Source organism: Eumetopias jubatus, unplaced genomic scaffold (assembly GCF_037043125.1).
Source record: "Eumetopias jubatus isolate StellerSeaLion01/CBP00866 unplaced genomic scaffold, mEumJub1_p1.0 scaffold_11, whole genome shotgun sequence".
NCBI lineage: Eukaryota > Metazoa > Chordata > Mammalia > Carnivora > Otariidae > Eumetopias > Eumetopias jubatus.
In genome coordinates this window covers 14,740,047-14,884,225 of record NW_028274817.1, presented here as the reverse complement: position 1 = coordinate 14,884,225, position 144,179 = coordinate 14,740,047, and the positions used below count along the sequence as shown (strand labels likewise).

The following is a 144,179-nucleotide window of genomic DNA, read 5'->3' as shown; positions in this document are numbered from 1 at the left end:
AGACAATTCTTTGTCAGTCTACGTAGAGGATCATCACCATAGAGGCTCACCTATACTTTCAAAGCTGAAGGATGTATTCGTGGAGCATTAAACTTCAGAAGTGGTTGATGACATATCCAGGAAGAGTCTCCCATCTTCTCGTAGGAATGCCAATTGCTTGAACCCTCTTGGGAAGCAGTTTTCAAATGTTTAGCAAGAGCCATGAAACTGTTTGCAACCTCTGACCTAACAATTTCCATTTTGGAGACTCTATCCTAAGGAAATGACCCAAATGATTGAAAATTCATCATGCACAGATTGTCATCCCAGTGTCACCGATCTTATCAGAATGTGGAAAAATGATGCACAAAGTATGCAAAACAACTGATGTACTGTAGTCCAACCCCTCCCCACTTCCCTAGCCCCCGCCAGGTGCCCAGCATCCACACATGCTCTTCTTTCTGTTCGTTTACGTGCAAAAACGCTCCCTGTGTCACGATCACATGCACTGTGACAAAGGCACTCACCCCCTTCTCAAAGGAGACAACGCAAAATCTCATCCTTGTTTTATATCAAGCTTCAAGTGCAATACTTCTGGGTGATGGTCTTTGCTTTTGTTCATTTCTGGATGTGGCACTTTGTAATTCATAATTTCACCTGCAGTTGAAGGAGAACATGTCCCACTCCCAACAGTCTGATACAAGATGAGAGTTAGATAACAGAATACCTGTAATACCATGTCCATTTAGAAAAGGAAGGGGAGAAGGGCGCCTGCGTGGCACAGTCAGTTAAGTGTCCGGCTCTTGGTTTCTGCTCAGGTCATGATCTCAGGGTCCTGGGATCGAGTCCCACATTAGGCTCCATGCTCAGCAGGGAGTCTGCTTGTCCCTCTTCCTCTGTTCCTCCCCCAACTTGTGCTCTCCCCCTCTCTCTAAAAGAAATAAATAAATCTTAAAAAAAAAAAGAAAAGGAAGGGGAGACATCACCCATGGTGGTCCCCGAAGTGTCGTATATGTCACATTCTGCTGGAGAGGAGAAAAGAGGGGCTCCCCATACTGATGAAAGAGTGAGTTGCTTGGGCCACATTTCTGCTGCCCCTAGTTTCAGCTCTCTGGGAAGATAAACCTTGTCCCTCCTTGTCCTGTCCACATCTGAGGAAGGCACAGGGAAGGAGTCCCCTTGTGGGGGTATGGCAGCCTCCTTCCTGGTGGTAGGCCAGGTATATGGTGCGATAAGCAGTCAGGTCCTTGATTGCAAGGCTGGAAGTTTCTCCAGCAAGATGACCCCTTTGTCGGCTTGGGGTCATCTTGGGGATCTCTTTGCTTCTGGTCAATTCTATAGACTAATGATCAAAGAGGACAGTTACCAACCAGTAGATTTCAAGGTGGGTGCATTTTCAGTCCTTGTTGCTAAGTCCAATCCTCTGGCTCCGAACTTAATGAGCTTCCTTGGTTTCTGCTTTAGAATAATTCAAAACAATAACCTGAGATGAAGAGGGTTTGTGGGGATAATTGGTATTTTTCCCAGGCAGGGAATGTCCAGCCTGAGGTGCTTAGAAAAGGCTGGGAGGAGCCAAGCCTCCTCTTAGATTTCTGCTTTAACTGGTCCTACCAGTTATCTGCCCACCTTGGGGCAGATAACTGGGCTTTGTCCACTTTACACAGTTGTCTGATTCAGCCATCTCGGAATATAGGCTGCAGGGGTCCTATTAGGAAAGCTGTATTTTCTTCTCTGCCTGCTTTCAGATGGATCAGCTTCACCATCCAAAATTTGTTTCTTCTTCGTAGAACCTTTTTGAATGCCACAAGGAGCAACCAAAAGAACACCTCTATCTCAATTCTTTTATGAAGCCCCATAAGGCCCTAGCCCTGCTGGGCACACAGTTTGCAAAAAAGGACCACTTTGAAGCCATATAACCAGGTTCACAAGACAGAGAGTTTTTCTCTGCCCCCCACCCTCTGACCTTGCTTTAGTCAATTCCACATTATTCAGACTGGCCCTTACCGGACCCCACTTCTAGGAACTGATTTCTGTATAGGATTCTTCCAGTGGTCTATGACCGAAGAATCAAATCATTGTGTTCTTGTGATAAGTTCAACTGAATGGGTGTCAAGTAACGTTGGATTGTGAGGTGGGGGTGGAGGAGTGAAAATTTTCCATACTTCGATTTTAGTTTTTCAGGTCTCTGCCAGGACTTATGCCCCAAATATTTAGGCAGTGTGAAAGTGTCAGTGCCTTTCAGCCGATGACCCCCAGGAACACACCTGTAGTTGAACAAGTTGGGTTTGTTACTCATCACCGGTGAGGAAAAATGAACACCACGGGGGAAACCACGCGGTCTCTCAGTAACAGAAGTGTGATGGGGTTCCTCCAAGAAGTGTGATGGGGTTCCTCCAAGTAGGTAAGACTAAAGGGTAAGGGGGGGCAGAAATTGAGCAAGAAAGTAATAGAAGGATTGGATTCTATCCAGGCAGTCCAGCCTAGATAAGAAGTCATGTCACAGAAAGATAATTTTGAGGGCACAGGGAAGGAGGACAGTGGTCAACAGCGTTCATTACTAGGGAGATGAGCAGAAAGAAAAGGCCTGAATTTTGTCAAAAACCAATATCGATTGAGTAATAGGGGTAGAAGCCAGATCGCAGCAGTTGAGGAGTGGATAGGAGAGCAAGATTTGGAGAAAACAAATACAGACAATTCATTTGAGAAGTATGACCACGAAGGAAGAAGAAAGGACAATAGCCAGAGAGGGCCAGAGTCAAGATGTTGATTATGTTGGTGTTGTTTTAAAGAGAAAGACTCGGGTTTGTTTAAATGCTGGTGGGAAACATTAAAGGGTGGAGAAGAGATTGAGAATAGAGGGTAAAGGGGTGGAAATGGAAGAGAGGAGTCATGAGAGAATTCAATCAGTCAGTCAACAAGTGCTTGAGGGGCTGCCATATTCCCCACCTTACATAGGTCCTGGAAACGCAGTGGTAATCAAGACTCAGAGCACAGGTGGACAGTCTGGGCTCAGATGGAGCAATGCGTCTTCCACTGTGACAAGGAGAGAGGAGACAAGAATGGCTGCTGAAGTGGGTGAGTTTTTAGTGGCGGGAAGGTGGAGAGCTGAAGGGCTTCTTGCCTAACAATGTCCGTTTTCCCTGAAGAGTAGGAAGCAGAGTCCTTTTGCTACAACCGAGGGTTAAAAGTGGCAAAGATTTCAATTAGTTCTTGTGGGGCATGGAAAAACGTGATGGTTAATTTTATGTTTCAACTTGGCTGTGCCACTGTACCAGGATATTTGGTCAAACACTCGTCTAAGTGTTGCTGTGAAGGTTGCTTTTTTTTCAGATGAGATTTAATGTTTAAATCAGTGGACTTTGAGTAAAGGAGATTACCCTCCATAATATGGGTGAGCCTTATCACTCAAAGGCCTTGAGAGCGAAAGACTGAGGTTCCCTGAGGAACAGGGAATTCTGCCAACAGACTGCCTTCGAACTCAAGTTGCAACATCAAATTTTCCCTGGGTCTCCAGCCTGCTGCATGACCCTGTCAAATTCCAGCTTGTCAGCCCCCACAGTCATGTGAGTCAATTCCTTACAATCGCTCTTTCTCAGTAGATGGATAGATAGATAGATTGTAGAGATATATCCTATTGGTTATGTTTCTCTGGAGAACTCTGACAGAACCTACAGAGAGAGATTGAATCTGCTGACTTGGGTTACAGAGAAGGATTGCTGGATGGCATCAAGGACTGAGTTGAGGTCGGAGACCATGAATTTGTAGTCCATCCATCCACGTGGTTGCAAGATTTTCTCTTGAGTGCTCAGCAGCCCTAGATAAGGAGGCAGAAAGAAGGCAGAGGTATTTGGATTGATCTGGATTTGGAGTTTTGGAAAAATGGCATGGAAATACAAGGGGGGGGGTAGGATAGGGAGTTATCCATTGATGTACCACACATTTAGTCTAGGTTGGAAAAGAACTGAAGACAGAAATGGGTTACTTGAGTAGGAGAACATGCAAGAATCGGGGACTGAAATCTGGTGAGATTAAAAAAACCAAACCAACCAGGGGACGCCTGGGTGGCTCAGTCGTTAAGCATCTGCCTTCGGCTCAGGTCATGATCCCAGGGTCCTGGGATTGAGCCCCGCATCGGGCTCCCTGCTCAGCGGGAAGCCTGCTTCTCCCTCTCCCTCTCCCACTCCCTCTGCTTGTGTTCCCTCTCTCTATCTGTCAGATAAATAAATAAAATCTTAAAAAAACAAAAACCAACCAACCAACCAACCAACCAACAAACCAAAACAACAACAAACAGTGTGTTATGGGTTGAATTGTGTCCCCTCCAAAAAAGAGATGAAGTCCTAATCTCCAGGGCTTTAGAATCTGAACTTGTTTGGAACTAGGATCTTTTACAGAGGTAATCCAGTTCAAACAAGGTCATTAGTGTGGACTCTAATCCAACAGCACTTTATGTGTTCTTATAAAATAGGGAAATTTGACACAGAGACAGACGCAGGAAGAATGCCATGTGAAGCCAGAGGATTGGAGTGATGCACCTATAATCCGAGCAACACCAATGATTGCTGGCAACCTACTGGAAGCTACTAAGAGGCAAGGAAGGAATCCCTTAGAGATTTCAGAGGGAGCACGACCCAGCTAACACTTTAATTTCAGACTTCTAGCTTCCAGAACTGTGAGGCAATAAATTCCTGTTATTTTAAGCCACCCAGTTAGTGGTGCTTGTTACAGAAGCCCTAGGAAACTAACACTACGTATGTGGAGAGTAAGGGAGTCAAACAGCCTGAAGGATAGGAGTTGATTAAAGAGTAGATTCTAATTGGGTCCAGACCCCTGAAGCAGTTAGTTAATCTTGAGGGGGTGTACAGAATAATCAGCTCCCCCGGCGTTTCTGAAAGACCCAGACTTGTAGGGGCTGATGCTGAGTAACTAGGGGGCTTCATTGGAACCACTGGACTCTTTCCTATGTCATCCCAAGTCTCACTGGTGGTCCCAGGGCACCCCAGAGCAAACCAGGGGTTCAGAATGTAGGACCTCCCCAAGGAAACCATTTTGAGATCAAATGAGCACTGCATTGCTTTCACCAAACATCGCTACGAGGCCATTTTGTGTGAAGCTGTAATGGCAAACAGACTTGTGGTTCACCATAGGGTGACTTCCTTTGGCCGTCACTAGGCAACAAATCAGGATAGATCCATCTGTAGCCAATTACATGCTCTCCAGAACAACACACTTTCTTTAGGAAGCAAACCTAAAAGTCCTAGATTACCAAGACCACAGCAGAAATCCTTTACTTTGCTAAAAACACTTTGACCTTTTGGAATTGCTTCAAAATGAAGTCAAAATGTCATGCTGTGCATTGGGTTCTAAGTTGTAGTTAAGACAGTCATTATTGTTTGAGAATTGTCTGGTTTTGTTTTATAAAGCTAAGGTGGCAGGTGACCCATTTCATTGACCTACTTTCAGTTTAAATAGAAAGTGTCAACTAAAACCCACCTCATGTCAGTTGCAGGGATCTGTCTTTCAATATCGATGTATTAAGGAAAAATATTACTTCTGGTTTCCTCATAATTTACAAGGAATTCCTATTGGACATTGGCTCCAAAAATGACTAGGACACAGGTCCTGGCCTCAATGGTATGTGCTACAACCTAGTTGGGGAGATAGTACGTGCAGATAGAAAGGTAATAATATAAAGTAGCATGGGGGAATATTTCACTTAAACCTCACAACAATCCTATGAGGGAGGCACTATTATTGTGGCCATTTTACAGATGAGAAAATCAAGGCACAGACAGGTTAAGTAAATTGCCCAAGACAATATAGCTATAGAATGGTACCTTCCGGTACTTGAGTTCAGGTAGTTTGGTTTCAGAGCCCATACTCTTAAGACAACACTTGAATAAAAATGAGTGATTCTTTGAATGGCAGCCCAGATATTCCAAGTGTTGAGCTAGAACAATTGGGAGAGAAAAGCCGTTTGAACATAATTTCACATTCTAGTCCCTAGTTAATAATATGGATAGCTTTTTCAAAGTACACTAGGTTATCATAGATGGTCAACCAATACCTATCAATTATAAAAATACTCCAGACACAGGTGAGTGTGGGGAAGGCTCTTGGTCATGCATACCTCAGTGGGGACTCTTCTCCTCTCTGGCTTCTCGCCTTCATCATTTCCTCTGACTCCACTGTGATGGTCTGCCATCTGGCCAGATGAGAAAATATAATGACTAATAAAGGACATACAACCTTACATTTGCATTTAAAGAACAATAGCTCTTATGTTATAAACATTATTGTGTATCAGCCTGTTTGTGTCTATGGTATCGATCTTCATCAAAAACCTAAGGGTCTCCCTACTCCTCCACCATCTTAACTCCTGCAAAGCCTATGGAATTAGTATTATTATTACTCTGTTTGGCAGCTGAGGAAACTGAGGTGCATATTTTTTAAAGATTTATTTTTTTACTTCAGAGAGAGGGGGAGGAGCAGAGGGAGGGGAGAGAGAGAATCTCCACCAGACTTCCGGCTAAGCGCAGAGCCCCATGGGGGGGGGGGGCTTGATCTCACCACCCTGAGATCATGAGCTGAGCTGAAATTGAGAGTCAGATGGTTAATGGACTGAGCTGCCCAGGTGCCCTGAAAGTGAGGTGCATATTGGTTAAAGGGCACACGGCTAACGAGTGGTGGTGGGGACCAGGTCTGACCGACTGTGTTCTGTTTTCTTTTCCAAGATTTTATATATATATATATATATTTTAGAGAGAGAGAGCGAGTGGGGGGGCAGAAGGAGAGGGAGAGAATCTTAAGCAGGCTCCATGCCCAGTGCAGAGTCCAACGTGGCGCTCGATCCCACGACCCTGAGATCATGACCTGAGCTGAAATCAAGAGTCAGACGCTTAACCGACTGAGCCATCTAGGGGTCCCTATGGTCTGTCCTCTTAAACTCTGTACCTTAAGGAGTTCTATGCAATATTGAATGAGAAAATTATGTCTGCGTGTCAACTGACTATGCTATTTAATATTCCTATTAATAATATTCCTATTATATGTCCATTCTGAATAATACCTCTTCTCAGCTTATTTGGAATGTCACTGCTCTAGGATTCCCCATTATTACTGTATTCAGAGAAACCAGAATTTCTCTATTTCTATACTGTAAGGCAAACTTCTCTAATTTGAGCTAACTCATTAAATTCACCCACTCTTCCTATTTAGGGGTGCCCATATGTCCGTGTATGCATGTATGTGTCTTGAATGCATGCACCCGTGTGAGTGTGTATTAAGCAATAATTCAGCTCAGGGGATCTATTCAATGAAGGACCCTAGCTATAATAGCCTTGCATTTCTAGATGCTTTTGCTGCGAGAGAGCTATTACACACACACACATACACACAGACACACACACACGTGTGTGACTTGGGTTGGGTCAAGTCAGCAAAATCATCCCTACCTTAGGGCCAATGGGGGGAGGTGGTTCTGGGAGCCCCATGTGCTGGAACTCATGTATGGGGCATGCTGAGGGAGAGAATAAGTCCCCGAAGTAGAAAAAGAAAAGTTACTGGAGGGTCATAAACTGAGACTGGAAAGTGGTGAGGGGCCAGCTTCCCGGGACGCCACTCAATCACCTTGCTCTGTGACACCTTTTCTCATGAAAGCTACCCTGATGTGCATTTTACCTTGATTTGTTCTGGATTTAAAACATAGACTGCAATGATCAGAGAAGGCATTGTGAAGTGGTTTTCCCAGGCTCCTGTGAATGATGACTTAAAACGTTCTATCCACTATCTATTCTTCTCGAGGTTCACCACCACCAACCTAGTTCAGGCTGTCATTTTCTCCCGCCCAAATGACCACTCACTGGCCTGGGTAACCACAGTGACTCCCACATTCAGTCTATCCCACAGACCGGTTACCACAGTAATGGTCCTTCAACATCACACATGACATTCACTCCCCTGGCCTGAACTTCTTAGTGCTTCCCCGGATTTCCAATAGCGGAAAGTGTAAACTTATCTGTTAGCCTATCGAGACCCTCCCCCATCAGTCCTCACCCCAGCCACCCCCATGCCCTTATTTCCTGCAGCTCCAAACATACTTCTACTCTGGTCAGGCCTGTCCCACCTGTGCCCCATGAACCTAGCAGGCTCATTCATTCACGGATTATCCTAGTACGATGAAATACTGTATTTGTTTCATTCAAAAATGTATTGCAGGCCTACTCTGTGCCAGGATCTTGATGAGGTCCTAGATTCTAAAAGTGAGCAAGACAGTCCCTTGCCACGGGGAGGAGGTGACCGACAGATGAAAAGGCAAGCACAATAAGTAATATGGTGAAGGAGGCCCAGGGAACCGCGGGAGCCCAGGAGAGAGGCACCTAACCCAGACTCGGGGCAGCAGGGAAGGATTCAAGCCCTGAGACACGAAGGATGAGTAAGAGCGAGGCAGGCCAGGAGCTGGAGAGGACAAGTGACATCCCCAGTCCAAAGAGCAGCATTGACAAAGGCCTGGAGAGAGACCTGACCTGTGCACGGACCTGCCCGTAGTTCAGTCCGGCCGGAGGGTTGAGAGCGGGGAGGTGAGAGTGTCATGGGAACACACCGGGGAAGCAGGGAATCAAAGACAGCAGAGACCGAGGGGTCTGAATACAGTGCAGGCATTTTGCATTGCGCATGCGCCACGCACCGTCCGGGGCACAGAAGAGGCGCTCACGAGTGGTTCTTCCTTGACGCTTCTGTCTCTCCACCTGCTAGGCCATCTAACAGATTCATTTTGGCCGAGGGATAATGTATTAGTCATGCTGCAGTAACAACGCCAAGCTCTCAGTGGCTGACCACAATAGCATTTAATTTCTTGCTCTCACAAATTCTGCTGCAAGCCCAGGTGACGCGCCGGGGGCAGCTTTCCTCCATGTGGTGACTCAGTGATCGCTGCCGCTCTGATTTTGTGGCACCCACACCTCCATATGTGCTTCCACAATCACTGTGGGAGGGTGGAGAGGAAGTGCAGGGTCTCGCACAGCCAGTTCTGTGCCCTAGGCGTGAAATCCGTTGCTTCATTTCATAATTCATTGGCCAGAATGAGTCACCTGGCCCTCCCAGCAGCCATGGGGCATGGAGAAGTGGACTCCTCCGATGTGCTGGGAAGAAGACCAGTTAGACTAACACCAGCTGGGTGAGGGCTCGACTTCTCCTAAGCAGATACTACTTGTGAGTATTGTGTGCTAAGCGGGTTTGTGAGTTGTTGTGTCCAGAGAGCCAAGTACTCAAAGGTTTGGGCTTTAATGGTTTTGTTACAGTTGTTGTTTTTCCTGACTGGAAATTATTCCATCATCTGTTCTTGGGTTTGAGCCAACAGTGCTAAATCATCTGGCAAAATGATTACACTGCTTGAGGCACAGTATTAGCGATGCTCTTGTCCCCATTTGGAAAATGTGATTGGTATGTGGTGTAAAGGAAATAAGATGAATGGCTAAGTTGCAGACCCAGGACAGACCTGCTATGCTCTCTAGGTTGTTGTTACCTGATAAAGCTTTTCTTCCTCTGTGTCTTCTGATGGCTGATTGGGCTATTTCCTTGGATTGGGCTAGTGTGCACCCTGAGTCACACCTATTACCCATTTAGATCTCTATTTCCTACCTACAAACGCTATGAGGTAATATATACCAGACATATGTCTCTGTGCGTGTTCCCAGAGTGGGCATCTGACATGCCAGGGCCTGAGAAATGGCACTATGAACTTTCTGAAGACGTTTGCAGGTTATACAGAAGAACAATAGAGGCCAGTTAACTTCCTCAATTGTGGTGTTTCTTAATTCACCCTAAATAGGGATGTTTAGCATATATTGAGTATTGGAACAATAAGATATCTTTTTTTTGTCCATCGTAGTAGGAAAGGTTTAAAACTTTGGTAGTATTGAGGAGGATGTGGACAAACCAGCACCCTCCGGCTGAAAGTGAAAAGTGGTAGGACATTTTCAAAAGGCAATTGGACAGATAAAAGATAACTTTTCAGACCCAAATGAGCCAACATTTCCAGTGCTAAAAATCGAGCACAAATGTGGTAATAAAAAATTTGCCATTAGCTTGCAACGATTTATGTGCGAGGATGTTTACTGCCATGTTGTTTGTAATCGGAAACCTGGAAACAACCTAAGTGTCTATTCACACAAGAACGGAGAAAATATACAATGGCGCATTACTTTTACTTTTATTTTTTTTTAAAGATTTATTTATTTATTTGAGGGGGGAGGGGCAGAGAGAGAGGGAGAGAGAGAATCTCAAGTAGGCCCCACACCCAGTGCGGAGCCCGACATGGGCCTCGATCTCACAGCCCTGAGGTCATGACCTGAGCTGAAATCAAGAGCCAGGTGCTTAACCAACTGAACCACCCAGGGGCCAAATGGGGCACTATTTTTAAAAAAAAAATAGATAGATCTACATGGTATGGGAAAATGTCCATGCTATATAAATCAGTGAAGAGAGAAAGCTTCAAAATGGCATGAACAGTTTGTTTAAAAACTATTTTTCCTTAATAAGTGCTATTACGCAGACAAGAAAAAAAATGTGCGGAGGAATAGATACCAACTTCACAGTAGTTATCTCTCAAGGGCTGGGACTATGAGACACTTTCACTTTCTAAAACACTCACATAGTTCCATAACGTTAGAAAATTCTGGAATCAGGAAATGGCATTAATTATCTTTTTCTAATTTAAAAAAGGATGTAAAACCTTCCTCCAAGAAAACCTATAATAAAATTCTCTGAATAAACCCCGACTTTCTGAGCAAATCCTGGTTTGCTCCATAGCTCAGGGAATAGATTTGACAGCTCTTAACTTGACCAGCCAAGTGTAACAGAGTGCAGCTTAGCAAACGGCTCTGAGCAATTAAAGTTGCAGAATAATTCCCAGCCACCAGAGTTTCTGATGGAGCCCTGGCCTTTGCACTGTCGTCTTTGATCTGCTCTCAGGACCTACTGTTCTAAGTGCTTAGCGCTTTGGGATGAGAGCACAGTGCTCATCAGACCACACGCTTTAAAACTTTCCATGGCTACCAGTTACATACAGAATAAATCCAAATCATTTAGAATGGCATTAAAGGCCCTGTGCTATTTCCCAACCGTCGAGCCTAACCTAGTCAAAGGGCTTATATAGCAAATGTTTAAGAGTTCAGGCTTTGAATCTTTAGCCAGATCTAGGATTGAATTTTCTGCTTCATCTCCATTTCAAGAAACCCTAAGCTATTTATTTGCCTTTCAAAGCCGAGTTCACCTGTCCTTTCCCCATACCCACAGCCCTTCCAGACCCCTCTTGGAAAGCATCAAACTGTCCTTCCCTGAAACTCCTGCCTGGCTGTGTCTATACTGCCTCGACGGCACCCACGCTTTCTTACAAAGTAGTTGTTTTTATGACCTCCCTAACAAGACATGAGCTCATGAAGTTCCGAACCCCCCAGAGTGTCCAGCACATTGCTTACGCCTGCCAGGCTGACCGTAAATATTTGAATATTTGTGGAATTGAATGAATGAACAAATAAATCGATTTCCCTCTTAGCCAGCGCCCCACTAATTTACATAAGTCACCAGCTCCTCATCAGAGCCTAAAATCCTTAAATAAAAGAAAATAAAATCCTCCTTGCAAGGGTTTAAGATAATTTCGCGGAGTTGAAAGTGCCGAACTCAGAGTCAGGTAACCTGGCCTTGTAACCCCAGATCCTCCACTAACTAGACATGTGACTTTCAATTTCCTTCGCTTTCTGGATGAACAGCAGGATGGGATGATTTCCAGAATTGGACATTCCATGATTTTCCTAGTCTGCAAACTTAAAGATAACTATAGCTATGAGATCCTTGGATTGTGGCCACCATCGTTTCTCATCTATTCTAGAATATACTTACAATCACAATAGGGACAGAGGCATTTCCTCAGAAATTCTCTCCAAATGCTCTTTCCTTGTTTGGACATAATGGGATACACCGGGGCCCCACCATGCCAATTCTCTGGCTGGTGTTGACTTGAATGAGGAAACCGGGTAGTGCTCCTTAGAAGTGGGAGGAAGAGGAGGGTGAGGGGAGGAAATTAGGTTCAAGAACCATGGGATCAGCGAAAGCCTGTAACACTGGGAAGGAACTCTGTTGTGCTTATTTTGCAACCTCTGTTTTTCTTCTGTATAAATGTGTTTAAAAAGGTCTGTTCTGGGGGAAAGGTGGAGTTATTTTTATAATTACTATTATAATTCAGCTGTTTAGAAAATTCTAAAACTGGGGCGCCTGGGTGGCTCAGTTGGTTAAGCTGCTGACTCGATTTTGGCTCAGGTCATGATCTCAGGGTCCTGGAACTGAGCCCCAAGTTGGGCTCCGTGCTCAGTGAGGAGTCTGTTTCAGGATTCTCTCGCTCCCTCTGCCCCTCCCCCTGCTAGCTCTTTCTCTCTTTCTCTCAGATCAATAAATAAAACTTAAGGGCGCCTGGGTGGCTCAGTTGGTTAGGCGACTGCCTCCGGCTCAGATCATGATCCTGGAGTCCTGGGATCGAGTCCCACATCGGGCTCCCTGCTCGGCGGGGAGTCTGCTTCGCCCTCTGACCCTCCCCCCTCTCATGCGCTCTCTCTCTCTCATTCTCTCTCTCTAAAATAAATAAATAAAATCTTAAAAAAATAAAAATAAAACTTAAAAAAAAGTAAAACCACAGTTCTGTATTTATCCATAAAACACAGTCCCTGCCTTCCTGGGTGGGGAGTAGACAGCTGAAGCCAGAGAACCAAATCCTGCAGCCGAAGTTTAGAGGCCAAGGCGGGTGCAGATAGGCATAAGGACAAAAGAAATTCTTATCACTTAGGCCAGGTTTTAAAAGCAAGAAAGTTCAGGACGCCTGGGTGGTTCAGTCAGAGTTAAGTGTCCGGCTCTTGAGTTCGGCTCAGGTCATGATCTCAGGGTCGTGAGATGGAGCCCCACGTCGGGCTCCGTGCTGGGCGTGGAGCCTGCTTGAGATTCTCCCTCTCCCTCTGTCTCTCCCCCTTCCCTCTCTAAAAAAAAAAAAAAAAAAAAAAAGGCAAGAAGAGAGAAAGTGCTGCTGAGTTACTTAGAAGAAAAAAGATGTACCTAATTAGTGTTTTATTTTTTTAAAGATTTTATTTATTTATTTGACAGAGAGAGAGACAGCGAGAGAGGGAAACACAAGCAGGGGGAGCAGGAGAGGGAGAAGCAGGCTTCCCGCCGAGCAGGGGGCCCGATGGGGGCTCAATCCCAGGACCCTGGGACCATGACCTGAGCCGAAGGCAGACCCTTCACCGACTGAGCCACCCAGGTGCCCCTATAATAATTTTTTTTTTTGATAAAAAGTTGAACTTGCTGTAGAAGTCTGGTTCTAGCTCCAAGGGAAAAATCTTTTCCCTTTCCCTGTTAGTGGCAGAGGGTACAAATTACAAGAGCAAAGATGAAATTTGGAGAGGGAAACTAACAGGTGGAAAAAAATGCTTCCTACGAGGAACAACTACTTTAACTTTAGGTGAGCCAATGATATTAATGCAGCGAAAGAAATATAGAAGACAGCATGAGAGAAAGATTCTATCTGTGCACGTGCAGCATAGTCTAAGGGAGAGACAAACTGAATCCTATATAATATTAAGTGGAGTAAACCAGATTCCAACCTCTATACACAATATGATCCATTGTCTTTTTTATGGAGGTATAATTGACAAAGCATTATATTAGTTTCAGTGTACCATTGTTTTTAATTGTAGTGCATACACAGAGAAATGAACAGCAGGGGTGTCTGGCTGGCTCAGTCAGAAGGGCATGCGGCTCTTGATCTCGGGGTCTTGAGTTCGGGCCCCACATTGGGTGTAGAGATGACTTAAAGAAATAAACGTGAAATAAAAGAAAAACAAATGGCAGAAAATACACAAAATATGGTCATAGTGGTTATGATGGAATTCTAGGCAGTAAGAAATTTTCATTTTCTTTATAATTTTCTGTATCTTCTCACTTCTCTGCGGAACTTGCAAAACTTTTACAATGTAAAACATAAAATTAATGCCAAGGCCTGTTACGTGAACAGGGAAAAAGACAGGTGTGGCGAAAATTCTCTGGATCCTTGAAGCCCATCTTGCTGGCCAACCCCACAGATTCCCGAGGGTGGGATATAATCCCAGAGATGCCCCAGGAAAGGGCCTGCTTAGGACCGAGTCTCCAAGTAGTTAGATATCCTGGTAAACTGGCCTGCACGAGTGAGGTTTAGGGACACCTCTTGCCCCTTGAGCTTCAAGGAATTTAGGCTGGAGGTAGGGCTGCCTTTGTCTCCTTGGCTCACTCTGGTTTCCTCCCTGGCTGAGGTCAAGGGTGCCTGCTTGTAACAGGAGGTGACCCTGGTCTGTCTTTGCCAGAACAGCCACATGAGACGCAGGGGTTAAGGGAGAATGGACAGAACTTGCATCACCCTGAGGAGCTGGCTTCTGTCCTCTTCTAACCAAAATCCCTTTACTGTTTCCAGAAAAAGCTCCCACCCCTAGTAGGGAAAGGGAAGGGCAGAAGCAGGCGCTGTCACACTTTGGTGACCCCGCCCCCCCAGTACACCCATAGCCACACACTCTCACACACACACACACACACACACACACACACCCCTGAAACGAAGCATTCAGCAACAATACCTTATAATCGGGGCCGGCTTCCTAGGCACATGACTCATACAGCAGCGCAAGGCTCCGGGCTCAGGAGGGCCCCCACACTTTGGTTTAATGTTCTGCTGTTGCTGTCTTGACATTCTTAATAATTTTATTTTTGAGCTTGGGTTTTGCAAGCGCAGCCGGGCGGAACGGTGGCGCCCGCCCGCGAGCAGATGAGATTCGGGTAGTATGCGTGTCTCCTGCCGTTTCTTGCTGCCCATTTGCATAGAGTGTCGCTGATGCCCCGAGAGCACAGAAGGCTGGAGGTAGGGCTGCCTTTTTCTCCTTGGGCCCATAGAAGTGGGGGAGGGAGGGAGCCCAGCAAGATGGGGGGGCAGGGCGAGGCCAGTGTGTCCCATCTACAACTGAGTGAGGTGGGGGGTGTGGTGGGGGAGTGCTGGTGGTGACAACCCAGAGGCCACGCTTTCCTTTCGAAGCGGAGCTTGTTTCCAGCGCAGAAAGAAGGCAGTAGAATTCTGGGAACCTGAGGACCAAGGAACCCTAGCACATCCTGGTGGGTTGCTTTCCTGCATTAGCAGACCCCTTACGCTGAAAATAATGACACAGAAGGCAAACCTGCCCTTTCCCTTTCCTCCGTCCTTACTCACCAATAAGCTAAAGGTAGAGACAGTTGGTGGAATGCACGTGTATCAAGAAAGGAAATAACATTTTGTCCTTGTGACGAGAATAGCAAATCATGATGTTGTACACCTGAAATGAATACCATGTTCTATGTCAGCTATACCTCAATAACGAAAAACCAATAACTAAAAATTTAGAACATGAGATCAAAACAGTTGAATTAGTTTCGTGCAGTACGCTCACTGTTCTGGTAAGAACGTATGAGCTACAAAATATGGTTTGTGTAATTTTGGTGATCCTGCATGTTGGTTAAATGTTTCTACATTTGCCTTTTATTTGGTATTTTTTTTAAAGATTTTATTTATTTCTTTGACAGAATGAGAGAGAGAGAGAGAGAGAGAGAGCACAAGCAAGGGGAGGGGCAAGCAGAGGGAGAGGGAGAAGCAGGCTCCCTGCGGAGCAGGGAGCCCAAGGCGGGGCTCGATCCCAGGACCCTGGGATCATGACCTGAGCCGAAGGCAGTTGCTTAATTGACTGAACTACCCAGGCGCCCCCTTACATTTGCATTTTAAACGGCATTGCAAAGCATAAAAAGGTCTAGTGAAATTCAAATAGATAATTTATCAAATAGATAAATAGCAAATAAAAAAAAAAAAAAGGCCGTGACAAGTCAAGCCAGACACTGCAGAAGAAAGGAAAAACTTTATATCCGAGTGCCTTTAATAACACCGTTTTCCTGCTTTGTAATGAAGGAGCCCCACATTTTCCATATTCTGTAGCCAGTCTTGCCTATAATGTGGGGGTGACCCTACGATGCTTTCTGCTCTGGTCTTCTCTATTTGTTCTTAAATGCTGCTCATCATCCACTAAATTGATTTCATGACCCCAAAAGCATTGTGATGGGCAGTTGGAAGAACACTGCCCTAGAGGTTAGAGCGCCTGGTTACCATTCCCCCAAACATTTTCCTCCTAAGCTAAAGCAAAGGGCTTAACAGCCAGGCCTGGGGTCAATCAGAGGTGTTATTGCCCCCCCCCCCAGGGGGGAGGCTGATGATCTGAGGTATCAGAAAAGTCCTGCCAGCACCTTCACAAGACTGCTTGATTGATTATTGCCATGGCTTCTAGAACCAATGAAATGGGTAATTTGGTCCCTCAAGGCCTTATACTTATGTCTCTTTGATCTTACCCCAGAAGTCTCTGCAATCCATCAAAGTAATGCTTCAGTTCAGTTTACCCCAAAGCTATTCCAGGTACTAGGTCAAGAAGTCACCCCCAATTATATTTGCCACCTAAAATCATTCACGACTCTGTTATCTCAATAAGGTCATTAGACAGGGTTACACGATGTGTGCCAGAGGAAACTACATTTCTAGTTTATAAACAACTAACACGCTGGAGGTTCGAAGCATATGCATGGGAGTCGATTAGACGCAGACACTAATCCCAGTTCTGCCCCTCTCTTGGACATGTGGCGATCTTTCTGAGTTTTGATGACCTCATCCGTAAAATGGGAATATTGATACTTACCTCGTAGTGTTGATGTGAGGAGTAAATTAGTTAATGTGTGGGAAGTGCCTACTAGCACTTAGTAAACGATAGCTCTTGGCAGTTGTATTTCCAACAGAGAGATGTCAGTAAAGTTATTGAAGTTCCTTACATAACTTTCATCTTGAATTGTTCAGTCCAGCCTAAAGGGCCTTTCTGGGGTACCTGTTCTGTGGTTCTCAATGGTGGGGGAGTGACTTGACCCCACCAGGCAATTTTTGGCAATGTCTGGAGACATCTTTGGTTGTCACACTGTGGGGGAGGTGTTCCTGACATCTAGTGGGTAGAGGCCCGGGATGCTGGTAAACACCTCACTATGCACAGTCCGCCCGCCCCTCCCCACCCCAACACATGACAAGTCATGACCCAATGCAAAACGTCAGTAGAGCCAAGGTTGAGAAACCCTGCCCTGGCTGAAGCCTGGACCATCTATAAGACCATCTGTAGCATCTATGGGAGAGTGTATAGCTCCTTCAACACGTCCAAAATTGGATCACTCCAACCTCTTATCTTCCAGAGTTCCCAGAGCTATCAGAACACATGGAACCTGGTGCAGTATCAAAGAAAAATATCCATAATTATTTGAAAAAGTTATTAAAATGCTCATCTTCTTTCCAACTACATGTCTCTATGAGTCCTGATTCTCTTTGCGTACTGTAACCCAAACAACATATGGCAACCGATTGAACACAGAAGCCGATATGAGAATCTAGCCGTCTTTTATTATCCCAGACCCTAGAGAGAGTTTCAGAAATGCAAAACAATGCCATTTTTCCTCACGAATTCTTTTTGTTTTGGAAAGCGTAAGGTTTTTAAAAAATTCACCACCTATCTGGATAGCTATCACATCTGTGAATCTTCTTCCTGAGAGGAAAGAGATCCTAAATAAGAATCTAGGTGACTTTTATTGTCTACTTTCTAGGGATAGACACAATCCAAGTGAAAATACGTGGATTCCTGGAAAACATGTCCCTGAAGTGGAAATAAAAACAGAAGCACATTCCCGTGGACAAGGTGGGAAGACTGTAAATAACGTACGAATGGATGGAAATCTGAGCTAGAGAATGGTGAGATGAACAAGAGAAAAGTGAATCGAAGCCGCACCTTACTTTGTAACGAAACTCTAATGAAACTCAGAGCGACAGTTAGCCCCTGGGAAACTATTCAAATGTCCATTAACAGGAGGATGGAGAAACAGCTCGGGATGTATTCTTGCAATGGAATGCTACTCAGTTGTGGAAAGGAATGGTCTGCTGTTACACACAACACAATCTCAACAACGTTATGATGAGTGAAAAAAGCCAGGCACCTAAGAATATGTACAGTATGATTCCATTTATAGAAAGCTAAAGAACAGGCAAAACCAGTGGGTGGTGATATAATTCAGAACAGTGGGTGCTTATGAGAGGGTAGGCATTGACTGGCAAAAGGCACAGGGGGACTCTCTGGGATTATGTGGGTAACAGCAACGTGGCTGTGTACATTTCTCAAAGATCATAAAACTGGGCAGGCAGGATCTTTGCCTTTAATTGAATTAAATTCTACCTCAATGAAAAAAATAAATTCACGAACCAATGGCTCAGTCGTGTTTCGAAAGAATCTGTTTGTCACTGATCTCTCCTAAGATGCTTTTCTTTCCAACTGCAATGGTTGGAGCAAGGCTGTCACCACCTGTGGTCTGTTCTTCTGTATCTTGTGTATCTGAGACAATTCCCCCTCCCAGAGTATGTCTAACCTTATGTGTATGTGGCACTGCGTCCTAACACGGAGCTTCATGCGACGTCTCTCTTGCGGAGTACGGAGAGGGCCAGCATGGGGAAAAAGACTCCTTTCTCCAGCAAAAACATCCTAACCATCTACTTCTCCCCACCTCCACTACTCCACCCAGAGCATGCTGGGAACCTCCCATGTGGACTCCCCGCTTCCAGTCCTGCCCTGCTACAATCCTTTGCCTGCACAGCAGCTGCATCAACCAGATCATACCATTCCCCTGCTCGAACCTTCCAATGGCTTCCCACCATATTCCGGAAGACACCTGAGCTCTTCCCTCTCTCCGACAAAGCCCCGCATGAACTGTTCCTGCCTTCCTCATCAGCCACTCTGCCACTTACTGTGGTGTTCTGCCCGCCCCCCCCCGCCCCCCCCCTCCGCCCCCGGCCGCGGCTTACTTTCAGTTCAAAAGCACCAAGTTCTTTCCTGACTCCGGACAATCAGCCAAGGCCATTTCTTCTGCCTGGAAAGCTCATCTCGGTCCCTCTCCAACGGACTAACTCACACATTTCGCAAATTTGCTCCAATGCAGCTCTCGCAGAGAGGTCTTTTCTGATTCCCCAGTCTGTTTGACTCTCCTGTTACTCATTCTTAGAGCACAGCATCTTCTTTGCTTTCCTGGAACTTCCAGTGATTTATAGTTACATATTTACTAGTGTAGCCATATGTTTATTGCATATATTTCCTACTAGAATGTTGTTCCTCCAGAGTCCAGTGCTTACTCACCAATAAATATTTGGTGAATGAATGAATGTTCCCATCCTGCTAATAACCACCTTGAAAGAGTCTTCTGCTGGAGTACTTTGGAGGTTGCTGGGAAGACTGGCCTAATGAGAAAGACAAGGGAGCAATCGTAGAAGTTTTCTGCACGGAATAGAAAGAGCAATAGTGCAACAGTGAAGGGCATCTGTTGTTTCAATGACTGCCCCAGGTGATTCGGAGGCCGATGGTCCCAAAGTGAGACTCATACTTAGTTGATGCTACAAATACTTAACTAGCACCGGGTGCTAGGGAGACCACTGAGAACAAGATAGATAGCCCCTGCATCCACGGAGTTCACGTTCTACTGCAGCGAATGACTGCTTAATATGCATAATACAACGTCAAGGCTATGGAGGTAGTCCAGGGCTCGGCTCTTCAGACTCCGTCTCCACCCCGGCCATTAGCAACCTAGCAAGGGCTGAGAAGTCCCACCCCGGCCTGATCACGTTGCTTTTTCTCTGCTGTCTCCTTATGTTAGACTACATCCTGACCAGGTCACTGCTTTTCCTGTTTTCACTGTTTCCCAGCCATGGCTGCTCAGTGGGATTGTTTAGGGAGCCTTTAAAAATACTGATACGCTGGGCTCCCCTCCCCCAGATACTCAGTTTTAATTGTTCTGGTGTGTGGTCAGGACAGGCAGATATTTTCAGTTCCCAAGGTGATTCTAATGTGTAGCCAAGGTTGCAATACTGCATTAGAAAGAATACTGCAAGACACAATAAGGGTGGACGTCTGTGATTTTTTTTAAAGATTTTATTTATTTTTTTTGAGAGAGAGAGAGAGGAGGAGAGAAGGAGGAGCAGAGGGAGAGGGAGAAGCCGACTCCCCGCTCAGTGGAGACCCCCAGGCGGGGCTCGATCCCAGGACCCTGAGATCAGGACCTGAGCCAAAGGCAGATGCTTAACCGACTGAGCCACCCACGTGCCCTGACATCTGTGATTTTTTTTTTTTAAGATTTTACTTATTTTATTTGAGAGAGAGAGAGAGAGAGAGAGAGAGGACACAGCAGGGGGAGTGGGAGAGGGAGAAGCAGACTCCCCGCTGAGCAGGGAGCCTGATGTGGGGCTTGATCCCAAGACCCTGGGATGGAGAGGGAGAAACAGACTCCCTGCTGAGCAGGAGCCAGATGCGGGGCTCGATCACGGGACCCTAGGATCATGACTTGAGCCAAAGGCAGACACTTAACCATCTAAGCCACCCAGGCGCCCCCAGACAGTTTCCAAGTGTTTAAAAGTGTTCCTGTCAGCTTTCTGTTCCTAATTTCTAGTTTGGGCCCATTGTGGTCAGAGAACAAACTGTGTGCTTTCAGTTCTTTTAAATTTGCTGAGGTTTTCTGTATGGCCCAGAGTCTGGTCTATCTTGGTATCACGTTGTCGCAGGGGCCTGAAAAGAACGTGCATTTTTCTGTCGTTGGATGGAATATGCTATAAATTTTGATTAGATCCTTTGGCGATGGTTTGGTTCTTCTCTATCTTTGCTGATTTTCTGCCTGGTTGTTCTATCAATTATTGAGGAAGAAGTGTTGCAGTTTCCACTAAAATTGTGGATCTGTTTTTCCTTTCAGTTCTATCAGGTTTTGCTTCACGAACTTCTCAGCCCTGCCATTTGGTGCATACACATTAGGGTTCTTAGCAGATTGGCCCTTTTATCATTATGTAATGCTCCTCTGTGCCTGATACTTCTCTCTGTTTTGTAGTTCCTGCCTTCCTGTAGGTTATTTGAACATTTTTTTTAGAATCCCATTTTGAGGTATGTGTAGTGTTTTGTCGTGTATCTTTCGGTACAGGTTTGCAGTGGCCGTCCTGATGTTGGGTGAGTGTAGAGAACATAATTTAGAAAACTCAAAAGATGACAAATTTTCTAAACCGTGTTTGAGAGTTGAAGCAAAAAAGAAAACCCTACTTTGACCTGGTTGTCAATTACCTAGGGCAATTATATTATAAATGGGGGAAGGTCCAGGGACGCAACGTTTCCGGCTGGGGCGGCTCCTCACTGGTGCTATGTAGGGACGGTAGTTCTGGCTCCTCATTTGGTCTCCACTGAGATCTGCTCGGCTGGGAGAGGTTGGAATGCTTCCTGACTGCTCCTTACGTGGCCTTCGCTGATGTTTGGGAAGTGTGATGTTTGGGAAGTGTGGGTGGTGTGGGGTGCGTAGTGGTGAAATCCTGACTCTTCACTAGGCCTTTTCCACTCCACCCTAGCCAGGGGATGAGGCTGCTCTGTGACAGCTTCTTGAAGGTGGGGTCTAGGTCTTACCCCAGGAATTCAGTGGCGTGGCTGGGTTGAGGCCACAGTACTTTCCCTGGGGTTTGGCTGGAGTAGAGTGGTTACTATCTAAAAGATTTCTGTCTTGCTAGGCTGCTCCTCTCCTTGGCCTTGGGCTAGAGAGAGCTTGAGGATTTTCTGTCTGTGCCTTTTGGCATTTGGGGTTGCCAGGTTCTCCAGCATCCAGGGCAGACAGAACTCACCACTGTTGAGTTCCTTGCATCCCGAGTTTTCTCCTCCACCTGTCTTTTCCTTCCCACGTTTCAGTGTCTTCTTGGGTTTGTTTTATAAGTAACGTCCAGACTTTTTAGCTGTACTTTGTGGGAGGAATAGGGGAAAACACATCTACTCGATCTTTCTGGAAATGGAAGTCTGCAGATACATTCTGAAATTCAGAATTTGGGGGATTTGAAGATGGCAGTTTCAGGGACTGCATTTAAGACCACTCCCTTAGGGATAACTACTCAGTGACTCTCAACTCTGGCTTCTCATTGGGCTCACCTGATGAGCTCAATTAAAAAAAAAGAAGTCCAGCCACCACCTATCCCCCACCCCTCAGATACTTTTCTTCCACGGGTCTGAGGTGAAACCTGGAAATCTGATAGTTTTGAAGGCTCCCCAGACCTTACTCATCATAGTCCAAAAGTAGAAATAACCCATACATGCCTCACCTGAAGAATGGATCATCAAAATGTGTTATACCCATACGATGGAACAACATTCAGCCATGGAAAGGAATGAAGTACCGGTCCATGCCACAACATAGGTGTAAAGTGAAAGAAGTCAGATACAAAGGGCCACCCACATATTATGATTCCGTTTCTATGTAATGTCCGAAATAGGCAAATCCATAGAGCCAGAACTTAAATTACTGGTTGTCAGGGCTGGTGGGATGGGGAAGACAAGGGGAGTGGCTGCTAATGGCCCCGGGGTTTCCTTTTGGGGCTGAGAAAATGTTCTGGAATTAGACAGTGGTGATGGTTGCTGGATTTTGTGAATGTGCTAAACACCACTGAATTGCACTCTTTTTTGTTCTTGTTGTTGTTGTTTTGTTTTTTTTGTGGTTTTTTTTTTTGCACTCTTTAAAAGGATGCATTTTATGGTATGTGAATTCTATCTCAATTAAAACAAATTCCTCCTACATGATACCCTGTATATTCCAACACCTGGAGCAGTGCCTGGAACAATGTCTCACATGAAGTTACAAACGTGGACAGGAGTCACAGAAATTTGTAAACGTCTAAGTACAGCATTTGTGTTTATTTCTGTAGGTCACAAATGTAGTGTCCTAAATTTATCTGATTAGAAGACTCACCTGAGAGCATGTTAAAAATATAGGGTCCTAGGGGCATCTGGTTGGCTCAGTGGGTGGAGCATGAGACTTGATCTCAGGGTTGTGAGTTCGAGTCCCATGTTGCATGTAGAGATTACTCTAAAAAATGTATAAAAAATTTAAAAAATATATAGAGTTCCAGACCCCTTTGGTGAGGATTTCTGGGTTTTAATCAGATTCAGGTCTGGGGTGGTGCCTGAATATCTGTTCTTTTAATAAGACCTGGAGTGATTTTGATGTTCAGTAAGGTTGGCAAACACCATCTCTCTCTCTCTTTTTTAAATAAAGCTTCCTTTTTTATTAAAATTTTTTAAATTGAAGTACAGTTGACACAGAACATTTTATTAGTCCCGGGTGTACAACATAGTGATTTGACAAGTCTATACATTATGCTGTGCTCACTACAATGAACAAAACACCATCTTAAGTGAAGGGGAGCCACTGAAGGTTTATTCTCTTTTAATTGAGAATTGTTATTTTCTGAAATGTCTCATTGTTTCAATAGCTTATTAGAATAAAGTTAATTTAATCAGAATTTTGATTTACCACACGTTTGCCAAAGAGCTATTCAGTGCCCTTATATGTGAGCTATGTTAAACAATGGGAAATGGGCTGTGTATTTTTAAAGCCCATTTGATGCTGAGTCTAATTATGTCTCTGTAGTTGGTTCCCACAGTTAGCAGATGTGAATTGATGTCAACTGTAGATTTCTAACTGCTTGCTCATTGTTTCCCTGTCTTGTTCCTTTTTCCTTTTATCCATGCATAGCACATTTCTAACATTTACATCATTTATGCAGTGTTTCTCAAAATGGAAAATATCTTTCCTGACAGTATTAAACACAAGGTTTTTTCACTATAAGGGGGAAAAAAAAAAGTTCTCCAGACTTACCTGCTTCCCAGAAAGAACTTCTGTTAATGCCATTTATATATACTTCCAGACATTTTGCGCATATATACAAAAATGGAATTATACTATACCTCTGTCTTTTTCACTTTGGTGAACATCTTCTCATGACAGTGCTTTCGAGAGCTACCTTGTCCATATTAATGGCTATATGGTGCAAAAATTAGACACGATTAATAGTACCCTGTTTGGGATAGAGTGTTATGTGGGTGAAAGTTGGTAGCAAAATGTAGAAACGACCAAATGTTTTTCAATAGAGAAATGGTTAAATAAATGATGGTGTAATATACTGTGTAACTCTTAAAATGAATGTAACTCTTAGAATGAAGTACATCTGCACGTGCTGTCACGGAAAGATAACCAGGAAGCAATGCTAGGTAAAAAAGCAAAATTGAAAAAAAAAAAAAAAGCAAAATTACAGAACATAATGGGTGCTGTGATCCTAGTTTTGTAAAAAAAAAATGTTTCTTAAACATATCTATTGTATATGTGTGTATAACATGTACCTCTGTGTGTGTATATATTTTTATATACCTAGAATACCTAGAATACACACATATCTCGAATACACACTTGCACCCCTAGAAAAATGTCTGGAATATAACAGCAAATGTTTACAGTAATTTCCTTTGGTGAGTGAGATGTTCACTTTTTTTGTATTGTATTGTAACAAATCTGAATTTATTACAATGAACAAGCAAAGTGTAATTTCTAAAAGTATATATATATATATATTCAGAATATATGTCCATTTGGATTATATAAATTGCAGCTTGAACTGTATAATTCCATCTGGAAGCTGTGCTTTTGTGAAAGTTGGCAGTTTTTGAGGAGTTTGAACATGATTCAGGCTGGACTTTAGTTTAATCTGGAGAGACAGGCACCAAGGGAAAGGACAGACGGCAGAGACACCCTAGAAAGGAAAATCTATAGGACCTAATGATTAATTGTATGCAAATGGAGAGCTCAGTTACTGAAAGAACCTGGGGATACCAATTGCTTGGGTAGGGAAGCTAGAGGAGGAATTTTTAAAATTGTATTTTATTTTATTTTATTTTATTTTATTTTATTTTAAGTAAGCTCCACACCCAATGTGGGGCTTAAGCTCAGAACCCTGAGATTAAGAGTCACACCCTCTACCGACTGAGTCAGCCAGGCGCCCCACTAGAGGAGTAATTTTGAAGGGAAAATTGTAACTTCAGAGTCTAGACAGATGTCAGTTATCTGTTGCAGCAAAGTAAGTTCCTCCAAAATTTAATGACTTAAAATAACAATAATCACGTATCACCTGTATGGTTTCTGTGGGTGGGGAATTCAGACTGGGCACAGTAAGGAAAACTTGTTTCTGCCCCATGATGTCTGCACCCTCAGCTGGAAGATCCAGAAGCCGGGAGCTGGAATCATCTGATGGTTTTCTCACTCACGAGTCTGAAGATCGATGCTGGTGTCAGCTGGGGCCTAGCTGGGACTGTCTGCCAGAATGTCAACGTGTGGCCTCTTTGTGTGGGCTGGTTTCCTCACAACATGGTGACTGAGTTCCAAAAATGAGCATCCTGACAGAACGCGAGAGAGTGTGCGTGCGTGAGAGAGGTCCAGGTGGAAGCCATATTGCCTTTATGACCTTGCCTTGGACATCTCCCAGCACTGCTTCCACTGCATGCCGTTGGCCAGTGTAGTCACAAGCCCACATCCCCGGATTCAAGGGGCAGGAAGCATAGACCTCATCTCCAGTGGGAAGAATGTTAGCCACATTGCAAGAGCACGTGGGTGGGATCCATAGGTATGGCCATCTTTGGAAAATACAATCTCTCACGCCTCCGTCATACCTTAAGGTGAATTAGACATTAATGTCTCAGTGGATTATCACTTTTAGAGAGATCTGTATTTAACTAAGAACCCCGGTAGTTCCCCATGCCTTGACTTAAATGAATAAGTCACTAAATGTGGGGAGGCTACGTCATTAAAGGTGGGGGGAGGCATGATTTGAGGAAGAGTGCTTTGGTCTAATATAAAAGACTTACTATAAAAATAAAAAAGACTCATAGGTCTTGAACACGGCACACAAGGTTCTCTGTGACCTGGCCCTTGCCTAATTCTTGGGTTTGGTTTTCCAATTATTCCTAGATTCACAGCTTAAATACAAATTATGCCAAATTTCTAGAAGTTCATCAAACATACTATCTTGGGTTGGGTCCCCCAGAAGCAGAGCCTGAGTGAGACAAGGATCTGGGTGCTTGTAATTTACTGAGGGAGAGCTCTAAGGAAGAAGGGAAAGGGGGAAGCACCATGGGGCGGGGAATGAAGCTAAGCAAGGATATGGTCTCATTTGGAGTCTGGCTCTGGCCAGATCCCAGATCACTATGAAGTGTGAATGATACCACAAGGTGATCCCACTCTGAGGCAAGGGGACTGTGTTCGTCAGTCATTGGCTGCAGGTTGGAGGAGGGGAGGCAGGCAGGCTGCCCACGTGGCATGGTGCCTAACCTCCGGGCCTAGGTGGCTCTCACCCCTCAGGGCAATTTTCCAGAGAAGGGAGAGAGGCTGTGAGCCTTTAGCAGCCCACATTCACAGCAGCTGTGGGATGGGAGCACTGGTTACGTCAAGGGCCATCATGCACATTAATCTGTTTCAAGACCTCAGACCCTTTATCCTGGAACACAACTGCCTCTTTTCTTCATCACTGATATCACCTCCTCCAGGAGGCTTTCCCTGATAACTAGCTGGCTACACCCTACCCTTCCATGCTCACATAGAATCCTACGCGACTCTCCCCGTAGCTCAGCATTTACCACGTTGTACTGAAAGTATCTGCTTATATAACCAGCCTCCCCCATGGAGCAGACACTCACCAAGGCAGGAACCATGTCCTGTTCATCTTTTTGCCCCAGGCAGTTAGCAGAGTGCTTGGCGGAGCCGGCCTAAATAAATATGTGGTGAATTGAACACCAGGTAAGTGACTTCTTAAGGTGGTAGCACAAGGCCAGCCAGGTCTGCTGTCAAGAGCTCTTCCATCCCCAGTAGTAGGAGGGAAAATGGGAAATCTAGTTAACGCATTTGTGACAAATTAAGTGGTTAATGACAAACAAACTAGCTGTAGGGCTTCTCCCTACACCTAAGTACAAATACTGTCCTACTATTGTTGCATTTTAAAGAATATGTTCTAACATGGTTTAAATGTTGTCTATCTAAAAAAAAAAAAAATAGTGGGGGCGCCTGGGTGGCTCAGTCAGCGAAGCGTCTGCCTTCAGCCCAGGCCATGATCCCAGGGTCCGGGGATCGAGCCCCGTGTTGGGCTTCCTGCTCAGCGAGGGGAGTCTGCTTCTCCTTCTCCCTCTGCCCCTTCCCCCGCTCATGCTCTCTCTCTCTCTCTCTCCCTCTCTCTCACTCTCTCTCAAATAAGTAAATAAAATCTTTAAAAAAATAAAATTTAAATAATAGTGTTAAGATGAGGAGGGGAAAATGATGAAATCTCTGCTTTAGCAGGCAAATAAGTAGTTTTTTAAAGTGGGTATGGCTTGGTGTAAGCTGGTGAAGAATTTGTCACAGCCCTAATCCTCCCCAGAGGTCCAAAAGGGAAACTGAAGGTATGTCAGTACTATTGGCTCCTCAGAGGCAAAGGGCCTGAATGGAGGGATAAGGAGGGAGATGAACCTGAGTAATGTCTACAAGGTAAAAGCTTCCTGGCACTCAAAGGCCTGGTGGATGTGGAGGGGGGCAGAGGCAGAAGGCTCCAGGTTGCTGGAGGCAGGAGAGGCCGGGGCCGGTTTCCCTGCTGTTGTGCTTGGGGTCCCTGTGCATGTGGTGTGCAACCCGGGAGCACCACAGAGTGAGGATGCTCCTGCTTTGTGAGTTTCTGACTGAGGTTCCATACGCTGGGGGAAGGGGGCGGTGGCCTCAGGGCTGTGAGGTGGAAGGAGGGGAGCACCATAGACGATCTCAGGACCTCAGCCCAGAGGCTCCTATGCCCTGACTGGTGACAGGAAGTTCCCCAAGTGGCAGAACCCGCTGGGAAGCTTGTCTGGGGGCTGCCCTGGGCCAAATTTCATCACCGGCTATTTTTACTTTTAGCTTCCGCCACCTCTCAGAGTAACCGGGTCTATAAATGTCTGTCCAACTTGCTGTGTCTGAGCCCAGGGCAGAAGGGAGCCGCTGACAAGGATTGTGCTAGGCCCCTGTGCCCAGCAATCCACTGCCCTTGATTGGCGGAGGCCTGGATCCCAGCCGCCCCAAGCTTACCTCACCAGCCCTCCTGCCATCAGGTTTCACAAAGAAGGTTCCCTGGGCCCGGGTAAATCAACAGGCGTCAGGAGGCAGATCACGGCCAAGCCAGGTCCCACACGACCTCATAGGATGGGTTATCGCAGGCCAGTCTTTGGGGGATGAGAGGCCAGTCTCCAGGCCGGTGGTGCTGTCCTGGGGGCGGGGGGACCGCTCACGCCCTGCTCTCTCCGGCCCCTCTGCACCCTGCTGGGGAGCTGATTCCTGCTGGGCTGCTTCTCATCCGTGTCTGGGCTCTCCAGCCCTCTGCTCATACCCTCTCATCCCGCTATTGTTCCTGCGGAGTGGGGAAGGAGCGCTTGGGCTCTGGGCTCGGGCTGCGGACCAGCTGAGGGACTGTGGTTTCCTCCCCCGGCATGATGGGATGAATAGGTCTCACCTCGCAAGGCTGCTGCCCTGAGTGAGGTGTGCAAAGCACCAAGAACCAAGCACCTTGCCAGCCCCGCACTTAGTGCTTAAGAAATGAAGCACCCACAACTCTGATGTATTCCCCCCTGAGTCTGCCAGAGTGGGGCAGTGTCTCCTCCCTCGGAGGCTTATTTTTATACTTGCCTAGGCCAGCTTGCCTCCTACTTATACTCGGGTGTCCCTCCTTTATTTTCTCCACAGTGTTTGTCTCATGCACTAGGTATTTACTTGTTTATTTATTCTCCATTCCTGAGGGCAGGGATTTGGGCCTTTCTTGTCCACTGATGTCTGTCTAGCTCCTGGAACAATACCCGGTGCATAGTAGATGTTTAATAAACATTTGTTGGCTGAGCCACCCCCAAATATGCATCTCTTCTTTCATGCCCAGTCTCAGTGTGCGGCCCCACAGTTGCCCTGAACTGCTCTGCTCAAGCCAGAATACTGGTCCTCCTTGGCTCCTTTCTCTTCCTCACACCCACGTTCAGTCAAGGAATAAGACCTGATTATCCTACCACCTAAGGGTCCCTGGCACCCGTGTGCTTCCCCGGGTGCTTCCCCTCCTCCCCTTGTTAGCATGACAACCTGACCCAGCGAGAAGAAAGAGAGAGACGCCTAGTTTGTCTCCTGGATTCCATGTTTGCCCTCATCCAACCCATCCCGCAAGCTGCAGACGGAACGATAGTACCCAAACACAATCCTTCAGTGGTGCCTCACTGCTCCCAGAGTGGAAGTCCAGCTCCCCCGGCAGGGCCTACCAGGCCCCACACGGCCTGACGCCCGTTCACTTCTGCCAAGCTCATTTCCAGCCACCTCTGTCCCCAGCCTGCTCCCCCGCCCTCCCTCCCCTTTAACACAGAATTTCCGTTTCTTTTTTTTTTCTTTCTACTGGGTCTCTTTCAATGTCTCTCGCCATCTTGCCCACCTCACCATTCCCTGAGGAGAACGCTCTCCCTCGTCCGCTTGCACCGTGTCTCACCTCCACCGGTGTTTCACCTCCACCGGCCCTCCTCCAGGCTACTTTGTTTCTTGTGTGTCAGCTTCAGAGTCATCTCCTCAGGAAACCTTCTGTGTGTGTCCCCCTGACCTCTCCACGCCCCCTAGAGCGTATGCTCCTTCCCGTGGACCCATGACACCACGCTTTGCCCCTCTCCCAGCACTCCATAGACACCGCACCTACTCTTTTGATCATTTTCCCCAGTAGGATGTCATCTGCATGGGCAGGGACTCCGCCTGTTCTTGCTTTGGTTTAACACTTACCTAGAACTTACTCTGTGCTAAGCCCTTCTCGAAACTCTTTACAAATATTCATTCATTTGCTCCTCATAACAGTCGTATGAGGCACGACTCTTACTACCATTCTCCAGACAACGAAGGTGAGGCAGAGAGAGGTCAAGTAGCTTGCGCAGGGTCACGGAGCTAGCCAACGGCAGAGCTGGGATTTGAACCCTCAAATCCAAGCTCTGAACCCCTGCAATAGACCGTTTCCCTTGTTCACCAAGGGATTCTCGTTGCCTGCCATATAGCAGATGGGGCCAGGAAATATTTGGAAAAAAGAAAGAATGCATGAACCTCAACAGGAGAAATAGCCAAGTCTTCTGCGGGGCAGCGGGGGGAGGGAAAAGAGGTAGTCGCAGACTGAGACAGCGAGTGAGTTTAAGAGTTTGAGGAGTTGAAAGCAAGTTGTCCAGGGGGTAAGGAAGACGCCAAGAGAAGTGGCAGGTGACGAAAGAAACGCTGGCCTGGGAGGGGGAGCTCAGAAAGGCAGGTGACAGATAGCTCCGCAGTCGACAAAGGAAAATATAGAACAGACTGTTGGATCTGGCCAGGAGCTGGCCCCTGGGGACCTCGGGGCAGTTTCCAAAGAGTGCCGGGGAGAGAAAGCAGACTGCATGGGCCAGCCAAGGAGGGAGTGGGAGCGGGGGTAGCCCGGCAGATCTTAGTCCCCTCTGAGCCATGACCGGTAGGACTCAGGAACGGGGAATAATTGGGTTAAGTAAGGTCTTTTTTGTCAAGATGCCAAGGTGATTAGGGCCCGCTTAAAGGCCAAAGGTAACAAATCTTTGGAGAGCGAGAAGTCAGACCGGCTGTCCCCAAAACAAAGGTGGACTGCACTGCACCATGGCCAATGCCAGGAAATATAAACATGGGACAAAGCATGCTAACTTTTGATGTGAAGGGAGTGAAGGCCAGGAAAGCAGTGCTTGGGAGGAACTTTTATCCCGAGAGCTGTCTGGTAACCCCAGACATGAGGTAGAAAGATCTGGAACAGGGGGAGTATGGTGAGGCATTAAAATGAATTGATTTAGAGGCTTCCGGTGAACGAAAAGCAGATAAAGGGCAGAGACATGAAGAGGAAAGAGGAAACTATTTTCAAGAGCTAGCGAGTTCAAAAAGCATGAGAAAACAGAAAGAAGACAGGACAGTTAGTGCAGGTCATAGAGCTGCCATGAACAAAGCATCCTGTTACGTGGCTAGAGGCCTGGCAGTGAAAATGGGCCTGAGACTGGAAAGCAGGCAGGGAGAGGGTTTGGCTGAGGAAGGCAAATAGTGAGCAGTGGCCCAAAGCAGCGTCACTGCAGAAGGAAGCCTGAGTAGAACCATGGGGAAGCAGCAGGGTTTTTGGTTGGTTGGTTGGTTGGTTGGTTGGTTGGTTGGTTGGTTGGTTGGTCGGTTTGCGGGGCAGGGTGGGGATCATCAGCTCAAGGGCTTGGCCCGAAGGGGCCCCCTGGTGCCCAAACCCAGGGAGCTGCCCTGTTTCGGTGGAGGGTGGCAGGCAGGGGCCAATAAGGCAGGCTCAGGAAGACAACGAAAGAAGGGACAGCCAACAATTTCTTTCAACAACCGTTTGCTGAGCCTGTACTCTGTACCAGGCATTGGTTATAGGCTCTGCCTGCTCTCCAGGACTTGACATCCCAGAAGGAGGCAAAGCCAAGGCACAAATTAACCTATAACCTGAGGGGGCTGATGGTCCGGAGCAGAAAAAGATGGAGAAAGGGCCCTTGGGGGCGGGGGTTACTGTTGATGTGTGCCAAAGAAATGTGATAAAGGGGTCTACGCAGGCTCAAGCATGACAAGCCGTTTACTTTCCTCCAGGAAGTGAGGAAGAGAGGTTTTACGCTGAGGGCTGGGGGTTTGGTTTGATCTGGATAAGCCAATAAATCCACTAGATGGTTATTTTTTTATACGTATATCTTGTCATTTTTGTATTTTATAATGAGACACAGATAGTTTTCAGATTCTATATTTACATCATTTCAATTCCATTTGCCCTTATGCTGAGAAAGATCAATCACGGGCCCTGGTAGGGGGAAAAGAAACCATGAAAAGGCATTTACCTGCACAGGGAGCATATCCTAAGGACGGTCCTGTGGGGCCTGCATGCCCTCAACCTCGGGAGCACTGCCTGACCGGAAGCACGTGTGCTTCCCCAATACTGGTAAAGCATTTCTGGAAACTGTTTCAACAGTATTCACATGGGAGGGATTGTTTTGAATAGTTTGTATGTCATTTAAAAATTTTATTTATTTATTTATTATTACGTTCAATTAACCAGCATATAGTACATCATGAGTTTTTGATGTAGTGTTCCACGATTCATCAGCTGCATACAACACCCAGCGCCCATCACATCACGTGCCCTCCTTAGTACCCACCACCCGGCTACCCCATCCCCCCACCCCCACTTTGTATGTCATTTTGTAACATAATCTCTTGCCTGACTGTAAAAGTAGGGCACACTCATTGTAGAGAAGTTGGGGGGAAAGCATAAAGATTTTTTTGTGTCATCTCAAAATGCCATCGGTGCACTGGGGCATAGATCTATCTGTTTATCTAACTACCTATCATCTATGATATAATATAATATATTATAAAAATATACATGTTTATAATTAAATATATTTATTACTATAGATAAATGTTTTTGTGTAGATAGAAATGCATAAATAAGGAGTGTGACAATGCCTCAATTCGGAAATGATATTTATATATTATATCAATATATTATAAAATATATTAAAATGTACAATATAAAATATATTATATATCTGATATAAACTCCTAATGGGAAATATTTTTTAATTTTTAAAATTTTTAAAATTTTTTTCCTTTTTTTAAAATTTAAATTCAATTAGCCCACATATAGTACATCATTAGTTTCAGATGTAGTGTTCAGTGGTTCATCAGCTGCATACAACACCCAGTGCTCATCATATCACATGCCCTCCTTAATGCCCATCCCCCAGTTACCCCATCCCCCCACCCACCTCTCCTTCCACGACCCTCTGTTTTCCAGGGTGGAGAGTCTCTCATGGTTTGTCTCCCTCTCTGATTTCTTCCCATTCAGTTTTCCCTCCCTTCCCCTATGATCCTCTGCACTATTTCTTATATTCCACATATGAGTGAAACCATATAATTGTCTTTCTCTGATTTACTTATTTCACTTAGCATAATACCCTCCAGTTCCATCCACGTCGATGTAAATGGTGGGCATTCATCATTTTTTTTATTTTTATTTTTTATTTATTCATTTGAGAAAGAGAGACACAGCGAGAGAGAGAACACAAGCAGGGGGAGTGGGAGAGGGAGAAGCAGGCTGCCCGCAGAGCAGGGAGCCCGATGTGGGGCTCGATCCCAGGACCCTGGGATCATGACCTGAGCTGAAGGCAGACGCGCAACGACTGAGCCACCCAGGTGCCCCTATTCGTCCTTTCTGATGGCTGAGTAATAGTCCATTGTATATATGAACGACATCTTCTCTATCCGTTCATCTGTTGATGGACATCTGGGATCCTTCCACAGTTTGGCTACTGTGGACTTTGCTGCTCTGAACACTGGGGTGCAGGTGCCCCTTCTTTTCACTACATCTGTGTCTTTGGGGTAAACATCCAGTAGTGCAATTGCTGGGTCACAGGGTAGCTCTATTTTTGATTTCTTGAGGAACCTCCATACTGTTTTCTCATACTGTTGCATTCCCACCAACAGCATAAGAGGGTTCCCCTTTCTCCACATCCTCGCCAACATTTGTTGTTTCCTGTCTTGTTAATTGTAGCCATTCTAACTGGTGTAAGGTGGTATCATAAATAAGGAGTATGATCTCCCTCAGTTCACAAATGATATTTATATATCAACATATTATAAAATATATTAAAATGTATAATATAAAATATATTATATATCTGATATAAACTCCTAATAGGAAATATTTTTAAAAGACTTATTTATTTATTTTAGAGAGAGAGAGAATGCATGTGTGTGAGTCGGGGGAGGGGCAGTGGGAGAGGGAAAGAGAGAATCTCGAGCAGACTCTCCACTGAGTGCACACTATACCTTCCAACCCAGAATCCCTCCCTCCTGCCTCTATGCCCCATCCGTGAAACCTTCTGAACTTCTAGACTACTGGACCATTGCTTCCATTGCGCTTTTTATTTGCATCGCTTGTTTGTCCCTGGTTCAAATACTGCCATGTGGCCTCTTCTGAAATCTTATTTTTCTGAAAATGTTATTGAATGTATATGTAGGTATATGCATACATGTGCATACATATATATATATATACACACACATACATATTACAAAGAACATATGAAATTGTAAGCTCATTGACGTTCAAGGATTCCACGTTGCTTATAGCATACTGCTGGGAATCACACTTCCATATTTAAAAGTTGTGTTACATGAAGTAGTCAGCCAAGCGTGGTTGGCCCCCTCCTGAGCCTCTCCATAGAGCCAGACCTGAGAATATTTCTTTTTTTAAATAATTTATTTATTTATTTGACAAAGAGAGAGAGATCCAGAGAGCAGAAGCGGTGAGTCGGGGCGGGGGGGGGGGAGGTGATGGCAGAAGGAGAAGGAGAAGCAGGCTCCCCTCCTGGCTGAGCAGGGAGCCCATTCCAGGGCTCAATCCCAGGACCCTGGGATCATGACCTGAGCCAAAGGTAGACACTTAACCATCTGAGCCACCCAGGTGCCCCTATTTTATTTTTAAAAAGATTTTATTTATTTATTTGAGAGAGAGTGAGCGCACAAGCAGGGGGGAGAGGCAGAGGGAGAGGGAGAAGCAGACTCCCCACTGAGCAGGTTGCCCAATGCGGGGGGCTGGATCCCAGGCTGAGATCATGACCTGAGCCGAAGGCCGATGCTTAACCGACTGAGCCACCCAGCCGCCCCCTCCCCTTTTTAAAGAGAGAATATTTCTCATTGTTGCCCTAATTCCATCAAGCTGCACTTTCCCTTACTGAAAATCGAATTTAATGCCATCTACCGTAATTGTTTCAAAGATTAAATAAAGCTAACGTGGGTGCCTGGCACTTTATAGGTGCTCAATAAACGTGAGCTGAATCAGAATCTAGGTTGGCAAACCTCCCATGTGTAAAGGCTGTGCAGACGCAACCATGGGTGGAATTATCCCTGGCAGGCCAATACTTAAAAAGCTCAATGAAACTGAAGAAATTTGTGCATTCAAAAGGCCGGTTTAGGTAACTGTGTTTAAGCTTTAGTTTTCTTTCTGAGTGGATATATGTGGAATGCAAGGCCAGCAACCGCCTTACAAATACTCATCAAGAGTGGGGAGGCATCGAAAGGAATGCGAGTAGGTCTTGCCAGGAAAGAAGTTTGCTGCTTCTGAAAGGTTTTGGTCTTAGCCAGTGGCAGGATTGATCGATTGCAGTTAGCAGAGCGTCTTCTGTGCAGCCTGTCCAAGCATCTGCTTCTGTAGGGCTGCGCAACTGTTGCTCAAATTCACTCTCCCTTTCGAATCATCATCTCTGAAGAGACAGCGAAAATCCCTTTAAACCACCCGAAGTATCCTAACAGCTTTCAAGTCCCTTAAAGGAGGGTCCTTAACATTTCCCCTTACCCCCTGCCTGGGTTCAAACTTCAACTCCCAGGGTTCGCCCAAGTCCCTCCCCTTGCCCTGTCATCTAATGAATATGCAAATACCACATAATTGGCAGCCAATGGCGTGGGTTCTGGTCACATGGTGCCCGTGGTAGGTGAGCGGACAGAAGTTGTGTGTCGGTGAACAGAGACAGCTCTCAGTCTGGGGCGAGCGCTTGAGTGAGCGTGGACGGATGCTTGGGCAGTAGTCCCTGCGGCGGCGGCGGCGGCGGCAGTAGTGGTGGCAGGGGAGGGGAAGGGGGAGGGCCCCGAGGGCTACACACGCTCACACTTTCAAGTTCCCTTGGAGGGAGAGGAGGTGGGGCTGCAGAAAGAGGAGGCCAGGAGCAGTTCCATCCGTCCCGTCCCGTCTCCCCCTTTTCTTCTTGCTCCCTGCACCTTGGCTCTGCGAGAGTTGAGGGTTCGGGTGATAGTCCGCGGCAGTGAGGGCAAGAGGGTCAGGAGAGTGGGCAGCGGAGCCAGGGGTGCGGGGGAAGATGCCCATCCTGCTGTTCCTCATAGACACGTCCGCCTCTATGAACCAGCGCACTGACTTGGGCACCTCCTATTTGGACATTGCCAAAGGCGCTGTGGAGTTATTCTTGAAGGTAAAGGGAGGGGAGGGGAGAGCTGGGGAGAACTCCCGAGGGATGGGGGTGGTGGTGGATCTAGGTGCTTCTGTAACGTCCGTATCGCCCCCTCCTCCCTCCTTCCCTTCGCGGCCCCCTCCGTCATCCCTCGTCACGCAGCTGCGCGCCCGGGACCCGGCCAGCCGCGGAGACAGGTACATGCTGGTTACCTACGACGAACCCCCGTACTGCATCAAGGTAAAGGGGCCCTCGAGGGCGTAGGCGGGCGGGAAGTGGGAGCCAGGCGCCCGCGGCTGCCGCCCCCTGCCCCCGCCCGAGGCGGTGCTGCGGTGCCCGGCGGGGCGCGCGGGCCGGGCGGGGGCGCGCGGACGGCTTGGCGGAGCGGCGGCGGCGCCCGCGGCCGGGGCCGGGGGACGCGGGAGGGGCGGCCGCGGGGCAAACGGCTGGGTGGGTGGGGGGGGGGGCCGCCGAGCCGGTGGCGGCGCCGACCGCAGCGGCCTCGGAACATGGCGGACATTTTGCTTTTGTATGAGCCAGAGAGGGAGACTGAGGGCGCTGCTGAGATGGAAGGGAGGGAGGGGAGGGAGGGGAAGGGAAGGAGGGCCCGAGACCCGGAGGGAGGCCGTGGGGTGGGCCCGCCCCCTCGGGGTGCACCGGGCGCGGCGGCGGCGGCGGCGGCCGCCGAGGGGCCGGGCGGGCCGAGCGACTCCGCCCAGAGGTGCTGCCCGCCGGGCGCGCGGGCTCTCCGGGCGCCGGCTCCTCCTCCTGCCCTGCCTCCTCCCCCTCCCCTCCCCCCCCTCCCCCCCGCCAGCGCCTCCCGCTCTTCCTCCCGCTGCCCTCCCCTTCCTGCTGAGAGCGTGGCAGAGCCAGCCGCCGGCCCTCGGAGAGGAGACGGAGCCTGTGCACGACTGTGGTCTCTACCCCACCCCTCCCGATGGCAGATCTGCCCGCGGAGCGAGCCTCCCCAGCCTCAGACCCGGAGAAACTTCTCATTTCTCCCCCCCGGGATCGGTCCGCTCCAGCCCGCTCGCAGGCACCTCCGCTACTGTTAGTGTTTCATTGCCGACTCCGGCGAAGCCGCGACGGGCTGGGGCGGGGACGTGCTGATTGGAACTCACACGGGGCCCGAGCTTTTTAGGGACCTGGCCTACCTATTTACATCCTAAATTAGGTTGCTGTTAGCCACGTAGGGATTTGTCCCGGGAGAAGAAAGGAAGGGGGAGGACTCGACTGCGCGTGGCTGCAGTAGCCAAATTCGATGATTTGATCCACAGCATTCTGACCTACAGGCGAAAAGGAGGGAGGATTTAACCTCCGTGGGGGTAGTTAATTTATGTTCCGAATGGTGAGGAGATAAAGAACTTCCTTGCCTGCAGTGGCCCGATAAACTAGAACGCAGACTATTAAATCAACCTGCATGAGAGTCCTGCTTGCATGTTGAAATTTCAGAAATGTATTATTACCATAATCCTTGACGTCTTTTGCTAGACGCCTTCTTTTTCTCAGAATCATCTTAATAGTGCTGGGGAGCAGCAGTCTGGATGTGTTGTGATCCGTTTTCAGGCGAGGGAAGTGTTTAAAAGAATGGAACCTACCAAAACCGCATAGTTGGCCAGAGAGTGTGTGCCTTCAGAAATAAAACCAAAGGGAGACTTTAATCTTGTAACTTGGAGCTTGGGTTAGCAGTTCGATTGGTGGGTTCCCCTCCAAACTGTTCTGGATTGGAGGTTTTGTTTTTAGTTTTCGATTTATCTATATTAAAAACTGCAGCGAGTAGACAGCTTTCAAAATGCCATAAGCTTTTAAAAAATGTCAGTTTCCCAAAAGGGTGTGACCATTTTTTTTTTCCACATAGAAAAGCAGATGTTTTGTACCTCCTAAGTCTGAAAGTCTACACCCTTTGAGTACTCATGCAGATAAGAACCCACCATCTGTAGTGTGGCCATTGGAAATTCTCCTTAATTTGAAGTAGTAAAAAGGATAAGCCACAAAGCAGTGTGGCTTTTTTTTTTTTTTCTTGAAAGGACAACTTATTTAACATTTTTGATCTAGAAGCATTTCATGGCAATATTTACAGAATCTTTGGAAAGGAAAAAGAAAGTCTCCCCCCCTACCCCTTAACAACCATCATGCATCTTAACCACCTATACATACTACTTTGTGTTCCTGCTTTTCCCCACCTATTTTGTCCCATGAATTATTCCGGGTTGCCACATAGTCTTCATACTTAAAATTTTTAGTGGCTGCGTAACTTATCCATGGTATTTTGGAGGCTCCAGATAGTTCTGGGAACAGAGGGGAAAGTTGGATCTTGTTTTTAGTGGAAACTTCATCTGTTAGCTCATTTTATCCTGCCATGTTATAGATCACATTTTTTCCCCCTTAAGGGGAAAAAAAAAAAGCGTCCTTCCAAGTTGAATTTGATCCTTGTTTTCTGCCGTAGGTCAGGTACAGGAAGGCACTTTGGGTAATGCTTTTAATTACCGATCGTTAGTTGCCTTCTTATTTAGGCTTGATGCTTTTCCAGGGTTCGCTCAGGTTTTTCATTTCATCTCACATGATAACTCCATGTGCTAGAACATGGCTCATGGTTAATGATCTTAATGATGTTTCTGTCATGTTGCTGTGTGTACCTGAATCACTAATGATACGCATCTTTGGTAGCATTTTCTTTTTCTGAGTCTCCTCAGCTACTCCCTCCTTGCCTTCCCCCCAACCCTCCCCGCAGCATGTGGTAACTATTTGTTCCTTGGCTTTTAGGATCTAGGCATTTGGGAAGGCCTGACATTTTAGAACATCTGGTGATTTTTTTCTTAAAATTTTAGTTGAGTCTTTCATTAGCTAATAGCTGGGAGCCAGAAACGTCTGTTTTCCGTCACATGGATTATCAAAAAGGTCTTTCTTTGATTGTCAGCGGGCATCTTAGTTCCTACTCGAAACTTCACGCTTTGTTAAGAGCCTGGGTCCCTTCAGCCAAGTGATGTTACATATAGGGCTTTATTGGTAGCTTATTTTCTGCAGAATACTGTGCACTGTTATTTCTCAGTTGCTCTACAGTTGGAGGGCCATTGTTTATCTCTTCTCAAAATAACTGCTTATTTCTTGGTTATATACAGCTCCAAACACTGCAGAGAGAATTTTTTTTTTATGCATTTGGTTGGGAGGTTTTTTTTCTAATAGGCGTGGAACTATTCCCAGTATATCCACTTACAGGCTCTGACAATAAATCTTGTGAAAAGTTACAGTGACTGGAATTTTTCTCTAATGTATACTGTTAGAGTACATGAATATAGTGTTTCACCTAGGACTTAGTAACTTCTTACTGTATATCCCCTAGGAATGACTATGTGCTCTTTTAAAATTAGTCATACCTGTTACTTGCAGTCGGCTTGGCAGGGATGGAATGAGGTTTGATTTGGGGACCGTATAAAAAGCATATGGAATGCAAGCATTTTGTGCGACATCTGTTTCAAGCATTACTTTGTTAGACAGGTTTTATACACGGGGTCACAAGTGTTAACACTACTTTTATAAAATGTAGCTTTAGTGTACACAGCTAGGATGAAACCCTGTTTAATATTTTATTATTTTTTAAAGATTTTATTTATTTATTTATTAGAGAGAAAGAGAGAAACAGCATGAGAAGGGGAGAGGGTCAGAGGGAGAAGCAGGCTCCTTGCTGAGCCGGGAGCCCGATGCTGGACTCGATCCCAGGACTGCAGGATCATGACCTGAGCCGAAGGCAGTCGCTTAACCAACTGAGCCACCCAGGCACCCCCTGTTTAATATTTTAAATTTCTAGTGTAACCATATAAGACTAATACAGGGTTTTTAAAAAGTGGGACTTGTTTTGCTTACTGGTTCTTAATAGTTTGGCTGAGGTTCTGCAGTCTTGTATGTTTTGTTTTGCTATGAATCATAATTTCCTTTTATTCAGTGAACAGCTGAGGTAAGCTTGTCGCTGCTACTAGTTCTGAGCAAGTTGAAGGCTCCGAGAAGAAAGTGAGCCATGAGACTGGGGGATATAATAAATATTCAAAATAGTTTGATGTTTGAAGCTACTTTCTTAAAATGATTTCTTTTTTATTGAAGGAAGTGCTTTTTTAACATAAAACGGAGTGACTTTTCTAAAAATAGCTGAAACACATTTATAAATAGTGGGCAGAAGTTGTTTTGGTTTTTTGGTTTTTTTGTTTTTTTTTTTATAAATAGGAAGAGATGTTTCAAAGAAATATCCCAAGTCTGTAATTTGAAAACACAGAGCACTTGAAAAAGTGAAATTTTCCCTTGAGTGTTGCCTTTTCACATCCTGTAGCTAGTTTTGTTCACTGGTATCTGCATGCCCGAGTCAACATGTGTCAGCAAAGGCAGCAGTTTGGCTTACAGATTTAGGAAGTAAACTTAATGCTCTTTAAATGATCTGTGTTCCAAACATGTATTGGTATTTTAACTAAGGTACCACTTTTTCCTATGCCCCAGGGAATAGGTGATGGGCCTTATTTGGACAAAAAGGTGACTTAGAGGGGAGCCTTTCACTGTGGTTGGAAGCTAAGGAAGTGCTTTTGGGTGAACCGGTAGCAACGGGGGCCTGTGAGAGCACCCTGAGACAAGAAGGTGCACTCGAATCTCAAAATGCCGCAAAGGGGGTGCATTGACTTCTATGATGAACTGTGTCTCCCCTGACCTTGCTTCCTTTTCAGCTTTCATTGGCCATTGGAAGCATGCAATGATAGGCATTTTGAAATAAGAAAAGGGGAGAGGAACCATTCACACAATGAAAAGGCAACCTACTGAATAGGGAGAAAATACTTGCAAATCATATATCGGGATAAGGCGTTAATGTCCAACATCTATAAAGAACTCATCCAACTCAATAGCACAAAACCAATCATCTGACTTAAAAATGGGCAGAGGAGGGGCACCTGGGTGGCTCAGTCAGTTAAGCGTCTGCTTTTGTCTCAGGCCATGATCCCAGGGTCCCGCATGGGGCTCCTCGCTCAGCGGTGGCCTGCTTCTCCCTCTCCCTCTGCCACTCCCCCTGCTTGTGCTCTCTCGCGCTCTCTCTGTGTCAAATTAATAAATAAAATCCCTAAAAAATGGGGATCTGAATTGACTTATCTCCAAAGAAGACATCCAGATGGCCAACAGGTACATGAAAAGATGCTCGACATCCTTCAGCATTGGGGAAATGCATATCAAAACCGCAATGAGGTACCACCTCACATGTGTTAATTAATGACTGTTATCAAAAAGACAAGAGATAACAAGTGTTGGCCGGGATGTGGAGAAGAGGGAACCTTGTGTGCTGTGGGTGGTAATGCAAACTGGGACAGCCACTCTGGAAGACAATATGGAGGTTCCTCAGAGAACTAAAAATAGAAATACCCTCCGACCCACTCCCTGGGTATTTTTCTGAAGATAATAAAAACAATGACTCAAAAGACACCTGCACTCCCCAACCCCCTAGGTTTATTGCAGTGTTATTTACAATAGCTAAGTATGGAAGAAACATAAGTGTCCATCGATGGATGAATGGATAGATCTTGCCATTTGCAAAACATGGATTATGCTCAGTGAAATAAGTCAGGCAGAGAAAGACAAGTACCATGTGATCTCACTTATGTGCGGAAGCCAAAACAAAAACAAAACCCAAGCTCATAGATACAGGAAGCAGATCAGCGGTTGTCAGAGGCAGGAGTTGGGAGGTGGGCAAAATGGGTGAAAGGGTCAAAAGTTACAGACTTCCAGTTATAAAATAAATAAGTCATGGGGATGTAATGTATGGCATGGTGATTATAGTTAATAATAGTGTATTGCATATTTGAAAGTTGCTAAGAGAGTAACTCTTAAAAAGTTCTTATCATAAGAAAAAAATAATCTTGTAACTGTGTATGGTGATGGGTGTTAACCAGACTTATTGTGGTGATCATTTTGTAGTATATACAAATATGAAATCAACATGTTGTATTCCTGAAACTAATATAACGATTTATCAGTTATACATACACATAGGTACGAAGTAAATGCTTACAGACTTTTGTCCAACCGACGAATTAAATATAGCTTACTGGAAAGAATTTTCTTGTCTTTTTTAAAAGATTTAATTAATTAATTTATTTGAGAGAGAGAGTGTGCGAGCACATGCTGGGGTGGGAGGGCAGAGGAAGAAGCAGACTCCCCACCCAGCCGGGAGCCCTATAGGGGCTTAATCCCAGGACCCCGAGATCATGACCTGAGCTGAAGGCTGACACTTAACCCACTTGAGCCACCCAGGCGCCCCTGCAAAGAATTTTCTGAGTGAGGTACTCTGAGTGGTAACACTTTTCCTTTATACGAGGAATTAGAACTTTAGTGAAAGCTTATCCAGAAAACCCTTCATCACTCAAGTGTATGCCACCCTATCTGTCCTTTTGTTGGTGGTTGTGTTTTGCAGTGAACAAAATTCCATGTTAAAAAAAAAGAAAAAAAGCAAGCAAAGTTTTCGGTAGAAGATTCGGCACAAACTGGCGGATGACGGGGGAGTGCTGACGGAATTACGGAGGCCAGTCTGTTCCTATCCCAAACCTCTCCTCCTCCGTCCGTTCGTTCTTCCCTGCTTCTCCCTTGCTCCACCCCTCAGCACTCCTCACCTGCACCCCTGCTGCGGCGGTCGCTCAGCTGCTCTCCCTACTTCCACTCTTGATCCCCACCGATTCCTCCCCCTCCTTGCCACTAAATTGGTCATCCTCAAAATAAAACAAAGTAAAATAAAGTCACCCCCCTGCTAAAATCCTTCAGTGGCTCCCCAGTACACTTCGGAGTAGAATCCAGACTCCTCCAAGAGCTCCGTCATCTGGTTTACCTTCCCAGCTTGTGTCGTCTCTTGGACCTTAGGCTGCAGCCACAGTGAGAAAGTAGGCTGTCTTCCCTAGACTCACTATGCCTCTTGTTGATCCCTCTGCCTGGGACACACTTGGCCTGACATTCTGTATGTTCTTGGTCTTCATTCCATATTCTCCAAAGTCATCCTGCTCCTGTGCCCCACCTCTGCTCCAAAGGGCATAACAACTCCCACTGTGATCCTGCAACACTGTCCGGACCTCAACTCTAGCAGTCAGCACGTCATATGGTGATTCTGAGTGCTCATGTGAGCTTTTTAAGGCCCCATATTTGAACTTCTCTCTACCTGTGCCCCGGGCACCTCAGGGAGTGCCTAGATTTTAGCAGGTGCTCAATAAATGGGAGAAAAAGATCTTAAGCAGCATGAAATGTGACAGCTACCCAGTCCTGCTCCGGTTTCTGCCACTCTTCCTTCAGAGGGTGATCGCTATTAACGGATTGACGTGTTTAATCTTGATGGCAGCTAGCGTTTTTGCTGAGGTTCAGGTTTATAATTTGGGAGAATTGTGTCTTTGACAAGACCAATGTATGTGCGTCCGCTTTCTTTTGTTGGTTGAAGTATAACTTATCTGCTGAGATACATCCATCTTAACGACCTGACGCCGTTTTACAAACCTTTCTGCGTTCCTGTAACCACCGCCCCAGGCCCAGCTACAGAACATTTCCGTCACTGCAGAAAATGCTTCTTGCTTCTTCCTGCAATCCCTTCCTCCCCTGCAGGTAACCGTTGGTCTGACTTTTATCACCACGGTGGTGATAGGATCAAAATGGTGTTTACAGAAGAAAAATCTGACAGTGAATTGCCGCCACAACCGTCTAGGGGCCTACGATCTAGGCCTGAAAGACCTGGCCCAGGGGGGAGACCAGAAGGGTAAAGGTCATGGTCCTAGTCATCAAGGGTCATGAGAATGGTCCTTGGAAAAAAGGTGACTGGAGAATGTGGATGAAGGTATGGGATGTGTCAAGAACAGTGGACCCTTAACCAACAGATTGGAGGTGAGGGAGGGGGGTGGGCAAGGTACAAACAGAATGCAGGTTCTCCAGTCAGGATTGTAACTAGCTGTGACTGGATCACAAAAGGGCTTTGAAACCTCCAAGCCAGAGTGTGTACATTTTTCCTGGGATGAAGAGCTAGGAGATGGAGTTGAAGAGAAATGGGGCTAGACTTGTCTGTACGCTTGTTAGGTGATTATTCCCACTAGTGGAGGATGAGGTGGGCTGGGGAGAGGGACAAAGGAAAGGTGGGAGGGGCACCAGAAGATGCGCTTGAAATCGCCGAGTTTTGCATCAGTGCTGACCACCTGAGAGCTCTTGGCCTTGAGGCTGGGCTTGGGGTGGGAGGGATGGCAGAAAGGCAGGGCACATGGGAGGAAAGGGCAACTCCTGTCCTCCTCAGGTTGCCTGTGCTTCAGGAAGATAATTAGAACTGCTTGTGAGACAGGGCTCTTAGTTTCACAGAGTGGTCAAACATGGCGTCCAGTTCCCTTTTGCCGAGAGAGCATAAATGAGAGATCCAGGCGGTCCCTTTGTGTGTGTATTGGAAGGTCGGAACTCGCTATCTCCTGGATACAATGTTCTAAATGGTGATTAGGTTCCCAGACCTTCCTCCCCAGGAAAGCCTTTTTAACCCTTAATGTCGCTTAGCCCAGAACTATTGTGTTTGTCATTGTTTCTATGGGGAAATGGATTTGGGTTTCCAGGGTGATTTGTTAAAAACACATCCTTCCCCTCTTCCTCACAACTCCTGGTGACTAGTGAGTGGTCCCAGGGAGGGGTAGGGACACTCTAAGGGCTCCAGTAAGGAGGGTGAAGGGCTGAGGTGGCAGTGAGGGTAGTCATAGCTCTTCAAATACACCATTCATGTTTTATTTTTTTAAAATCTTTTTAATTCATTTATTATACACACACATTACACACATATATGTATTTTAGAGAGGGAGAGAGAGGGAGGGGAGGAACAGAGCGGGAGGGAGAGAGAGAATCTTAAGCAGTCTTCATGCCCAACAGGGGCTCCATCTCACGACCCTGAGATCCTGATCTGAGCCCAAATCGAGAGTTGCACACTTAACCGACTGAGCCACCCAGGCGCCCCTCCATTCATGTTTTAGATCGGCCATATTTACACCATTCAGTACAGCACCTGCTGGGCACACGTGGTGATCAAGCACTTGAAAGGCGGCTAGTCTGAATCAAGATGTGCTGTAGGTGTAAATTAAACACTTGATTTTGAAGACTCAGTACAAAAATATATAAAGTATCAACAATTTTTGGGTTGATTACAAGCTTAAGCAATCATACTCTTCGTATATTGGGTTAAGTAAAATATACTATCACTTTCACCTATTTCTATTTTTTAAAATGTGGCTACTTAAAAATATAAAATGACATATGTGGCTTGCACTATATTTCTGTTAGACAGCAGTGTTAATTTATATTCTTTCTTAAGATATTTATGACGTTCATGTCCTAGAAACTATTTGCTAAGGATGCTCTTTTCCCTTGAAGTTCTGTTTAAAATTAACACCATAATGGACTCATTTATGCATGAAAGGTTATCATACAGTTCAGAGTTGATGGGTCGATAACCCTCGGCCCTGGGGCAAAATATGAAAGCATCCCATTCTTGTTTGAATTGAAAGCCAGTTTGGTCGCTTAGACTTTTGGATGCAGTTGGTGATCCAACTGGTTGGGTTAGAAGTGTTTTCCTAGGCCAAGTACAATAGAATATATGTGTGAACTCCTAATGTAACTCCAGGAATGCAGAATTCTGTTTGTAATATGTGCTCGCCAGTGGCCCTAAATGTTGCATGCTTTTAGTGTTATTAGAAATATGGGACATAGCCCTGATTTGATTTATAGAGCTTCTTGGCCCAAGAATCCTTAGGAACAGCATTCATCAAGAAAAGTAGGATAAAGGATAAATTCTCTAGCTTGGCATAGTATAAAACCTAAGAAACAAAGGGGGGTTTGTATCCCTGCTCTTATTGAAGGCGTTCTCGATGTTTCCTAGCAGAGCCCTTGTCTTATATCATGGGGTGTCATCAGTAGCATTAAAAGGAGGGGGGATGTCCAGGTCCACAGGATAGGAGAGCCCCCGTGATTATTCCTCTCTCTAACCTTGGTCCTCCTAATGGGGGTTATGGAAGTGAAGTGACTACGTTATCTTGTTGCCACTGGAATGATTCCCACTTAAGGAAGAAATAGCAACGTTCAATCCTGAGTCTGGACGAAAGTGCAGATGTACTGCTGAAGGGCACGTATTTTATAGACCTAGTTTTGGGATCTCCTAAAACCCACTGTGTTGTCATCGAAAGCGTTATCTGGCTTTTACAGATATGATTGGCCTTATAACTACTTTCTTATAATTGTGAACACTAATACAGTCGCTTTCTAATAATAGCAGCTGACGTTTATTGAGTAATGCCTATGTACAGGGCAATTTGCCAGTGAATATAAAGCACTTATTTCATTTATCTTCCCAACCAGGCTAACTCAGAGAAACCGGGGCCCAGAGGTTACTTATAACACAGCCGAATAGTAACCCGGGTCTGTCTCTACTCCAGAGCCTTCACTAAATGAGCCACTTCACTTTTCCTATCAGTCATGGGAGAGCATTCCTTTTAATAACTTCTCACTGGTATTTTCCCATTCTGATATGCGTCCTGGAGCCATGTTTTTTAGACAGAATTATCATGCTCTTATTTATAGTTGTTCTTGATATAGCAGTGCTTGGTATTAGAGCAAAGCACTCAGTGAATGAAAGTTATTACTGCCTGGGTTACTAGTTTTATTTTATTTTTCTGACTATTTCTAGGTGAATATCACGGTGCATTCGTTTGTGAAATGATTTGGCGTTTGATGTCCCCCGGTTCTGCCCCTACCCAGGGCGGTGTGTGGAGGTGGTAGAGATTGAGATAGTAGCTGTATGTTGGGGGTGGAGCTTGAGGGCCGGTCCTCCGGTCCTCCGGTCCTCCAGGGCTGAGTCCGCCCTATAGGAAGAGTGGGAGGCTTGAAAAAGCAACAGGGTAGTCTTTGCTTAGCTAGTGGCTTCCAGAATCTGATCTGCCACTTTCACGTTATGAATCTCCTGATACATGTTTTTCTCCTAAGGAAAAGAACGATGTTCAAGATACACCACAGTAACCATTTCGTTTCTTCTAATCCATAACCTGTGGGGAGGCAGAGTGGTTTTGTAAAAGGCTGGAAGGCTCCAGAAGCACCTTTGCAGTGTATTATGCATTGGCCTGTGCCTTACCTAATGCTACCTTCTTTATTCCCTCCACATCACCCAGTCTCCCCAGGCCCCTGACCCCTGCCATAACCAGGTCACTTGTATTTCTTCCTGCTTAGTTAGGTTGGGAGAGGTGGATTTCAGAGAAGGGAAGAAATGGAGATGCTCCCCACCCCCCCCCCCGGCCGCCCCCAGCCACTGGGGTCTTAACTGGAGAAAAGGTGTATGAAGACTTTCGTGATGTCGGGAGGAAAAGTGGAGTGCCATTTCTTAAACCATGTTTGCCTGATTATACTTGTCATTAATGGCATTTGCTCTCTCATTATCTATATCCTGACCTGTAGGTTGAACAGTTCAGTAAACTTAGTACCAAGAGACAAACTCTGGACTTGAATGCTAATGAACAAAAGACTGAAAGCATTTGTGTTTGTGCAAGTAAGGAACAGTACTAGTGAGAAAAGTAAATATGATTTCTCAAGGTCTTAGGATTCACTATATAGCTACTTGGGCCAATTTACTCATGTTTATTCTCTTTGCCCTTGACTACGTTTGGAACTGTTAATACTCCTTCCTTCCAGAAACTGACTGCCTCCTCTATATTCTTTCCCTGTCTTCCAAATCTGCTCTCTTGGTCAATGTATCTGACCTCATTCATGGTTTCCAATATTCCTTCCACACGGATGCCTCTCCATCTTCAGCTTCTTACTTAGCTGACTGCAGGACATCTCCACTTGGCTGTCTCTCCTGCCCTTAGCTCATGGTAGGCACATCAGGAAGACCCTGTGGCCCCGAACCTATCCCCTCTTCCATATTCCCCAGCTTTTGGTCAACCAGGGTTGAAAGCCAGGCATTAATTCAGCTTTGACCCTGTCCTTCCATTTCTTCTAAGACCTGTCCATCATCCCTTTGAAATGTCTCTTACATATGTTCCTTCAATTCAATTTCCGGCTGCCATCACTTGAGGCTGGGGCCCGACCTTTTGAGCTTTGACCACTATAACAACCTTCGACTTGGTCTCCCCCAGTGCCTCCCAAATTCCTACGCTTCCCACACTGACCGCTAACTTTCTAAAAAAGCTGGTTTCATCATATTCACTTCCTTCCCCCGCCCAGGCCTTCAAAGACTCCCCAGGCCTATGGGTGCCATCCTGGGCCCTCTGGGATCTGCTCCATGCGTGTGTATAAAACGTATTCCCCATCATTTCCCCACAGGAGCCCCGCGCTTCAGCCAGACCTGTCTCTTCCACCCCCTGAGCTGGGTCTCCCCATTCCTAATGCCAGCCCTTAGAGCATCAGTTAACCAAAGGAAGGGGAGATACAGAGCCCAGATAGCTGGAGGCTGGTGGGGGGGGAGGAGAGAAAGTGAACTGGCAGCATTCCAATAAGGGTGTGACTTGAGGGGGAGGGTGTGACAGAAGGTGCTTTATTATAATGATGAGAAGTTGCAAAAGGAAGAGGGAGGAGGGTGGAGTATGACCTTTGGAGGTTGATTAGCCTGAACTAGACCAAGATGTGATTTAAATCGGCCTGCAGTTGCCTGGAGGCACGGCTGTGTCCTCAGGAGCCCCGCTTCTCTTTGCATTTGTCTGTGCCCAAAGGGAGCCTGCATAACTAGACAGGAGGCAACAGGATTCCGGGGGAGACTATCTAGGCTTTAATACAGCCACGGCATTGGAAAGTGGGGGTCCCTCCTGGTGTATTTCTTGTAGGAGTAAGCTGAAGATGGGCAGGGCGGAGCTCTCCCATTTTTCTTAAAAGCTCACACGTCTGTGTCGACACTGTGATCTCCACCTCATGGTGACGTTTCTGAGCCTGTGTGTTAGAAGTCTGGTTAAGTCTAGGTCCTTTGACAAAAATCAGTTTCTAGAAAGTGGTCATGGTACATCCTGTCTGGTAGGTCACCCCACATACTGTCACATACCTGTGGCAAGTGGTGTCACTTTAGCACGTAGCCACAGTCTGCCGCTGATTAGATAGATACATGACCCTGGGCAAGTCACTTTCCTTTTATAGGGTCAATTTTCTTATCTGTAAACCGAAGGGATTAGACTAGATTAATTCCACTGTTCTTTCCGGAAAAAGTACGGGACAGACCGTATAACCGAAAGGCACGCAGGGGAATAATTGAGGCATGGAATTCATTAAATTTTAGAAAAATGGGGGCGCCTGGGTGGCTCAGTCGGTTAAGCGTCTGCCTTCGGCTCAGGTCATGATCCCGGGTTCCTGGGATCGAGCCCCACATCGGGCTCCCTGCTCGGCGGGAAGCCTGCTTCTCCCTCTCCCTCTCCCCCTGCTTGTGTTCCCTCTCTCGCTGTGTCTCTCTCTCTGTCAAATAAATAAAATCTTTAAAAAAAAGTCTATTAAAAAAAAAGTCTAGGGGGCCCTGGGTGACTCTTAGTTTTGGCTCAGGTTGTGATCTCTGCGTCTGCACTCTGTGCTCAGCAGGGAGTCTTCTTCTCCCTCTCACTCTGCTCCCCCGCAGCCCCCCTCCCCGTTCGTGCGCTGTCTCTCTCTCTCTCTCTCTCTCTCTCTCTCTCTCTCTCTCTCTCAAATAAATAAATAATCTTTTAAAAAATTAGTCTGGAGGGAAGAGATGCTCTTTAATCTTTGGAAAGTCATGAGCGGCCATTCTATGGTCTCCTCTGTTCAATTCTTTCTGCAGTATTTGGGTGGCTTAGTCTCATTTCTGTCCTTGTGTTTTTCCAAAGCCACCTTTGTTAATTTTTATTTTGTGTATGTGTTCATAAAAATGTCTCCTATCAGAACCCAAAGTCTCAACAGTTGAACACGTGATCTGCACGGTGGCTTTTTTTTTTTTTTCTGATAATAGGTCAATAGCTATAGTTGAAATGGTCTGAGAGTGAGAGGGGTTGCATTTAACACTGTATCTGATGGAATTTGGCAAATTCTTTGCTACTCTAAGTATTTTTCCTTTAGTAACAATGCAACTGATTCTCAGAGAAAAGTTTCTAAAGTTCGGTTTCTATGTGTTAGCATCCTCTGGTGAAGGTCAAATTTCTTTTGATCTTACCATGCTTTCAAGTGAGAGGTGTGCTACTTCATAATTTCATCCTGATTCTCTGGGGTAAGAATTGAAAACTCATAAATGCATTTTGCAGATATTTTAAACTAATCTTTAGGATCACAGTCCTATCCACTAAAAAAAAAAAAAATCCTAAAATCCTACCCATTAAAACAAAACAAAACAAAACAAAAAAACCTCATACTAGGTATTCTAAAGAGACTGGTGATACAATTTTGTGTCAGTAGAATCAAACTGAATCATTTCTTTCCCCAGTTTACTTAAAAATAAGTGCTCATGGTGGCACCTGGGTGGCTCAGTGGGTTAAATGTCTGACTTTGGCTTAGGTCATGATTTCGGGGTCCTGGGATCAAGCCCCACATCGGGCTCTGTGCTCAGTGGGGAGTCTGCTTGAGGATTCGCTCTCTCCCTCTCCCTCTGCCCCTCCCCCTGCACGTGCTCTCTCTCTCAAATAAATACATAAAATCTTAAAAAAATAGACACTCACGAGGGCCTTTCCTGCAGGCCACACGCTGTCAGATACATTTCTGCAATGTACTAGGGGGGACAATTTCTTAAGAACCTTTTTTTTTTTTAAGATTTTATTTATGTAGAGGACTCAAGTAAGCTAGAATTCTTGTGTGTGGTCTTGACTGGTAGTATTTCCTGAAGCGCGTGGATGGAAATTAATTGGTGGACTGAAACACAGAATGGTAGCAGTCAGAGTTCTCAGGGAGAGAACTGATTTAATCAAATAAATGCACTTCGAGCCTTTTAGCAAGTTCAGGACACTAAGTGCCCCTGGGGAAGTGACTTTGACAACAAGGAATCCAAGATAACCGGATATTCATAAAACCAGTAATCTTAAAAGAAAAAGCTGTATTACTAACACAGAATGATAGACCACCTCTTTTGAACCTGAAAGTGTATCAGGACCTCGAGTCCCCCCAAAGTGCAATCAGTCCAAATCGCTAGAGTTTTGAGGGGGGAAAAATGTCAGAGTCAGAAAATATAATACCAGAAGAGAGTTTTAAAGGAGATACAAGAGGCAAGACAGTTCCATTCCTTTAATGATATGGTGGCTTCCTAATGTGTAGTTCACCATTTTAACAAGCTCCTTTCTAAGTGTGAGGTCTGTAAATACAATTTCAAGAGAAGTTTGAATGTTTTAAGGTGATTCAGCTATCACAGTGGTCTGTTTACGTAGGAGGGCAAGAAAACCTTGTCTTATATCTCTCAGAATTAGAGTCTGTTTTCGTTGTGAGAAGAAAACTCCAGAAGTTTTAAAGTTTTAATTCGCACAGATATTCCATATAAGGCTAAGGGCAAAGACCAAGGGAAAAGTCATCCGTCTCCTCGGGAGACGGAGTTGATTGGAAAAGCAGGGCTTCCTACTCTTCATGTCATTCTGTCTCGCTGGTCAGTTTACCAACGCAAGAACGGTATGTGGTGACAAAGTTGATAGAACGTCAGATGGGAGAAGAAAGTAAGTTGCTCGAAAAATGCGGTGGAAATTGATTTAGTCTGATCGTCTAAGTTGCTGCAGAACCAGTTTGCCCCCAGCTTGCGGAGAGCAGATGGAAAAAAAAAAGGAAAATAGTTTATCTTTCAACAGGAGAAATGGTGGCCCTGCTAAATTTAAACTCCTTGGCTTTAACTTGCGACATCTGGGAAAATACTCAAATCCGTTAATCATCTGGTTTGTAACCACCTCGAAGAAGAGCCCGTGGTCCAGGATAGCCCTCTATCTGGGATTATGAAGGGCAAATATTACCAGGCTGATTTCATTTCCTTTAATAAAAGATTTAAAAAAAAGAAAGTCTTGTCAAGGAGAGGGAAGCAGTGTGTATTGTCTCTCCTTGAATCCCAGGGAGGCCTTTTTATTCATCATGAAGGGCTTACTAACGAGTTCTGAAGACTTGGGCTGAGTGGAACTATTATTTTTCAGGGGAGTGTCCAGATAGGCTTGTGACAAGCTCTATTTTTGCTTCTTTGAGAAGATTCTCTGCGATTCCCTTTCAGTAGCTATCACCCTAGAGAACTGGAATTATTCACTTATTTCTTGATTTAGAAGTATTCCATTTACATAGTTTTTAAGGGGGCACTTCTCTTGTGGAAGGTGAGCTGTAGCTGCCCTAAGTCTGTTTTTCGGTTACCTAAGAGGGCGAGATTCACAGCCTGTTCCTTAAGTTTGCACGTGAGACTAAGCCTAACAAGGTCATTTATATTTTGGAAAAGGATTACAAGTGCCCTTTAGAGATGGAGCAAGGCTTTTCCCAAAGGGCTCTAGCGCCACTCCCACATCCCCTTCAAGGACAGTTGATCTGCTTTTATCTCTGTGACTTGTTTACACTTCCTGGCACGATTTCGACGGAGGAAAGGGTTCTCCTATTTTAAAAAAGAAAAATAAATAAAAATCAATGAATCGGAGAAATGGTCTGGCCAAAATGGGATGAAGCTCAGGAAGGAGAAGTGTTAGGATGGTGAGATTTGGGGGGCGCCACTAAATAGCACCCCCTCCTTTCCCTCCTCCATTGAAACCAGTGACGAAATAAGACACAGGAGTCCTAAGTAATGGCTGTCTTCCTGACAAAGGCTAGACTGGAGGACACAGCCTAGGTGCGTGTTCCGCAAAAGCTCCCAAATCGTTCACACGTTGCTAGACCTCCCCTATAGAGCCTACCCGTAAGCAACATATGTCAGAACATACCAGAAAATTAGAGTTTCAGCAACAGGCCTACAGGGAGCATGCCAGTTTCCTGTTGCCACACCCAGCAGTCAGATAAGAAGATGGAAGTAAGGCCGCAGAGGAGAGTAGAAAGTATTTCTTTTAGGCTTTGCCCTTCCAGGGAAAGGAGCGCAGATTCTCTCCTTTCCGTGGTGATCCGAGGGGCAACAGATAGCTAGTGGCTAGTCAGTAGAGCTGGGATAGAATCCAAGGCACTGATAGACTGAAAGGCCCATACTTTTTCTGTTGGTATTCAAAGACGTGTTCAGTTGACTCTACAAATTTCAACCAGGCCTGAATTAACATGTTTATTAAGATGTGAGGTGTTCTCTTTCTGTAAGTCAGATTTATATAACGGTATGGAATTAGAAGATAGGAAATCTCCAAGGGACCTTAGCGGTGGTGTTTCAGCCTTTTCATTGCTTAGATGAGGCAACAGCCCCAGTAAGGGGTAACCGACTTCCTCTGGACCAGTTGCTTCGCTAGTGAGTTACGGCCAGGATAGACCAGGGTTTTCCAAGTCCTGGGTCACTGCTCTGCACACCCGACTGGTGTGCATTTAGACATCGGGGAAAGTAGGCTTCAGTGAAATGAGATTTGGAAGTTTCATTAAATGTTTGAACTTTTAAGCTACTCAAACAAGGCTTGTCTATGAGGTGAATATGTGGAATAGGTAGAAGGTTCTCTAGTACAGTGGTTTAAATTGGCGGGCTCTAAGCTTAGGCTACCTGGGTTCAAATCCTGGCTGTGTCATTTGCTAGTTGTTCGACCTGGACGAGTTTCTGTCTTCCTTTCTATAAAATGGAAATAAGAGCAGCACCTACTTGATGGGGCGGTGGCGGTGCCTGGACGAGGAGGGTACTGTGCTTAGCGTAAGTGGGGTCCTGACACGTCGGCCCAGACATGCATTACCTCACATTATTATTCAGCACCGTCATCATCGTCGTCAGCATCATCATTTGACTTCTGGGAGACTTTTTAAAACTTGACCTGGGAAGACCGTAAACTCTTAATTTAGGATTTCACTCCTCCTAGGTTACTCCTTTGTCCCAAACCTCTGTTCCTTCGGTGTCCCAGGCTAGAAGTTTTGTCATCATCTTTTGCTCTGTCTCCTTTAGGCCCATGCATGGTCTGTCTGTCACCAGGTCCTACCTTGTTGGGTTGAAGTGTTTCTCAGTTAACCCCTTCCTCTTCATTCCCATCCTAATTCAGGCCCTAATTCCCTCAGGCCTGGATTACTAATTCAAGCCTCCTGGTTTCTTTTTCCTGACCACAGCCTCTCCTGCTTAAGTCTTACTTCTTCCTGGTTTAGGAAAACAAAAGAGGGATGGTAATACCATGCCTGTTTTATAGGGTTGTCCTACACAAATGTGAAATGGGAAAGTGCTTAGTAAGCTGCAAAGCTCCATAAGAATGTATGGAACTCATCATCATGAGTCAAGATTTTACAGACATGAGAGTAGGGTACCTTTGGAGTAAGTTGAAAGAAAAGACTGTATTAAGAAGGTAAATGGGGTGGGAGGGCGTCTGGCTGGCTCAGTTGGGGGAGCGTGCGACTCTTGATCTCGGGGTTGTGAGTTCGAGCCCGACGCTGGATGTAGAGATGACTTAGAAATAAAATCTTTAAAAAAAAAAAAAAAGAAGGTAAATGGGCTGTCCTGAATTCATTTATTAAAAAAGTCAACTCCGAGCAATGAAGAGTATAATGAGAATGAGAATGAAGAATATAAACATCTACTTTCTGCCACTAGCTCTTTATAATTATCTTTTGGGAAGAAATTTGTCTCATGAACAAGGTTCTCTAAATATTGAGATTAATCCATAGGCTTTTTCCCCCTCAGCGTTGTGAGGAATGCATTTAGGGACATTCGGTTTTCTCTTGAAGGAGCTAGACTGCTCCGAAGACGTTTATTGCTTTGGGGTAGTACATGTGGCCGCCAGACTTTGTAGTACCGAGGTGGGAGTAGCATCCAAATTTCTTGTACTGTTCCATTCACCGCAAAGAATTGGAATTGACCTAAAAACAATGCCGGTGACTCAGGTGCAGAAACGATTTGTAAAATGCTTTCAAAATTCATAGTATAAGGGGAAACTCAAAGGGCAATTATTCTGACAGATTGATTAGTAAGATGATGAACAATCAGGACACATTATTTTAAATATGGATGAGGTACAGGGTGCTTGCTTACGTGGTACTCATGTCTTATCTCAGCCCTTCCCCAAATCAAGTAGTCAGCTAATTTTTCTTTGCTCATGCCCTGAACTACTTTGTGGCTCCCGGGAGTTCAGTGCTCACTATAGTGAAGTAACTCTGAAAAAGAAGTCAACTTTATAAAGTGGCTTGTGGGTGAACGACGGTCCATTCTCAGGTTTGCCCAGGCCACAAAGCTCAACTTAATGGACGACCTTTCTCCCTCACCCAGCCCTTCTAATTAGCTCCTAAGAACTTCTGACTCCGCCTCTGAAACACTTTGTTCATCGGCAGCCTCCTCTCCCTCCCCGCCACTCTTGCTCAGGCTTTCATCACTCTTCCCATAAGCTATTGCAACAGTTTCCAAACCAGTTTCCCTGCCTCGAGCTTCAGCCTCCCCTCCACCCCCCAATTTATTCTCCACCTCCCCAGCGGAATGATCTTGCTAAAATCCAGATCTGATCATGCCCCTCCCCTAATTAAAAACCTCAAGTCATTCCCAGAGCCAACAGATAAAATCCAAACTACCGAGCACAACGTACAAAGCACCATACAGTGAGGGCCCCACTTACTGGCCTCGCCTCCCGCCATGTACCCAGAGCAATGATAATCAAATTACTTGCGGTTCCCCACGAAGCCCTAGCCTTCTATGGATGCTCGTTCTCTTTCTTGGTGCGCCCCTCCACTCCCACCATCAGGGCGGGATGCCCCGCGCTCTTCTGCACATGCCCCGTGTTCGGTGAGAAGCCCTCCCCGACTTTCTGGCCACTTGTCCCTTCAGCCTGTAGAACTGCATTTCTCATTCCTCTGTGGCAGGAGCTCCTTGAGGACTGAGCCCTTTCCATATCCCCGGCGTGTAACGTTGGCCCGTGCAAATGTGTTGACTGAAGGAAGGACTTGCTCTGTCCCTCCCAATGGCGGACCTTTCCCTTTGGCCACAAGGAAGAAGGCTTATTTTTGAACTCAGTGTGATTTGTAACCTGCTGGGGATGTTTCTAGGTATTTGGTGAGGACAATTTCCACCACAAGCCTTCCTTTTAAGTAAAGCTGAGTTTGTCTAATCCAGCAAGATTTTCTGGGGGCCACAAGGAATTGTTCTCATGCTCTACTTTGCCTGGGCGCTAGAAGTCATACCCACAGTGTGGCCAAAGGAGCATGTGGAAAGGTTTCACCTTTAGATCCTTCGCTCTATAGGATATGTTAGGAGTCTTTTTAAAGGACAACTAAGCACATCTTTAATTTCACAGAATCCCAGACTATTGGACTGGACTGGATCTTAACCAGGTTCTGGACTGTTCAGTGGAAGGGGGCGCCATTCTCACGGATTCCAACAGGAATGACCTCTCCCTTGGGTTGTGTTTTGCGCAGCCTCACACAGTATCCCTGCTTGCTTAACCCTCTTCATTTGCAGAGCATACAATTTAGGTCCTCAGAGCCAACAGGTTCGCTCCAGGTCACGCAGACTCTGGCCCCCTCCCGCCCCGTCTGTCTCCCACTCATCCTGACCCAAACTGCTTCTGGAGACTGGGAAACTAGCGAAGATAGTGTTTGCTATGGTTGCGTGGATAATGGACAGGATGCCTTCGGCTAAACATGACATTTAAATGCTTTATCGCTTATTATTTGCTTTTGCTTCCACATCCAGTTGTACTGGCCCAGTTGGCATGACTTCAGCATTCAGCATCTCACACTGCTGCCCTCGGGGCTGCCGAGACCCAGGTGGCCATTCCTCCCACCAAGTTGCCAAGCTGTGTGCTGTTTGCTCTCTCCCTGGCTGGCCTTCTCTGTGACCCGCTTTCAGCTGCCAAGTCTTCTTTTGGCTTCTCTTCTTTGCATTTGGTGCTGCTTTGTTTTTGTGGCCGTGACTGACCAGTCACCATGATCTTTTCTTTCTCTTCTACAAACCATTCAATCACAGCATGTTGGCTGCTGGCCTTGGGTCTCTGGTTCTTGGCCGCTGTCCATAGCTGCTGGGGGTGCCTAGGGGGTGCTGCTTCTTTGCCAGAACTTTTTAGATTTCTTTCTCCCCCCTTTCCTGGATTTGGGGCTTTCTGAATGTTTGAAGATGCCAGAAGGGTTGTCTCCAAATAGTTGTGGCTCTATTCCTAGAATTCCCCCTTGACTCTTATTTAAAGTGAAAATATTGTTTGGGCGGAAGAATCTTGGTTAGAAAAGTTCAAGTAGATCAGACAGTCAAGAACAAGTTGTCTCTATCAAGGACAGTGCATTTAAAAATAGTCCTTCCTCTCCTCCTCACTTCATGCTCATCATCCATGTCAAAGTAAGGTAAATACTGAGGTGTTTGGGTAGGTACGATTGGACCTGAACAGAAGATTGGACTTCTTGAGCCAGAGCCTTCCAGCCATAATGGACGAATGCACTGTTTGCATCTTTGCTGTTGGTCATTAATGCTGACAGATCTTTCTGAAACTGATTGCTTGCTTTATTTATTTTTTTAAAGATTTATTTATTTATTTATTTGAGAGAATGAGAATGAGAGAGAGAGAGAGTACATGAGAGGGGGGAGGGTCAGAGGGAGAAGCAGACTCCCCGCTGAGCAGGGAGCCCGATGCGGGACTCGATCCCGGGACTCCAGGATCATGACCTGAGCCGAAGGCAGTCGCTTAACCAACTGAGCCACCCAGGCGCCCCACTGATTGCTTGCTTTAGTTCCACTTGGTCAGTCAAGACATAGAATAGAATTAGATCAAGGAACTATTAATTTGTTAGAGGTTAGTGGTTGCTTGCACTTTATATATTGTTCATTGTATAATCGGGAATTTCTCTGTAAATGTTTGGTTTTCAGGCTGGTTGGAAGGAAAATCACGCAACATTCATGAGTGAACTAAAAAATCTTCAGGCTTCTGGACTGACTACTCTTGGTCAGGCTCTAAGATCCTCATTTGATTTGTTAAATCTCAATAGATTAATATCTGGAATAGACAATTATGGACAGGTAAAAAAAACTTTGAGTGAGTACAGCTAATTTATTTTGGTGACTTGGGGTAAGAGTTTAAAATTGGGCGTGGTTACCGAGTTTTCTGCTACTTTTCACAACTGCCAAAAGGAAGTCCGTATCTTTTAAATACCTGCTTTAAAAAAGAGCCCTCTTTTGGGGTGGGGGGGTCCTTGTATGTGGCTTGATCATAAAATATGTAGTGAAAATTGCCTCCCCATCAGATCATCAGCTATCTGAGAATGGAATGACTAAATTGCTGAGAAATATTGGAACGAGGCCTTTATAAGAGAAATTTTCAGTGTCCTGAACTCCCTCATCTCTCCCAATTCAATGGAAAAGCTCTAGAATAAGAGAAAGGCAAGACAGCATCTGGTGCTCCTGTTGTCCTTACTCTAGAAAACTCTGCGCACAATAACCAGAGTCACTGTCCCGGCTCCAGAGCATAAGTCACTACTGTCCCCCAATCTGTGCCAGGATTTTGACTCAGGTGAACGGATTCACGGGTGTGGATGCTGCTTCCCTTATACTGTCTTTAAGATCTTTTTTTTATGATTGCTTGGAAAGCAGAGGGAGAGGAGTATTTGGATGTTACAGTTTGGGGAGCTCCTGAATGATATGAATTCCTCAGTTTATTCTGAATGTTACCTCAGCAGGGATCCTTATTTTGATTCCCACCCGCTTCAGTCCCTAATCTTTGCCTTACTTATCCAGGCAAATTTTATCACACACTTGAGAGATCCCTGGCAAGGCAAATGTAAAAAAAAAAAAAAAAAAAAAAAAAGTTTAAATACGATTTTATTACTTTACATGGCTCTAATACTTTTTAAATGTATTTTAGGGGAGAAATCCATTTTTTTTAGAACCATCTATTTTAATTACCATCACAGATGGAAACAAGTTAACAAGTACTGCTGGTGTTCAAGAAGAGGTGAGATTTCATTTTTTTTTTTAAGTTTCACTTAAATGGCAGAGAACATGCCGCTATTTCTGTGGGAGGCCCGCGTTGCCAGTTAAGAATAAGTTTGATCAAACCTTCCATCTTCACGAGCCCTGAAAGATTGTTGAGTCCATGAAAGAAAAGTGACCCTGTTAACTTTTTCTTCACTGTTGCACGGGTTGTTATGATGAAACTTCTCAACTTTTGCCTTATCAGCTTCATCTCCCTTTGAATTCTCCTCTGCCCGGAAGTGAACTAACCAAAGAACCTTTTCGTTGGGATCAAAGGTTATTTGCCCTGGTGTTGCGTTTGCCTGGATTGGCTTCTACGGAACCAGAGCAACTAGGCAGTGTACCGACTGATGAGTCCGCCATCACTCAGATGTGTGAAGTCACAGGAGGTATTGGCAATATCTCATATTTCTAAAGGAAGAATCCAGAGCAGCAGGGTATGGTTCCTCTTAAGCGCCATATTCTGTCTTGTCCTGCTTTCCTCCCGAATCTTTTAGCTCTGCTGCTGCTTCTCATCATGAGTGTGAGGTTTGCTGCCAACGTAGTTATGATCCGTTCGAGATATATTTTAGGATTTCAAATGCTTATATTGTTAAGTCGCATTTTATTTGATCAAACTCACACTGTTTGTTCTTCCTTCTGGTATAGGTCGCTCCTACTGTGTTAGAACACAAAGGATGTTGAATCAGTGTCTAGAATCTCTAGTTCAGAAAATTCAGAGCGGTGTCGTTATTAACTTTGAAAAAACGGGACCAGATCCACTTCCTGTTGGAGAAGGTACAGTAGATGACTTTTTTCCTTTTACCCTGGAGAATGATCGGAGATGGGGAAGACATTAAACTCATAACAGATACGGTCTTTACTGTCTACACGCATTCATGGGGTTACACACATCCGTCCAAACAGTTGCCATTCATTCATTGCCTGGGTGGTCAAATTCTAACAACTTTAATTCAATGTCAAATCCTCTTACGAAAATTCTTCCTTTCCCCTACCCTTTTCATATCCCCTGGTCCCAGTCTGGTGATACACTGCATTATTCACCTCTCAATTCACAAAATAGCTAGAGAATCACTTCGGAGTGCCACGTAATTAGTAACCTGGTTTTGGTCTTGTGAGCCCCAAATGTGCCAAGCAATCTTTAGGAAATCCGTGTTTGTCACCACATGTCAGCAAGAGATTGTGAATATTTGTCCAGAAACTGCTTAATGTCCTATAAGATCCTACACCGGGATTTTCCCACCCACTTTTTAACTGCTGAAACTTTTCTCTTCAAGTGACATTTTACAGAAAGTTCAACATCGCAAAACAGTTGAGCACAGACGTACTGTTGTATAGGGGAAGGGTCTTCTCCCTCATGTCATCCCCGCCCCGCAAGCCTCCCTGGGAGCACTCTGCAAGGCTGCTTTTCCTCGTTCCTGGGCGCTCACACACATCACTACCCATGGTGCTTGTCTCACCTGATCCATACGTTGGCATTGCGTGGCCACCATCAGTGGGGGCTGCTCAGAAAGACGCATGCTTCTGTCTGAAGCCATGGATCCTGTGGTTCCTGACCTTTTTGATGTTTAGTTCCCAGAAACCTTTAAGAAGCTGTTGGAAACGTAGAGACCTCTCTCCCTAGAATAATGGACATAGGCCACACAAATACAGTTTGGTATTTAATTCTAGGGTTTCTTGGACGCCACTTTTAAGAACACCCACCACAGAAGACTGAGGCCTCACAGCCTGTTTGAAATTCATTAAATTAATTGAGGAAGGACATGTTCTCTTGCTAATGATTGACAGTTCCATCCATACTTCTGTGTTCATTATCTTAATGTGAACTGGGAACTGTCCTATGGAAAGCCTATTGGATTTGGTGTCCTGTAAATAGCTAAGATTTTCTTTCTAGCTCCATTTCCCCTTTGCCCAGGGTTCTTAGCCTTCGAGATTCTGAAGAAAGCTAAGAACTCTCTCCGCAGAAAGATGCACATCCCCAGAATTGTGAGCTCAACTTCAGGGGGTCTCTTGGTCCCCTGAAGCTATTACACGTATTCCCTAGAGATCCATGGACCCTAGTAAATCTCCTGGCATAAAGTAATTACTTGTTTAAAGTGACACTTAAATAAGTAAATCAAATGACCTGTAATTTAAGAAGTATGACTCAAATCATTAAAACGTCTCTTTTACAAATATAGACTATTGAATCATTGCATTAAAGTTATATAACTCTGCCTTGCCCTCTTTTGGTGGGCAAATTAAATATGCTAGTTTAAACAATTCAGATATATTCGGGATACATCCTTCAGCATTATACAATGCCCAGCTTCCGTGGAATTTTAACGGTGGCTGGGGAAACGATCATGAATTTGTCAATAATAAACTCGATGCATTTGCTTTATGTTCCCTCCCCCAACTATATATGTAGATTGTATTGTCAACATTCCTTCTATCTTTGAGTGAATCTGGATTGTTTTTATTTTGCCTTTGTGGTCATTGGGTCTGTTTAGTAAAGAATACTTTTTCCCCCCCCATCTAACTGGGAATAGAAAGAAAATCTAAATGGAATTTATGACCTATTTTGTCAGATCCCCAAAATGTAAAAACTATACCAAGGGATGAGCCATTTCATTTACCTAATTTGAAAAAATAACTCTAGTGGTTTGGTGGGGGTAATTTATGTGTCCAAATTCAGAAAATTGAGAACTGATTTTATAATAGTTTTCCATATAACTTGGTGTTCGGGGCATAGTTAAGGATGGGAGTGGGGTGTTGGATTAGAGGGATGGGTTAGATGAAAAATGCTAGAGAGAACATTCAGAAATCCTGATAGAGTCTTTTGTTTCTCTCATTTTTTCACGAATTATCATTTTGGCTTGTTTTATACTTTGCTTGGAGCTGAAAATTTTGTGCAAGAAGATCAGCAGGTGTAAAAAGAAATTGATGCCTCAGTATCTGTCTTTGTTTACCTTTTAGATGGACTTACGGATTCATCCAGGCCAGGCAATTCATTTGCTGCTCAACCGTGGCATAGTTGTCATAAGCTCATTTATGTACGACCTAACTCTAAGACTGGTGTTCCTGTTGGACATTGGCCAATTCCGGAATCTTTTTGGCCAGATCAGAATTTACCTTCACTAGTAAGTGTCATAAAACAAAAAGGTAAACATCATTCCAGATTTTCAGTTTGCTGATTACAGTGACCCTTGTAAAATGGCTTTGAGGCTTTTTTTTTAAGATTTTATTTATTTATTTATTAGAGAGAGAGAGAAACAACATGAGAGGGGAGAGGGCCAGAGGGAGAAGCAGGCTCCCCGCTGAGCCCGGAGCCCGATGTGGGACTCGATCCCAGGCTTTTAAGCCATACCTTTTCTCTCTGGCTGGAAGTCTAAGCTTGTACCTAAAAACAAGAGAGAACTTCCTTGCCCTTCTGGCATTCTTTCTTTTAGTTGCCTTTTGCTACTTGAACTGCCCACTTTGGATGTTAAAGCGTTGTTATTTTTGACGGCGTCGCAATCTGTGGCTTGGTTTTTATTTCCCAGCAGCTGACTTGATTGACACGGGAAACGCCACATCCAAAGAGCACTAACGTTGTTTGTCGTGTACATCCTCAGGAAATGAAAACTTAGCTTGCACCTTGCCTAGGTTCTAGAAACACATTCAAAACAGAAGCTCTTCTGCTTCCTCCTGGGGAGTCATTAGACATGTAGTGGAACTTTGTGGACCTGCTTTTCATCTTTTTGTTATCCATGGACTTGCGTTCCTTGGCAGTGTACCTTTCGGTGATGGATAATTAAGCAATATTTGAAAAATGATCTCTAAGCGAGGACTTTTCTTTTTGTTCACTGCATTTGGGAGAAGAGGGTTTGATATTGTGGTTGTTCCTAGTACCAGATGAATCAGCTTTTTGGGGGGGAGAGGGGTGTCTGCTAATGAGGGAAAGCATATGGAACCCACTCTCCCTTCATCTTCCTCCCGCAAGCCTCTGCACAAAGGCCAGAGTGAGCCTTCTGGTGTGGGGGGAGGGGCACAAAATGATCACTACGCCTTCAGTTCAGCACCTTCCTGGGTCAGCCAATCTACATTCTGTGTGCGTTTTAGAAATTTCTGACATGAACTGTATTTTCTTCTGGATTACTCTTTCTAGGCTCCTTTTCCCAGGAGATGCCGTGAGAATATAGGACTGAAGAGCCACTTCCGCCCCTGCTGTGGGGGAGGGTATATCTCCTCCGCCTTCCCTCAGGGCTCCAAGGTGACACACTGAGCAGATCTCAGTGCCCAGTTGCTCTTAGCTCCAAACCCCAGAGTGAATGTTTTAGTTACGAATTTATGTCATTATTGCTAGTGACAGGGCTTCACTTGTGTCTTTATGGCGTTTTAAAAATCGGTTTAAATCGAAGAAGCCAGAAATATTTCTCAGGTTTAATTAAAATGAAAATCAGGAGGGGTGCCTGGATGTCCCAGTCAATTTAGCGACTGACTCTTGATTTCAGCTCAGGTCGTGATCTCAGGGTCGTGGGATCGAGCCCCGTGTGGAGCTCCACACAGCGCAGAGTCTGCTAGTCCCTCTCCATCTGCCTCTCCTCCCCATGCTTGCACGCTCTCTCTCCCTCTCTCTCTCTTTCTCAAATAAGTAAAAATATTAAAAAAAGGAAAAACTGGGATGAAAGAAATTCCAGCTAACTCACACCTCACCCCCGTTACCATCCCCTCAGCTTTAAAAGCACATTTGATGGCTGTTTTCCTCAGCTCCTCAAACATCTTGTAGGTGTGTACATCACAAAGGCAAAGGAGTATGTTTTTCCCCTTTATAAGGGAAACGGAGATGTTTTGTCATATTTCTATTAGCCTGAGAGATCTCTCGGCAAGAAGAGGGCACACCACGTCTCACCCTTGTCCCTGGGATTTGTCCTGTCTCCTCATCTCTTCAGCTCTACCAGTCCGCTCTGGTCCCCCAGGCACATAGGCCTTTGCAGCCCGCCCAGAGCATCCTCGGCTCTAACAGTCCTGAGGCAAGCTTGCAGGTGTGAGAAATTTCCACTGGTCCTGGGTGTCGTAACTGGCTCATTTGTGGTACTTGGCCTTGCCCTTTCCATGGCTTTACAGTTTTTCTGCTTGCTTATTAGTGGCTCTAGCCCTGTCATTAGCTCATCTGACAGCTTCATGGATTTCTTCTTCGCTAGCAGCATCTGGACTATCTGTAACCCCATCGTACAAAGGAATGAAGGGCAGGTCATGCTTGGAGGTTGCAAAGTGGATCTGAAAATCAGGGTTCATTCTATGGATCATTAGTGACTTCCTAACCGTATTCAAAGCACCTGTCATCTTTACTTCACTGAAATTGTAGTTATGAGTGTTCTAGTTCACCTTTCCTCCTCCCAATGCCAAGTAGATGGTAGAGCTAAAGAATCCCCGTGCCTTCCCCAGATGGACGCTGTTGGCAATGCCCTCTTTTTCAAAGCACTGGTGTATATCTCAGCGATGGTTTCACAAAACACGGAAGGGGTTGTGGATTTGTCAGAAACGTAAGTTCGCTTTGATAACGGACTGTGTCTTCCCCTCTTGTCTTTTAGCCTCCACGAACATCTCATCCTGTTGTGAGGTTCTCCTGCGTAGATTGTGAGCCAATGGTAATAGACAAACTTCCTTTTGACAAATATGAACTTGAACCTTCACCCTTAACTCAGTACATCCTGGAACGAAAGTCTCCCCATACCTGCTGGCAGGTACTTACCCTTACCTATTGGCCAAATGTCTGTAACCACTCTGGGATCTGGGAATTCTTTGAAGAAGTTTCAAAGGTGGCTTCTGCAGCTGAAGCTTCGTGTGAACTTGACAGATTGGAAGTACAAGATCAATTTTTTTTAACGTTTTTCTTTAAATTCCAGGTAGTTAACGGTACAGTGTAATATTAGTTTCAGGTGTACAAGATATTTTTGACACAAAAAAACCCCATAAGCCCTGAAACCACTTTTTGTGTTACTGTCATGTAGTCAGACGACTTCTCTTCCTGTACAAAGCACATCAGTGTGTGTAACATGGATTTTACTTGGATGCGGCAAATGCACGTTACCGGCTCTTCCAAACATTATACTTCAGCCGGAAGGGCTTGCTGATTTATTAATAGACTCACCTTTGGATATTAGTTTGTAAAAATCCAGACATGGCAGTCACACAGCCCTTTTATTTGGATATAATAAGGAAAGTCCTACGCTGAAAGTATGTTTGTTCTATTTCTAAACGCAGCACCATATAGCAATCAGTAATTGTTAGGTTCTATTTACGCAAGAAACACTTTTAGACTGCCATCTGTTTCATCCTAAAATGTGAGATTATTGCTACTAGTTGTCTTTAAGCTACTTAAATTCTCCAAAGATGCTAAAACTGGGTAGGAGAAAAGAAACACACTTGAAGCAAGAATGTAAAAGTGTAAGAAACAGAACAATCTCATAAATATAATATTGAGTGGAAGACGCCAGCCATCAAAGATCCCATATCCTATGATTCTATTTTATCTACGCTCGAAAAGAGGCAAAGCGGGCTGACTCTGTCAGAAGTCGGGTTGGTAGTTTCTCTTGGGGGTGCAGAGCAGTGACCAGCAAGGGACGTGAAAGGGTTTCTCTCTGGTTGTGTTCTATTTCTTGATTTGGGTGCTGATGACACGTGTGCTTTCACTTTGTGAGCATTCATTGAGCTATATACCTATGACTCATGCACTTCTCTGAATGTATGTTTATGTTAACAATACAATGCCCCGGAAATGTGCTAGGAATGTAGAGATACGGATGATAGAATGTTAGCTCAAAACCATGATAGGAGGTTGACTTCATGGGTTGACACAAATTTTGCACAAGCAAATACAATCACAAATCATACCTATTCCCTAAAAAGAAGCCCTCTTTTCTGTATAGCACATTTCTTGTAGAGCTTCTCCAAAGGCACATAAGACATCCTGCCCTTGCTTCCTGCACCACCCCTCAAATAGGCCATATGCCTATCTCCTGTACCTTATGTGACTTTGGTTTAGTTTGAAGGCAAGGAATTAGTGGGAGTGAAAAGGAATAAGATGAACCAGGAGCCAGGAAATTTGGCTAAATCATAATGGAGTCTGGATTCCAACCCTACGTCTGCCACCAGTAATGTGGTCCTGGGCCAGACACTTACTTTCTCTAGACAAGATGGTCTCTAATGATCCCTTTGAATCCCCTCCCCCCCAATTCTATGAATCTGCAGGTGATAAGGAATTTGGAAAAACTCAGGGGGCTTATGAGAGGGAAGGGAGGGAGGGAGGGAAGAAAGAGAGAAAGGGAGAGAGGAACAAAAAACAGTGTTTCACCTCTCGTGGGCCTCCTAGGCCTGACCCCCAATGGCTGTGTGTAACATTTTTAATCCTTTATGATGATTTCCCCCCTCATCCGTTCTACATACTTAGGAAATAGGGGGAAATCCACTATGTGTTACTACATTTCTTTGTTTCTATTAAGGTTCAAATTATGACATGAAATCTAGTAGATGAGTCCTGTTTTATGGCACCAGCACGACTCATTGTTTTGTGGGGTCACGAAAGACACAGGGAAGATTTATTCTTAGCTATGACTAAATATAGCAAGAGTTTAGTCAACTGGTAGGTGATATGGCTGGTACCAGGAATTAGCAAGGTGAATGGATTCTGTTCACCATCACGGTTTGACTTTTGCCTTCAATGATCCTGCTGAAGGACTTCGGGAAAGGCAAAGGTCTAGGTCCCTAAAAGTATATACCTGTGCCCTAACTTGGGCCAAAGAGGAAACAGGGAACAGAGAGGAAAAAGTGGTACCCAGAGGACATCAGCCCGGCATATCAAGTGTACGGGACCTGACCATATAATATATATTGAATATATATATATTCAATTCGTGATGAATCACGAATCATCAGTGAGGAATAAGATGGTAGTCACATGGAATAAAGATTAATGTTTCGATCGTTACTGAATGTTTGTTCTACCAGCATCATTTAGAAGAGAAAATGCCTTCCAGATTGAACCAAAGCATCTCCTTGCTGCCTCCAAATAATTAGCACCGGTGTCCGGCTCAAAATAGGCCACTCGATATGTATTTACCCGATGAAAAATGCTCCATTTTTCTCAAGTCCCCACTCTGGTCACCACTTGTTCTTTTGAGAAGTCTGTTTGTTTTTCATGGCTGGTATCACTTAGTGGTATTTCAGCCTCGTTTGCCATTATGCTAACCAAGTAAATATTTGGATATTGTTGATGTAGCCCGTGGTCTCCGAATGGTGACCGCATAGTCCGGTTTCAGTTCTTAATATAATGTATAAAGAAATGCAGTCAGAACGTTCTTATTTAGTATGGCCTATTTGGACATGACCCCAGGCTAAGGGCGCTATTGCCATTTTTACATTATAGTTAAGCTGTGCCTTAGATGTCATTCTGGAATGTTGCTGGGAGTTTGGTTTCACATAAAATCCTCATTGTCATAACTGTGTCTAATCTCATGTTCTTAGGTATTTGTTACTAGCAGTGGAAAATACAATGAACTTGGCTATCCATTTGGTTATTTAAAAGCCAGTACGACTTTAACTTGTGTAAACCTCTTTGTGATGCCGTACAACTACCCGGTTTTACTCCCTCTTTTAGGTAAGTAAAGTATATGCCACTTCATCATCTTTAAAATGCAACAGAAATGAAAAATAGGAGAACGGCTAAGCATTTTAAATGTAGTCAAAGAATAATTGATACCGGGATATAGAAAAGGATAAACACCGGTTTGGAAGGATAGAATTTGCACACTGTTTTCTGTTCTGTTCGTTTTGTTACTTTTGTTTTGTTTTGTTTTGTTTTTGTTTTTGTTTTTGTTTTTGTTTTTGCATCAGACCGAAAAGACACTTAGCCTCTGGTGTGGCTCCTGTCGCATTTTAGGCTGCGAGTACCAGTGCTGACGTTCCCCACCACACCCCCGCCCCCCGCCCCCAGTTTCAAGTGACTTGGCTTTTCCGTTGACTAATTTGGGACCAAAAATTCCATTGATCGGGGTTAATGCTCCAAGAATCTGATGGTTTTCTCCAGAAAATAGGGCTTCTTGCGGGGTATTGGCTCCCACTCGTTCCCCCATAAAGGAATCTTAAATGCTCCGGAGGCATCTGTGTTAGGCAAGTTAAGTCGTAGAAGCTGTCGTTTCCATGGTAAAATTCTACAAGGAGCGACTCCAGAAGCTGCTACTGAGATATCACTGAAAATGTGTGTAGAGATTTTTTTTTTCCTCGTTGAAAGAGCCGCATCTGTTTGGAGCAATATAGTCGTACCATGTGGTGTAGGTATCCTTTTAGTTGTAAAGTTGGGATCATTTTTATTTGATGGAGTTTCTTAATTTCTGCAAAAAGTTTCAACCTTTGAGTTTTCATCTAGTCATTAAAAGCGTAAGATTTTTAGTGCTATAGTGTTTGTACTACATGTACTGAAAAAACAATTCTTTCAAATGTTGCAAGTTAAGCAGGTTAAGAATGGGTCATTATAAATGGATTAGCATGATTATTTTGTATATAGTCTACCGACTTTATTTCTTAGTCCACTCTAAAAATGTCCTCTCAAAGGTGATTGTCATTGACATAAAATATAGGTTATGTCTTTGAGATTAATAAGGGTACCAATAGAAAGTACCTATATTTTGTGGATTTGTTTAAATTATTTATAAATTCAAATAAATTTATTAGTTAATGATTTCTTTTCTTAAAAAATGTTTTTACATGGGGATAGCTGACACACAATGTTACATTAGTTTCAGGTGTACAACATAGTGACTGGACAAGTCTATACCTTACGCTGTGCTCCCCGCAAGGGTGGCTGCCCTCTGTCCCCATAACAGCACCGTTGCAATACCATTCGCGACGTTCCCCATGCTGTGCCTTCCATCCCCGTGGCGTGTTCATTCCATAACTGGAAGCCTGTACCTCCCACGCCCCTTCACCCATTTCACCCACCCCTCCCACCCCCCTCCCCTCTGGCAGCCATCAGCTTGTTCTCTGGATTTATAGGTCTGATTATGCTTTCTGTTTGTTTATTCATTTGTTTTGTGTTTTTAGATTCCACATATGAGTGAAATCATATGGTTTTTCTGTTTCTCGGTCCGACCTATTTCACTTAGCATGGTAGCATCCATGTCACAAATGGCACGATCTCACCCTTTGTGACTTCAGTTTTCCCAACTATAAAGTGAAAGATTAGATAATCTCCACTTTGACTGTTAATGGTATTATGTTTCTATTTTTTAAGACGACCTTTTATTTTCAGATAACTGTAGATTCGCATGCAGTTGTAAGGAATAACACTGGTGCAGCCACTGGGGAAGACAGCATAGAGATTCCTCAAAAAGTTAAAAATAGGAAAAAAAAGTTAAAAATAGAACTACCCTATGATCCGGTAATTGCACTACTGGATATTTACCCAAAGACTACAAGAATGCTAATTCAGAGGGATCCATGCACCCTTATGTTTCTGGCAGCATTATTTACAATGGCCAAGATATGGAAGTAGCCCAAGTATCCATGGATAGGTGGATGGATAAAGAAGAGGTGGTGTGTGTACACAATGGGATATTACTCAGCCATCAAAAATGAAACCTTGCCCTTTGCAACTACATGGATAGACCTAGAGAGTATAATGCTAAGCGAAATAAGTCAGAGAAAGGCAAATACCATATGATTTCACACCTATGTGGAATTTAAGAAACAGAACAAATGAGCAAAAGGAAAAAAAGACAGAGAGGCAAACTAAGAAACAGACTCTTAACCATAGAGAACGCACTGCTGGTCACCAGAGGGGAGGAGCAGGCGGATGGGGGAAAGAGGGGATGGGCAGTAAGGAGTCCGCTTGTGATGAACACGGGGTGTGTATGCAAGTGTTGAATCACCACATTCTAATACCTGAAACGAATATAACACTGTATGTTCACTAACTGGAATTAAAATAAAAACTTGAAATTAAAAAAAAAAAAAAGAAATAGGGGCGCCTGGGTGGCTCAGTCGTTAAGCGTCTGCCTTCGGCTCAGGTCGTGATCCCAGAGTCCTGGGATCGAGCCCCGCATCGGGCTCCCTGCTCCACGGGAAGCCTGCTTCTCCCTCTCCCACTCCCCCTGCTTGTGTTCCCTCTCTCGCTGTGTCTCTCTCTGTCAAACAAATAAAATCTTTAAAGAAAGAAAGAAAGAAAGAACGAGAGAGAGGTGACACCAAAAGCACAGGCAACAGAAGCAGAAATAAACACATGGGGCTCCATCAAACTTAAAAACTTTTGTGCAGCTAAGGCCATACTTAGAGTGAAAAAGCAAGCTACGGAACGGGGAAAGATTTTCAAATCTTGGATCTGGTCATTTTGGCGGTGTGTGTGTGTGTGTGTGTGTGTGTGTGTGTGTGTGTGTGTGTGTGTGTGTGTGTCTGTTTTCTGTTATTCAGATTGGGTGATTTCTCCTGTTCTCTTTTCCAGTTTACTGATTATTTCCTCTGTCCCCTCCATTGTGCTTTTGAGCCCATCCGTTGAGCTTTTTATTTTGGTTAGTGTATTTTTCAGTTCTAAGATTTCCATTGGGTTCTTCTTTGTATCTTCTGCTTTTTCCTTTCTCTTTCTTTGATGAGGCTTTCTGTTTTCTCATTTGTGTCACGCCAGTTTATAATTGCTTGTCGAAAGCTTTTTTATGCTGGCTTCTTTTACATCTTTATTGGATATTTTTAAAGTCTCTGTCATTTTGGTGTTGGCATCTCTTGATGGTCTTTTGAATGTGTTGTGAGATCTTTCTCGTTCTTGGTACGATGAAGGATTTTCAGTTGACTCCTGTGCCTTTTCAGCATTATGTTATGAGTCTCGATCTTATTTAAGCCTTCTGGTTCAGCTTCCTCTCTCACTCCTGGCAGAGATTGCAAGGTACTGCCTCGTTAGTGCCAGGAGGGGGTAGAAGTCCAGGTTCCCCACTTGGCCTCCGTTGACATTCAAAGGGAGGGGCTCCTCGTTACTGCTCTGGGGGTGCGGTGGGGGTTCTGGATCCTCACTACTCCTCCGCACGTGGTCTCCATTGCCACCGCAGGGGTTGAGGTGACCTTATTACTGCGGGGCAGTGGAAAAGTTCTATAGAACTATTAGGAGCTGAATTCTAGCATCTCATCTTTGGTCTAAACTCAGCTTGCCTTCCAAATTATTATGTGAAAGTGCCCCTAACCAGGGTAGCTGCTCTCCCAGTAGAAATTGAGATGTACTGCTCTTCGCAATAGTGAGACCCGCCCTCTAAGCCTGGGCTTTGCTGGTCTTGCGGGTAATAGAAGTCAGATGTGGACATGGCATAAAGATTAAGAGGAAGCATCCAGTCCTTCCTTTGTGCACCTGCTGTGCCTGAGTAGCCACGTGATGCCCACTCTTACACTCCCCAGTACTAGGTAAGGTCAACTCCCAGTACTGTCTGCTTGGTCACCCGTCAGTCTGCCTCTTCCCCAAATGCCAAGTTCCCCTTCTCCTCTGTCACAAGAAGTACATGTGCCACATCTGTCCCTGGTCCTCCTTAACCTCTGACACCAAGGATCCAACCCTGCCTAGAGCCATCACCATCCCTCTGCAAACATCCCAAACCAGAAACCCCAGAGGCATCGTTGATCCCTCCCCCTTCCCCCATGCCACGCATCCATTTGAGGGTCAGTCTGTCCTTGACTCAGTTCCCATTCTGCCCCTTGCCTTTAAATATCCATTTCCAGGCTTTTCTGTAACCTGTGTCTTCCCAGGGAGCACAGGGGTTTTCACACCCTTAGAGGCTGGAGGTCCTTGTGCCCCCGAGTCCCAAACTTAGGTTTTGTGTTGAGTTCTGAAATAGACCCTCTCAACATTTCCACCATTACTTCGCTTTCTGGGTTGTGTAGCCCCACGGTGTTAAGAGTGTGGACTGTAGAGCGGCGCCTGGGTGGCTCTGTCAGTTAAGTGTCCAACTCATGATTTCGGCTCAGGTCATGATCTCAGGGTCATGGGATCCAGCCCCGTGTCAGGCTCCTGGCTCAGTGGGGAGTCTGCTTGGGATTCTCTCTCTCCCACTCTCCCTCTGTCCCTTTCCCCTCTCTCAAATAAATAAACAAATAAATCTTAAAAAAGAAGAGTATGGACTGTAGAGCGTAGCTGCCCTCATATGGATCCTGGCTCTGCCGTTTGCTAGCTTTTTGACCTTGGATAAGATACATAGCCTCTCTGTGCCTTACTTACTTCATCTGTGAAATGGGCGTAATAATAGTATGTATTGCAAAGGCATTTAGTTGGGATTAAATGAATTAATGCAGGTAAATTGCAAATAGCAACTGCTCGATAATGCTATTAGCGTTATCATTACTATTGCCATTATTGATATCTATGTTATTTTCATAGCTCTTGAAGGCACTGGTATTCCATATGAAGGACGTTATATAAAGATATAGGACGGTTTTGCAATTTGTTGGGCAGGGCATTTAGTAAAAAGGCAAGTTAAGTCACATACACTTCCTAATGCCCAGAAACATCACTGTATTACTGCATAATATGATAATTGTCCATAAAGGTCACCCTTGGTTTTTTTTTTCTTTATTGATTCAAGATTTCCATCAAAAGTAGTTAACAGAGGTTTAATTATTTAAGCACTAAAACTTACCTGGAATGGATAAGTGAGGCTTAATTGGATCAATGAGCCATCATGAGAATCATGTCAGTAGGGTGGGAACCAGAATATCACAGTTGGCAAGAAGATTATCTCTCAATAAGATCTTTTTTTTTTCTATCGAGCGCCAATAACTACAGAAATTAAGACATTTGTAGCAACTTTTTTCCTCAGCTATACCACATTCAGTTCACCTGTTTTTTTAAGAGCATTTATTTATTTATTTATTTTAGAGAGACAGAGAGTGTGGGGGGAGAGGGAGAGAGAAATCCAAGCAGACTCCCCACTGAGCACTGAGCACTGAGCACAGAGCCCTACATGGGGCTCGATCTCACGACCCTGAGATCATGACCCTGAGATCACAACCTGAGCCAAAACCAAACGTCAGATGCTCAACTGACTGTGCCACCCAGGTGCCCCCGTTTGTTTGTTTGTTTTATTTTATTTTATTTTTTTAAATTTTTTATTGTTATGTTAATCACCATATATTACATAATTTGTTTTGGTGTAGTGTTCCATGATTCATTGTTTGTGCATAACACCCAGTGCTCCATGCAGAATGTGCCCTCCTCAATACCCATCACCAGGCTAACCCATCCCCCCACCCTCCTCCCCTCCAGAAACCTCAGTTTGTTTTTCAGAGTCCATCATCTCTCCTGGTTCGTCTCCCCCTCTGACTTACTCCCCTTCATTCTTCCTCTCCTGCTATCTTCTTCTTTTTCTTTTTTCTTAAAATATGTTGTGTTATTTGTTTCAGAAGTACAGATCTGTGATTCAACAGTCTTTGTTTGTTTGTTTTAATTAAGAGCTGGGATTTGTGTAAAAAATAAAATTCGGTTCCATGTTAAGACCAGTGTTCCAATCAGGAGAACAAAAAGAAACGGAGGCACAAGAAGGCACAGTGGTTTCTCCAAGCTCACTCTGCTAAGTGTGTGGCTGAGCCTGGAACTCAAGCCCACCTCTTCCCCCCCTCCCCAACGTTTTTTGCAGCAGGAAGTGGGGAGAAATGAATGGAAGGGAAAATGTTAGTAGGTTTTGAGGTGTGGGTAGTATCACTCTACTCTCCTACACTCTGATCTCTTTGTCTTTCAAACGTTGACTAGCTGAATGTTTATGACATCTTAGCTGCCCCATCCTAATACAACCTAACGCCGTGGAAATCATTTCCTGCCCCGCGGAGAATGTGACTCAAGCGGCCTTACCCCAGTAGCTCTCTACCCTTAATCTAGACTATGGAACATTCCCTTTCTTCCTCCCCCGTTTCAAAAACTCCGACAAGAAATAATTAGACTAAATTAGACTAATTGGTGGAATCATTGCAATCGGCATTGTTTGAAATTCTAAGACTATTCTTGACTCTCATTATCTAATCTATTTATATCTAAATGTCTCCCCAGTCTTGTGGTATTTTCAATTTGTCAGTTTCCAAAAAATCTGCTTAATTCCCAACAGACTCCACATAAAGACCCAAGTATAACAGCATATTTCCACCGTCTCTCGTTCCTTTCTGTCAAGATATGAATGGTCTTTAAAGGACCTGCATGTTACAATGAGCCAGAAATCTCTTCAGATCTGTTTTTCTTTGTTCTTTCTACCCTGCACCAAAAGAACAAAAGACCCACATTTGATGACTTTGTAAATTCATTTAAATTAGTTTCGGCAGGGGTGAATAATTTATTATAGCAGTAAAAGGAAGAAAATGTGTAGTTGCTTTTCTTAACTAAAGTAATTCAGCATTTCAAAGAATAGGCCTATTTGTAGAGAAATTATGCATATGGCATAGGGATGCTTTTGTCCTTGGAAGTAAAGCATTTGGATTGTTTTGGATAAGAGCCAATGAAACCTGAAGAAACAAAATAGAAGATGAATTTAAAATATCTCGGGCATTTGTATTAAGTGTGGCAGGTTCCCGTTGATGTCTGGTGATACCAACTTTGAATTAATATATAAAAAATATTTTTTCATACCCTCGGAAGGAAATAATGACTTGGTTTGGCAATTTTCCTGTAGTGTCTATACGCGTTTAGGTTCTGAAAACAATTAAATTTAAGTTTGAAGAAGGTAGAGGGGCTGTCCGCTTATTTAAGGACAGACAGTATCTTTAGGGGTGTTAACGCACATGGTATTCAAGAAACGTATTTAGTTGTACAGAGTTGCGAACTTCAACCTGACATCTCCCTAGCTTATACGAGTGCCATGACCTGATTGTTAACTAATATTTGACAGACCCAACGTTTGGCTCAAAATGCCTGACACTGAAATGGAGGAAACGGAAGAGGGCAGGGAATGGGACTAAACAAAGTATCGGCTGATGAAGGCGAATCCAAAGCATAATTTAGAGCTCGCTGTCATCGCCTGGAAGTTAGAGGCTTCGCTTTTGTTCTCATATACTTTGTAAAGTCTCTTCGCAACACCCTCCATTTATTTATGTATTAATTATTGACATATAATTGACATATAACGTTAGTTTCCCGTGCGCAATGTTAATGAGTCGGCATTTGTACATGTTGTGAAAAGAACACCGCGAACACTAGTTCACATCCGTCACGACGCGTGATCACAAATTTCTTGCGATGAGAAATGTTAAGATCTACCGTCTTAGCAGCTTGCAAATATGCAATACAGTATCATTAACTAGAGTCACCATGCCGTACATGACATCCCCCAGGACTTAATTTATTTTGTACCTGGAAGTTTGTACCATTTGATCACTTTCAGCCATTTTGCCTACCCCCTATGCCCCCGCCCTGCCTCTGGCTGCCACTGATCTGTTCTCTGTCTCTGTGATTCTCGGGTTTTGTCCTTGTTGTTGCCTTAACACCCTCCATTCAAATGAAAGAAATATTCCATCGACCAGTGACCATGGAGTCCCCCTCAGGTGAAAATTAGTACAGTCATGTTACCAATATGTAACGGGTCAGAAAGATACTTCACGTGTGGATCGGAGTCAGGGCTTAAATATTACATTTTATGTAGCTTCACAGATGGCAGAGGAATATCTAACCTGAGAATTGTTTTTTCTAGAAAAATACTCCATATAATTTTGGTAAATAGTACCAAAAAAGACAATCAGATCAATGAGAGGTTCATCTAATGTAATTGAAAGTTGAGCTGTCTAGGAAATGATATAACAGACACGGGTTGCTTGATTTAGATCTTGGAATTTAGGACTGGAATCACGTAATACTTTGTTTGGTTTTTCTCTTACAGATGACTTGTTTAAAGTTCACAAGCTTAAGCCAAATCTGAAGTGGCGACAGGCTTTTGACAGCTACTTAAAAACTCTGCCTCCGTACTACTTATTAGTATGTATTTATGTGTATATATGCATTAGCTGTATCAATGATGATTCTTGTCACCAGAAATGTCAGTGAACCAAACACTGGACCCTTGAAATAAGCTCGATATTTTTATTGCTAAATATTTGTGTCGCCACTGTCTTCTCAAATTATGTGTAAGAGAATTGTTTATTTTATTGCCTTTAACTGCCATGGTTATTTTTTAAAACAACACGTCTATCTATGTTTCTCTTATTAAAGTAACCTTATGAAAGTGGAATTTGGGGATTTAAGAAAAATAGGTCTGGACTCATGTATGATACCAACTTCCCTTTTTAACTCTAGAAATTTTCAATATGGGGTTTCCCTCTGAAAAACAACTCTGAAGGCCATATACTGACGTACTGCCTGGTAAATGTGTCCAAGACACAGCACGAAGCAGGGGCACTGGTTGGGGGAGGGGAATCCAAAAAGAACAAAAAGCTACTTGGCCTCCTTTGGGTTTCTGCAATTTGGGGGAAAACAGTCATGATGATTTTGAACTGGTCGTATAATCGAAATCAAGATGATCGAAATCATTTCAGAGGCAGATGTGGCAAACTTTCGGCCAAGTTTCTAGAGGTGAAAAGGCAGAATCTTAAAGGGTACCAATGGTGTCACTGGGAGGAGAAATTGGGGTGTGTTAGTATTTACCATGGCAGGAACGGGGTGCACGATAAAATGCAATATGAAATGATTTTATGATTTGGGAATTAAGCCTGAAAGCAATTTACCTGTTTGAATTTGCTGTTTCTTGCTCTTCTTCTCCCACTCTCTTCTGATTTTGTTACTTTCTGCTCCTTACTCCTCTGCTATATTCATTGCCACTTTTTAATGTTCCATGTTTGGTTTTATGTGCAGCACCTTGACTTCTAAGAAATGAATCATGTCCCTTTGCCCCTTATAACTGAACTTTGAGTATTTTAAGATTTATTCTATTCTTACTGTTGTGTATTTTGTTTCCTTATAGCCATTAAAGAAAGCACTAAGGATGATGGGAGCTCCAAATCTGATATCAGATAATTTAGATTGTGGACTTAGTTACAGTGTTATCTCTTACCTTAAAAAACTCAGCCAACAGGTAGTATTGGTAAAAACAAACAAACAAAAATCCTTTGCCCTCAGAAGTGCATTTCCTTATTCTTTAGTGTAATTGTAATTTTTCAAATTAAATGTGTATCTATTTCTCCACTTTATGGATTAGTAATAATGTGATTCTCTATGGCTTCTAGCTTCACCATTAAACTGCAGTTAAGGGTCTGTCAGTGTCATTGGATGCTGTGCCATTTCTCCTTTTGCTCGCCAGTTTGTGCTACCCCACAAGCTGGTTGATATCTTGTGGCCTAAGAGGGGCAGAGGCTTAGTAAAATTATCTCATGGGTCACATTTTGTCTGTCCTCAACCTAGTTTCTCCTCAAGTCACACTGGGCTAGAGCACCCCCCCCCCTTTTTTTAGGTCAGCACGCGGAGGCATGGTGTGGTGGTTCAACGTCTTGCCTGACATTCGTGTTTAGGCAATACATATCCAGATGCCTTTTCTTGGAGACGGGGAGATGAGACCAGTGTTCCTCATTGCTGGAGGGTGATAGGCCCCAAGGGGACCTGAAGAGTGGAGTTCAACCTCCTCTCCTCTTGCCCTCCATCTGTTCCTTTAGACCCCCACCTCATTTACCATTATTCACCTTGTCCCTTGCCTGCCCCTCTATTAGTACCTCATCCTCCACTCACCCCTACTTATCATACTTCTCACCTCTACCTAGCCCATTCTTGCAGGATGGAAATATTTGAGAGCTACTGAGTTAGAGCTTTACTGCCATACAAATGTGTTATGTTATATGACCAATTGATGCAGCCTTTTTACTTTCTTCTTCTGCACAAGGGTATTCCCAGGTAGGGAGCAGTACTAGCATTTGCAGTGGCCGTCAGGCTTTAAGTCAGATATGTTTGGAAGTTGGGATTGTAGGATACAGATAGGAGTAAGCCAAAGAGTGTCAGATGTCACTAAAGAACCAAAATGACTCCACAGTTGGGGACGCTGACACACCTTGCGAGGACCTGGCACAGACAGAAGGATGGTCTGGGGCTTACCAGCTCCTACCTGACCAGCGCGCTCATAGATGCAAAAGAAAGTAAAGGCAAACCTAGATTTCTGGTCTACCGACTGTCCCCACGACCCCCTTTCCTCTAATAGATTTTTGTTGTTAATGTTTTGTTTTGGTTATTTATTGATTGATTGACCTGTTGATTTATATATATTTTTTATTTGATGTCTACCTTAGGCCTTTAAGGCTGTGTCAGCAGGGTATGGCCACACGGAAGAATAGTGAGCCGAGTTGAAACTCATGCAAGTTCTGGGACCTTCTGGGACATGTTGTTTGTGTAGTTTTTCAAATGAGATTTCAGAACCATTTCTGGAAACAGGCCCTTCATTTGCTCTTCTCCCTTATTTCATGACTTAATTTTTTTGCAAAAGATAATAAATGTACTTAATTCCAATCATAGTGAGAATTAGCGAATATCTCCGACCTAATCATAAGAAACTCAAAATTCTTTTGGGCTTACTGGGCATTGGTGGGATTCCTTCTTTTAGAGAAAAAGAAAAGATTATTACTAATTTATAATCACTCCAATTACTAATTTAATTACTAATTTAATAGCTATGTCGCCAGTGTTCCTTGAACCATCTCAGATGTATGTAAATCACAAAATGTGCCCAGTACACTGTCAAGCAATATTTATCAATGTGGTTTAGCAGTGTCTAGTAAGAGGATTTTTTTTTTTTGTAAGTTAGCTAGTAACTTACTGAGTACACATTACATATTATTTACGTGGTAATGTTTGTTAAATTAAGCATTACTTTTTGGGGGGTGGTCCGATATTAGAAATAAACAATATAATTTTTTCCAGATGTAATGCCAATCTATGTAATCTGAATTTTAGCACTAGTTTACGTTTGTAAACACAGAGTCTTAAACCTTTATGTCTGGGTCTGAAATAAATATGTTGACTTAGATAGATTCTACAGCAACAAAATGCGATTTTATATAAATGTCTATGAATGGAAGTCTTAGTCACAGTTTCCATTCTCTCCATGATTCAATCATAATTTTGACACTAGACGAGAGAAAAACAATGTAGTAAGTCGTTTACCTTTCTAGGCCCCCTCCCTGTTTGCTGTGCACAGGGAAATGTTTAATTATCAGTTTTTCTATGATTTACAATTGAAAAATTGTTCTGTGGGGTTCTTAAAGTATTACCTTTCTTAAGTAGTGAAAACAACCGTGATAATGTAGATCTTTTCTTAACATACTATGTACTTTCATTTTAGACCAAACTAGAGTCAGAACGAATACTAGCATCCGTGGGGAAGAAACCTCCCCAGGAAATTGGAATCAAAGTGAAAAACCATTCTGGAGGTGGCGTGTCCTTGACGCACAGTAAAAATTTTAGAAAACTATTGAAAGAAATCATAGGGGAAAGTGCACCAAGACTGACAGAATTGAATACCAAAGAATTTGCTGGCTTCCAGTTAGGGCTCTTAAACAAGGTAAACTGTGACATAAATTGTTTGTGTTTGTTTGAACTCGTCTGATAGGTTTATGTCATATTACTTTAATTGTGAAATGATTACGATCCTGTTTTGGACTTCATGGTTAGCCATATGGACCAGTCTAGGAATTGTCCTGCCCGCAGACGCCGATATGGAATTAAATGTACAAGATGTGTTCGGCGGGGAGGGGGTGGGTAATGTCTGGGAAGGCTAAAGTGGAGAGAGGACAGGAGTGGACAGGGAGAGCCTGCGGGCCATACTGCTCCTCTCGCACCTGTGACAGCAGGGGACAACGAAGACGACCGGGTTTGAGGACTCTCGGGCAGCAGAGCATCTGTGAGAGAGTCTTGGCCAGCCCCGCCGGGACCCCTGGCCCCACGATTTCCCAGAGAGGAGGTCCACGTTGGGCAGAATGGGCCGGGCCAGCTGACGTACTTGGAAAAGGATATTCCCAGTGCTCTGAATACTTTGTGGGCATATTGGAATTCAGAAAAAGGCCATCGAAGGCAAACCGGCCACTGGCCAATTTCTACTCCAGTTAGTTATATTGACTGTCGTTCTCTTTACTGAGATTTTAAGAGAGTAAGAATGACACTTTCGATGTCGAAAGCCCCAGGAGTGACTGAAATTATTTCTTCCCTTTTGAATAGGATTTGAAACCTCAGACATATAGGAATGCTTATGATATTCCACGTAGAGGTCTTTTAGACCAGTTAACCAGAATGAGATCCAATTTGCTGAAGACACACAAGTTTATCGTGGGACAGGATGAAGGTAAATGAACAAAGCAGTACTTCTTGTTGATTAGGAGAACGGCAAGCCTGACTTCCGTGAAGGTGCTTACTGCATAATTGGTAGGTTATTTTGTCATATTTCAAGGCTTAGAATGCCCATTTTTGCTTAATCCCTACAGTCCCCAGCACAAGTTGCTTGTCCTCAGGTTTTAGGGGAGGTGTGCATTAATCGGCATATATCCTGCACTACCCATGCATGCTTCCTTCAGCTTTTGTAAGCCTCAAAACAGTCCCATGAGAGAGATACTGCCTTTTATGCCCATTTTATGGACGTGGAAACCGAGAGTGAGCAGTTTTTTCTTTTTTTGAAGTTTTTGTTTTAATTCCAGTCTAGTTCACATACAGTGTAATATTAGTTTCAGGTGTACAATTCAACACTTCCGTACAAAGACCGGGAGCTCATCACAAGTGCCCTCCCTCCCTGTCCTCTGTTTCACCCATTCCTCCCACCCCCTCTGCTCTGGTAACCATCAGTTTGTTCTCTCTATGGTTAAGAATCTGTTTCTCTCTCTCTCTCTCTCTCTCTCTCTCTCTCTCGCATTTTAATAGCTAGTCCAGGTTCTGGGAGTTGGAAAGTGGCAGGACCTAGGTCTGTCAGATTTCGGAAATTGCACAACCGCCTGCCATGATGAATTCAATCCAGAATTCCTCATTTACGCCTGATAGTGTCTAGGATAATTGGTGATGGTGTACAATTCCCCTTTACTCACTTTTGTTCATTTTAAAATGGGTCATTTGTCTGTTAAAATGAGCAAATCCTAGCTTGGCCCATCTCCTAAAATTATACACCAAGTTTTGTGGCAAGGAGGAAGCTTCTCTAAGGAAGAGAGCCTGTCGATTTAATCACATTCTCCCAAGAACATAAGGCCTACTAACCAAGGTTCTCCAGATGATAAGAGAGAACCATGGAGCCTAGGCTCTTTGAAATGCAGAACAAACATGGTGCCCCAAGGTGGGTGGTGGCGTACCAGATGTCAGCCCATTTTCAAACCTGGTTGGAAGCAGAAGGGAGTTGTGGTTGACCTCGTGATCTGAGCTTGTAGGCAGTAGTGATGGTACCCTGAGTTAATGAGTGGGATGAAGAGAGATGCCTTTGGATCTTAGAATTCAAGATTTTATGCCAAGGCCACATTGCTAAAGCCAACTGTGATCATGTCCTCCCAAAAGGGTGGCACACTGCAGCTGTAGACGATGTGTTTTTCTCCCTATGATTTACAGATTCCCTTCATAGTGTTCCAGTCGCACAAATGGGTAACTATCAGGAATATCTAAAGACATTGGCTTCTCCTCTTCGAGAGATTGATCCCGATCAACCAAAAAGACTGCATACTTTCGGCAATCCGTTCAAACAAGATAAGAAGGTAAGATGCTGACTTCCGGGGCTGCCTACGTGGTGATATCCTTGCTTATAATTCCTTTCTTCTGGGCACGATGAATATAAATCAGAGCTCCCTCTGTTTGTTTTAAAGATGAAATAGACTCTAGGGCTCTTTGTGAATGGAAAGGGGGAGTGTCCTGATGCACAGATGTGTTGCTTGAAGAAAATAGTAGGCCTTGATTGAGTACCAAGTAGGAGCTGGTGTTTTAAATGATCACATTTAATGCTTGCAGTGCAGATGAGTGTTCCCATCTGCCCTTTCATAAGAGATCAAGGCTCACAGTGGTCAAGTGGCATGCCCTGAATAACACGGCTGATAAGAGCCAGGATTTGAACCCACATCTTTCCAGCTCCAGAGTCTGTATCCATTCCCATGTCTACACACTAATTCCTCTAATATTGAGATCACCATTTATTTCCTGTTTCCATGACTCAGATCTCTAATGCTCTATCTAGACCGTGACGAAGTGTTCCTCTTGAAATAGGAAGTACTAGGTGATGTTGCTTTATTTGGACTGTCCTACTAGAGATCTAAATGTGGCGTGTGTGTGTGTGTGTGAGAGAGAGAGAGAGAGAGAGATGCTGACTTGACCATTTAAGGATGAGGACCCATAGGGATTATATCTGCACACACGGAGAAGACAATTGGTATTAAGGTGCAGACCACACAATAATCTCTCTCGTAACAAAACAAGACTGGAAGGTATCCCACTTCACCCCCATCCTCAGTTAATTGGGGTTTTTCTTAGTCTTTCTGTGCCTTGGTCTCCTCACAGCGCTGGGGCTCTTTGTTACACTTAACTAATAGAGCCCTGTGGAGTATTGAGTGAGTGCGTGTAATACTGTTTCGAACATGACCTGATATATAGTAATGCGCAGTGAATGTGTTTTCACCTTTCTGTACTGCTTTGCTTTGGAAAGTGCCTTGGAAATGTCATTTATTATGATTTTATGAAAATACTTTCATATTCTTGGGTTATCCTTGGATGACAACAGCTTTTAGCTACCCTTCTACACTTATCCTTTACCCCCCAGAGTGAGAATGCCCCCACAGTGGACATATTTGAATCTCTGTGAGGTTGCTGTCGGGGGAATGACATTTTCTTTTTTTTTTTCCATCAGCCTGCTGTCCACCATCTACATGCAGCATTCTGTACGGTGATAATCAATATTTCCTAATGATGCGTTTAAAGCGCAAAAGCACACAAAAGGGAATTGTTGGTTCAGCATGGTTTGTCCTTCCTCAGAAAGGTCACTGTGGGTTTATTCCCACTTCGGTTCATGTGAGTTGCTCATTCCTCAAGCTTTCTGGGTAACCATGATTGCACCATGTCTGACCTTGGCGACCTGTTCTACTGGACCAGAGTGGCGCCATCTGAGCGAGGAGTCGGTGTGGGGCATGGCAAATCTCGGGCCCGTGAGCAGGGCCTGTGTTGGTGGTGGTTTGCATGATCTTTATTGGAACACGTTCGTTGATGTCTTCTAGGGAATGATGATTGATGAAGCAGATGAGTTCGTAGCAGGGCCACAAAACAAAGTGAAGCGTCCCGGAGAAGCCAGCAGTCCTCTGTCACCTAAGAGAAGGCGGAGTATGTCCCTGCTGTTGGCGAAACCACAAACACCACCTACTGTAACTAACCACGTGGGCGGCAAGGGACCACCCTCAGCCTCGTGGTTACCATCTTATCCAAACCTCATAAAACCCACCCTTGTCCGTACAGGTATAGAGTAGTGGTTGTGATTTCCTTATGGCTCCTAGACGACTAAGACACTAAGCAACTTTAGTTTCCTTTGTACTCATTTCTTTTGTATTCACCTTTTGGTCGTTAAAGTAAACCCTTATTAAATCATCCATGGGGTAGGTGCAAAGGTGCCCCATGGGACGCGGAGGCCCTGCTTGTGGAGGTAGGAGCATGTTGCTGCATGAGTCAGAGCGAGGAAGCAGGTTCCCGGAGCAGCAGGAGCGAACGGGCTCAAGAAGAGCATGGCTGGGTCTGCGCTGGCCTCTGTGGCCTCATCTCCTCCGCCTGCTCTCGCCCAGTGCGGTCCGGCTCCGCCTCTCCCCTCCGCTGCCACGGGAGTCGTCAGGGTCCCCCCATGTCTGCCGCATGTTGCCATTGCTCCTTCGTGTCATTTGACGCAGTTGTTCACTCCCTCCTCTGCGGAAGCAGTCACCACGAGCCCTGGTTTTCTTTGCCCTTTTATGGCAACCCCTCTTCATCCTCTTTTTGTGGTTTCTCCCCTTCTCTCCCACCTGTAAATAGTGTAGGGACCCAAAGTTCCATCCTGGCCCCTCTCCCCTCCCTAGGTGACCCCGTGCAGTCTTGGGCTTTCCAGGAGATGCACATGTCAACAACTCGGGTATTTACCCCTCTCGACTACAACTTGCTCCAAACGCCAGAATTAAATTTATCGATGGACATGGTATCTCCACTGAGGTGTCCGATGGGCAGACAAAACTCATTCGGTTTCACGTGGTTCATTGGAAAGCCTCACCTCCACTCTCTCCAAAACAGCTCTCCCCGCAGCCGTCCCCAGTGCATGACGCTTACTCTTAGGTGACACCACCCGTTAGCATGAGGTCAGTGAGCCAGATCGGGAAGAGCAGGGCCTGATCCACTCTCAGGAGCAGTTGGGCATGGGCCCCTGCCCAGCCCTGGCACTATTATTTCCGCAGGGTTTCAGGTGAAAACCCTTGGAGTCACCATGATTTCTTTTAATTCTCTCACTTCCATCCCTTAGCAAGTCCAGGCAACCTGACACCCAATAGAACTCCTGTATCACCCCCTTTGTCTCCATCCCTCTAGTCTGTGCTGCCACCATCTGTCCCCAAGCTACTACAGCAGCTTCTCATCTGATTTCCCTGCTTCCCATTCTTGGCCCTGTCTAACCCATTCACTGTGCTGTGGCCAGAGTGGCCATGGCCACACAGAAACCAGATCGTGCCATGTCCATCTTGAAACCCGTCCTCAACTCCCCCGAGCACGTAGAACAGAGTCTGAGCTCCCGATGCTGGTCTCCAGGCCCGGCACCCCCTGACCCTCTCATCGTTTCCTACATGCGCCCTCACCGTGTCCTTCTTGCTCTCTCTGCCTCTGTCCTTGGCTCCACAGCCCCGGTTAGTCCCCTCCTGGGGCCCTGCACGGCCCTCCCGGCAGCTGGACCTCCTCCTCTGCGTGTGCACAGGCCACCTCCGTCTCCTGTTCCTGGCTCTGCCCAGGGCTCACCTCCTCAGGGGGCCCTGCCCGACCACGCCTCACGGAGGCTTCCCCTCCTGCTCTCGCTCACATCCCTGCTGACTTCCTTCCTTCCTAACACAAAGTCATACTGTTTCATTCCCTGTGCTCCTTGTCTCATTTGCACTTACTGTCTGCCTTCTCCGTGAGGATGTACGTTCCGTAACGGTAGGGATTGTTGCCGTCTGTCTCATTCCCTGCTGATCCCCCGGCTTTGGCTCGGTGCCTTGCCCAGAAGAGGCTGAGCATATGAAGTACAGGGATCAGACTTGGGAGTAAAAGGAAACCCACTTCTTTGTCACAGAAGGAATGATGAGAATCATATACAGACAAAGATTTTTGGTGATGGAGTCCATATAGAGCCTTGAGACCTAATGGCCACCTGTGTTTCCTCAGAACTTTTGAGGTAGAGAGGAGGGAGGTTGAAGGGGGCCCACGTGGTGTGGTGCCAAGCTCAGTGAAGCATGGTGTTTTATATGTCAATGACAGGAGTCATGACATCAAGTGAGACTTGCTGCTTTTCAGCTTGTAAAACACAGGCAGCCGCTAAATATGGACGCCAGGGATCCGAGAATGCTTATTCGTTGTACTGTCTGACTTGGTTTCCATATGTATTCAGAGCGCCATGAAGAGAAGAAAGTGGTTTTGTAGTATTATCTTCCTGAGCTCAATTGGAGGGGTCTCAGACTCCATCTGTACATCTTCTTGCTCTCTGAAACAAAGAATTTCCTCAGAACTGAGGAGCACCGTGATCTACCTGTGGGGTGGATAGAATGCACCTACCTCACAGCTCAACTTCTTAATTTGGTTTCCAGACGTTACTGTCATTCCTGAGGTCCATGAGGAGAAGATGGAAAATGGTCAGATCCCACCTGATGGCTTCTTGTCAAAATCTGCCCCACCAGAGCTTATGAATATGGCAGGAGATGGTATTCCACACAACCAATTGGATTCTCTGTCTGATGACTTCGCTAGTCTAAGGAAAGATGGCCTGATTCACAAACCTGGGACTAACGCACTTACAGGAGGAAGCAAAAACGGCAGTGTCTCTGTAGAGGATCGAAAAGTCTCAGTAACGTCGGCTTTGGGAACTGTACCGAACACTTTGCAAGTAACTCCTGCCATGGCGCAAGGAATCAATGCGGATATAAAACATCAGTTAATGAAGGAAGTTCGGAAATTTGGACGGAGTAAGTAGTGAAAGAACACACGTTAGTAATATGACGGAAGGTCCTCATTCTCTGATTCAGGAAATGATTCATGCTATCTCTTGAGGTACATTTTTGGGAAGTATTGGGTTTTCACATCACTTAAAGTGATTCCTCTTGCTTTAACTAAAAGGACCCGATACGGAAGTCAGAATCCTGAAATTATTTTCACTGGGCTAAAAGGAAGGCGCTAGCAGGTGTGTTCCTTCTGGAGACTCTGGGGAGAATCTGTCTCCTTGCCCTTTCCAGCTTCCACCGGCTGCCTGCACTCCTTAGCTCCTGGCCCCTTCCTCCGTCTCCGAGCCGATCACGTTGGTACCTTCTCTCCTGCCTAGCCTCTTCTTCCGTCCTTACATCTTTTCTTTCTGACGCCAACTTTACGACCTCCCTCTTATTCGGGTGTTTGTGACTACGCTCATGCATAAACCTGAATACTCTCCCCATCTCAAGATCCTTAACTTAATCACATCTGCAAAGTCAAGTCCCTTCTGCCATATACGATAACGTATTCGTGGGTTCTGGGAATTAGGGCGCAGACAACTTTGGGGGTCGTGACTCAACCTACCCCATCTGTGCAGTGTTTACGAGAGTTTCCTTAGTAGCTAATTGGCAGATATTTTGATTTGAACGGTTAAAGTACAAATTATATCTAACTTTCCGCCCGTGAAGAATGACTCCCAAGGATGTGTAAAGATTGAATTTTATTTCCCACTCGTGTTTTTTTTAAAAGAGTGAAGCTGTTTTCTTTTTTATATCTTCAGAGTATGAAAGGATTTTCATTTTGCTTGAAGAAGTGCAAGGGCCTCTTGCAGTCAAGAAACAATTTGTTGAATTTACCATCAAGGAAGCCGCAAGGTGGGTGTAAAGAGGAGACCTTCTTCCTTTTTTTTTTTTGGAAGCAGTAGGGCCCAATGCAGGACAGGGGGAGGAATGAGCTCCGCTTTGCTTTTCTCCAACTCTGGCCCTCACTCAGAGTGAAGGCTGTCTCCAGAGGCATTTAGATTGATAGTATCTGAGTCCAACTCATTCAACCCACTCTATGGAATCCTGTGGACTCAGCACAGTCTGAGGTGGGCTTGGGCCCTCCCTCAGTTGGCACTGTTAGCATCTGCTCAGCCCCGTCTTTACATGAGGATGCATTTTCGATTCCCACGGAGATCACCAGCCCAACTTTGTCCCCTGCACGGTGCCTTGCACATTGGAAGTGCTTTTAGTATCTTTCGGTTAATAAAATTTCTCTTTGTTTTTAGGTTTAAAAGACGAGTCTTAATCCAGTACCTTGAGAAGGTCCTAGAAAAAATAGACTCCCACCACCACCTCAACAATGTTAATCACATCAACAGCAGATCATTGTGTTAATGCAAAGACCAAGGAGAAAAAAGGGCAAGTTCTCCGTGCTGTAGGATGGAACAGGATATTGTTAAAACTTCCTAGAATGTTTTAGCCAAGGGAATTGCCTTCCTGAGGCTAAGAAAAAGCCATGGAGCTTTTTTTTTTTTTTTTTTTTTTTTTTAAATGAGTCTCTGGAAGTAAAAGGCTGGCTTTTGCCCTAAGAGTTTGTCCCTTGAAAGTATTAGTTTGTTGTTTCGTTGTTTCTTTTCCCAGTTGAGGAAGGTGATGTTAGTAACATCAGCAGGTTCAATTCAGTAAACACTGTCACCCCTACTAGATGTGATAAGGGTTTCCGCCGTGGAACTTTGTTGTTCTGGGCATTTCCAGAGTGACTAGGGGCCCCCTGTAACTGGAGCACTGCTCAGTGCCTTTACCAAGTCCTCCAGAAAGAATAGGTGTTCAGAAGCCAATTGGTCATCTTGTGCGTACCGAACAAAGTTTTCAACAATTCATAGTTGTGCCTTTTAAACCATGCAATATTCAGGACAGTTTGAATCAAAGAGTAAGAAAGCTGCTATTCGGGTAACTTATTTCTCTGTGGGAGGGGGCAGGGAGAGTCACAAACGATCTACCTCCAACTCTCTTCTATTTTGTCTAGAGACATTACTAAGTGCACCTGAGACTACCCCAGCCCTGACATTTGTTCTTGCATGTGACACCAGAAAGTCTTCAGGTGGACTTGGACATTCTGTGCTTTGGAAGCACTAAAAGAAAAAAATCATGTATATATTTCATTTAATGTTTATACAAAGGTTTATATGGAGCAGTATTGTGATGTCTGTATTCATTTGCAAAAATTTAAGTGTACCAAGAGATTTTGAGTTTGCGTATATGAAATAAATCATTTTATGGATTTTCACAAGTTTGGTAATGCTAGAGAAATTTCTAGTTTTTTTTTTTAAAGATTTTATTTATTTATTTAAAAGAGAGAGAGCACAAGCGGGGGGAGGGGCAGAGGGAGATGCATTCTCCCCACTGAGCAGGAGCCTGACTCGGGGCTCAATCCCAGGCCTCTGGGATCATGACCTGAGCCGAAGGCAGACGCTTAACTGACTGAGCCACCCAGGTGCCTCAAGAATTTTATCTTTCCTGTGATGCATTATTCCTTTCAGAAAACAGAGTACACATTGTTAAATGAAGATGTTAACACTAGGTTTTAAGCTAATGTTTAAATCCTCAACATTAAATTGAACCCAGAACTCAGTGATGTTGGGGAAAATGGCAGAGCAGGGTACTCTGGGGGGTCAGCCCCTCTCCAGACACACTGAAAAACCTGTCGGAATGAAGGACTCTGGAAGAGAGTCAAAGATGTACAGCAACCAGGCAAAACACTGAATCAGGAAAAAAGCCATCGAATCATGATAAGAGAGTTTTGGGGCATTTGAACATATTCTTGCCCACCCCCTCCCTGGTCTTGAGGATGGCAGCTTGCATTCTAAGTGAGGGTTCCTGATTCTGGAGGGAGGTGAGTGGACCTGAGTCCCAAGGAATTGTGTTTGTCTGTTTGAACCTGCCTGGGGGCTCCTGGAAGGACTGACACAAGGGGAGTGATTGCTTCTCTTTGGCCCACCTCCTGGAAGGAAACACTAGGGAATGAATTACCTTGGAGAATAAGGGCTTTGACATGCTCCCGTGTGTACTTGGGTATCTAGAAAACCATGTGCATGCCCGGGGCAGAGCTCAGAGTCAGAAAAGACCTGAGAAGCCCGTAAGACTTCACCTCTGGTTAAGCTTTAGGCTCAGCACGATAGTGGGTATAACAACTAGTCAGAGGATCAGTAAGGAAATAGAGCACTTGAACAACACTGTAAATCACTTAGATCTAACAGATGCCTATAGAACACCCACCACCAACAGCAGAGTACATATTCTCAGGCGCTCACAAAGTACTCTTCAGGATTGTCCACATATTAAGCCATAAAACAAGTCTCGATGAATTTTAAAAGATTGAAATCATGCAAAGTATCTTTTTAAAAAAAGATTTTATTTATTTGTTGAGAGAGTGAGTTTGTGCAAGTGGCGGGGAGGGAGCAGAGGGAGAGGGAGAGAGAATCTCATTCAGACACCCCACTTAGCAAGGAGCCAGACTCATGGCTCGATCCCATGAGCCAAAATCAAGAGTCGGACCCTTAACTGACTGAGCCACCCAGGCACCCCTACAAAGTATCCTTTTTGCCATAATGGAATCAAACTGGAAATCAATAACAGAAGTTGGATATTCACTTCATACCATATACAAAAATTAACTAAAAATAAATCAATAAGAGCTAAAGCCATAAAACTCTTAAAGGAAACTTTGGAGTTAACTTTCATGACCTTGGATTTGGCAATGGTTTCTTAAATATGGCACCAAAAGCACAAGCAATGAAAGAAAAATATAGATAATTTGACTTCATCAAAATTAAAAAGCTTCTGTGCATCAAAGGACTATCAAGAGAGTGAAAAGACAACCCATATATGGGAGTATTTTAAAATATTTGCAAAGCATACATCTAATATGGGTCCAGTATCCATAATATAAAAAGAATTCAACTCAATAGCAAAGAGGCAGTCTAAGGAAAAATAAGGCCAAAAATTCTTTGAAAAAATGTATCTCTAAAGAACATACACAAAAGGCCAACAAACACATGGAAAGATGCTCAACATCATTAGTCATTAGGGACATGCAAATCAAAACCACAATAAGATAAACAATTCACACCTACTAGGATGATCATAATCAAAAAGAAACAGAACAAGTGTTGAGGATGTAGAGAAACTGGAACCCTCATACACTGCTGGGAATAAAGTACTGACACATGCTACAACATGGCTGAACATTGAAAGCATTATGCTAAGTGAAAGAAGCCAAACAAAAGACAAGACAGGGCACATATATGTATGATTCCATTTATATGAAATATCAAGAACTGACCAATCCATAGAGACAGAAAGTAGATAACTGGCTCTAAGGGGCTGGGGAGAGGAGGAAATGGGGGATGACTGCTAGTGTAGCTTCCTTTTGGGATACTAAGAAAGTTCTAGAACCAGATAGTTCTGTGATGGTTGCACAACATCGTGAATGAACTTTATGCCATTGAATTGTACCTTTTAAAATGGTAGATTTTATGTGTAGTTTACAACAACAACAACAACAACAACAACAACAACAAAATGCTCCAGAGTAGTCCCGCTGCCATCTGATACCACTTGATGCCATATGGGGCAGAATGAGTGCCATCTCAGCCCTGCTCAAATTCCTGACACGCAAAATTATGAGATGTAATAATGTTTTATTTTAATTCCAGCATAATTAACATACAGTGTTATATTAGTTTCAGATGTACAATACAGTGATTTAACACTTCTGTACATGACTTAGTGTCCATCACAGTAAGTGTGGTCTTCATCCCCTTCACCTAATTCACCTGTCCTCCCTCCCACCTTCCTTCTGGCAACCACCAGTTTGTTCTCTAAATTTAAGAGTCCGTTGTTTTGTTTGTCTGTCTTTTTTGTTTTTCTTCATTTGTTTTGTTTCTTAAATTCCACATATGAGTGAAATCATATGGTATTTGTCTTTCTCTGACTGGCTTATTTCACTTACATTATACCGTCTAGCTCCATCCACGTCATTGCAAATGGCAAGATTTCATTCTTTTTATGGTTGAGTAATATTCCATCACATGTGCGTGTGCGCACACACACACACACACACACACACACCCCACATCTTCATCTTTATCCATTTATCGATGGACGCTTGGGTTTCTTCCGTATCTTGGCTATTTAAAAAATGCTGCAGTAAACATAGGAGTGCATATATCTTTTTATATTAGTGTTTTTGTTTTCTTTGGGTAAATACCTAGTAGTAGAATTAACGGATCATAATGGTAATTCTATTTTTGATTTTTTGAGAGAAGTAATAATGTTTTTTTTAAAAAATCATTGACTTCTGGTTTCTGGTCCTGCATGTAAAGAGCTTGGAATTCATCACTCCATCCCAATAAGTGAAAGGCTGAACAGACCGAAAAACCAACAACTCTTCTTGGATCTGTAAGTGAGGGGAGGACACAGGGCAGACCACTGCTCCCAAGATTGGAGAGACAGACAGGCAAATAACAGGGGGTCATGGTTTTTTGGAGCAGAGATTAATGATAGGAAACCACCATGAGAATGAGGGCCAGGGTAGAAAAACCTGAACTATAATCAACAAATTGTTGAATGCTTAGTGTGGACAAGTCTGAGAGTTAAAAACTCCAGTCTTTGATTGTCAAGATGTCAGTTCTTCCCAACTTGATCTATAGATTCAATGCAATTCTAGTCAAAATCCTAACAAGTTATCTTCTGGATACTGATAAACTGTTTCTAAGACTTATATGGAGAAGCAAAAGATCCAGAAGAGACAGCACAATATTGAAGGAAAAGAAGAAAGTTGGAGGACTGACCTTATCCAACTTCAAGACTTACTATGAAGCTGCAATGTGGTATTGGCAAAAGAACAGACAGATCAATGGAACATAATAGAGAGCTTGGAAGTAGGCCCATAAAAAAATAGTCAACTGATCTTTGACAAAGGAGTAAAGGCAATACAGTGGAGCCAAGACAGTCTCTTCAACAAATGGTGCTGGACATCCACATACAAAAAAAAAAAAAAAAAAAAAAAAAAAAGAATTTGGGCACAGATCCTTCACAAAAATTAACACAAAATGGATCATAGACCAAAATGTAAAATAGAAAACTATTAAACTAGAAGATCACATAGGAGAAAACCTAGAAGACTTTGGGTATGATGATGACTTTCTAGACACAGTACCAAAGGCACAATTAATGAAAGAAAAATTGACAATCTGGACCTCATTAAAATTAAAAGCTTCTTCTCCATGAAAGACAATGTCATGAGAATGGGAAGTCAAACCACAAACTGGGAGAAAAGATTTGCAAAAGACATATGTGATAAAGGACTTTTCTTGAAAATATTCAAAGAACTCTTAAAACAATAAGAAAACAATACAACCCAACTAAAAAACAAATGGTCCAGAGATAAGAGGCATCTCACCGGAGGTGATATACAGATAGCAAATAAGTATATGAAACGATGATCCATGTCCTATGTCATCAGGGAATTGCAAATTAAAACAGCAATGAGATACTGCTACACTCCTATTAGAATGGCCAAAATCCAGAACACTGACGACACCAAATGCTGACAAGGATGTGGAGCAACAGGAACTCTCATTCATTGCTTGTGGGAACACAAAATGGCATAGTCACTTTGGAAGACAGTTTGGCAGTTTCTTACAAAACTAAACACATTCTTGCCATACCATCTTGCAGTCACTCTCCTCGGTATTTACCCAAAGTAGTTTAAAGCTTATGGCCACACAAAAACCTGCACCTAAGTGTTTATTGCAGTTTTACTCTTAATTGCCAAAACTTGGAAGTGACCATTGTCCTTCAGTAGGTGAATGGATAAATAAACTGGCACATCCAGACAATGGAATATCACTCAGTGTTAAAAAGAAATGAACTATCAAGCCATGAAAAGACATTGAGAAACCTTAAGCGCATATTAACAAGTGAAAGCAGCTGATGTGAAAAAGCCATCTACTGCACGATTCCAACTATCTGCCATTCTAGAAAAGGCGAAACTCTGGAGACAATAAAAATATAGTGGTTGCCAGAAGTTGGAGGGATTGAGGAGAAATGAATGGACCAGGCACAGAGGATTTTTAAAAAGACTTATTTATTTATTTTACATATAGAGAGCGAGCGTGGGGGGAGGGGCAAAGGGAGAGGGAGAGAAAGAGTCCCAAGCAGACTCCACACTGAGCGGGGAGCCTGACGTGAGGCTCGATCTCATGACCCCGAGATCACGACTTGAGCCAAAGCCAAGCCTCGGATGCTTAACTGATTGAGCCACCCAGGCACCCTAGCACAGAGGATTTTTAAGGCAGTAAAAATACTCTGTCTGATACTATAATGGTGGATACATGTCATTATACATTTACCGAAACCTATAGAATGTGCCACACCAAGACTGAACCCTAATGTAAACTCTGGTTGATAATGATGCACAAATGTAGGCCCATTCCACATTCCCTTAACCCTCAGCAAAGCACCTTGCCTGGTGATGCTCCTTTCCCTGATGGGGTGACTCAAACTTTCTTTCCCGAGTTTCGTGGCCATTAGCAGTCCTGAGTCGATTAGCCTGGTGTAGTTTCCACTGACCGTAGTAAGTGGACGTGGGAGTATTGATGTGGGAGTATCTCTTGCATTGCACACATACACCTGCTTACCCCGCTTCTGACCAAGGGCCCCTGAATTAATCAAACCTCACACTTGACTTGGTTAAAGATCCAAAAACTCGTGTATGAAGGGGAGGCTTCTTAAGGAAGGACGCTTCTAAAAAGGTTTCTGTTATTATCTTTCTCCCATGCATACCCAAGGGGGCCTGCAACCCTTTACTAGTGCGACTGTCCATTGCGGACAAGAAATAATCAGATTTGTCCATGATTATAGGACCCCGGCACAGGACCCCGGCTCCAAATGAACACTAATGTCCTGGACACACGAAACGTCATTCTGGTCCTTTGGAACAACAGTGGGCTTACTTCTGGGCCTTAGTAGGATTGAATGCTTGGGCAGGGGACACCGAGTCCCCATGCCGCCTGAGCTGTCCATCCTAACCTGGGTGCTTTCCGACCCACCAAGTCACAGCCGTGGGTGTGCACAGAAGCACCCCTTTTCAAATGGAAGCGGTGTGTGCAAGATCAACCCATGCAGGTCCCGAAGACACAAGGGCTTTGCATGAGGAAGTGGCCCCAAACCCACGGCTCCAACTCCTGCTACCTAACTTCTTTCTCTGGCTTGGAAGAATTCTAAGATGTTCTCCATGACCTTCGCCCTCTGGTGTTCTCCCATCATGACGTTACAGGACAAAAGGGACTTTGCAGATGGAACTAAGATTGCTAATCATTTGACCTTTATAGTGGGATGAACGGGAGCATCCAAGCCACTCTCCTGAGCCTTTGAAGCAGAGTTTCCTCCAGCCCGCAGCGCCAGCGGCCGAGCTGGTTAGGAAGCACGAGAAGAATTTGATGTGTCATTGCTGACTTGGAGATGGACAGAGCCACAGGAAAAGGGCCTGAGAGTGGCCTCTAGAGGTGACACTGAGCCCTAGCCAACAGCCTGTGGGAAAGGCAGGATCTGTCTCATAGCACAAAGGACTTGAATCTGGCCAACCATCCCAATGAATCTGGAAGCGCATGCCACCTCAGAGCTTCCAGGCGAGAACCCAGCTTGGCTAAAATCTTGACTCCGGCCTTTTAAGCCCTGAAGCAGAGAACCAAGTCGAAACCATCCAGACTTCTGAGCTACAGGACTGTGAGAGAAGAAAGAACAAATATTGTTTCAAGCCTCTAAGTTTGGTAAAATTTTTGAAGCCGCTAAATTGGGGATAATTTGTCACACAAAATAAAAAATGAATAAATACCCTCTCTGAATGGGGATCCACATACGCTCATGTGGATTTCACTAAAACCAGTTGGCTAGAGAAGCAATACATGAAGCCTGGATTATAGATAGTTCTTCCTGATATGCAGGCCCTGCCGATACTAGTTTCCTTCCCCAACAAGAAGGGAAACAGTATAAATGACTTACAGTCGGATACACTGGAGTGATACTTAGTATAATATGCAGCCTAGGGGCGCCTGGGTGGCTCAGTCGTTAAGTGTCTGCCTTCGGCTCAGGTCATGGTCCCAGGGTCCTGGGATCGAGCCCCGCTTCGGGCTCCCTGCTCCGCGGGAAGCCTGCTGCTCCCTCTCCCACTCCCCCTTCCTGTGTTCCTGCTCTCGCTGTGTCTGTCTCTGTCAAATAAATAAATAAAATCTTAAAAAAATAATATGTAGCCTATACGAGGAGGCGCTTCTGGGTGGGTGGAGGAAGGGCCTGTGAAAATCTACTCCAGCATACAAGCAATGAGAACACGGGCAAACCCTGTCTAGATAAATGCTTTCGGGACCGTGCACATTAACTCAAGCCTGGCAACAATGGAAGAACGCTCCGTGCAGAAGGACGGCTCCATCCCAGTAGGGACAGTGAGCTTTGGGCTGTTGTGACGAGCACTGTTCCCACCGCCCTCTCCTCGCCTCTGTGGTGGCCCTGAAACCAAGGACCTCACGGGCACAGTTGCTCTGAACACCAGCGACCAGTCAGCTGCTGGAGGGGACTAAAGTGATTGCAGCTCCCCACAACTCTCTCTTCCCAGACAGTTGTCACGATTTGACGTGCCTGGTGACTCCTTGAAAACCACCACTCCTGGGGCTCGTCTATCACTGAACAGTCTAGAGCTCCCTCTGTGGGCACAGCCTTGTTCACTATTTTAAGGTGCCAGGCAGGACCCCTGTAGGGAGTGTTGAATAGAAGGGACAACAGTAGGCAACCTTGTTTCTGATCTCACAAGCAATACTTCTAATTTTTCACCTAGGAATAATGTTTGCTGTATTTCTGTAGATTTATTTTTATTGTTATTGTTTTGATTTCTGTAGATTTATATACCCTTCTTAACACATGCTTTTTAACTTTTTCTTCATGAATAGTTGTTGCTTTTTATCCCGTTTTTTTTGCATTCTTGGGGATGATGTGACATTCCTCTTTTAGTGTGTTAATAAAGTGCCTGGTTATATTGCCTGTAAGCCCCAAATTCACTCTTGTCCTGCTCTGTGAAGTGTTCTGGGGCCTTTAAATTTTTCTTGTAGCTGTTGTTACTGAAGTTTTCCTCTAGAGGGCGCCAGAGTCAAGAGAAAAGTTTCACTTCCTGGTCCTGGGCAGCGGGCACAGCAGGCTCCTGGGGGGCATGAGGCTTCTCCTGCACCAGGCTCCCCACCGCACACAGCTTCTCGGGGACCAGGCTGCTGCAGGGCAGCGTGGCCAGCAACACCCCAAGTCCCGCAGCTTCCCTTACACCTCCCTGGGGCAGTAATAATAGATCAGAGTCTTCTGGTGAGACTTTGCCTTGTGTGCTCTATCTCAGCCCTGACAGGATACTTCCTGGGGGCTCCTTCTCCGCTCTGAGCAGGAAAGTCTTCCTTGTGGGACCTAATTCAATCCTTGGGGAAATTCCACCTTGAGTGCTTTAATCCGGCCAAGGAATGACCCGGGGGGGGGCGGGCGGTGGGCTTTTCTTTGAATGTTCTATCTCAACAATGGCGGGGTGAAGAATGTGGGGGGATAGACTGTCTTGGGTGCTGTAACAGATGACTGGGTGGCCTAAGAAGCAGCAGCGATTTATTTCTTACAGTTCTCAGGCTGGAAGTTCAAGACCAAGGTGCCAGCACGGACAGGTTCTGGTGAGGGACCTCTTCCGGGTCGCAGACGGCTGACTTCTTGTAGCCTCACGTGGCAGAAAGAGAGCCTCTTCTTATAAGGGCACTAATCCCACTCCCATAAAGGTGGAGCCCCCATAGTGTAATTACTATGGAAGTGGAGCCCTTATGATGCAATTACCTCTCAAAGATCCCAGCTGCAAATACCACCACACTGGGATTGGGATTTCATAGATGAATTTAGGGAGCCAGGCACAAACATTCAGCCCATTGCAGGTGCTCTCAGTTCTGGGGACAGTAGCTGTTCCTTGTATCCCCTCTTCCTTTATTTAGAGTTCTCCTTACCTCTTACCAGACAATCCCTTGTTACTCTATTTCCCCCCTGTTATAGTTAATAATGATTTGTATTAAACATTTACTGTTCGAATTACTCTGTGGTTTCTCTCTACCGATTTGATGCACTCTGAAACAGAGCTGGTGGTGTGTACCCAGATGGTCCCTGAGGCAGACCCTTCAGATGAGATTTTGCTGTTGGTTTGGTTGTGCCTTTGGGCTTGAGGGCAGTGCTCTGTTTCTTGCCAGTAGTAAATGGGATAAAAATAATCCATGGCATACAGTGATGTCACAATTTGTCAGACTGTCACAATGGATGATTGTGATAAAGTGCCAACTGAGGCACAGGGGAACCAGTGTATCAATCTGGTTCCAGAAATGCATGAGAGTTCCAGTTATATCAAATTCTCACAAACATATGGTCATAGTCTCTCTTAAATTTTAGCCATTCTGGTGGGTGTTTAATGGCATCTCATTGTGGCTTTAATTTATGTTCCTCTGCAGATTAATGAGTTATACTTATTTATATGTTTAGTGACCATTTGGGGATGTTCTTATGAAGTAACTTTTCAGACATTTTGTCCATCTTTTTAGAGGTTGCCTTTTTCTTATCAATTTGTAGGAGTTTTGAACTCAAATCCTTTGTCGGATATATATATTATGAATATATAATTTATCTTCTGTGAGTCTCTGGTTTACTTTTTCACTCTCTTAATAGTGTCTTTCGATGAAAGGAGTTCTTAATGAAGTCCAATTAGTCAATTGTAGGTTTATTTTTGTACCCTGTTTAAATATCTTTGCCTACCCCAAAGTCATGAAGATGATGTCCCAAGTTTTCTTCTAGATTTCTGATGCATCTGAAATAATTTTTGTGTATGGAATGTTGTAAAGATGAAGGTTCATTTTTCCCATATGGTTATCTAGTGGACTTATTAAAAGATTCTCAGGGCACCTGGATGGCTCAGTTGGTTAAGTGTCCAACTCTTGATTTTGGCTCAGGTCATGACCTCAGTGTCGTGAGTCTGAGCCCCTTGTTGGGCTCTGTGCTGGGCTTGGAAGCTGCTTAAGTTTCTCTCTGTTCCTCTCCCTCTGCTCCTCTCTCCCTGCTGCATGTATTCTCTCTCGCTCTTTAAAAAGAAAAAAAAAAAAGATTCTCATTTCCACACAGATATGCAGTTATATTTTTCTGTGAATTTGTCTATTTCCCCTATGTTTTCAAATTTAATAGAAACTTCACAGTATTTACCATCCCCTCTTAAAAATCTTTGCTGGATCCATAGTTATATTTCCCTCTTCATTCTTAGTATTATTTATTGGTAGATTATCTTTCTCTTGATCAACCTCATTAAAGGTTTGTCTGTGTTTTTGTTGTTTTCAAAGGACAAACTTTGGATTTTGTTGATTTTCTTTATTGCAGTTTCTTTTTCTATTTCATTAATTTCTGTTCTATTTCTTTCTAATTTCTTTGGGTTTATTCTACCCTTCTTCCAACTTCTAACATTGGACACAGATAACTGACTTTCAGGCTTTTTTTCCCTTTTTCCTTTTTATTTTTTTAAAGATTTTATTTATTTGTTTGAGAGAAAGAGAGAGCACAAGCAGGGGGCAGGGCGGAGGGAGAGGGAGAAGCAGACTCCCCACTGAGCAGAGAGCTTTATGTGGGGCTCGATCCCAGAACCCTGAGATCGTGACCTGAGCTGAAGGCAGACGCTTAGCCAACTGAGCCACCCAGGTGCCCCATTTTTTCCCCTTTTTAACAAAAGAGCATAAGGAAGGCGATACCTTGGAGGTCCACATTCACTGCATCCAAAAAGTTTGTTATGTAGTATTTTCCTTATTCATTTCTATGTATTGGTTTTGAAGAGTGTTTAAAAACCTCTAAATATATTTTCCTTTTGCTCTTGACTTCTAATTTAATTTCATTTTGCTTAGAGAGTATGTGCTGTATGAAACTATGTATTTGAACATTGATGAGACTGTGGCCATTTTCCTTAGTATGCTTGAGAAGAATTTGTACTATGATTGTTGGCCATAAATCAAACTTGTTAATTGTATTGTTAACATTTACGCATTTACTCATCTTTTGTCTGTTTGAATTAACAGTAATGTAGAGAATTGTGTTAAAAATCTTCCACAAGGAAGGTGAAATTTTCAATTTCCTTCAGTAGTTCTGCTTATTCTTGCTTTATATATTTTTGAGGCTGTTTTATTAGGTTCATGCAAATGGACAGTTGTTAAACATTTCGGGTGAAATAAAATCTGATTATTTTATAGTGACCTTTGCACCGCAGTAATGCATTTTTGGTCTCTTTTACTGATATTAATATAATTACCTCAGCTTTCTTTTGGTTGATATTTGCCTGGTATAAAAATATTTGCCTGGCATGTTTTTAATTTTTAATTTAGATTTTTGACAATATATTAAAACATGAATGAATGCTGTTGTGGATTTTTTTCTTTTCTGATCACAAAGCCTATTTGTAGTTGGCACTTATTTGCTTACATTTAGGTCTATGATCCACGTAGGGTAATTTTTTTTAAAGATTGTATTTATTTATTTGAGAGAGAGAAAGAGAGTGCACAAGTTGCGGGGGGGAGGGGAAGAGGGAGAAGCAGGGTCTCCACTGAGCCGGGAGCCTGACGAGGGGCCGATTCAAGACCCTGGGATCATGACCTGAGCCAAAGGCAGATGCTTAACCAACTAAGCCACCCAGGTGCCCCACTTGGGGTAATTTTTGTATATGGTGTGAGGAAGGGGTCTGACTTCATTCTTTTGCATGTGGATGTCCAGTTCTCCCAGCAACATTTGTTGATAAGACTATTTTTTTTTCCCCATTGAATAGTCTTGGCATCCTTGTCAAACTTCAATTGACCATAGATTAGGGGTTTATTTCTGGACTCTCAGGTTTGTCCCTTTGGCCTACATGTCAGTCCTTATGCCAGTACCACAGTCTTGATTATTGTAGCTTTGTAGTAAGTTTTGAAATCTGGAAATGTTTTGATATTGCATGTAGTAGTCAGACCCGTTAACTACAAGGACATTGATCTGCTGAAAACAGACAAGATTTTGTTTAGGACATTTGTTGATTATGAAAATATCAGGTCTAGCTCACATATTTATTGCATGAGTAGGTTATTTTGTAATACTTTAATATTTAGAACACCCATTTTCACTGAAACCCTTCATCTACCTAGGTACACATTCATTTTTCTCAAGCTTAAGGGGAGGTGTGTGTTAATCATCACATACAGAGCTTCCTTTTTTAAAATTTAAATTCAATTAATCAACATATAATGTATTATTAGTTTCAGAGGTAGATAGAGGTCAGTGACTCATCAGTCTTTTATAACATCCAGTGCTCATCACATCACGTGCTCTCCTTAATGTCTATCACCCAGTGACCCCATTCCCCCCACCTCCCCTCCAGCAACCCTCAGTTTGTTTCCTATGCTTAAGAGTCTCTTATGGTTTGTTTCCTTCCGTGATTTCATCTTGTTTTATTTTTTCCTCTCTTCCCCTATGATTCTCTGTTTTGTTTCTTAAATTCCACATATGAGTGAGACCATATGATAATTGTCTTCCTCTGATTGACTTATTTCGCTTAGCATAATACCCTCCAGTTCCATCCATGTCATTGCAAATGGCAAGGTTTCATTTTTTGATGGCTGAATAGTATTCCAATGTATATATGTACCACATCTTCTTTATCCATTTATCTGTTTATGGACATCTGGGCTCTTTCCATTGTTTGGCTATTGTGGACATTGCTGCTGTAAACATTAGGGTGTAGGTGCCCTTTTGGATCACTACATTTGTATCTTTGGGGTAAATACCCAGTAGTGCAATTGCTGGGTTGTAGGATAGCTCTATTTTCAACTTTCTGAGGAACCTTCATACGGTTTTCCAGAGTGGTTGCACCAGCTTGCAATCCCACCGACACTGCAAGAGGGTTCCCCTTTCTGTGCATCCTTGCCAACATCTGTCATTTCCTGACTTGTTAATTTTAGCCATTCTGACTGGTGTGAGGTGGCATCTCATTGTTGTTTTGATTTGTATTTCCCTGATGCCAAGTGATGTTGGGCATTTTTTCATGTGTCTGTTGGCCATTTGTTTGTCTTCTTTGGTGAAATGTCTGTTCATGTCTTCAGCCCATTTCTTGATTGGATTACTTGTTCTTTGGATGTTGAGTTTGATAAGTTCTTTATAGATTTTGGATACTAGCCCTTTATCTGATAAGACATTTGCAAATATCTTCTCCCATTCTGTTGGTTGTTTCCTTTGGTTTTGTTGACTGTTTCCTTTGCTGTGCAAAAGCTTTTTATCTTGATGAAGTCCCAAAAGTTCATTTTTGCCTTTGTTTCCCTTCCCTTTGGAGACCTGTCTAGCAAGAAGTTGCTGTGGCCAAGGTCACAGAGGTTGCTGCCTATGTTCTCCTCTAGGATTTTGATGGATTCCTGCCTCACATTTAGGTCTTTCATCCATTTTGAGTCTATTTTTGTGTCTGGTGTAAGGAAATGGTCCAGTTTTTTTCTGTATGTGGCTGTCCAATTTTCCCAACAACCTTTTGTTGAAGAGACTGTTTTTTTTTTCCCCCATTGGATCTTCTTTCTTGCTTTGTCAAAGATTAGTTGACCACAGAGTTGAGGGTCCATTTCTGGGTTCTCTATTTTGTTCCATTGATCTATGTGTCTGTTTTTGTGCCAGTACCACACTGTCTTGATGATTACAGCTTTGTAATAGAGCTTGAAGTCTGGAAATGTGATGTCGCCACCTTTGGTTTTCTTTTTCAACATTCCTTTGGCTATTTTGGTTCTTCTGGTTCCATACAAATTTTAGGATCATTGGTTCCAGGTCTGTGAAAAAAGTTGATGGTATTTTGATAGAGATTGCATTGAATATATACATTGCTCTAGGTAGCATAGACATTTTAACAATATTTATTCTTTCACTCCATAAGCATGGAACGTTTTTCCATTTCTTTGTGTCTTTCTCAATTTCTTTCATGAGTGTTCTATAGTTTTCTGAGTACAGACCATTTGCCTCTTTGGTTAGGGGTATTCCTAGCAGTTAGAGCCTCCATTTTTTATTGTATCTCATGAATAGCCTGTTTTATTTCAACTTGAATAGATTTTAGTTCTTTTATTTCTCCAGAAAGAGATTATTTAGTGTCTTCTATGCCTTTTTCAAGCCCAGCTAGTTACTTTATAATCGTTATTCTGAACTCTAGTTCTGACATCTTACTTATGTCCATACTGATTAGGTCCCTGGCAGTCAGCATTCTCTCTTGTTCTCTTTTTTGAGTTGAGTTTTTCCATCTTGTCATTCTGTCCAGGGAAAAATTGATGAACGAGAGAACAAAATACTAAAATGGCAACAACCCCAGGGAAATATACACTGAACAAATCAGAAGAGACTGGAAACCAAAAACAAAAATTAAAAATGAGAACGCAATCAGACAGGTGAACAGAACAGAGCAATACACTGGGTCCTGTGTGTATTTTGGTCTGTTTGTTAGAAAACTAGATCCCAAAATTGTAAAGAAAGAAAAACTTATATGTACAAAAATAAAATTAGATACAATGAAAGGATAGAATGTATCTATACAAATGAACATTAAAAGACAATGAAAAGAAGGAATATAAACAGACAGGTGAACAGAACAGAACAATCCACTATATCCTGAATATATTTTGGTTGGTTTGTTAGAAGAAACTACATCTCAAAATTGTAAAGAGAGAAAAACTTATATATATATACAAAAACAAAATTAAATACATTGAAAGGATAGAATGTAACTGTAAAGATGAAAACTAAAAAAGACTTTAACAAAAAAAAGTAAGAAAAAGAAAAAAAAGAGAATATGATCAGACAGGTGAAGAGAACAGAACCATACAGTAGATTCTGGGTGTATTTTCATCAGTTTGTTAGAAGAAAATGCATCCCAAAATTGTAAAGAAACACACACACACACACACACACACACACACACACACACAATTAAATATAATGAAAAGATAGAATGTAACTGTAAAAATGAAAAATCAAAAAGATTTAAAAAAAAGAGTTGATAAAATAAGAAATTATTTGTAAAAAGAAAGAGAAGAAAAATTGAAATTGAAAGACTAAAGAATTGTGGGGAAAAAAACCATGAATTCTATATGCTATATTCCCTTGGCCTTGGAGTTTTGCAGTTCTGTATGATCAGTAAACTTGATCTTGGCTGGATGTTCTTGCTGATATTCTGGGGAAGGGGCCTGTTGCACTGATTCTTAGCTGTCTTTGCCCTGGGTGGAATTGCACCGCCCATGCAAGGGGGCCAGGCTAAGCAAGCTGCTCTGGATTGCTCTCTGTGGCTTTTGTTTCCTGAAGGCTTTCCGCACAGCTTTAGAGGACGAGAGTGAAAATGACGGCCTCCCAGTCTCCGCCCCGGAACCAAGAACTCAGGACCCCACTCCTCAGTGCACCCTCAGTGAAAAGCAGTCAGTCACTCCTGTCTCCCCGGTCTCTGACCACATTCTGTGCTCACCTGGCCTGTGACCGAGCATTTCCATCTCAGGCACACGACCCTGTTTCAAGTCTCCAAGCCTTGTAGACTCCTGTGGTGCACACCAGAGCTTCTCCTCCTGGGGTGGGGGTGTGTCACCGGTTCTGCCACTTGTTGGGCCCCTGCTCGGAGAGCGGTCTCCCTACTGTGCTGTGGTTCTTGGTTTATGGCAACCCTGTGCTGAGAGCCCGCTCCTGGGCTCGCTGAGTGCAGCCAACTTCCCCATTCCGGTGCCTGGGAACTCTGCTGCACTCAGGCACCCCTGGTCTTTCTGTGACGCCGAGGGTCTTGAGACCACACTGTCCCACCTAGGGTTCTGCCCCGCTTCATCACCTGAGTGCCTTTTAGGCAAGAATACCCCCAATTGGAGCAGACTTCTAAAAGTTCTGATTTTGTGCTTCTCTGGTATATTGCTTTCAGGTAGCTGGCTTACAGAGACTCCCTCCCTCCACGGTCTATCTTCCAATACATCACCTCAGATTCACTTCTCTGCATCTCCTACCTTTCAGAAAGTAGTTTCTTTTCTAATTTTAGAGTTGCAGCTATTCTTAGATCTCTGGTTGAATTCACAGGTGTTCAGAATGATTTGATAGCTATCTAGCTGAATTATTTGGACCAGATGAAACTAAGGTCTCCTACCCTTGCCATCTTGGACTATCTCCCATACAGTGCCCTCTTCATGCTTTTGCTCTTGTAATCCTTAAAACAGCTCCATGAGGTAGATACCCTTTTATGCTCATTTTATGGTAATAGTAGTTCCCCCAGGTTTAGCCACTTGAAAAGTGGCAGAATCTAGATCTAGAAGATTCCAGAGACTGCACACCCTAACACTACATCACACTGCCTACAGTTATGAGTTCAGCAGAGAATTCCTTACTTATATGAAAATAATGGATAGTATGCAGGATAATGTTTCTTTGCCCCATTTTGATGATTTTAAGTGGGATAATCTGTCCATTAAATTGAATATATCTTAGGCTGGACGCACCCCTGAAATTATACACCAAGTTTTGTTTGTAAAGCAACTCTCCTAGAAAGAAAGTCTGTAGGTTTAATGAAATTATTCAAAGCAGTTAAGGTCCTCAAGGCTCTCTGGACTATAAAACAATGTCATGGAACCTAGGCTCTTCCAAATGGGGAAGAAATATGGTCTTTTAGTTGGGATGGTGGTATAAGGTTGATCAGCCCATTCTCGAACCTGGCTTGTGGCATAAGGGAGTTGTTCTGGACCTAGTGGTTTTAACCTATAGACAGTAGTGATGGTGGACTGATTAATGACTTAGATGAGGAGAGATGATTCTAGACTCTAGAATGTGATACGGATCCTAGATATGAGATTCTAAATTCTATTTAGTGCCATGGTGCACATCACTAACATAGTGTTTGGCCATGTTCTCCCTAGAGGATTGTACATTTGAGCTGTATAGCATCAATTTCTTCCCCGCTGACTTCCCACTTTCCTATCAGAGTGTTCTGCTTGCACAAATAGTTAATTATGAGAAACATCTGAAGACCATGGCTTCTCCCCCTCAAGAGACTGATCCACGACAATATGAAAGAGTTTATACTTTTGGCTATCTGCTTAAAAATGATAAGAAGGTAAGATAACTATGACAATTTCTGCTCAAATTGTGGTATTTTTGGTCTGTTTTCTTCTTCAAAGGATGAATGAACGTCATATGCTCTACTTCTTTTTATTTAAAAGGTGAAATATGATACAAGTATTGTTCTGTGAACAGAAAGTGGGAGCCTCCTGATCTGAGAGTATGTTGGTGGGACAAAAATAATAGTTGTCATTTAAAACGGTTAATGCCCACAACTTTTCGGCAAAGTGTTCCCATCTGCCCTTTAATAAGAAGAAATCAAGGGCGCCTGGGTGGCTCAGTTGGTTAAGCGACTGCCTTTGGCTCAGGTCATGATCCTGGAGTCCCGGGATCGAGTCCCGCATGGGGCTCCCTGCTCAGCAGGGAGTCTGCTTCTCCCTCTGACCCTCCCCCCTCTCATGTACTCTCTCTCTCTCTCTCTCTCTCTCATTCTCATTCTCTCAAAATAAATAATAAATAAATCTTTAAGAAACAAGAAGAAGAAATCAAGGCTGACAGTGGTCAAATGCCTTGTCCTGAGTGACACAGCTGATAAGAGATAGAGTCAGGATTCGAGTCCACATCTTTCTGACTCCAGAGTTTATGTTCTTGCTGACCTCATCCTCCAGTAACCCCTTTGATGTTGAGATCATAGTCTACTTCCTCTGTTTCCATTATTCAAGTCATTAGTGCGCCACCCAGAAAATGGCTAAGTGTTCCTCTTGAAACTTGAAGTACTAGATGATGTTGCCATGATTGGATTGTCCTTATGGACATCTTAGTGTGAGATGTGTGTAGTGTCTGTGAGAGAGACATACTGACTTGACCAGTGAAGCATGAAGACGAAGAGAATTGTATCTGCTCTCATGGAAGAGATCACTGATAGAAAGGCACAGAACATGCTACCCTCTCTTCTGTAACAAAACGAGACTGACTTAGAGTTGTCCCACCTCACCCCAAATTCCTCAGTTAGTTGGACTTTTTCTTAATTGTCTGTGCCTTAGTTTCCTCATTTTTAACAACGGAGAGAGTAATCACACCTAACTCAGGGCTTGGTGGAAGATTGAGTTAATGTAAAATATTGAGAACAATATCTGGTGGAGACTAAATGCTCAATGAAAACATTTTCACCCATTCTGGATTCCTCTTTTATGGGAAATGCAAATGGTTTAGGGAAAAAATTTTTAATTTTTATTGTTATGTTAATCACCATACATTACATCATTAGTTTTGGATGTAGTGTTCCATGATTCATTGTTTGTGCATAACACCCAGTGCTCCATGCAGTACGTGCCCTCTTTAATACCCATCACCAGGCTAACCCATCCCCCCACCCCTCCCCTCTAGAACCCTCAGTTTGTTTTTCAGAGTCCATCATCTCTCATGGTTCATCTCCCCCTCTGACTTACCCCCCTTCATTCTTCCCCTCCAGCTATCTTCTTCTTCTTTTTTTTTCTTAACATATATTGCATTATTTGTTTCAGAGATGCAGATCTGTGATTCAACAGTCTTGCACAATTCACAGCACTCGCCATAGCACATACCCTCCCCAATGTCTATCACCCAGCCACCCCATCCCTCCACCCCACCCCCACTCCAGCAACCCTCAGTTTGTTTCCTGAGATTAAGAATTCCTCATATCAGTGAGGTCATATGATACATGTCTTTCTCTGATTGACTTATTTCACTCAGCATATCACCCTCCCGTTCCATCCATGTCATTGCAAATGGCAAGATCTCATTCCTTTTGATGGCTGCATAATATTCCATTGTGTATATATACCACTTCTTCTTTATCCATTCATCTGTCGATGGACATCTTGGCTCTTTCCACAGTTTGGCTATTGTGGACATTGCTGCTATAAACATTGGGGTGCATGTACCCCTTTGGATCCCTACATTTGTATGTTTGGGGTAAATACCCAGTAGGGCAATTGCTGGATCGTATGGTAGCTCTATTTTCAACTTTTTGAGGAACATCCATACTGTTTTCCAGAGTGGTTGCACCAGCTTGCATTCCCACCAACAGTGTAGGAGGGTTCCCCTTTCTCTGCATCCCGGCCAACATCTGTCGTTTCCTGACTTGTTAATTTTAGTCATTCTGACTGGTATGAGGTGGTATCTCATGGAGGTTTTGATTTGGATTTCCCTGATGCCGAGCGATGTTGAGCACTTTTTCATGTGTCTGTTGGCCATTTGGATGTCTTCTTTGGAAAAATGTCTGTTCATGTCTTCTGCCCATTTCTTGATTGGATCATTTTTTTCTCTGGGTGTTGAGTTTGATAAGTTCTTTATAGATTTTGGATACTAGCCCTTTATCTGATATGTCATTTGCAAATATTTTCTCCCATTCTGTTGGTTGTCTTTTGGTTTTGTGGACTGTTTCTTTTGCTGTGCAAAAGCTTTTTATCTTGATGAAATCCCACTAGTTCATTTTTACCCTTGTTCCCTTGCCTTTGGCGATGTTTCTAGGAAGAAGTTGCTGTGGCTGAGGTCGAAAAGGTTGCTGCCTGTGTTCTCCTTTAGCATTTTGATGGACTCCTGTCTCACATTTAGGTCTTTCAACCATTTGGAGTCTATTTTTGTGTGTGGTGTAAGGAAATGGTCCAGTTTCATTTTTCTGCATGTGGCTGTCCAATTTTCCCAACACCATTTGTTGAAGAGACTGTCTTTTTTCCATTGGACATTCTTTTCTGCCTTGTCAAAGATTAGTTGACCATAGAGTTGAGGGTCCATTTCTGGGCTCTTGATTCTGTTCCATTGATCTATGTGTCTGTTTTTGAGCCAGTACCATACTGTCTTGATGATGACAGCTTTGTAATAGAGCTGGAAGTCCGGAATTGTGATGCCGCCAGCTTTGCTTTTCTTTTTCAAGATTTCTCTGGCTATTCGGGGTCTTTTCTGGTTCCATACAAATTTTAGGATTATTTGTTCCATTTCTTTGAAAAAAGTGGGTGGTATTTTGATGGGGAGTGCATTGAATGTGTAGATTGCTCTAGGTAGCATTGACATCTTCACAATGTTTGTTCTTCCAATCCATGAGCATGGAACGTTTTTCCATTTCTTTGTGTCTTCCTCAATTTCTTTCATGAGTATTTTATAGTTTTTCTAAGTACAGATCCTTTGCCTCTTTGGTTAAATTTATTCCTAGGTATCTTATGGTTCTGGGTGCAATTGTGAATGGGATCGACTCCTTAATTTCTCTCTCTTCTGTCTTGTTGTTGGTGTATAGGAATGCCACTGATTTCTGTGCATTGATTTTATATCCTGCCACTTTACTGAATTCCTGTATGAGTTCTAGCACTTTTTGGGTGGAGTCTTTTGGGTTTTCCACATAAAGTATCATGTCATCCGCAAAGAGTGAGAGTTTGACTTCCTCTTTGCCGATTTGGATGCCTTTGATTTCTTTTTGTTGTCTGATTGCTGTGGCTAGGACTTCTAACACTATGTTGAATAGCAGTGGTGATAGTGGACATCCCTGCCGTGTTCCTGACCTCAGGGGGAAAGCTCTCAGTGTTTCCCCATTGAGAATAATATTCGCTGTGGGTTTTTCATAGATGGCTTTTATGATATTGAGGTATGTACCCTCTATCCCTATACTCTGAAGAGTTTTGATCAAGAAAGGATGCTGTACTTTGTCAAATGCTTTTTCTGCATCTATTGAGAGGATCATATGATTCTTGTTCTTTCTTTTGTTAATGTATTGTATCATGTTGATTGATTTGCGGATGTTGAACCAACCTTGCAGCCCAGGGATAAATCCCACTTGGTCATGGTGAATAATCCTTTTAATGTACTGTTGGATCCTATTGGCTAGTATTTTGGTGAGAATTTTTGCTTCCATGTTCATCAAGGATATTGGTCTGTAATTCTCCTTTTTGATGCGGTCTTTGTCTGGTTTTGGGATGAAGGTAATGCTGGCCTCATAAAATGAGTTTGGAAGTTTTCCTTCCATTTCTATTTTTTGGAACACTTTCAGGAGAATAGGTATTAATTCTTCTTTAAATGTTTGGTAGAATTCCCCTGGGAAGCCATCTGGCCCTGGGCTTTTGTTTTTTGGGAGATTTTTGATGACTGCTTCAATATCCTTAGTGGTTATAGGTCTGTTCAAGTTTTCTATTTCTTCCTGGTTCAATTTTGGTAGTTGATACATCTCTAGGAATGCATCCATTTCTTCCAGGTTATCTAATTTGCTGGCATAGAGTTGCTCATAATATGTTCTTATAATTGTTTGTATGTTTTGGTGCTGGTTGTGATCTCTCCTCTTTCATTCATGATTTTGTTGATTTGGGTCGTTTCTCTTTTCATTTTGATCAGTCTGGCCAGGGGTTTATAAATCTTGTTAATTCTTTCAAAGAACCAGCTCCTAGTTTCGTTGATCTGTTCTACTGTTCTTTTGGTTTCTATTTCATGGATTTCTGCTCTGATCTTTATTATTTCTCTTCTCCTGCTGGGTTTAGGCTTTATTTGCTGTTTTTTTCTCTAGCTCCTTTAGGTGTAGGGTTAGGTTGTGTATTTGAGACCTTTCTTGTTTCTTGAGAAAGGCTTGTATTGCTATATACTTTCCTCTCAGGACTGCCTTTGCTGCATCCCAAAGATTTTGAACAGTTGTGTTTTCATTTTCATTGGTTTCCATGAATTTTTTTGATTCTTCTTTAATTTCCTGGTTGACCCATTCATTCTTTAGTAGGATGCTCTTTAGCCTACATGTATTTGAGTTCTTTCCGATTTTCCTCTCGTGATTGAGTTGTAGTTTCAAAGCACTGTGGTCTGAAAATATGCAGGGAATGATCCCAATCTTTTGGTACCAGTTGAGACCTGATTTGTGACCTAGGATGTGATCAATTCTGGAGAATGTTCCATGGGCACTAGAGAAGAATGTGTATTCTGTTGCTTTGGGATGGAATGTTCTGAATATGTCTGTGAAGTCCATTTGGTCCAGTGTGTCATTTAAAGTCTTTATTTCCTTGTTGATCTTTTGCTTAGATGATCTGTCCATTTCAGTCAGGGGGGTGTTAAAGTCCCCCACTATTATTGTATTTTTGTCAATGTGTTTTTTTGCTTTTGTTATTAATTGCCTTATATAATTGGCTGCTCCCATGTTAGGGGCATAGATATTTACAATTGTTAGATCTTCTTGGTGGATAGACCCTTTAAGTAGGATATAGTGTCCTTCTTCATCTCTTATTACAGTCTTTGTTTTAAAATCTAATTTGTCTGATATAAGGATTGCCACCCCAGCTTTCTTTTGGTGTCCATTAGCATGGTAAATTGTTTTCCACCCCCTCACTTTCAATGTGGGGGTGTCTTTGGGTCTAAAATGAGTCTCTTGCAGACAGCATATCAATGGGTCTTGTTTTTTAATCCAATCTGATAGCCTGTGTCTTTTGATTTAGCCCATTTACATTCAGGGTAACTATTGAAAGATATGAATTTAGTGCCATTGTATTGCCTGGAAGGTGACTGTTACTGTATATTGTCTGTGTTCCTTTCTGGTCTATGCTGCTTTTAGGCTCTCTCTTTGCTTAGAGCACCCCTTTCGATATTTCTTGTAGGGCTGGTTTCATGTTTGCAAAATGCTTTAGTTTTTGTTTGTCCTGGAAGCTTTTTATGTCTCCTTCTATTTTCAATGACAGCCTAGCTGGATATAGTATTCTTGGCTGCATATTTTTCTTGTTTAGTGCTCTGAATATATCATGCCAGTCCTTTCTGGCCTGCCAGGTCTCTGTGGATAGGTCTGTTGCCAACCTAATGTTTCTACCATTGTAGGTTACATATCTCTTCTCCCGAGCTGCTTTCAAGATTTTCTCTTTGTCTCTGAGACTCGTAAGTTTTACTATTAGATGTCGGGGTGTTGACCTATTTTTATTGATTTTGAGGGGGGTCTCTGTGCCTCCTGGATTTTGATGCCTGTTTCCTTCCCCACATTAGGGAAGTTCTCTGCTATAATTTGCTCCAATATACCTTCTGCCCCTCTCTCTCTTTCTTCTTCTTCTGGGATCCCAATTATTCTAATGTTGTTTTGTCTTATGGTATCGCTTATCTCTCGAATTCTGCCCTCATGATCCAGTAGTTGTTTATCTCTCTTTTTCTCAGCTTCTTTATTTTCCATCATTTGGTTCTATATTGCTGATTCTCTCTTCTGCCTCATTTATCCTAGCAGTTAGTGCCCCCATTTTTGATTGCACCTCATTAATAGCCTTTTTGATTTCGACTTGGTTAGATTTTAGTTCTTTTATTTCTTCAGAGAGGGTTTCTCTAATAACTTCCACGCTTTTTTCAAGCCCAGCTAGTATCTTTAAAGTCATGATTCTGAACTCTAGGTCTGACATTGTACTAATGTCCATATTGAGTAGGTCCCTGGCAGACGGTACTACCTCTTGTTCTTTTTGTTGAGGTGATTTTTTTCGTCTTGTCATTTTGTCCAGAGGAGAATAGATGAATGAGAGAACAAAATGCTAACAGGTTAACAACATCCCCAGAAAATATACTCTAAACAAATCAGAAAAGGCCTGAAATCAGGGGAAAAGAAAGGGAAAGAAAGAAAAATGAAAGAGAAAAAAAAAAGAAAAAGATAAAAAGAAACAAAAACAGAACAAAACAAAAAAAACAGAATATGATCAAATATGATCAGTCTGGTATATATGTCAGTGCCACACACTAGATTTTGGGTGTATTTTGGTCTGTTAGAAGAAAGTGCCTCCTAAAATTTTAAAGAAAGAAAGACTTATATATGTATAAAATAAGGGTTGATACAATGAAGGGATGGAATATGAGTATAAAGATGAAAATTATAAAAAAATTTTAAAAAAGGAATTGATAAGAAGGTGTTTGAAAAAATAAAGAAGTGGATTTAAAAAAAGTAAAGAAAGAAAGAAAAAAAAAGGGGGGAGAGAATGTGATCCGGCAGGAGATTGGAACAAAGCCATACACTAGAGATTTAGGGTGTACTTTGATATGTTAGAAGAAACTGTATCTCAAAATTTTAAAGAGAGAACAACATATACATATATGCCAAAAATAAGGGTAACTACTCTGAAGGTACTCTGAAGGGATAGAATATGACCCTAAAAATGAAAAATAAAAATGTTTTTTTTTAAAAAAAGGGATTGATAAGATGTTGGTTGAAAGAGGGAAAAAGAAAAATAAAAAAAAAACAGTTAAAAAATTAACTTTGAAAGACTAATGAATCATGGTAAAAAAGCCATGAATTCTATGTGCAGTATTCCCCTAGCGCTGGAGTTCTCCTGTTCTCCTTGATCGGTAAACTTGGTCTTGGCTTGCTGGCTGTTCGTGCTGATCTTCTGGGGGAGGGGCCTGTTATCGCGGTTCCCAAGTGTCTTTGCTGGAGGCGGAATTGCCCCGCCCTTGTCGGTCCCGGCTAAGCAAGCTGCTCGGGTTTGCTCTCAGGAGCTTTTGTTCCCTGCAAGCTCTCGGCACAGCGTTGGAGGACGAGAGTGGAAATGGCGGCCTCCCAATCTCCACCAGGGAGGAGCTGAGAACTCGGGGCCCCGCTCCTCAGTTTGTCCCCAGATAAAAGCAGTCAGTCACTCCCGTGTCCCCGGTCTCTGGCCGCACTCCGTGCTCACCCGGCCTGTGACCGAGCATTTCCATCTCTGGCACCCGACCCCGTGTGGAGTCTCCAAACCCAGCAGATCCCTGTGGTGTGTTCCTGCACTGCTCCTCCTGGGGGAGGAAGGGGAGTCTCCCCGGCTCTGCCGCTTGTTGAGTCCCTGCTGGAGGACCAGTGGCCCGACTGTCACCGATCACAGTTTATGGCCACCCCAAGCTGAGAGCCCGCACCTCGGCTCCGTCTCTGCAGCCGGCTTCCCCGCTCCGATACCTGGGAGCTCTGGCGCACTCAGGCACCCCTGGTCTTTCTGTGACCCCAAGGGTCCTGAGACCACACTGTCCCGCGAGGGTTCCACCCCCCACTTAGCCAATGGAGCGACGTCCCTCAGCGGAGCCGACTTCTAAAAGTTCCGATTTTGTGCTCCGCGGCTCTAGCACTTGCCAGAAGCGGCCGACGGAGGCCCCCTCCCCCGCCATCTATCCTCCCGCATATCGCCTCGGATTCACTTCTCCGCACGTCCTACCTTCCAGTAAGTGGTCGCTTCTCTGTTCAGAGAGTTGTTGCTACTCTCCTCTTCGATCTCCTGTTGAGTTCGTAGGTGTTCAGAATGGTTTGATCCCTATCCAGCTGAATTCCTGAGACCAGACGAAATCCAGGTCTCCTACTCCTCCGCCATCTTGCTCTGCCCCCTTGGGAAAATATTTTTATCTCAACTGTATTCAGGTAGGGCAGGGGCATATTGTCGGGTTATCCTTTGATGAAAAGTTAGTTAATGAATTAAAAAGTACTTAATGAATTACACCCTTGATTTCATGTTTGGTCCACCACCAACACTGAAAAGCATTCCCTACACCCATCCAGCTCCAAGGATGACAGATTTGATTCTCCATAAAGTTTGGGATGGGGAGATGTACATTTTCAATCGATTCTACCTCTTACCATCTACGTGTATCATTTAATGGAGTGTTAATCAGTGTTTGTTAATAGATTTAAAGCACAAAGGACAAAAAAAGGTATTTTCTTTTTTTCTCCCTAACAAAATGTGAAGCAACATGGTGTGTACTTCACCAAAGAGATAATCATGTGTGTCTCATTTTGATTGATGAGAGTCACTCATTCTCCAGCATTACTAGCAGCCATGGCTGTCCCATGTTTGGTTTTGGACCCACACCTTGTATTTTACCTTCTCCTTATTTCACTTAGGTTCAATTAAAATTGGATTGCATTTTCTGAAAACACGGTGTGGGCTGGGTGAGTGTAAATCTTGGGCTGACGATTAAAACTTCTCTAACAATATAAACACACGGCTGTATGGGTATATGAAGAGTGCGATTTTCCAATGATTGGATTTTGTCTTTAATGGAATATGTTCACTGATGTTTTTCAGCAAACCAAGAATGATGAAGGAGATCAGTTTGCAGCAGGGCATCAAAAGCAAATGGAGCATCCTGGAAAGCCCAGCAGCCACTCATCAACTAAGAGAAGGCAGAGTACATCACTGTGGTTAAGCAAACGGGAGGGGAGTGTGGGAACCCCATCTTTAGGGCTCAGCCATGTCAGAGGAAGTTTATAGTTATGTTCTTGAGGGATGGACAGATATGAGCATGTTTGCAAGTGGGGGAGGCAAGTCTCTCTGTTAGGTCCAACCATTTGGAGTGGTATAAGAGTTAGAATAAGCAGTTCCTGAGGCAGAAGAAGATGATGGGCTCAACAACAGGATGGGTCTGCTCATGTTCTGCCTGTCTTCACATCGTGTTCATGCTCTAACCCAGTGCAGTCTGGCTTCTCCTCCCAATAGTCCAATGAAGCCATGAGGGTCAAGTTCACCAGTGGTGGCAACATGGGATATGTTTGTTTGCTTCCTGTTCTATGGAAAACTTCTTGGGTTTCCAGACACCACGTTCTCCTAGATTCCTTATCCTCTGATGAGTGACTCCTTTTCCTACTGCCCTTTCTCATTTTTCCTTCTTCTTTCCCAACTCTAATATTTTAGGGGCCCAAAGCTGGATATTGGGCCCTTCTCACTTCAACCCACTACCTCCTTAGGTGATTTCACACAGTCTTAAGGTTTAAATAGGATTCGCACTACAAGAACTCTCACCTTTGTACCTTTAGACTACAATTTGCTCCTGAACTCCAGTCTCATATATACAATTGCTTACATGGCATCACCAATCAGTGTCTACTACATATCTAAAATGCAACTGGTTCTACATGAACTCCTGACCCTCCCCCTCTCCAAAAATGCTCTACTCTCAGCCTTCTCCATCTCAGCTAATAACACCATCCATCGGTGGAACATTCTTAGAGGTGTAACAACCTGCTGCCCACAGGTATGGGAGCCGTGGGAGGGTCTAGAAGCCCCAATATTTAGATTTGTATCTATCCATAGTGTAAATAGTCCCAACCATGGCTTAGTTCAAGCACCAATCTGAGGTCACTGAACCAGCATCAGGAGAGTTTGACCACACTTGGGACCCTTGTGAGCAGTGGCCTAACAACCTGCCGACACCTGTACTATTATTTTTTCAGTGCCTCAGGCCAAAACACTTAGATTCACTCACGATTCCTCTTGTTATTCTTCTATTCTTCTCTCACTTCCATCCCTTAGCAAGTCCAGGCAACCTGACACCCAATAGAATTCCTGTATCGCTTCTTTGTCTCCTTCCCTCTAGTCTATGCTGCCACCATCTGTCCCCAAGCTACTACAGCAGCTTCTCATCTGATTTTCCTGCTTCCCATTCTTTTATTTTTTAAGATTTTATTTATTTATTTGATGGAGAGAGAGAGAGAGAGAGCACAAGCAGGAGGAGGGGCAGAGGGAGAGGGAGAGGGAGAAGCAGGCTCCCCACTGAGCAGGGAGCCCGACATGGGGCTTGATCCCAGGACCCCGGGATCATGACTTGAACCGAAGGCAGATGCTTAACCCACTGAGTCACCCAGGCGCCCCCCCGCCCCGCTCCACTTCCCATTCTTGGCCCTGTCTAACCCATTCAGTGTCCTGCGGCCAGAGTGACCATGTCCACACAGAAACCAGATCGTGCCATGTCCAGCATCAACCCCCCCAGCACTCAGAACAATCTGAGCTCCCGATGCTGGTCTCCAGGCCCGGCACCCCCTGACCCTCTCATCGTTTCCAACATGCGTCCTCTCTGTGTCCTGATTGCTCTCTCTGCCTCTGTCCTTTGCTCCACAGCCCCGGCTCGTCACCTCCTGGGGGCCCTGCACGGCCCTCCCGGCAGCTAGACCTCCTCCTCTGCGTGTGCACAGGCCACCTCCGTCTCCTGTTCCTGGCTCTGCCCAGGGCTCACCTCCTCAGGGGGCCCTGCCCGACCACGCCTCATGGAGGCTTCCCCTCCTGCTCTTGCTCACATCCCTGCTGACTTCCTTCCTAACACAAATACAAACTGTGTTAATCCCTTCGCATTTTTTACATGTACCGTCTGCCTCCCCCATGAGGATGTAAGTTCCATAAGGGTAAGGATTGTTTCTGTCTGTCTGGTTCCCCGCCAATCTTCCGGCATTTGGCAAGGTGCTTGGCACAGAGGAGGTTGCGTATAGGAAGTAGAGGTGTTGGACTTGGAGTAAAAGGAAATTCACCTTTCTGCAACAGAAAAGACAAATGAGGAAGATCATGTACTGACTGGGATTTTTGGTGACGGAGTCCCAAATCATTGACCCCACCTGATGGCTTCTTGCCAAAAGCTGCTGCGCCAGAAGTTATGAATAGGGCAGGAGCTGGTATTCCACCTGCTGATGACTTCGCTAAAGATGGCCTGATTCGCAAACCTGGTAGTAATTCACTTGGAGGAGGAACCAAAAAGTGTAGTGCCTCTGCAGGGGACCCAAAAGGCCCAGCAACATCTCCAACAGGAGCTGTGCCAAATGCATTGCAAATAAGTCTTGCTATGACAAAGAAAATTAATGATGATATAAAATATCAATTAATGAAGGAAGTTCGGAAGTTTGGATGAAGTAAGTAGTGAAAGAATGGCTCCGAATAAAACCATGGGAAGTCTCTCTCATTCCATGATTTAGAATAGGTTTAACACTCCTCTTGAACTCCTCCTTTGGCCAAATTGGGTTTTTACATAATTTGGGCTGATTGCTCTTAAATTGGTCTCAATATTCCTAATACACCTCTTAAAATTGTATACTTTATTTGGTTAGTGTTTAGAATGGTTTCCTTACACTACGTAACCCTCTAGCCCATGAGGAATGATTACTGACAGAGTGGATGCACTAAGATGGGGTTCTAGACCATCTTCATGTTTTTAAAAATGTTGAATTTTAAAAACTATTTTCACAGTATGAAAGGATTTTCACTTTGACTGAAGAAGTGCAAGGACCTCTTGCAGTCAAGAAGCAATTTGTTGAATTTACCATCAAGGAAGCTGCAAGGTAGGTGTAAAAAAAGAACTCTCCATTTTCTTTCCTTTTTTTTTTTTAAGAACTCTCCAGGTTTTTGTTTTTTTTTTAACAGTTGTGTCCAATGCTGAACAGGGTCACAAACAAACCCTGGCTTGCTTTCCTCAAACCCCAGCCCTCAAACATAGTTCATGCTCTTTTCCCTAGGCATTTTGGTGGGTATTACCCATTCTTCCAAGCCCATGGAATGTCCATGCTTGCCATAGTCTGGGGTGGGCATGGGCCCTCAATTGATACTCTTGGCATTTTTCCAAGAGGATGCATTTTTCTCTTCCTATGGAGACTGTAAGCTCTATTGTGTATCCACTACTACCTCTTACACATCATAGATGCTTTAGATAGCTTCTGGTTACTTATATTTGTCTTTACTTTCAGGTTTAAAAGAGGAGTCTTAATTCAGCAACTTGAGAAGATAGTAGAAAAAATAGAATCCTGCTGCCATCTCAAGAAAGTTAATCATCAGGAAAGCAAATAATTGTGTTCTTGCAAAGGACAATGAGAAGCAAGGACAAATTTTCTGTGCTGTACGATGGAATGAGATACTGCTGAAGCTCTCCTAAAATGTTGTAGTCAAGAAAATTGTAGTCAAGAAAAGGCTAAGAACAAAAGGCAGCGGAGCCTTTTAATTTTATGGTTCTCGGTCAGTAAAAGCTGGGCTATAGCCTTAACAATTTTCTTTGAAAGTAGTTTGTTGTTCGTTTCTTTGTTCTCTTACCTGAGGAGGGGGATGTTATTAATTTACCAAGCTGAATGATATTACAGTCCTGGTTTCTGTAGCAGGTCACATGGTTGTAGCTGGAACTTAGAACTGTTTCCTTTCACTGCCTACCTCTTACTCCTTTTGCCATGAGACAGCACCTCAGCTGGTCATGGTGCTTTGCCTGGTAGAATGACTCAAGACTTCATTGCTGAAGCGTCTGGGCCATTTGATGTCCTGCCTTAAATGGGTTGTTGCCATATTCCGCAAACTCAAGGCATAAAATGCGAGAGTAGTAAGAAGCTCTCCAGACACATTGAGCGCACCCGTCCTTAGCTCCTGTGTAGCAGGAACCTAGATGCCCTTTGATGGCCAGCTAGTATGGGATCCCCTTCTTTGCCTCTGGAGAGAGAGGGCTGAGGGGACCAAAACGGCTAGCTTGCCGTCCCAGTTCCCTTTCACTGGCATCACTGGTGTGTGTTCCTCAGTGAAAGCTTGTCTCCCTCTGGGATGAAGACCTCTGGTTTAGCAAAGCCTAAAGTCGTAACGGTGGGAAGAATTCAGGCATAAACTGTGACAGGAGGCTCTTCCATTTCCACCCCTGGATTTCAAGACCCATGAATCCTGACTGTAGGAGAAAAATCAAATTCTGTTGGATGCTGATATACAGCAGATACTGCTTCTTAGAATTCATGACTTCTGGCATAATCTTGATCGCCGCCACCTTGGCGACTTTGCACTTGAGCACCCTGGGGATGATACAAATGCTGTACGAAGAGGCTGATTGATATCTAGATAATGGATATGTTATTCATTCGATTATTTAACTTCTGCACCGGAAAGACTATTCTTTGCTGATCACCTATGCGATATACTTCTCTTCACAGCCTATGTCTATCTGGGTGGGTATATCCACATACTTCCTCCCCAAGCCTCTTTGTCACAAATTTTCAATCCCATACCCTCAGAGTCCCTGACCATTCAGCCAATGACTTGAACACAGCCTGTGCAAGACCATACACTTGTACCTCTGCTCAAACCTACCCTCTGGGAGGCTGACCCTTCACCAGTGTCCTTCAGGGCTGTCCCAGGTGGGACTGTAGTGCAGCCACTGTCCACTTTTGGCCTGTGTGGTAGGCAAGTATTATGGACCAAATGTTTGTGCCTTCCCCCCCAATCATATGTTGAAGCCTTAACCCTCAATGTGAGGGTATTTGGAAATGGGGCCCTTGGGACGTAATTAAGTTTAGATGAGGTCATGAGGGTGGAGCCCCCAAGATGGGACTAGTGCCCTTATAGGAAGAAACCAGAGAGCTTGGTCTCTCTCTCCACGATGTGAGGACACAGCGAGAAGGCAGCTGTCTTAGTCTATTAGGGCAGCTATAACAAAACACCATAGACTGGGTGACTTGAAAACAACAGAAATGTATTTCTCACCATTCTGGAGGCTGGGAAGTCCATGATCAAGGCACTGGCAGATTCAGTGTGTGGTGAGAACTTGTTTCCTGGTTCACAGACAGCTGTCTTTTCACCATGTCCTCACACAACTGAAGGAATGAGGGAACTCTCTGGAGCCTCTTTTATTTTTTTACAAAGATTTATTTATTTATTAGAGAGAGAGAGAGATATCCATGAGTGGGGGCAGGGGCAGAGGGAGAGGGAGAGAGAGAATCTCAAGCAGACTCCCTCCTGAGGGTGGAGCCCCATGCGGGGCTTGATCCCATGACCCTGAAATCATGACCTGAGCCGAAATCAAGAGTTGGATGCTCAACCAAGTGAGCCACCCAGGCACCCCCTGGAGCCTCTTTTAGAAGGGCAAAAATCCTATTTATGTAGATCGGCCAAGGGCCTCATCTCAAAGTACATGAGATCGATGTAGAGAGGAGTAGCCATTCCTAACATCTACTGATTCTCTGCCTGATTCCAAGCATCAACCAGGGACAGTCCTTCCCAGCCACTGGGCCCAGAAAGACAGGCCCCTTCCTCAAAGTACCATCACATTGGGGGCTTAGGATTTCAACATACGAATTTGTGGTGGGGGACACAAACATTCAGACCATGGCAGCAACTGCTGCCTGCAAGCCAGGAAAAGAGCCCTCACCTGACACTGAAGCTGCCAGGACCTTAATTTTGGACTTCCTAGCCTCCAGAACAGTGAGAAATATATTTCTGTGGTTGAAGCCACCCAGTCTACCATACTTTGTTAAAGCAGCCTGAGCAGGCTAAGACAGCAATATTCTAATCATGCCCTCCCCTAGTCCCCTCTCTTCTATCAAACACATGAATACCATGGATGAGTACCGTTCTGGTGGGATTTTGCTGATTTAATTAAGATCTCAAGTCAGTTGACCCTGAGGTACAGAGAGAATGTGGGTGGGCCTGACCCACTCAGGGGAGTCCTTTTAAGGCTTTCCCCTACCAGGGAATGGAGGCGGAGGTCAGAGAGACTCAAAGCACAAGAAGCACGTGCCATGCAAAGACAACTGTGAGGATCAAGCAGCGCTCCTAAGAAGATGAGGGGGTGGCTGGAGGAGTGTACAGCACCTCCTGGCTGACAGCTGCAAGCAAATGGGGACCTTGTTCTCCACCCTTCAAGAGTTAGACCCGCCAAAAGCCTGAATGAGTCGAAGCGGATGATTCCAGAGCTTCTAGCTAAGCAAGCACCAGCCTAGCTAAGGCTTTCACTTGGGTTTGTGAGTCGTTCAGCAGAGATGCTACATGAGCCTTCCTGGTCTTTCAATGTGCAGAACTGGGAGGCAATGATGTGTGGTGTTTTCAGCTGCTCCACCTGTGATGGTTTTTTGTGTATCAATATAAAACCAGGACGGTGTTGCCGACTACCGCGAAGGAACGCCAGTCATCCAGGCCACGGGGGTTGGCTTTTGTTCTCCAGCCACCTGTTATTAGGAGACTCCGCTGGAGGCCAATAGGTGCGGGAGCAGAGGACTTTCTCCTGTCCTAGGCCCCACTCGAAACTAGCGGGTTTTCAGGTTACTTGACAAAAGGCTCCTAATAGTACAACAAAGAGGAATACAATACCGCCGAACCGCCGAGCCCCACTACTTTTTCTGTCCCTTATAATGGTAGGAAAGGGTAGCCGTCACACATTGTTGTTCAACATCACACGTGCTCCACACCACTCCTTTCACGTCTCTTCTCCAATTTCAACTTTTTTACACTGTGCTGGTATTAACGGAGAGTCGCTCTGCTTCTCTAGTGTTGTTATCTCCCAAGTGGAACGGAAGATCCATGAGAAGGGTGTCCAGTTCACTGTTCTTTCCCACCTAGACAAGCAGCTTCCACTTAGACAGTTTGTACCAGATATCAAATGAATTCTTTCTAATCCTCACGGCCAGCCTAGGAGGTTGATGGTGTCAGGAGCTTCGGTCTGCAGGAGGGGATGTGGAAATACAAAGAGGTAAGGTCCATAGCCCCAGGTCATGAGCAAATAAGGGTGGACCTGGACCAAGCACTCTGAGCCAGGTCTGGCTTGAAGCCAAGTTCTTTCCACTCCTCCAGGGCTGCCCCCGAACTCCACAGACTCTGGCTGCCCCTGGCCCACAGTCTGCCATTGGTCCTTATTCGGCATCTGACCCTGGATCTGGAACGTTGTCTGCTCGCTCTCCTTCCCTGAGCGGAGCTGCCAGGGGAGGGAGGGCCTAGCTTTCGTCTGCCTCAGCCTCTGCCTCAGCTCCTCAGCCCCGAGGGCTCCCGGGAAGAGCTACCCTGTCAGACAGGGCTAAACTCCTGTCCCTCAGCGAATCCCTGGCCCAGAGGGGAGTCTGCTTTCTGTGTGTTCCCCAGATGAGTGCACTGACCATCAGTGAATGACCCACCGTGCACTTTTCTCTGGCCCAGAGCCTGTAGCCTCCCTGAGGTCCGGGGCCGTGACTGTGTCCTACAGGCAGCACCAAGCCTGAGCAGGACCTTTCCAGAGCACCTCAAATGTGCCAGGGTGGGCTTTGGCTTCGTACCGTCCTGCTCACCTCAAGCCTACAGCCACCATATGAGGCAGAGGCCATGATCTCCCCTAAACACCTGAGGACACTGAGCCCCCAGAGAGCCAGTCCTTGCTCCAGGTCAGAGAGCTGGCTGGGAGCTGGAGCCAGAGTGAAAGCGGGTGTCCCTCACTCCATGGCCTGTGCTCTTGAGAACAGTGCAGCACCACGCCCCTGCTTCACAAAAGGGAACCTGGATTCCTTCCTAAACCAAGATCTAAAGAGTAACAAGTGTCAGGACTTTGCGTTCCCAAGTGAAGACATTGTGAACCTTAAAAATCAAACTGTCGGGGCACCGAGGTGGCTCAGTCAGGTAAGCGTATGACTTTGCCTCAGGTCATGATCTCATGGTCCTAGGATCAGCGGAGTTTGCCCCACCCTCACTGGGGAGTCTGCATCTCCTATCCATCTGCCCCTCTCCCTGCTCGTGCTCTCTCTCTCTCTCTCTCAAATAAATAAATAAACTAAAAAACAAAACATAACAAAAAAATCACCTGTCAGTTAATTTGCCAACAAGACGCATTTATTTGGGCAGAGGCTGCTGGGAAGATGGCGGAGCAGGATGTCCCTGGGCTCACCTCTTGCCACGTGGCCACCTAGAGAGCACCCACGTTGGCATAAATAACCCAAAAAGCAGCCCGAAAACTGGCAGAACAGACTCTCCGCAGCCGGCATAGACAAGAGGCCACAGCGAAGCAGATCCACCCTCTCTGATCGCTCTTGGTAAGATCCCGTCAAAGCGGTGCCACAAGCCTGGCAGTGTGTGCGCGGCCCAGACAAGGTAAGCACCACTCCAGAGTGATTCCTGCCCCAGGGAGAGGGGAAGATAACCACACACCCGTCTGACTGTGACCCCAGCAGTGGGCTGAGGGCAGGCAGCTGGTCTGACTGCAGGCCCCACCCACCACCAAAAGCTTCTCCGGGGACGACACAGGGACAGTGCCTGCAGTGTGGTGCTACTGCATCTCTGGCAAACGCCTGGTCTGACTCGACTCAAGCCCGAGGCAGCCCCGGAGCAGCCCACTAACACCACGGGCACCAGACTCTGCCCACAACAGGCAGGGAGCCATCGCAGACAACAGGACTGAAGGCAAACACATCCCAGCCACAACGGTAGGACACCTCCTGGAACAACACACATAGGAGACAACCCCTGAAGCACCAGGTTCTGGGGCACAGACATTGCACTGCAGGACCTCTTCTTCATAGAGCCACTACTTTCAAGTGCAGGAGACGTAGCTGACTTTCCTAACACAGAAAAACAGACAACGCAAGAGACAGAACGAGGAGACAGAGGAAATGTGTCCCAAATCAAAGAACAGGACAAAATCAGAGCAGGAGACCTAAGCGAAACGGAGATAAGTAATATGTCTGATAGCGAATTTAAAGTAACGCTCATAAAGATTCTCGCTGGAATTGAGGAAGGACTGCAGGACTTCCTTGAGACCCTCCACCAAGAGCTAGGAGATGTAAAAAAGAACCAGTTAGAGCTATTGGATTTACTAAATGGAAATAAAAATAGACCATCTGGAATAAATAGCAAGCAAGAGGAAGTAGAAGAAAGGACCAGCCACCTGGAGGACAGAGTCATGGAAAGCAATCAAGCCGAGCAGATGAGAGGGGGGAAAACTACGCAAAATGAAAATAGACCCAGGGAACTGAGCAACGCTGTCAGGCCTAACAGTCGCATGATAGGGATCCCAGAAGGAGAAGAGTGAGGAAAGGGGGCAGGAGATTTGTCTGAAGAAATAATAGCTGAAAACTTCCTGAATCTGGGGAAGGAAAGAGAAATCCAGATCCAGGAGGCACAGAGAGCCCCCAACAAAAGCAACCCAAAGAGGTCTGCACCAAGACACAAAGTAAATAAGACGACCAAAAGTAGCGGGAAAGAGAGAATTTTAAAAGCAGCAAGAGAAAGGAAAGCAGGTACATACAAAGGAAACCCCATACGGCTATCAGTGGGTTTTTCAGCAGAAACTCTGCAGGCCAGAAGAAAGGGGCATGATAGACTCCCATTGCTAAAAGGAAAAAATCTACAGCCAAGAATACTCTATCCAGCAAGGCTTTCGTTTAGAATAGAGGGAGAGATCAAGTTTCCCAGAAAAACAAAAATTAAAAGCAAAACCAGCCACGTCCCTGTCACACACGATGCCATCGGCCTGTGGGTCCCAAATTCACGGTCCAGCTGCCCTCCTGCCTGAGTCAGTGTGTGCGGCCTGCCACCTGCTAAATGCCAAGTCAACATGCCTTCACCTCAGATTGCCAAGGGCTCAAATTAACACCATTCCCCTCAAATTTCAGCCCCTGTACCCAAGTTTGTGCACAAAAGTGGGAATAATTATAAGAGCAGAATGAAGAAACCCAAACATCTATTTCTGTGGAATACAGAATGGATAAAAGGAGTGTGCTAGGCTGAGAACATCTCCAAAAAGCACATGAACAATACATACAGCATGATTCGGGTTAGTTAAAAAAAAAAAACCAAAAACCTGGGAGGAATAAAACAAGATGAAACCAGAGAGGGAGACAAAGCATAAGAGACTTCTTAAGCATAGGAAAGAAACAGGTTTGCTGGAGGGGAGGTGGGGGGAGATGGGGTGACGGGGTGGTGGGCATGAAGGAGGGCACGTGATGGAAAGAGCACGGGTGTTGTATGCAACTCATCAGTTGCATACAACTGATTCAGATGAATCACTGAACTCTAAAACTAATAATACACTATATTGTTAATTACTTGAACATAAAATTAAAAAAAAGAACCCCCCCCCAAAAAGACGGATTTATTTGGGAATACCAGAGTATTGCCATCCAGGAAACACAAGCTACAGCAAAACCATCAGCAAGTCTAGAGAACAAAGGAGAAGAAGGCTCCTTTATTAGAGCAGAGTGGGCATTTGGAAGGCTCTTCTACCCAAAAAGTCCACTGCAGTAAGCTGGAATTTGAAAGTATAGCGGCTTCTCATCGGCTGAGCTGTGAGCGTCCCTCATGGCCTGGGCTGTTGCTGGGGAGGAGGAAAATCTTTCTTCTCCTGCTGGGATAGTCAAGGAGCACCTGAAGGAGTTCGGACTTGCAAGGTACATTCCTCCCCTGGCTCCGCAATGGACAACCAGTGGTAGCGCATGAGAGCTCCCCCTACTGGCCTCCCTTGACTGGGATTTGGGGACACGTTATGCTTTCTTCCGTTTCCTAAAGTGCATGGCAAGACCCCCTTTCATGTCCAAGTACGGCAAGATTCCCTCCGTGGCTCAAGAGCAGCACAGAAGGCTTCTAGAAAAAGTTGTTTCTGCAGTCACTAGTGGGCTGTACAAAGTCGCCTTGGAACTGTTTTAAACAGTTTAAACGATTTTGAACAAGTTAACCATTCAGCCAGGAAGGACTGACAAGTGCAATCACGGAAGGGGCAGTTGAGAAGATCCGTGCATGTGTCCAAGCACCCTCGGGACCCCCACCGCTCCCTCCATCTCTTCGCTGCAGCCACCGCGGCCTCCTGCTTCCCGGCACAGGGCAGCCCGCGCCCCTTCGGGGCCTTTGCAGCTGGACTTCCCGCTGCCTCAATTCCCCTTCCCACGGCTCGTCACCCTTTCCCTCTCTCCTTAAGTACCGCCTCCTCAGAGAGGCGCTGTGTCAGCCCATGTAAAGTAAGACCCTCAGTAGTTGTTCCTCCCCTTGTCTGGCAGAGCGCTAAGACGTGCACACAAGGCGTCCGCCCCCTGCTTCCGCGTGGGTTCTGCGTGGGGAGGGACTGCCACCTGTCGCCCGTGCTCACTCCCCTCTCCTCCACACTCCTGGAACCCTGACTTGGAGTGGCCATGGGAGGCCTCGTTCACAGGGAGTTTTCACCCTATGCAGGCACTGCTGATACTAGTTTCCTTCCCCCAGCAAGAAGGGAAAGAGTATAAATGACTTACAGTCGGATACACTGGAGTGATACTTAGTATAACATGTAGCCCATACGAGGAGGCGCTTCTGGGTGGGTGGAGGCAGGGCCTGTGAAAATCCACTCCAGCATACAAGCAATGAGAACACGGGCAAACTCTGTCCAGATAAATGCTTTCGGGACCGGGCGAATTAACCCAAGCCTGGCAACAACCGGAAGAGCGTTCCGTCCAGAAGGACGGCTCCATCCCAGTAGGGACGGTGAGCTCTGGGCTGTGGTGACGAGCACTGTTCCCACCGCCCTCTCCTCAGCTCCGTGGTGGCCCTGAAACCAAGGACCTCACGGGCACGGTAGCTCTGAACCCCAGCGACCTGTCAGCCGCTGGAGGGGACTAAAGTGATTGCAGCTCCCCACAACTCTCTCTTCCCAGACAGTTGTCACGATTTGACGTGCCTGGTGACTCCCTGGAAAGCACCACGCCCGGGGCTCGTCCATCACTGAACGGTCTAGAGCTCGCTCTGTGGGCACAGCCCTGTTCCCCATTTTAAGGTGCCAGTCAGGTCCCCTGTAAGGGGGCTTGAATAGAAGGGATGACGGTGCGCAATCCTGTCTTGCTTTCATTTTATGTGCAAGAAATCCTTCCTCTGTTTCCCTTCCAAGAATACCCGGCAAAGCACCTAGGTGTAGACAAACTTTTACCTAATGCTCTTAAGTGTTGCAGGGCTTAGGGTGATCAAAGAATCCTCCTCTGTTTCTGTTAAAATACTGGGCCAGTTTTCGCTTTATCCACTCTCAGCTTCAAACTCAACCCTTTCACCTGTTATGAGTAAAAAAAATCCTGGTTCCCAGAAATGTGTTTTCCTGTGGCTTGTGTGACCGAGTTCTGCCTGTAGGGGGCGCGTGAGACGTGGCAGGAGAAGACTTGCTTCCTGGTCCTGGGCAGCGGGCACAGCAGGCTCCTGGGGGGCATGAGGCTTCTCCAGCACCAGGCTCCCCACCGCACGCAGCTTCTCGGGGACCAGGCTGCTGCAGGGCAGCGTGGCCAGCAACACCCCAAGTCCCGCAGCTTCCCTTACACCTCCCTGGGGCAGTGATAATGATTGTCTTCTGGCCAGACACTTCCGTGTGCACAGCACTCCCAGAATGCCTAGGGGGCTTATATCCAGAGATTCCCGCGGGGGGGGGGGCGCGTGGGGGTGGGGGTGACGGGACACCTTTCTATCAAGTTCCGCGGGAGAGGCACCACAACCTCACCGCCGTTGTGTGAGTTGTTTCCCGGCTCCTGGGGCAAAGTCAGGACTTTAACCCTGGGAGTGTGGATTCTTTTCCCTGGGGGGCCGGGGGGGGGCCTCTCTGTGCCCCGGAGGTGCCTCTCCCTGGGCTGCGGTGTCTTCCTGGGGGATCTCCGTCAGCTCTGTGGAGACACTTGGTTGGGTTCGGATCTCAGCCCAGGGGGAGGCCTTTTCGGGGCCGCTTATCTCCGCCATGTTGGAGAAGAGGCTGTCCTTGGTGGTGTCTTGAGTTCCGTGAGGGACTCTCCCTGTGTCATGGTCTCCGCACCGGTGGGGGACGCGTCTTTGGGTGATTACGTCAGTCCGACGTGAGGGGCAGGCAGTGTCTCCTGGCGCTGCATTCAAGGTCTGTGAGGGGGAGGTTTCCTCGGGTGCATCACCTCAGCCCTTGGATTCGTCTCGCTGCGGGCTTCGACCTCAGCCTGTGAGGGACTCTCCTTGGGGCTTAGCTCAGCACGAGGGGGCCCGTTCCCTTGGGGGCTGTGTCTCAGCCGCGGTGGGGCCGGGCTTGTCTGCCGTTGTGCTGGCCCGGGGTGGGGCCTCCTCCCGGCCCGGGGAGACCTTCCTGGGGGCTCTGTCCCCTCCGACGGGGGGGCTGTTCCCCGGACGCTTTGGGGTGACCGTGGAAGTGTCCGCGGGGGGCTCTGCCTGAGTCGTGGCAGGGAGAGAACCTCACCTTCCCAGCACTGGGCCTTTGGGCTCTTTCTTGGCGCCCCCTCCGAGGTCTGGGGAGCTGAGACTCTTCCTCGGAAGGGCCACCCCTGCCCCGAGGGGGGATTCGGCCTTGAGCGCTCTCTCTCAGCCCTAGGTGAGGAGGGATATGGGGCACTCCAGCGCCCTGATGGAAGGGGGCTACTCTTCCTCGGCTCCCCTGACTCCGCCATGGCTGGGGGGCGTTTCGGGGGCTCTGGCTCTGCCCCTGCCTCAGGGGGTGGGTTCTCCCGAGTGTGGTGTGTCGCAGCCTCTGGGTGAGGTCACCGTTGGCTGCTCTCATGCACGTTGGGGTGGCTTGTTCTTCCTCGGATGCTCTGCCTCCGCCTGGGGCGGAGTAGTTTTCAATGATTTGTGTATCTCGGTCTTGCAGGGGTCCTATGAGTAACCTTTCACCTGTGATCTTGGTCCTCAAGGTGGGAATCTGGGGCTGACAATATATGAGAGTTGGTAGCACCCTAGACTCCCAAACCCTTGCCACATAGGCAGTCTTTCATCTCAGTCACGCTGGCGGGTGTGCGGGAGCCTCTCGTTACGTCTAAATGTGCATTTTGTGCTGATTAATGTGGTTCCTTGGCCGTTCGTGTACGTGTTTTAGGAAGAGCTTTTCCTGTCCTTTTCCCCACATTTTACTGAGGCATTTGTATTTAAAATTGATTTATAGTGCAACATATAATTACATTTGTGTATATATATATATTTAAATATAGAAATGTCTCTGTCTTCTGCTGATCTGTTTTCATTTGTCCCTCTATTCTTTTTTTTGCTAATGGAGAGAGAATGTGGGCACGCCAGCGTGGGAGGGAGGGGGAGGGGGAGGGGGAGGGGCAGAGAGAGAGGGAGAGGGAGAATCTGGAGCGGGCTTCCCAGCCAGCATGAGCCCAATGTGGGGGCTCGATCTCTACCACTGTGAGATCATGAGCTGTGAAAAGTGAAATGCTTAACCAACTGAGCCATCCAGATGCCCCATCTCTCTCTCTCTCTCTCTCTCTCTCTCTCTCTCTTTAAGATTTTACTAATTTATTTGAGAGGGGCAGATGGAGAAGCAGACTCCTCCCTGAACAGGGAGCCCAATGCTGGGCTCCATCCCAGGACCTTGGGATCATGACCAGAGCCGAAGGTAGCCGCTTAACCCAATTGAGCCACCCCCAGGCAACCCCCAAGTCACTCTCTTAACAGTGTCTTTTTGATGAACAGAATTTCTCAGTTTATGTCTAATCAGTCTGTTCCTCATGGTCAGTGCTTTTATTCTTTTCAAAAGCTTTGCCTACTCTAAAGCCATGATGGTAATATCCTAAGTTTCCTTCTAGATCTCCTGTTCACCAGAGATCAATGTTGTAGGGACGGGAAGGGGGTCAGAGCAGAGGTGAATTTCCACATAGGGAGCCGGTGGACTGACTGAATGGACCTCAAGGGTTTGCAAGCCCGGGTGTCAGTAATCCAGCACCTGCTGTTCCCAGATTGATGTCTAGACTTTCTATCTTGTCCCACTGGAGTATCCGCCCACCCTTGCTCCACCACCACAGAGTTGTCATTGCCCCTCATTTGCGGTACATCTGCTGTCTGGCAGTGTGCAGTCTTCCAACTTGGTGCTGTTGCTGAAAGACGGTCTCAGCTATTCTAGGCCCTTTGATATCCATATACTGTTTACTATCAGCTCTCCTATTTCCCCACAAAAGGAACAGGATGGGTTTTCTGAATTTTAAATTAAATTCCTGACACTTTAAATATGAAGAAATAATTATTCTGGGCAGAATGACAGTCATCACTTAATAACGAGTCTTCCAATCCACAAGGTATGGATTTCTCTCCATGTACCGAGGCCTTTGCTTTCTGTCCATGAGGTTTAGGTTCCCGTGTAGTGCCTCAGCACACGTGCTGTCAGGTTTGCTCTATGGGTTTTGAGGCTTTTCTTTCTTTCTTTTTTTTTTTTTAAAGATTTTTTATTTTTAAGTAATCTCTACACCCAACTAGGGTTCAAACTCACAACTCCAAGATCAACAGTCCCACCGTCCCCTGACTGAGCCATCCAGGGGCCCCGTGACGTTCTTGACACTGTTCTAATGATATTTTATTTTGTTTTTGTTTTTAAGATTTTATTTATTTATTTGAGAGAGCGGGAATGAGAAATAGCACGAGAGGGAAGAGGGTCAGAGGGAGAAGCCGACTCCCCGCCGAGCAGGGAGCCCGACGCGGGACTCGATCCCTGGACTCCAGGATCATGAACTGAGCCGAAGGCAGTTGCCTGACCAACTGAACCACCCAGGCGCCCTCTAATGATATTTTAAATATCTTTCTCTAATTGGTTTGTTATTACACAGAAATACACCTGGTTTTGATTCTTGCTCTTTACCCAGTTGCTTGGCTATTGTATACTGACTAATTCTCAGTATTTTGCATCTTTTTGACTCTCTATGTACCAAAACGTGTGAAAGTGTGAACAACGATAACCTCACTTCTTCCTTTCCAAATGTGTACTTATTATATTTTACTGTCCGTTTTCAGTTCCTCCAGTATGTTCTTGAAAACACAGTGGACACCCTTGTCTTTGTTAAAACTCAAGAAAAAAAGGGTTGGGCCTGTCACCATTAAATACAACACTTGTGTACATTTTTGGGGGAGGGGGAGATAGCCTTTCTTAGGTTAAAGAAGTTGCCTTTCATCCGACGTCGCTGATGCTTTTTACCGTGAACAGGTATCCAACTTCGACCCGTTTTTTACAATGGCCCCGTGACTTTTCCTTGGTTTTCGCTGTTCACGTAGCACACGACACTGATGGATTTTCCAGGGTGAAACCAGTCTTCCTTCCAGCAATACACCCAACAACCACATGCCCTTTGGATTTTTGTGTCCTGTTTAAATTCATTTGCGAACCCATCATTTAGGAGTTGTGCGTCTATATTCAGGAGAGAAATCCGGGTTGTTGGTTGTCCTTTCTTCCAGTGTTTTTGGTCGGTGTTGGTAACACGTTTATATGGGACTCAAAAAATGAGTAGGAACTCACACCATTTCTCCTCTGCTCTGAAAGTGTTTGTGTAAGACTGGTATTCTTTCCCTCCTGAATGTTTACAGGACTCCTCAGGAAAGCCTTCAGGCTAGGGAGGCTTCTCATTTGGTACTAGACCTTGTACCACATACAGGAGCATTCAGATTTTCTGTTTCTTCTTGGTGAGGTTTGAAATGTTTCATTGTTGTCGAAAAGTGTCTCTTTCATGTCAGTTTCCCAATTTGCTATAAAGTCATTCTGGGTGTTCCTGTCTTTCACAGAACTCCCTTCCGGATGCAGGGTTCCGTCTCCGGCTTGGTTGCTAGTATTGTTCACCTGTGGCTAAAAGGTCCTCGATAATCGTGCCAGGGAGGCTCCTTAGTCTGTTCAGGCTGCCATAGCAACATGTCAGAAAGTGGGAAGGTGACAGGGACAGAAATGGGTTGCCCTGGGCTGTGGAGGCCGGGAGACCAGGACCAGGCAGCCGGCACCAGGACGATGTAGAGAAGGTCCGAGGCCTAGTTCAGAGTCGGGCGCCCTCGTTCTGCGCTGCGGGAGGGCTCTGGGTCTCTCTGCAGCCTCCTTTCTGGAGCACTAATCCAATTCAGGAGTGGGCCACCGTCTGGACCTCAGCACCTGCCAAACGACCCTGATGCCTCCCAATACCAGCTTCCCCGGCGGTTTGGATGTCAGCACATGCTTGTGGGGAGACACGAGTGTCAGAACACAGCATAGCTCTCACTCTCGTTTCCTGGGATTTTTTGTAGTCCTTTTGCACCTTCCTCCATGGACAGACCTCATTCATTTGCAGCCGTGTTACCTTTCTAAAAGAATATAAACCTCTACGTTTTCCTCTCTGTTCGCCATTACGTGTGTCGCACAGATTCAGTCATGCAAGTTTTCCTGGAGTTCAGTACTAAGTATTGATCTGGAAGTATGGTATAAAATTTTGGAGTACCTTTGTTGTGTTGTGAAGAAGTACTTGTCTAATTTCATGTGTTTAGAGAACTTGGTCTGCCTGAAACTACGGATCGGGGTTTTATTGACAGGGTTGCCAATGTTTGCCTGCTTGAGAAGAAATTATATTCTGATTATTGGGTACAGGATTCTATGTGAGGCCATGATCAAGTCTATTGAGGGTGGAATCTTCCAATCTATGCATTTGCTATCTGGGGCCTGAGCCAAGCAACTGGCACATTCTGATTGAAGCCCCGTAGAGCAAAATGATTGGTGGAGGTGGACATGTGCACGAAGGGATTCCGTCACAGCAAACCTTCGGACTTCTTGTGGGAGCGCTAGGGAAAGATGTAAGCGCATTCTCCTGCTACGCAGGCCTTGAGTAGCACGTCACTGAGGAGCCCTGGCAGCCACTTGGCAATCATGAGGAGGAGCCAGAACTGGGATGAAGTGGCTTCAAAAAAGCAGAAAGGAACCTCGGGAAGAGACCAGACCCTTTGTCATGTTTTTGATACGGGATTCGGCTCCTTTCATGCTAATCTCCACTTAGCTGTTGGCTTCTTGTATCGTTTTAGCCAAAACAGGAGAGGTTTGCGCTCCTGTGATTGAAAGCACCTTTTGCAAAACAGCGTTCACCGTGGCAAGCAAAGGAGCACACACAGGATACATTTGGAAATCCGCAGAAATCGTACCAGCTGGCAACAACCACTCTTCACATTCAGTATGCCCAAAACCGGGCGTCTCTTCAGAAAAACGCAATGTTCTTGGTAGATGTGGATCTTAGTGTGGAGACAAACGTCCGTTTGCCAACGCTCCCCCAGAGTGGCCAGACTCCACGTTTAACAACTCAGAGACTGCAGAGCCGCTGTGAGGGGGAGAAGGGCTCCTTCTGCACTTCTGTAGACAGGTACCATGGAGGATGCCCGGCCGGAAGCCTGAGAAACTAAAGGAGGGGCGGCCCCTGGGCTGGCCTGGACTCGGCTTTGAGGAGCGATCAGCCTCCCGTGCTGGTCAACCCTCATGTGCTCACATGAGTCCAGGCCCCGATCTTCAACAGTTCTGGTTCTAATGCAATGAAAATTTGGCGTGTCAAGTGAAATGCAATGGAACTTTTGCAGCTGAAATGTTACTAAGGGAGTGTGCAGGGCACGATAGTTCTCCGAAAAAGTGGATCCACACCCGGTAAGGTCACAAGACACGGACAGAGATAGAAGCATGTCAGTAGTGGGGTGAAGGAAGTACCCGCGAGCCGACCGTACTGCTTTTCTCCTAGTCCCTCCTGCTTCGTGGTTCCTTGCGAAAGTGGGGAACACAGCAGTTGGGGGCTCAGGTCACGGATATCAGCGCCCATCCGAGCTCCTTCTGGCCACTCTTCACGTGACCTGCCCCTTCGTCGTCTCATCGCTTTCACGAGATGGTCCTCTGCCGAGTAAAGGCATTTTGAAGACGGATGACACTGCAGGCTGAGGGCTAGGGAGCGGGGCGAAGGCACCTGTTGCCGGGCCAGCCACCCATCCTGGAAATCTCTGTGCCTCGCGATTGCTCCTGAGCCCCACATCGACCCTTCCTTCCCTTGTCCCTAGTTTGTGTCAGAATTCTGCTTTTGTTGGAGTTCTTCAGAGAATGTGTCCTCCTGTTGACCCCAAGGTGGCTCTGGCCATCGGAAGGCCCTCCTCCCTTCCCCTGTCCTTGAATGTAAGTTCCTCTCCGGCCTAGGAGCTGTTACAAGATCCCAGATTCAGGAGGAGTGCTGTCGGGCCCATCTGGACGGTGCCTGGGATGAAGCCCACGTAGGCGACTATATAAACTTCTAGGGTTCTGGCCGGTTGTGCACAGACCTCCTCGTGGTGCCGCCCAAGACCAGCCTGGTATGTATGTTCCTTGCTTCTCCAACCTGCCAGGAGCCATGCGGAGTGGCCTGCCTCTTTGGCGGTCTGTCCTTGTCTACCCGGTAAGGGGCCGGTGGCTGATTTCACTCAGATGCTCCGCAGGGAGCTCACAGGCGCCAGAGGCCAGGAGAGCAGAGACGTGGGTCCGGAGAAGGGGGCATCCTTGGCGCATCCCAGGCTTGGCCACAAGGCTGTGTGTGGGGAAGTGCGGACGTCCGTCAGATGTCTGGGGACACCCCGACAGCCCCAGGCGGTCTGATGCGCTCGTGGGGGGAGCTGCGGCGGGTCCCCCCGACAGAGACGGGGAGCCCACGGCTGCGGGGCGGGCCGGCCTCTGCTGTGGACAGATGGGCCGCCAGCGGTGCCCAACGACAGGCCGCAGCTCGGAAGGCAGGGTGGAAGAAGAGCTGCGGGTAGAGAAGGGGCTGCGGGGTGCACCGCTGCACGGGCCCGGGGTGGTGGAGAAGGCGGGACAGCAAGACGGCACCTTGGAGACTTTGGGCGCCTGTTTGCAAGGTTACGGGCCACTGGCTGCCTTCGGATTCTGGTCTCAGTGCTGGGACACCGCCTGACAGCCGCTAAGAGGGAGGACTCGGGAGTCAAGAGGAGGAGGCACTGGTGACGGAGGAGGACAGGGACTGCGCCCCGTGCCCTCTGACCCCTGAAACAAAGTAAATCCTAGCGGCACAGCCCCAGGCCGGGGGACCCCCAGCTGGGGAAAATGCTGGGTGATTGCTCCTATGCTCGCTGAGCTCACTGACAGAGGGGCCCCTCCCAGCCACAGGCCAGGGCATGCCTGCACCCGGGAATCCGTGGCTGTGGGATCCGGGCCGATGGCTGCTTGACAAGGGGCCCAGGCCCTAGGCAGTGACAAGGGGGGGCCCAGAGCCCTAGGCAGTGACAAGTCAGGGATGGACGCTAGGGTGCGGACACTGTGAAGCTGAGGTGGATGATCATGAATAAGCCCTCGTGAGGTCAGGACATGTGGAGAGACATTGGGGATCGCCCGCCAGGCAGTCTTTGCTGTTTCCCACACTCTGGCTCCTGAGGCGCTGAGACTCCCGGCCATGAGGAAGCCGATGCCCTCGCGGAGCCCTAGCCACCGCCCCTGCGGCACACCCAGCAGATGGCGAGCGAGGGCGGGCTGACCACACCGCAGCACCAGGCACGACGGGACCGGACCAACAGCGACTTGGTTAATGCAGCAACAGCCTGCCCTGTGCGTTCCAAACTGTGTCCCAGGCAACTGCCCCGGGATCTGGGCCCATCTGCCCGAGTTCCCGACGGGTGATGGGGTGGCAAGCGATTGCACGGACCCGCTGGCTCCCCCGGAGGGTTCTCCTTATGGCCCGGTTTGTGCAGAGAACACGTGTCTCCTGATGCCGACTTTCCCCCACTGGGCAAACCGAGACCGCCCTCATGAGGGGACCGGAGAAGCCGAGTAGTGTGTCCACATACCCTCGTCAAACAGACGGTGATCGGGCTCACGGTTTAAGGAACTGGGCCAAGGAACATGACACGGAGTGGTGGTTCCCAACCGCTGGAGACCTGTGGGCAGCAGGAAGGTAGAACAGAAGACTGGGAGATTAAAGCAGCAGATTAAATTGTCAACAGTGAAACCACCTTGGTCTGGTGGACTTCACAACTGTCCTAGGTTTAGGTTAATACATTTGGAGGACCACGAAGGAGGGCCTGTTTGTTAGCTCATCCCGAACTGGGAACCCCTGCCGAGATACCCAGCATCATAAAGCTATGGAAGTGTCAGGACACAGCCATTGTTCTGACTCTCCAGGTGGATCACTGTGCTTTGCTGCTCAGGACACCAAGCCCCATGCGGCTGGGAGAGGCGTGATCATCCGGAATTTGCCAAGGGATGTACACCAGCATGGGTGTGTTTCTTCTTAGCTGTTCAGGGAGGGGAAGCTACTCCATGCCCTCTGGGATCCCACTGCTCTCCTGAGATGCACTGTACCCAGACTGGAGCAGGCAGCATACCCGGGTGGGAGGCCGCACCGTACCCGGACCGGAGCACGCACCGTACCTGGCTGGGAGCACGCACCGTACCCGGCTGGGAGCACGCACCGTTGTTAGAAGGGAGAAGGTGGTTTCCTGCTCCGGGGATCCCGCTCCCAGTCCATCTGCTCTCGCCTGACAGTGTTGCCTTCCCTGACCAGCCTGTGCGGGACGCACAGCCAGGTCACGTTCCCCGGCGCTGTGGCCACATTAGCGTGAACAGGTCAGGCCACAAGTGCGATTCTTGCACAAGGGGAGTCCCTTCCCGTACAAGCACTGTCTTTGTCTTTCCCGCCTTGGACTTCTGCAGCTCCTCTGGTGTCCGGTGACAGAATGGGCCCCAGATGCAAAGACCTTTCTACAGCGTGGCCACACCTAAGCGGCACAGGAAGCGAGCCGACTGGGCGCGTAGCCAGAGAGCTCGCAAACGAGCCTCCTGCATGCCGAAGAAACGCCTGGCTGAGCGCTCAGGACGCATTGTGGAAGAGGGAAATGTACAAGGTTGTAAGAGCCAGGCCCGACGGGTGGGATGCTTGCGTTGTTTTTCAAGTTTTTATTTAAACTCCAGTTACTTACCATACAGTGTACTCTTAGTGTCAAGTGTAGAATTCAGTGATTCCACATGGCCGTACAACACCCAGTGCTCATCACACTCAGGCCCTCCTTCCTCCCTGTCACACACTGAGCCCGTCCCCATGCCCACCTCCCCTCCAGTAACCCTCCGTTTGTTCTCTGTGGTTCGGAGTCTGTTTCCCGGTCTGCCCTTCTTTTGTCCCGCCATGTTCATCTGTTTGTTTCTTAAATTCCACATATGAGTGAAATCGTTTGCGGCTTGCCTTTGTCTGACTGACTTACTGGGCTTAGCGTTCTGTTCTCTAGCTGCCCCGGTATCACTGCGCATGGCAAGATGTCATTGTCTCTGACGGCCGAGTAATATTCCATTGTATATGTACAGCGTGTCTTCTTTTTCCACTTATCAGTCGGTGGACATTTGGACTCTTCCCATAGTTCGGCTTTCGTAGATGATGCTGCTCTAAACATCGGGGTGCATGTACCCCCTGAAATCAGTACTTTTGTATTCTCTGGGTAAATGCCTCGTACTGTAAATGCTGCTTCATAACGGAATTCTATTTCTAACTTTCTGAGAAACCTCCTTCCTGTTTCGGAGTGGTTGCATTTTTGTCATTAATGGAACGTGTTTCTTAATGCTCCTCAGGAAGTGATGAGTGATAAAGCAGAGGAGTCCACTGCTGGGCCCAAAGGCCAAGTGAGACGTCCTGGAAAACCCATCACTCCGCCTCCGTTTAAGAAAAGGCTGAGCATGCCGCTGCCATCAGTGAGAGAGGAAGGAGACGGAGCATCCCAACCCGAGGGCTCAGCCATCTCCTGGGAAGATGGTGAGGATGGCTGTCCTCCCCTCCCTGACGTGACCCGACCCAGGGCAGCCAGGCCTCTGGCTCCTCCACGCCTCGGGATCAGTTCCTATCAAGGTCACCGGCTTTGGGTGATGCTGCCATTACTTTCTCAGCCACACGGGACCAGGTGTTCACTCTGTCCTCCCTGGAAACATTCCTGGCTTCCCAAGCTCCGCACTCTCCTCGTTTCCTTCTCCTCCTTGAATTTGCCTCCCTTCTCCTTTCTGATCTTCTTTCTCTCCTCTTAAGACTGTCACTGTTCCTGAGTCCCACTGTTACACTGTCCCTCATCCCACACTGCCTCATCACTCAGCAAGCTGCTCCAGTAGCTGCTGAGCTCGCATCCTGCTTTCCCACTTGACCCCGTGTAGCCCCTTTGTGCCCGTGCACCCAGAGTGACCATGTCCACACAGATGTCAGGTCATGACATGCCTGTCCTGAAACCCATCCTCAACTCCCCCGAGCACGTAGAACGGAGTCTGAGCTCCCGATGCTGGTCTCCAGGCCCGGCACCCCCTGACCCTGTCATGGTCTCCTACATGCGCCCTCACCGTGTCCTTCTTGCTCTCTCTGCGTCTGTCCTTGGCTCCACAGCCCCGGTTAGTCCCCCCCTGGGGCCCTGCACGGCCCTCCCGGCAGCCGGACCTCCTCCTCTGCGTGTGCACAGGCCACCTCCGTCTCCTGTTCCTGGCTCTGCCCAGGGCTCACCTCCTCAGGGGGCCCTGCCCGACCACGCCTCACACAGGCTTCCCCTCCTGCTCTCGCTCACATCCCTGCTGACTTCCTTCCTTCCTAACACAAAGTCAAACTGTTTCATTCCCTGTGCTCCTTGGGCATGTACCCTCTGACGTCCACAGGAGCTTATACATCCCAAAAGGAAAGGGTTTCTTCTGTCTGGGTCACTCCTGACCCCCAGGCCTGGATGAATGAAGTAGACGTGTCACACTTGAAGGAAAAAAATGCATTTTCTCAGACCGAAAAGCCAGATGAGGAAGATCATTTAGTGACTGGGGTTTCTAGTGATGGAGTGCCAATATCAGGCATCCTGACATCAAGTGACACGTTCAGCTTTTCACCTCGTAGACGGGATCAAGGGAACATGAAATCATGAGTGCCAGGGCTCTGTGAATGTTTGCTACTTGGTTAGACTGTCCAAGCCTGTTTCTGTGTGTAGGCGTAGACAAGAAGAGAAGAGGCTTCTTTGTTGTATTATTTTTCCTGAGGCAAATTTTCAGGTGTGATACATCTAGCTGGTGTATTCTCCTGCTATGAAATGAAAATTTAGAGACTGGCGAGCACATGGATGTGCATGTGGGGTTGCTGAAATGCACGTCATCGCAGCTCCACATTCAATTAGGTTTCCAGATGGCACCTGTGCTTCACGGTATCCACGGGGAGGGGACGGAAAGTGGTCGATCCCCACCTGATGGCTTCCGGTGAAACTCTGACCTCCAGAGCGGATGAGTATGGCAGGAGATGGTATTCCACACAGTCAGGTGGATTGTCTGTGTCCTGTCTTAGCCAGTGTCAGCAAGGGTGGGCCGATTCATTCACAAACCAGGTAGTGATGCACTGGTGGGAGGAATCATTCCCAGCTGTCTCTCTGCAGATGATCCCCAAGACACAGCAATGTATGTGTCGGGAGATGTGCCCGATAAACTGCCAATACCAGCGGAAATCAATATGGAAATAAAAGTGCAATTAAAGAAGGAAATTCGATATTTTGAAGGAAGTAAGTAGAATACCAATTTCTGTCCATGAAACCCCAGGAAGTCTTTCCCGTTCTATGATCCAGACTAGATTCAACTGACCTCTTGAGGCTCCTCCTTTGCCAGAACTGGGTTTTCACAACTAGAACGGGGTCTCTTTATTTCGACTGAAATGTCCCAGTAAATCTTTTGTTGTTGTTGTTGTTCTTTTGTATTTCTTAATTGGTTATTGTGTACCAGATCCCACACTGGTGGATATGTTCGGATGTCTGAACGTAAGCATGGGAAGCACAGGTACGCTGTAACATTGTAGGGATGTCTGAACGTAAGCATGGAAAGCACAGGTACGCTGTAACATTGTAGCCCTTGAATGATCGCTGAGACTCCAAGCCTGAGTTCTAACTCCTCTTTGTACTTGAGAAATACTGAAGGTATTTTTCTAAATATCTTCAGAACATGAGAGAATCTTGAAATTGCTTGAAGGAGTGCAAGGACCTCCAGAAGTGCAGAAAAAATTTGTCGTGTATGCCATGAAGGAAGCGGCAAGGTGAGTGTAGGAGGAACCGTCCGGTATGTCTCCCAGTGGGCCCAGTGCGCTGCTGGGTGAGGGGTGGGGTCGGGCCCTGCCTGGCGTTTCTCAAACCCTGGTCCTCAGCCAGAGTTCATGTCGTCCCCAGTGATTTAGATCGATGCTATCCGAGTCTCTCCTTCTTCCAAGCTCAAGGAACCCTCTGTTCACTCCAGAGCTTGAGGTGGGCCTTGACCCTGAACTGGCACCCTGTGTATTAGTGGATGGTCCCTTACCACGCAGGGGTGTTTTCTGTACTCCTGTGACTCGAGCTTCTCTTTGCATCTTCTACAGAGCCTCCTGCATCAAAGGTTCTTTGGGTGTCTTTGGGTTAATGACTTGTCTCTTTATCTTCAGATTGAAAAGAGAAGACTTAATAAGTCACCTTGAGAAGGTCCTAGAGAAAATAGCATATGACCAGTTTCTCAACAAAGGTGATCGCTCCCCAACCTTATAATCCCGTTATGGCAACGATCAGTGAGAAGGCAGAACCAGTTGGCTGTCCTGGAGTGCGACCAGATATTGTTGATGCCTCCCAGCACAAATTAGTTAAGAATTGTCTTCTTGCGGCTAAGAAAATGCATTGCCACTTTCCTGTTATAGGTGTCTGTTAGTAAAAGTTGGGCTGTTGCCCTAAGTTTTTCATCTGAATGGATTGTTTGTTTGTTTTCCTTCTGAAGTGGAGCAACCCTGTTAAGTCATCAGGTTACCCTATATCCTAGGTGCTCTGGAGGTCACAGGCCTGTAGCTGGTATTTATGACTGTCTTCTACATCAGCCATTTCTTTCATTCTTTTGTGTTTTTTTTGTTGTTTTTTTTTTTTTTCAGAGAGGGAGGGTTGTAAGGAGCAGAGGGAGAGGGAAAGATATTTTTTTCTTTTTAAAAAATTTTATTTTATGATGTCATGTTAATCACGATCCATTACGTCATTCATTTTTGATGTAGTGTTCCGTGATTCATCGTTTGCATATAACACCCAGGGCTCCATGCAATACGTGCCCTCCTTAATACCCATCACCGGGCTGACCCATCCCCCCACCCCGCTCCCCTCTAGAACCCTCAGTTTGTTTCTCAGAGTCCATCGTCTCTCACGGTTCGTCTCCCCCTCCGATTCCCCCCTTCATTTCCCCCTTCCTACTATCTTCTTTGTTCTTTTTTTAACATATAATATATTATTTGTTTCAGAGGTACAGGTCTGTGATTCCTCAGTCTTACACAGTTCACAGCGCTCACCATTGCACATCCCCTCCCCAATGTCCATCCCCCAGCCACCTCATCCCTCCCACCCCCCTCCACTCCAGCAACCCTCAGTTTGTTTCCTGAGATTAAGAGTGCGAGAGAGAGAGAGAATTTCAAGCAAGTGCCACACCTAGTGCGCATTCCGATGCCGAGCTTGATCTCACAACCCTGGGATCATGACCTGAGCCTAAATCAAGAGTCAGTTGCTTAACTGACTGAACCACCTGGGCACCCTCTTTTTCTTTTTTAATTTTATTTAAGTAACGTGTAGCCTTAATACCTGAAGAAACTGAGCCCCCAGAGAGCATGTCCTTGCTCCAGGTCAGACAGCTGGTTGGAAGCTGAAACCAGGGTTGACCCCAGGCCTTTTGGTTTCCTGGACCGAAATTGAACATTGGGAGGGACCCCCTTCTCCCAACCCCAAGCCATTCTCATGCACCAGCAGGGTATCTGAGAATTCAACTCAATGCTGACACAATCCACCCAGAGCCTGCGTCAGATTCCACAGGTTAAGGGTTCAGTCCTCCAAGACTGCCCCAACCCTCACTTCAGACACGAGTTGCAAGCTGCAGGCTGTTACCTGTGCTTCTGACTGGCTAGGGACTGGAGGTTCCAACGACCTCCTTAGGTTCGGTTAATTTGCTAGAGCAGCTCACAGAACTCAGGGAAACAATTCACGTTTACCTGTAAAGCGTATGAGAAAGGATACACATCAACAGCCAGATGAAGAACTACATAACGGGAGGCCTGGGGGAGGGTGCTGGGCTTCCGTGCCCCTCAAGAGTGCCTCTGTCCCCAGTCTCCACGTGTTCACCAGAAGCTCTCTGTACCCAGTCCTTTGGGTTTCTTATGGAGGCCTCATTGACCTGTGGCTGAGTCAAGCTCCGACCCTTGCCCTTCCCTGGATGTCGGGGATCGGGTTGAAAGTTTCATCCCTCCAATCACGTGGTTGGTCCTCCTGGCAACCAGCCCCTGCCCTTGGGTAGAGACCAAAAGTCACCTTCAGTGGGACACCTGGGTGGCTCAGTTGGTCAAGCGACTGCCTTCGGCTCAGGTCACGATCTCGGAGTCCTAGGATCGAGTCCCACATCGGGCTCCCTGCTCGGCAGGGAGTCTGCTTGTTCCTCTGACCCTCCCCCCACTCACGCTCTCTCTCTCTCTCTCTCTCTCTCTCTCATTCTCTCTCAAATAAATAAATAAAAATCTTTAAAAAAACGTCACCTTCATTAATAATGCCCATTTCTCCTTATGGCTCTGAAGTGTTCTTCAGAACTGTGGATGAGGAACAAATATATCTGAGAAATATATTTTAGTCATTGGAATGTCCAAATATATATCCATTATCAATGATTACATTACACCAGCTGTCCATCACTCGATTTCCAATGATCTCGAAAACGGTGCAGCACCGCACCCATGCTTCACAAAACGGAAACTGCGTTCCTTACTCAATTGAGATCTAAACACTGAAAAGTGCGAGGACTTTGACTTTGCAAGGGAAGAAGGGCATGGCAAGACCCCTCTCCCTTTGATCTCCAAGTACAGCACGAGGCCTCCCCGATTCAAGAGACCAGCACAGAAGGCTGAGTGCTCCGAGGCAGACAACTGGTGTAACATGGGGTGGATCAAGGAAGAAAGTCTGCGGAAAGCTAAGCCCACCTCCCCTCAGGGACGGTGTTCCTGCCCCTCGAGGGCATGTCAGCCTGTGTCGTAGCTCTCTGGGCATGGAGAGTGTCTCCCTTGTGCTCCGGGTTCCCCAGAGTCCGTCCGTATATCTAGTGGTCACACAGCGTTAAGGAGCCCAGCGATCACTCCTCATCCCCCTCAGCATGAACCCACAAATTTCTGGGTGCCGCTGTGTCCGGGCCCTGAACACACTGGGAATGTCCGACCTCTTCCCCTCCGCCACAGGGTCCGTGGAGTAGAGATAATTCAGCCCTTCTGTTGGGAGGAGATTCAGGCCAAGGCAGGGGAGGGCACAGGCAACGTGGCCCTCTCAGTAAGTGCTAATCTCGCCTGTCTCCATACTAAAAAGAGCCTTTCCTTAGAAAACAGATCTTCTCCAAAGGTCAAAAAGTCGGACCCCCACATATCTCTGCGCGCAGATGCGCAGCAGGTTCCCGTCTATACCTAATGTTCTGCTTCGAGCCAGATTTCACAAATGCTTATGCATTTTATGCAATGTTTTAGTCTCTGAATCAGAATTAAGGAGTTTCTGAGTTAGATGTTACGGAATATAAAATCAGGCATACACTGGTCTTTCCATTTAAGACAGTTGCATGTGCTCTGCATGCTTGTGAGCCAGATTATGAAAAGCAAGTCCCAAGGAAATGCAAAACAGACAGTATGGATGTTCCCTTCTACCAATGTCCATTGTGCAGTCAGAAGTGGGCGGCACAAGCCCGTAGCTGGAGCCCCTTTAAACATACCCTGAACTCCAGCCCCTGGCAACCACATTTCTGCTTTCTGTTTTCGTAAATTTGACTACTCTAGTAACCTGTGGAGTTGTCGCACATGTCAGAATTTCCATTTTTCCTCAGGCTGAATGATATGCCATTGTATGTGTATACCGCATTTTTTTTCCCCCAGTTCATCCGTTGATGGACACTTGGGTTTCTTCTGCTTGTGGCTATTTTGAATAATGCTGTGAACATGGGTGTGCAAATAACTCTTAGAAATCCTGATTTCAATTCTTTTAGATATCTATCCAGAAGCGGGATTGCTGGATCATCTAGCAGTCTTATTTTTGAATTTTTCGAGGAATTAGCACACTATTTCCCATAGCAGTGGCACCCTCTTACGACCACAACAAGAGTGCACAAGCATTTCAATTTCTCCCCATCTTCAACACCACTTGTTCTTTTTTGTTTTGTTTTTCTTTTAAGATGTAGTTATCTATTTGAGAGAGGGAGAGAGAGAGAGAGAGCACGAGCAGGAGGGGCAGAGGGAGAGGGAGAGATAATCTCAAGCAAACTCGGCACTCAGTGTGGGGCCTGATGCGGGGCTCAATCTCATGACCCTGAGATCACGACCTGAGCTGAAACCAAGAGTTGGACACTTAACTGCCCCTGCCACCCAGGAGCCCCTCTTTTCTGTTTTTTATAGCAGCCATCCTAATGGGTATGAGGTGGTATCTCGGTGTGGTTTTTATTTGCATTTCCCTAATTATTAGTGATGTTGAGCATCTTCTCATATGCTCGATGGCCTTTTGTTTATCATGGGAAATTATTTAACGGATCTAGAGTTTCAGTTTTGCAAGCTGAAAGAGCTCTGAAGATGGTTTGCACAACTGTGTGAACATACTTAGCACCAGTGAGCGGTTTGTTGGAAATAGTTGCGATGGTCTATTTTTGACCATACTTTAAAAAACAATGACAGGGCGGACCCTCACTCCCCGCCCAGAGATTGGCCCGCTCCCCAGGGGATGCTAATGTGCGGTTACGACCGACCGCGCTTCTTGGACCCCCAAGGCCGTCAGAATCACCTGGAGGGCTTGTGGGGGCCCAGATTTTTGGGTCACACCCACAGAGATTCTATTCTAGCTGTCTGAAGGCTGGGCCTGAGAAGGTGCATTCCTGGCAGGTTTCCAGGTGATTCTGATGCTGCTCATTTGAGGACTATGTTTTGAATGGGAAGGTATTCT

The 144,179-nt window shown here is 45.4% G+C and overlaps 1 protein-coding gene across 7 annotated transcripts; it reads left to right on the top strand.

Annotated features, from left to right (window-relative positions):
• The first annotated feature begins 35,509 nt into the window (after positions 1-35,509).
• On the top strand, positions 35,510-88,282 carry LOC114202512 (integrator complex subunit 6-like). 7 transcript variants are annotated; one of them, XM_028095763.2, is made up of 19 exons: positions 35,510-35,547; positions 35,890-35,975; positions 36,117-36,194; positions 57,814-57,963; positions 58,805-58,894; positions 59,120-59,303; positions 59,563-59,691; positions 61,873-62,036; positions 64,470-64,622; positions 67,402-67,534; positions 75,756-75,850; positions 76,833-76,943; positions 79,191-79,409; positions 80,063-80,186; positions 81,425-81,567; positions 83,071-83,305; positions 85,636-86,010; positions 86,790-86,883; positions 87,279-88,282. In XM_028095763.2, exons 2-19 carry the CDS (start codon positions 35,904-35,906, stop codon positions 87,385-87,387), a joined length of 2,658 nt encoding a protein of 885 aa, XP_027951564.2. In that variant the 5' UTR covers positions 35,510-35,547; positions 35,890-35,903; the 3' UTR covers positions 87,388-88,282. The 7 variants fall into 7 exon arrangements, with proteins under 7 accessions (XP_027951564.2, XP_027951569.1, XP_027951566.2 ...); XM_028095765.2 differs by lacking the exon at positions 35,510-35,547 and having other exon boundaries at positions 35,609-35,975; positions 83,071-83,173; XM_028095762.2 differs by lacking the exon at positions 35,510-35,547 and having other exon boundaries at positions 35,609-35,975.
• Positions 88,283-144,179: the final 55,897 nt, after the last annotated feature.

What these genes read in the sequence shown, in the direction of transcription:
- LOC114202512 (XM_028095762.2), top strand. Translation starts at nt 35,865, where the DNA reads ATGCCCATCCTGCTGTTCCTCATAGACACGTCCGCCTCTATGAACCAG. An exon ending in TCCACTTCCTGTTGGAGAAG is followed by an intron (nt 59,692 to 61,872) that starts GTACAGTAGATG and finishes TTTACCTTTTAG; the next exon opens with ATGGACTTACGGATTCATCC. An exon ending in TATCGTGGGACAGGATGAAG is followed by an intron (nt 80,187 to 81,424) that starts GTAAATGAACAA and finishes TATGATTTACAG; the next exon opens with ATTCCCTTCATAGTGTTCCA.